Source organism: Rattus norvegicus, chromosome 4, assembly GCF_021556685.1.
Source record: "Rattus norvegicus strain SHRSP/BbbUtx chromosome 4, alternate assembly SHRSP_T2T, whole genome shotgun sequence".
Lineage (NCBI taxonomy): Eukaryota > Metazoa > Chordata > Mammalia > Rodentia > Muridae > Rattus > Rattus norvegicus.
This window is the reverse complement of record NC_141537.1, coordinates 23,563,674-23,707,852: the sequence shown is the minus strand read 5'-3', so window position 1 is coordinate 23,707,852 and position 144,179 is coordinate 23,563,674.

Sequence of the window (144,179 nt, the reverse complement as noted above, 5' to 3'; positions counted from 1 at the left end):
TAGGGTCATTTAGATAGGCTCACTGAGAGATGCCCTAAATACCACACTTGATCCCTACATTCAGCTCAAAGAATCCAGATAAGTCATCACCCCAGTTGTATCATGTCGATTAGATTCCCTTCTCTAGAGGTATAGGGAATCATAGCAGGAGGTAAACATAGGCTAGGAAGTTTAGGGTAAAATAACTCGAAAGAAAAGTAACCAGTTTCTGTCCAAGTCTAAAGTCAAAGTTGTCCTAGTGCACTGTGGCAGCTGGAATCCTTGATATGGTTTCTAAGCTATTTCAGTGTTACTTCTTCAGTGCGAACACATTAACGTAATAATAAAACATTCCAGTTGGACATCTTCAACGATCTAGCTAACAGGACATCTCTCAGGAAGGTGGAACCGCCCCGTTGAAAGCAGGTTCACCTTATACCACATTAAAAAGACGGGCAGAATAATTTTTTCTTCAATAACACACTGTTCTTTTCCTTCCCGAAAAACTACCTCCTTCACCCTAGCAACCTTGAAAACCATGAGGTTCACCCAACTCTGCCCACAGAGACTGAGTCAGAAAGGTGTATTTCTTCTATTTTCTCTTTTTTTTTCAGGTGCTGGCCAGAACCTTTTTTTTTTTTTTGATCTTAGGGCTTCCACACAGTTTCTCTAAAACGTCTATCCTTGACTTTGGCTGCTTGTCTGAAATGGGTGTGACTGCCACAATCGCTTAAGCAATCACAGCAGTATGCTGTGCCCTTGAGAAGAAACTATTTGTACATGTCTATGGGTACCATTGCAAGTTCTCTAATGGGTATCAGAATTGGAGAGATACATGTGGATTTTCCAGACAGTCTTATAAACTGACATTTCTTCAGACTAGCATGCTTTCAATATTTCCTCATATTAATGCAGAGGATGGTTTACTTCTGTGTATATTAAAAGTATAGAAGGCACGGCACCAGATGAAGGGTCAGCTTCTGTCTACTTTCCTCTTTCCCTCTCTCCTCCATTCTTCTATCCTGAGGCATTCATAGTTTAAAAACCCTGGGAGGTTTTCTTCCAAACTGTAATATAATATTCTTAGAAAAAAATTATTATTTAAAATATATGCAGAACTTTAAAAATATAACAATAATCACTATTAGTAACAACTAGATTTTAAAATTAGTTAGAAGATGGATGTTAATAGACTATTTACTTAAGAAAGCATTCAAACAACCAGCAGGCACATCAGAAAAATGTTCAATACTTCTTATTTCAAGGGAAAAGAAAATTAAAACTATAGCAAGGTTTGTGGTTTAACATATTGGCTCAAGAGCACACGAAGTGATTGTATGAATTTGAAATCTCAAAGGGGGCCCAATTTTACTAGATACACAGAATATTAAGGTTATAAAACCATTTTGTAAGAATTAGAGCAATTTTGATTATTTGTTCAAATGGATAAAACACTGGAAAGTTGTAGTATATTAAGCCGTTAGTTTTAAACCCCCTGTTTAAAATTAGACTCTGTTTACTATAAGGTAATTTGTTTTGTTAATAGGACACTAAGCTACGGGCAAATCATTGTGGAAAAAAGGAAGAGCTGGAGGTTGATTCTTCCTCTGATGTACTGTTCTCTAACATTTAAGACACATACAGCCATCCAATTAGACAAGATGGATGAAGCGAAGAAGTGCAGGCCTACAGGAGCCGGATGTAGATAGCTCCTGAGAGACACAGCCAGAATACAGCAAATACAGAGGCGAATGCCAGCAGCAAACCACTGAACTGAGAACAGGACCCCCGTTGAAGGAATCAGAGAAAGAACTGGAAGAGCTTGAAGGGGCTCAAGACCCCATATGTACAACAATTCCAAGCAACCAGAGCTTCCAGGGACAAGCCACTACCTAAAGACTATACATGGACTGACCCTGGACTCTGACCTCATAGGTAGCAATGAATATTCTAGTAAGATCACCAGGGGAAGGGGAAGCCCTTGGTCCTGCTAAGACTGAATCCCCAGTGAACGTGATTGTTGGGGGGAGGGCGGCAATGAGGGGAGGATGGGGAGGGGAACACCCTTAGAGAAGGGGAGGGGGAGGGATTAGGGGGATGTTTGCCCAGAAACCGGGAAAGGGAATAACACTCGAAATGTAAATAATAAATACTCAAGTTAGTAAAAAAAAAAAAAAGACACACAAAAGTAAGTCACCCTCTTCATTATTGAGAGGAAGTATTGATAGCATGCTAATTTGAAAGAATGTCAACTTATTAGTTCGTCTGGAAATCCATGTGTCTGCCAAAATCTACTGATATGCAGTAAACAGGTGTTTGCAAACACACCCACAAACATACAAATAAACAGAAAGTGTCCTCCCAACTGTACAGTGTACTGCTGACAGCACATAATTCTGCTAAAAATGGTAGTTTGGGAATTCACATGTCCTCATTTGGCCTTCCTACTGTGGGCCTAATAGTCTTAGTACTGGACTGCAAACACACTGCAAGCACATACAAAGTATTTATGTCAGAGGTTGGTATTCTTTGTCACTTTGGAAACTTTCCACATGGCCAATACATTTCGTGATTATATAACAGAATTCTTTCCTACCTTCAGTTTTCCCTTAGTTTAAGATTACATTCTTTATTGGCTTTTAAAACCCACATAACTCTTCTCACTATAAAGTGGCCAAACATTTCAACCAGACATAGTGTAGATAAGTAAAAGTCCAGGTCACTTGTTGATGGGTAATTCCATTTATTCTATTTTATTTTTGCAGAAAAATAGAAAACATATTGAACATAGTAATAATCCAGTTTTCTTTTACAGAGTCCGATAAATATGTATATAATAAATATTAGTACTGTTTATGTCTGCTTTTCTTCATTTCAGTATATTATATAGAAATTATATATGTAAATAGTGCATACACACACTAATATATTATATCATATAAATATATATCCATATTTTATTCATATATAATTATGAATATACAGAATTTTGGAGAAACATTGATAAGGAAAACTGAGAGTAACAAATTTATTTTGGTTGTTTTCTCTACAGCATTATAAATGAAGTCGATCATCAATTACCTTGGTCAGTTAAAGTTTTCACCATTGCTTTAAAAGTCCTGGATAGAATAGTTAGATTTCAGTATGCACTCATGTGCTTGAGCACTTACTCCACAAATATTTGCTGTTCACAGGTCGAAGGCAATCCTCAGCTCTTAGTCATGTATATGTCCCACGGAAATTCAACAAAAAATATGTGTGCTCACGTATAAAAGTCATGTAATAGCAGCTACAGTTGAGAAACATTTTTACCCTTATGGTCAATATTTATTTTCACTCATTTAAGCTCTCCAAAGTGCCTTACAATTGCAATTTTCCTTCCTATATTCATCTGTAGAGAAACAGAGTGTTACTTTATAAACAAGAGACTCAGCTCTTTTTGATGGTTTTATTATAAATATTAAAGTGACAGACATGTCTTAAAAACATATTTCATAATTTGAGGCATATATTTGTAAATGTAACAGACTTTTGTTCATTGGTAGAATTTAAGCCCACTTGTCAAAAATGATCTCTCTGCTTCAAGGTCTAGTATAAAGTATTATAAAGAATAAATCCTGTTGCTTATAAATTCCTATGTACATATATTCAAAAAATAACTAAAGTGTCATTTACTGTGACATTATGCATTAACATCTAATAAATAGAGTTGTAATCTCACATCAGTATTTATTAGAGCTTCAAATAGTCATAGTCATTAGTTTCCAGCTCCATAAAACTAAAGCAACTGTTCCATTAATGCCCACCGGCTCTCTGTTTAAACAAGTTAGTACACTTAGATCTTTTCATGAAAGGGCTTAGTTTAACTTTTTTTCTTTTAGAGAATTGTTTGATTTGTGGTTTCTTCCTGAGGGAACACATACAATTGTTTTCTTGCTACCAAAATGGAACATGAAAACACTTCTGTGCCAAATGGAACAAATTGTGAATTCAAATATTCAAGCAAAATTTAGAAATTGAAGTCAATTTATTTGGCACCATCCTTTGTGGAAGAATGAACTATTTTGCTATTTTGTGTATTAGAATTTCATATAAATATTTTGGATATGTATGTGCTGGAGTTGGAAGGTTGACTTGTTTGTTTGTTTTTTAAGCATAAAATATTCTATGTCTTCTAGAAATGCTGAAGTTCATTCTCTCCTTCCTAGAAGCTGAGTTTTCGATAAGGATTCTTTATTGTTTGATTTCTAATGATGTATGCTCATTATTAATTTAGCATAGACTTTCATATATTACAGACATAAGAATTTATATTTAAAATCAATTTGATTGATAGTGAACGCTTAAAATGTCTTTGTAATATAAATCAGTTTTTAAAATGTTAAATGGAAATGTTAAAATGGAAATTGGCCTCATAGACACAGTAGATCTTTTGTTTAATGAAGAAATTTAAAAAACCACAATAAAACAATATCAGAAAGAAAAGTGGAAGTAAATTTTATATGCAACAAAAGAGAATATTTATTATCCTAGAAACCCTTAGTTGCTTTGCCAAGTCCAAAAATAAAATTAAGTAGTATTCACATGAAACGTCTCTGAGTGTAATACTCTATTATCCTACTTTTGGATTTATTGATTCTGTATCTTTAACTTACTAAAAAAAAGGATTTTACCATCCACAACATTTTATATTCAAAATAAGTGTTGAAGTATACTTACATATTATTAAATTTTCTATGTGCTTTTTTGACAGTTCTCTTTCCTTTAATGTACTTGTAGCCCATACAAGAAGGCAATCACAAAATAGATGCTCAGTTAACATTTTAAAATTATTTTGAGCCTCACAGATGTTATTAGGAATGAAGAAATAGTGCAAAGAGAAAGATGTACTCTCCCTTAATATGCATATTCTCTTCTGGCTCCTTCTCATTTTTATTCTGTCTTGCTTTTTCTAGGGTTTAGCTTGCCTCCTTATATTGGGATTTACCATTTATTATTCTTTGTAGGGCTGGATTTGTAGAAAGATATTGTGTAAATTTGCATTGTCATGGAATATCTTGGTTTCTCCATCTATGTTAGTTGAGAGTTTTGCTGAATACAGTGACCTGGGCTGGCATTTGTGTTCTCTTAGGGTCTGTATGACATCTGTCCAGGATCTTCTGGCTTTCACAGTCTCTGGTGAGAAGTCTGGTATAATTCTGATAGGTCTGTCTTTATATGTTACTTGACTTTTTTCCCTTACTGCTTTTAATATTCTTTCTTTATTTTGTGCGTTTTGACTATTATGTGTCAGGAGGAGTTTCTTTTCTGGTCCAGTCTATTTGAAGTTCTGTAGGCTTCTTGTATGTTTATGGGCATCTCTTTCTTTAGTTTAGGGAAGTTTTCTTCTATGATTTTGTTGAATATATTTACTGGTCCTTTGAGCTGGGAGTCTTCACTCTCTTCTATACCTATTATCCTTAGGTTTGATCTTCTCATTGAGTCCTGGATTTCCTGTATGTTTTGGACCAGTAGCTTTTTACATTTTACATTATGTTTGACAGTTATGTCGAAGATTTCTATGGAATCTTCTGCTCCTGACATTCTCTCTTCTGTCTCTTGTATTCTGTTCGTGATGCTTGTATCTATGGCTCCTTGTCTCTTCCTTTGGTTTTTTATATCCAGGGTTGTTTCCATGAGTTTTTTCTTCATTGCTTCTATTTCCATTTTTAATTCCTTCACCTGTTTGATTGTGTTTTCCTGGAATTCTTTCAGGGATTTTTGTGATTCCTCTCTATAGGCTTCTACTTGTTTATTTATGTTTTCCTGCATTTCTCTAAGGGAGTTCTTCATGTCTTTCTTGAAGTCCTCCAGCATCATGATCAAATATGATTTTAAATCTAGATCTTGCTTTTCTGGTGGGTTTGGATATTCAGTGTTTGCTTTGGTGGGAGAATTGGGCTCTGATGATGCCATGTAGTCTTGGTTTCTGTTGCTTGGGTTCCTGCACTTGCCTCTCGCCATCAGGTTGTCTCTGGTGTTACCTTGTTCTGCTATTTCTGACAGTGGCTAGACCTTCCTATAGGCCTGTGTGTCAGGAGTGCTGTAGACCTGTTTTCCTGTTTTCTTTCAGCCAGTTATGGGAACACAGTGTTCTGTTTTCAGGCGTGTAGTCTTTCCTGTCTACTGGTCTTCAGCTGTTCCTGTGGGCATGTGTCCTGAGTCCACCAGACAGTTCGCTTGGAGCAGAAAAGTTGATCTTACCTGTGGTCCCGCGGCTCAAGTTGCTCGTGGGGGGCTTCTTTTGAGCTCTCCGTGAGGGTGGCAGCCAGGAGGGGCTGTGCCGCCTTTTCCCAGAGCCCCCATGCACTGGGGTCCCAGATGGCATTAGGTGTTTTCCTCTGGAGTCAGAAATTTGGGCAGAGTGTAGTCTCTTCTGACTTCCCAGGCGTGTCTGCCCCTCTGAAGTTTTAGATCTCCCTCCCAAGAGATTTGGATGCAGGGAGCTGTTGACCTGTTCCCTTCAGATCCGGGTGATGTCTGGACTGCAGGGGACCTGCTGCTTGAGTGCCCCTATCTTCCTGTTCCCAGAGGTCCTATACAGTTTCCTCTTGGGCCAGGGATGTGGGCAGGGGTGGGCAGTATTGGTGGTCTATCCTGCTCTGCAGTCTCAGGAGTGCCCACCTATCAGGGCGGTGAGCTCTCTCTTCCATGGGGTTTGGGAGCAGGGAGCTGTGTGCTGGGATCCGCGAGGTTCGGGCTTCAGCTAAAATCTGGAAGTGTCCAGTCCCAGAGGAATTTTGTCTCTGTGTGTCCTGGTCACTTGGAGCAGAAAAGTTGGTCTTACCTTTGGTCCCAGGGCTCAAGTTGTTCCTGGGGGGCTGCGTTTGAGCTCTCCATGAGGGAGTCAACCAGAAGGGTTTGCCCGCCTTTTCCTGGGCCCCTGTTCACAGGGGTCCCAGATGGCATTAGGTGATTTCCTCTGGAGTCAGAAATGTGGGCAGAGTGAAGTCTCTTCTAGCTTCCCAGGCGTGTCTGCCCCTCTGAAGTTTTAGCTCTCCCTTCCATGGGATTTGGGTGCAGGAAGCTGATGACAAGGTCCCTTCAGATCTGGGTGATATCTGGACCATAGGGGAGGATGTTATTTTCTAGTCAATCCATTTGCCTATGAATTTCATGATGTCATTATTTTTGATAGCTGAGTAGTACTCCATTATATAGATCTAGCACATTTCTGTATCCATTCCTCATGTAAAGAGCATCTGGTTCTTTTCAGCTTCTGGCTATTATAAATAAGGCTGCTATGTACATGGTGGAGTATGTGTCTTTGTTGTATATTGGAACATCATTTGGGTATATATGCCCAGGAGAGTATAGCTGGGTCCTCAAGAAGTACAATGTCCAATTTTCAGAGGAACCTCCAGACTGATTTCCAGAGTGGTTATACCAGTTTGCAACCCCACCAACAATGGAGGAAAGTTCCTTTTTCTCCACATCCTCACCAGCATCAGTTGTCCCCTGAGTTTTTTATTTTAGCCATTCTGACTGGTGTGAGGTGGAATCTCAGTGTTGTTTTGATTTGCGTTTCTCAGATGACTAAGGATGTTCAACATTCCTTTAGGTACTTCTCTGTCATTTGATACTTCTCAGCTGAAAATTCTTTGTTTAGGTCTGTACCCCATTTTTAATAATTTGGCACTCTGCAGTCTAACTTCTTGAGTTCTTGGATATTTTGGATATTTGCACTCTATCAAATGGAGGATTAGTAAAGGTGTTTCCCAATCTGTTGGTTGCCATTTTGTCCTAAAGACAGTGCCTCATCCAGTCATCATCAGAGAAGCTTCATCTGACAGTAGATGGGAACAGATGCAGAGACCCACAGTCAGACATTATGCAGAAAGAGAGTCTGATTTGGAAGGTCTCCATAAAATGTCTTACCTCAGAGCTCAGGGAATCCCATGGAAAAGGAGTTGAAAAGATGATGATTACCAAGGGAGATGGAAGACACCAGGAAAACAAGGCCCTCTGAATCAACAAATCAAAGCAAATATGAACTAAAAGGGATTAAAGCAGCAATCACAAGATCTATGGGGGTCTGTACCAGGTCCTGTGCATACACACACACACACACACACACACACACACACACACACACACACACACGTGCAGTATATGTGCATAAAATACAGTAAATAAAAATAAATTAAACTATGTGTTCCCTTCTACTTAAGTTTTTCTCTGGCTGTTGTCAGAGAACTGTTTTCTCAGCAGCTACCTTATGTGAAAATCATTGCCCATTTGTCCCACATTCTCTACTTCACCCACTGCTGTTCTGCCTTTCCCTTTAGCACATTTCCCTCTACCATTTTATTCAATGTATACCACATTTACTCTTACCATTTTGCCAATCCACCCCTGCTTGATTTTAAATTACATAATGAAAGTTGTACCTTCTTCCATTATACCAATCGCTTAAAACAGTACTGGCAGAAGAAATGTACTCAGGCAGTACTTGCTCATTCAGTGAAAGAGGTGGGACTTAGGATGGAATAGTTCCAGTCGGGTGAATTAGAGAGGGTGGAGATTTCAAATTAATGACAGAGGAAACGGAAAAATGCCAATCGCTCTGTGGCCAGCCATCTAATACACTTCGGTCTGGCTGACCCTCTTTTAGAATTTTTTTATTTGGATTAATATTTACAAAAGAAATACAGAAAGCATGCAGAATTACCAGTGAGGCTTTTTAGCATGCTTGGTCCCTGCTCTACGGTGGTAAAAATATCTCAGTCATTGGCTATAGGAACATAATATCTAGTATAAGAAAAAATATTATATCACCCTCACTATATTTCAAAGCATTTAGTAAAGTATTTATGTGTATTGAAATGGAAGTTATTTTTAGTAAGCAGATTTTTTATATTAGAAACAAGAAGATATTCAATGGTGTAAAATTCCCAGGTGACTACCTATCCAAAATTAAATAGACCAGTAGGATTCTATCTCTAAAGGGAGCTTCCAGTGAGTCCAAAGGAGAAACATCTGCTATAACATCAGGCTCTAGTTTATAATCCTTCAATAAATCATTTGGCGGCACTGGTAATTGCTTCACATGTGACACCAATTTTTATTTTGTAAAATTGTCTGAAATATTTCTGATTATTAATTTATAGTACATCTTCTCTGTCTCTTAGACCCACGTCTTCCTGCAGAGGTTTGCTGGTGGTGTTAGTTTCCAATGCCAGCCCCAAAGCAGAACCATAAAAAAACAAGACAAATAAAAAACAAAAATAAGTAATTAAAAGTAATAAAATCACTGTGTCAGATTTATTATATATATTATTTAGATCCTCCTAGTGTCAATGAGATTAAGTACAAGAGATTTAAGTTGAGTTTTCTAAGGTTTTGGCAACCATGTAAGACTTAATATGAGAATATCCAGTGATTCAGGAGCATTTGGCTTCTTAACAGATTTCATAATTCTAGTAATTAGGTTCGAGTTCATCCTGACTGTCTTGACTTTAAAACATATTTGTAGAATTAGACCATGGTCAGGATTGGCCAAATGCCTAGTTTTAAAACTATGTGTTCTTTATCTAGTTTATAGTACTTATGCTTTGTCATTAATTCGTACAGCTGGAAGTTTCTAAGTTGGGAAAGAAATGTGGTCACTTTAATCCCTAAGCTTGCATCCACATGAAAATCATGTTAACGAGATTTTACATCTAATAGTCTGAGCCTCTTTGTAATGGACCTTCAGCTCTTGTTCTTATGGAAGCACAGTATTTATAAAGACTGTTTAATCTATTGTTCTGTTTGTCCACAGACAAAGGCCCCCCACATCTGCTTCTTCTCAGCCAAGAAAAGATTAAATTTACTTGTAATTGTTATTATATTTTATGAAAATTAGTTGTGAAGTGAATAAAATTAGTATGTGTTATTTTTAAAAAATATCATTAGAGTAATGTACTAAATCCATTCCAACCACAAACATACATTTATTTATTTATTTATTTTTTATTAACTTGAGTATTTCTTATATACATTTCAGGTGTTATTCCCTTTCCCGGTTTCGAGCAAACATCCCCCCCCTCCCCTGCCTTATGGGTATTCCCCTCCCCATCCTCCCCCCCTTGCCGCCCTCACCCCCACAGTCTAGTTCACTGGGGGTCCAGTCTTAGCAGGACCCAGGGCTTCCCCTTCCACTGGTGCTCTCACTAGGATATTCATTGCTATCTATGAGGTCAGAGTCCAGGGTCAGTCCATGTATAGTCTTTAGGTAGTGGCTTAGTGCCTGGAAACTCTGGTTGCTTGACATTGTTATACATATGGGGTCTCGAGCCCCTTCAAGCTCTTCCAGTTCTTTCTCTGATTCCTTCAACTGGGGTCCTATTCTCAGTTCAGTGGTTGGCTGCTGGCATTTGCCTCTGTATTTGCTGTATTCTTGCTGTGTCTCTCAGGAGCGATCTACATCCGGCTCCTGTCGGTCTGCACTTCTTTGCTTCATCCATCTTGTCTAATTGGGTGGCTGTATATGTATGGGCCACATGTGGGGCAGGCTCTGAATGGGTGTTACTTCAGTCTCTGTTTTAATCTTTGCCTCTCTCTTCCCTGCCAAGGGTATTCTTGATCCCCTTTTAAAGAAGGAGTGAAGCATTCACATTTTGATCATCCGTCTTGAGTTTCATTTGTTCTAGGCATCTAGAGTAATTCAAGCATTTGGGCTAATAGCCACTTATCAATGAGTGCATACCATGTATGTCTTTCTGTGATTGGGTTAGCTCACTCAGGATGATATTTTCCAGTTCCAACCATTTGCCTACGAATTTCATAAACTCGTTGTTTTTGATAGCTGAGTAATATTCCATTGTGTAGATGTACCACATTTTCTGTATCCATTCCTCTGTTGAAGGGCATCTGGGGTCTTTCCAGTTTCTGGCTATTATAAATAAGGCTGCGATGAACATAGTGCAGCACGTGTCTCTTATATATGTTGAGGCATCTTTTGGGTATATGCCCAAGAGAGGTATAGCTGGATCCTCAGGCAGTTCAATGTCCAATTTTCTGAGGAACCTCCAGACTGATTTCCAGAATGGTTTTACCAGTCTGCAATCCCACCAACAATGGAGGAGTGTTCCTCTTTCTCCACATCCTCGCCAGCATCTGCTGTCACCTGAGTTTTTGATCTTAGCCATTCTCACTGGTGTGAGGTGAAATCTCAGGGTTGTTTTGATTTGCATTTCCCTTATGACTAAAGATGTTGAACATTTCTTTAGGTGTTTCTCAGCCATTCGGCATAACTCAGCTGTGAATTCTTTGTTTAGCTCTGAACCCCATTTTCTAATAGGGTTATTTGTTTCCCTGCGGTCTAACTTCTTGAGTTCTTTGTATATTTTGGATATAAGGCCTCTATCTGTTGTAGGATTGGTAAAAATCTTTTCCCAATCTGTTGGTTGCCGTTTTGTCCTAACCACAGTGTCCTTTGCCTTACAGAAGCTTTGCAGTTTTATGAGATCCCATTTGTTGATTCTTGATCTTAGAGCGTAAGCCATTGGTGTTTTGTTTAGGAAATTTTTTCCAGTGCCCATGTGTTCCACATGCTTCCCTAGTTTTTCTTCTATTAGTTTGAGTGTGTCTGGTTTGATGTGGAGGTCCTGGATCCACTTGGACTTAAGCTTTGTACAGGGTGATAAGCATGGATCCATCTGCATTCTTCTACATGTTGGCCTCCAGTTGAAACGGCACCATTTGCTGAAAATGCTATCTTTTTTCCATTGGATGGTTTTGGCTCCTTTGTCAATAATCAAGTGACCATAGGTGTGTGGGTTCAATTCTGGGTCTTCAATTCTATTCCATTGGTCTATCTGTGTGTCTCTGTAACAATACCATGCAGTTTTTATCGCTATTGCTCTGTAATACTGCTTGAGTTCAGGGATAGTGATTCCCCCTGAAGTCCTTTTATTGTTGAGGATAGCTTTAGCTATCCTGGGTTTTTTGTTATTCCAGATGAATTTGCAAATTGTTCTGTCTAACTCTTTGAAGAATTGGATTGGTATTTTGATGGGGATTGCATTGAATCTGTAGATTGCTTTTGGTAAAATGGCCATTTTTACTATATTAATCCTGCCAATCCATGAGCATGGGAGATCTTTCCATCTTCTGAGGTCTTCTTCAATTTCTTTCCTCAGTGTCTTGAAGTTCTTATTGTACACATCTTTTACTTGCTTGGTTAATGTCACACCGAGGTACTTTATATTATTTGGGTCTATTATGAAGGGTGTCGTTTCCCTAATTTCTTTCTCGGCTTGTTTCTCTTTTGTATAGAGGAAGGCAACTGATTTATTTGAGTTAATTTTATACTCAGCCACTTTGCTGACGTTGTTTATCAGCTTTAGTAGTTCTCTGGTGGAACTTTTGGGATCACTTAAATATACTATCATGTCATCTGCAAATAGTGATATTTTGACCTCTTCTTTTCCGATCTGTATCCCCTTGATCTCCTTTTGTTTTCTGATTGCTCTGGCTAGAACTTCAAGAACTATATTGAATAAGTAGGGAGAGTGGGCAGCCTTGTCTAGTCCCTGATTTTAGTGGGATTGCTTCAAGTTTCTCTCCATTTAGTTTAATGTTAGCAACTGGTTTGCTGTATATGGCTTTTACTATGTTTAGGTATGGGCCTTGAATTCCTATTCTTTCCAGGACTTTTATCATGAAGGGGTGTTGAATTTTGTCAAATGCTTTCTCAGTATCTAATGAAATGATCATGTGGTTCTGTTCTTTCAGTTTGTTTATATGATGGATCACGTTGATGGTTTTCCGTATATTAAACCATCCCTGCATGCCTGGGATGAAGCCTACTTGATCATGGTGGATGATTGTTTTGATGTGCTCTTGAATTCGGTTTGCCAGAATTCTATTGTGTATTTTTGCATCGATATTCATAAGGGAAATTGGTCTGAAATTCTCTTTCTTTGTTGTGTCTTTGTGTGGTTTAGGTATAAGAGTAATTGTGGCTTTGTAGAAGGTATTTGGTAGTGATCCATCTGTTTCAATTTTGTGGAATAGTTTGGATAATATTGGTATGAGGTCTTCTATGTAGGTTTGATAGAATTCTGCACTAAACCCGTCTGGACCTGGGCTCTTTTTGGTTGGGAGACCTTTAATGACTGCTTCTATTTCCTTAGGAGTTATGGGGTTGTTTAACTGGTTTATCCTTTCCTGATTTAACTTTGGTACCTGGTATCTGTCTAGGAAATTGTCCATTTCCTGAAGATTTTCAAGTTTTGTTGAATATAGGTTTTTTTGGTAAGATCTGATGATTTTTTGAATTTCCTCTGAATCTGTAGTTATGTCTCCCTTTTCATTTCTGATTTTGTTAATTTGGACACACTCTCTGTGTCTTCTCGTTAGTCTGGCTAAGGGTTTATCTATCTTGTTGATTTTCTCAAAGAACCAACTTTTGGTTCTGTTTATTCTTTCTATGGTCTTTTTGTTTCTACTTGGTTGATTTCAGCTCTGAGTTTGATTATTTCCTGACTTCTACTCCTCCTGGGTGTATTTGCTTCTTTTTGTTCTAGAGCTTTTAGGTGTGCTGTCAAGCTGCTGACATATACTCATTCCTGTATCTTTCTGCAGGCACTCAGTGCTATGAGTTTTCCTCTTAGCACAGCTTTCATTGTGTCCCATAAGTTTGTGTATGTTGTATCTTCATTTTCATTAAATTCTATAAAGTTTTTAATTTCTTTCTTTATTTCTTCCTTGACCAGGTTATCATTGAGTAGAGCATTGTTCAATTTCCACGTATATGAGGGCATTCTTCCCTTATTGTTATTGAAGACCAGTTTTAGGACGTGGTGGTCCGATAGCACGCATGGGATTATTTCTATCTTTCTGTACCTGTTGAGGCCCGTTTTTTGACCAATTATATGGTCAATTTTGGAGAAAGTACCATGAGGAGCTGAGAGGAAGGTATATCCGTTTGCTTTAGGATAGAATGTTCTATAAATATCTGTTAAGTCCATTTGGCTCATGACTTCTCTTAGTCTGTCTACATCTCTGTTTAATTTCTGTTTCCATGATCTGTCCATTGATGAGAGTGGGGTGTTGAAATCTCCCACTATTATTGTGTGAGTTGCAATGTGTGTTTTGAGCTTTAGTAAGGTTTCTTTTACATATGTAGGTGCCCTTGTACTTGGGGCATAGATATTTAGGATTGAGAGTTCATCTTGGTGGATTTTTCCTTTGATGAATATGAAGTGTCCTTCCTTATCTTTTTTGATGACTTTTAGTTGAAAATTGATTTTACTTGATATTAGAATGGCTACTCCAGCTTGCTTCTTCTGACCATTTGCTTGGAAAGTTGTTTTCCAGCCTTTCACTCTGAGGTAGTGTCTGTCTTTGTCTCTGAGGTGTGTTTCCTGTAGGCAGCAGAATGCAGGGTCCTCATTGCGTATCCAGTTTGTTAATCTATGTCTTTTTATTGGTGGGTTGAGGCCATTGATGTTGAGAGATATTAAGGAATAGTGATTATTGCTTCCTGTTATATTCATACTTGGATGTGAGGTTGTGTTTGTGTGCTTTCATTCTCTTTGTTTTTTTGCCAAGACGATTAGTTTCTTACTTCTTCTAGGGTATAGCTTGCCTCCTTATGTTGGGCTTTACCATTTATTATCCTTTGTAGTGCTGGATTTGTAGAAAGATATTGTGTAAATTTGGTTTTGTCATGGAATATCTTGGTTTCTCCATCTATGTTAATTGAGAGTTTTGCAGGATACAGTAACCTGGGCTGGCACTTGTGTTCTCTTAGGGTCTGTATGACATCAGTCCAGGATCTTCTGGCCTTCATAGTTTCTGGCGAGAAGTCTGGTGTGATTCTGATAGGTCTGTCTTTATATGTTCCTTGACCTTTTTCCCTTACTGCTTTTAACATTCTTTCTTTATTTTGTGCGTTTGGTGTTTTGACAATTATGTGACGGGAGGTGTTTCTTTTCTGGTCCAATCTATTTGGAGTTCTGTAGGCTTCTTGTATGTCTATGGGTATCTCTTTTTTTAGGTTAGGGGAGTTTTCTTCTATGATTTTGTTGAAGATATTTACTGGTCCTTTGAGCTGGGAGTCTTCACTCTCTTCTATACCTATTATCCTTAGGTTTGATCTTCTCATTGAGTCCTGGATTTGCTGTATGTTTTGGACTAGTAGCTTTTTCCGCTGTACATTATCTTTGACAGTTGAGTCAATGATTTCTATGGAATCTTCTGCTCCTGAGATTCTCTCTTCCATCTCTTGTATTCTGTTGGTGAAGCTTGTATCTACAGCTCCTTGTCTCTTCTTTTGGTTTTCTATATCCAGGGTTGTTTCCATGTGTTCTTTCTTGATTGCTTCTATTTCCATTTTTAATTCCTTCAACTGTTTGATTGTTTTTTCCTGGAATTCTTTCAGGGATTTTTGCGATTCCTCTCTGTAGGCTTCTACTTGTTTATTCATGTTTTCCTGTGTTTCCCTAAGGGAGTTCTTCACGTCTTTCTTGAAGTCCTCCAGCATCATGATTAAATACGATTTTGAAACTAGATCTTGCTTTTCTGGTGTGTTTGGATATTCCTTGTTTGTTTTGGTGGGAGAATTGGGCTCCGATGATGCCATGTAGTCTTGGTTTCTGTTGCTTGGGTTCCTGCGCTTGCCTCTCGCCATCAGATTATCTCTAGTGTTACTTTGTTCTGCTATTTCTGACAGTGGCTAGACTGTCCTATAAGCCTGTGTGTCAGGAGTTCTGTAGACCTGTTTTCCTCTCTTTCAATCAGTTATGGGGACAGAGTGTTCTGCTTTCGGGCGTGCAGTTTTTCCTCTCTTCAGGTCTTCAGCTGTTCCTGTGGGCCTGTGTCTTGAGTTCACCAGGCAGCTTTGTTGCAGCAGAAAATTTGGTCTTACCTGTGGTCCTGAGGCTCAAGTTCGCTCGTGGGGTGCTGCCCACCAGCTCTCTGCAGCGGCAGCAACCAGGAAGACATGCGCCGCCCCTTCCGGGAGCTTCAGTGCACCAGGGTTCCAGATGGCCTTTGGTGTTTTCCTCTGGCGTCCAAGATGTGTGTGCAGAGAGCAGTCTTTTCTGGTTTCCCAGGCTTGTCTGCCTCTCTGAAGGTTTAGCTCTCCCTCCCATGGGATTTGGGTGCAGAGAACTGTTTATCTGGTCTGTTTCCTTCAGGTTCAGGCGGTGTCTCAGGCAGGGGTCCTGCCGCTCCTGGGCCCTCCCCCACGGGAGTCCAGAGGCCTTATACAGATTCCTCTTGGGCCAGGGATGTGGGCAGGGGTGGGCAGTGTTGGTGGTCTCTTCCGCTCTGCAGCCTCAGGAGTGCCCACCTGACCAGGCGGTTGGGTCTCTCTCTCACGGGGTCTGGGAGCAGAGAGCCAAACATACATTTATAAGAGTAAGTAGTAATTCTATTAACATAGTACCAAAGGCACATTCAGTTACATGATATAACATTATGTGTCACCAAAATGTCCAAGATGCTGCTAAGTATTATGTTAGAAAACAAACTTCCATGTTAAAAAGTAAATATAGCGATTTCTTCTAATTGATTTTTAAATGGTATAAAACTATCTCATAAACAGTTTGATTATTTTCCTGTGGTAAATTACTCATATCGTTATTGCTCTTTGCAGGGAATGTTATATGAAAATCATGCAACACTACTGGAAGCAATCTCATTATTTTAGGCTACAAGTACATTTCTTTTTTTTTTCCACTTTAAAATGGTGATTTTTTCATTTGTATTAGTCATTTTATTTATTTACATTTCAAATGTTATCACGTTTTCAGTTTCCCCTCCACAAACCCCCTATCCCCTCTCCTTCTCTGCCTCCATGGGGGTGCTCCTCCACCTGCCTACCCACTCCTGCCTCAATGCTATAGCATTCCTCTACCCTGGATCATCAAACGTACACAGGGACAAGGGAGTCCCCTCCCAGTGATGCCAGATAAAGCAATCCTCTGCTACACATCTAGCTGGAGCCATGGTTCCTCCATGTATTCTTTGGTTGGTGTTTTAGTCTCTGGAGCTTTGTGTGTGTGTGTGTGTGGGGGGGTCTGGTTGGTTGTTGTTCTTTCTTGTTGTGCAGTCCTTGTCCTAACTTTTGCAATGGTGTCCCTGCACAGACGTCAATGGTTAAGTAAGTTCTTCTCCATCTTTATTGGTCCCACTCTGGCAGAGCCTCTCAGGAGACAGCTATTTCAGGCTCTGGTCAGCAAATGCTTCTTCACATCAGCAGTAGTGCCTGGGATTTTTGCCTCAGATGGGATGGATTCTTAGGTGGGGCAGTCTCTGGATGGCCTTTTTTTCACTCTCTGCTCCACTCTTTGTTCGTGCATTTCCTTTTGACAGAAAGGATTCTAGATTAATATTTTTGTGGTGGTGGGAGACCCCATCCCTCAACAGGGACCATGCTTATACACTGGATATGGTCGCTATGGGTTCTATCTCCCCTTTTAATGTTATTTCAGCTAATGTCCTCCCTATTGGGTCCTGAGAATCTTTTGGGTCCCTGTCATCTGGGACTTCCTAGGGGCTATCCCCACTGCTACATACCTCCTTTCACATTCTTGACCCTCTGTACTTCTCTCCCCATCTCCTTCCTTATCTAAACCATCCTCTCTTTTTTACCTCCTGTATTCTCTCCCTCCCAGATCCCTCTTTCCCTCTATTTCCTGTGATTATTTTCTTCCTCCTTCCGAGTAGGACTGTAACATCCACATTTTGGTGTGATCTTCATTCTCATGTGGTCTGTGATTTGTATCATGAATATTTCGAGCTTCTTTTGGCTAATATCCACTTTTCACTGAGTACATACCATCTGTGTTCTTTTATGATTCGGTTACCACACTCAGGATATTTTCAAGTTCCATCCATTTGCCTAAGAATTTCATGATCTCATTGTTTTTAATAGCTGAGTAGTGCTCCATTGTATAAATGTACCACGTTTCCTATATCCATGCTCTGTTGAAGGACACCTGGGTTCTTTCCAGCTTCTGGCTATTATAAATAAGGCTGCTATGAACATAGTGGAACATGTGTCCTTGTTATATGTTGGAGCATCTCTTGGGTATATGCCTAGGAGAGGTATAGCTGAGTCCTAAGGTAGAACTATTTCTAATTTTCTGAGGAACCTCCAGACTGATTTCCAGAGCAGTTGTACCAGCTTGCAACCCCACCAGCAATAAGAGGAGTATTCCCCTTTCTCCACATCCTCCCCAGCATCTGCTGTCACCAGAGTTTTTGATCTTAGCCATTCTGAATGGTATAAGGTGGAATTTCAGAAACTATAGAAATGATCCCAGAAAGTATAGTTTCCAAGTATATTTCAAACAATCGTTCATGAGCCTGGTATATTTTCTACTTTTGTTATGAGGATACTTCTCATGCAAGGCTCTTTCAAGAGCCAATATAAAACAAGAACTTTAGGAAAACAACTGTCCTGTGCTATTAATAGATATACTTGGGAGATTAGAGGTGCTAATTTATGGAGGAAATTCTGCTTTAATAATGATAAAGCAGTTCCCATCAGATGGGTTCTCCAATAGCTGTAGTTGTAGAAGAAATTTAATTTAAATTCAATTGTTTTGATGGAAAGAGTGAATGACAAGGAATAGGCCAAAGATACCAAAGGGAATCTTCAACTCTAAGGCTTAATGAGTCTATCGTGTGTGTGTGTGTGTGTGTGTGTGTGTGTGTGTGTGTGTGTGTGTGTGCATGTAAAGGGGATTTTGGTGTATATGTGTACTTATAAGCATATACCTGTGAGACTGCTGCTTCTTCACACAACCAATATATATGTATGTATCTGTGTCCTATAGATGCCAGACAATGCCATCTTCTACATATAAGGCTGGAGCCATGGGTTCCTCCATGTGTACTCTTTGGTTGGTTGTTTAGTCCCTGGGAGCTCAAATCTGGGGGTTCTGATTTGTTGATATTGCTGTTCTTCCTATGAGAATGGAAAAGCCTTCAGCTCCTTCAGTCCTTTCTCTAACTCCTTAATTGAGGTCCCCATGCCCAGTCTGATGGTTAGCTGCAAGCATCTGCATCTGTATCAGTCAGGCTCTGGTAGAGCTTCTCAAGAGACATCCATATCAGGCTCCTGTCTGCAAGCACTTCTTGGCATCAACAATAGTGATTGGGCTTAGTGGCTGCATATGGAAGATATATCCAAGTGGACCAGACTCTGTATGGCCTTTCCTTCAGTCTCTGTTCCACTCTTTGTCCCTGTATTTCCTCCCCTGATTATTTTGTTCCCCCTTCTAAGAAGGACTGAAGCATCTGCATTTTGCTCTTCCTTCTCCTTGAGCTTCATATGGTCTATGAATTGTATCTTGGGTATTCCAACTGAATTATTTTTAATTGAGTGACTATTGAACCCAACTGGTGAGCTTTCATCTTTCAACTATGGATTAAAGTGTTGCAAGATTGAATTGGAACAAAATTTCGGATCAGTGATTTAGCATATCAATTTTTATATAATTAATGTATATATTCTCAACTTAATGGTGCTGGCATAACAATAATGAGAAAAATAGAAAACTAAAAGTGTTTTTTAAAATGTATTTTGTTCTTTATACCATTTTATGTGAACAGTACTTGGACACAGGGGGGGAAACAATTTAATTGAGTTCAGAAGAATAGATTCTGGTTCATATACCATGTATTCCTTAACAAAGAGAAAATCTGGGTACTCCCTTCAAAAGGAAGGACATGTTCAAGTATAGGGAGAAGATGTTTATCTATACAGCAACGAAAAGAGGCCTCTGAAAAAAATCTGCTGAATTTTGACCTTGGACAGTTTGTCATCAGAATTGTTTGAAAATAAATTTCTCTTACTTTACGTGTCCACACTATTTTCCTTGCAATAAGAACATCACAAGCTAATATTATTCAGTTCCTTTGCCCTCTAGCCCCTACCCCAATTCCTCACAACACACTGTTTGTAGAGGAATTTTAATCTAGCAAGATGGCTGCTCATACAAGATCTGTAGATCTAGGTCTGTGTGACCTGACTGGAATGCAAACATTCACACACCTTTAATCCCTTTTGATGGAATACAGACCCACCCTTAGCACGCATCTTTAAGTTAGAATTAGTTTGTGAAAGCAAGCACCCATATTTGAAAGTTATATCAAATTGAGGGGCAGACAAAGTGAAGAATCAGAGAAAGATTTGAGAAAATGAGTCAGAGATAAGGTATCTTCAACTCCCACAAGAACAGCACAGGAAAGAGAAGTTATTTACGTGAGGTTCAGGGAAAGAGAGTCAGTTGGGAGTCAGTGTAGTAAGTACAGTGCAATGGAGATGAGTTTACTAGTGAGGGTTTATAATTAAGTGTAAGTCAGCAGAGACACTTGAAACCAGAGAACAGAAAAAGGAGAGAAGATTAGAATAAATTATTAGTTTGTTTGAGTCTAAGCGGAGCAATTCTATAAGAAGTTAAGAATAGCCAGATCGAGTCAGTCAGCTTGACCAGGAATTTGAGGCAGAACAGTTGACTTGAAGCAGCCAGCCATCTTCATGAATCCCCATTTGTCTCTCATTATGAAATAGGCATCTAAAAATGTAATAAAAATAAAGCAAAAACAAATTTGAATAGAACAAATCAATCAGATAGAAAAGATCCTCAGAAAAACTACAAGAAACAGACATAGAGGCAAAGACCCACTTATTAGCAAGTAATCTCTGAAACCATAAAATAGTAAGCCATAATATAGACTCTAAGGTAGGGTTAAGAGGTTTCAGAAAAGAAAGAGGGAGAGAGGATGGGGAAGAGGAGAGAGAAGGGAGAAGGGGGAGAGGGAAGAGGAGAAAGCAGAAAGATGAGATGAAGAAGAAAAAAGGAGAGAGGAAAACTCTAATACCACATTGTGAGTCAAGGAACCTCTGAAAATGGTGCCAAATTTGTTTTCTGTTAGATATCTGCTGCTGGGCATGGGGCTTACCCTTAAGAATAGTCTGTTTTCCTAGTGAGACTCCCTTGCAGGAAATCGGATTTCCATTTCAAGTGGTTGGAGAGAGCGTGTGGGTTAGGGGTGGAGACATGTGTCCACTTCTTTCACTTCCAGGATCTTATTTGGTACAGACCCCTGAAAATTCAGGGCATGCTGCCTCAGTCTCTGTGAGTTTCTTTGTGCATCAATAGTCTGTGCTTGGAATTCCTTGTTTCCTCAGTGCCTTCCATCCCCTTTAGCTCTTATGCTTTTGCCAAAATTGGGTTCGTAAGGAAAAGAAATTATTGATTCCACTTAGGGCTCAGTATTTCAAGTCTCTTGCTCTGCATCATATTTGACCCAGTGTCTCTGTATTTGTTCTCATCTGCTGCAGGAGGAAGCTTCTCTGATGATAGATAAACAAAGCATTAATCTATGAGTATAGCAGAATACCATTAGGAGTCATTGTATTTCCATGTTTCTTTACAATTTGCTTTAACCTTAGATCCCTGGGCTATATAATCCCAGGTTCTTGGTACTCTTAGCAGCATCAGGTGCTTCTGAATTCAGAAGGCAGAGACAGAGGCAAGCAGATGTCTGTGCTTTCAAGGCCATGCTGCTCTACAGAGTGAGTTTCAGGACAACCAGGGCTACACATCAAAACACTGTCTCAAAAAACAAAAGCAAGCAGCAAACAAAATATAGTCACTATAGAGTCTAACAAGCCCATTACCAGATACACATCCAAAGAAAACCAAATCAAGGCTTTAAAGAGACATCTGATAATCCACATTTATCTAAGCCTTCTTTTAATCCAAGTATTCATCAACTGGTAAATAAGTGAAGAAAGTGTGGTTACTAGGTTCTTGCCAAGGATAAGAAGATAGATTGGAAAATTTGAATTAAAAAACCCACAACATTAAAATTGACCAGAAGGAAAAAAATTAACCAGGATAAATATGTCTTTGCCTTTTGCATGCTGGGATTAAAAGTGTGTGCCACCACGCTCAGATGAATTAAAAAGTTTTATGGCAAAATTGTGGACTGCTAAAGGTTCTTTTAGGTCATTTAAAGATCAGGACTTTAATAGAACATAGTGGACCATTTTTAAAACAGAATTGTTAGTGAAACATTTTATACTCAAATTCTCTGATTTTCTTGTCTAAAATGTCCTTAAAGATATAAAAGGACTTTTGTATGTGTGCTTGTTTTGTTCTTTTAAAAAGTCACTTCAATCAGTGTATTCCCAGTGGACAATATAGGAAAGGGGAGGAGATGAAGTATGTCCTGTAAAAAGAAGCTATTATTTTTTCAAAACCTTTGATCCTAGCATGAGGAAGTAGTTAAACCAAGAAGACAGAATAGTTTATAAAATGTTAGTTTTGCATTACAAGTTTGGATGCTTAATTTGTATGTTATCCAAGAAAGTTCAAGATAAATGAAGCTCTGTTTACTTGGAATTATCGCATATGGGAATAGTCAATGGAAATCCTCTCTGCTTTTTCACATTGGGATATTATACCCCAATAAAATGCCACACAAAATTATTAGAAATGATAGCAAGAAATCTGGAAATGTCCTGATAAACACTAATCACCTTAATAGCCCCTCTTAAAGACATACAATTCTTAGTGTGCTATTTCTTTCTTAATCTCCTCTATATTTTAAGAAATAACCATGTTTCCTATATGCATGTAATTATAGGTAATTTTGATACATAAATGAAATCAATTACAAAAGGAAACAATGCCATGCTTTATGCAATATCCATGCATTGCAAGATTACTTTTTCATAGGCTTTCTTTGATTAAAATGGGAAGTTAGTTTCTCAGAAAAATTAAAAAATCATGTCTATGATTATACATACATACCTATGTGCATGCATGCATACACACACACACACACACACACACACACACACACATATATATATATATATATATATATATATATATATATATATATATATCAGTTAGAGTTAGAGTTTCTATTACTACAACAAAACACTATGACCAAAAGGAAGTTGGGGAAGAAAGGATTTTTTTGGGGGGTGGTTGTTTTTTGTTCTTTTAGCTTACATTATGACAATGATGTTCATCACTGAGGGACATCAAGACAGGAACTCAAACAGGTTAGTATCCTTGAATCAAAAGCTGATGCAGAGGCAATGAAGGCTACTTACTGACTTGCTTCACATGTCTTGTCTATCCTGCTTCTTAAAAATCACAAGACTGCCAGCCCAGGAATGGCACTGCCACAATGAACTGGGCCCTCCCCTATTGATCACTAATTGAGATACCTCGAAGCTAGATCTCATGGAAATATGTAATCAATTGAAGCATATGTGTGCTTGTGTTTGTGTGTGTGTGTGTGTGTGTGTGTGTGTGTGTGTACATATACATCATATTCATACAGATAGATGATAGATGATAGATAGATAGATGGTTGATAGATATGATAGAGAGATAGAGAGATAGAGAGATAGATAGATAGATAGATGATAGAGTTTAAAGTAAAAATCTTAAAGATTTTAAAGAATGATTATAAGGGTACTTACAGTTCCATAATCACTTATTAGGAATGATTTGCAACCCAGCTGGACTTGCCGGAGTTCTGCACTGTGTACAAAGAGAATTGTTAGAGTGTTAGAGCTGATTCTGTTTGTTGGACAAAAATTAAGCCACAGGATTTGTCTCTATAGTCTCCTACCTAAAATGTTTTACTGTGGCCACAGTGATAATGTGTATATTTGCATCAGCAGTGACAAGGTTGTTTGTCAATTTAAACAGAAAATAAAAACAATCAAAAGGACAAAGAGAGAAAAGGGAAGTAAAATGAACAAGTGAAAGCTGGTGACGTCAAAGTGCTGTTCCACATCTGAAGTTGTTAAAAGTGTAGATATCACATATCTTAAATAAACCTAACGTGAGAAACTATGTACGTCATCATGAAATATTTAGTTGTGCTTTTCCTTCTCTGTGTAATATCAAACTGAAAAGAAGGATAAGGTTTTCTAGCAGTGTAACTACTATTAACACATGATTCGCAGTTCTCATAAACACAGATATTAAAATCATTTTCTTTTCCCACACTTGTTTACACAAGGTTTTCAGGTAGTTTCAGAAAAAGATATGTACATATGCTGATCTATACTGATGCCTACAAGCTATGTACAAATCGAAAAGCATAATCAGGATTTTGAATTCATGATTATAAAATAAGACAATAACTCTGATCTCCGTCACTCTGAAAGAAATGCATGCCACGTATCTTTCTGTTGTAATGCAATAGTATATTGTTGAGCATCCAATAATCATATATTACCAAGTATATGATGATTAAAGGGAAAGAATTCATATAGAACATAAAAAGACCATATATGCCAGTCATATCTGTCAGCCCGGGTGGCTGAACAAAACAAAGGCATAAGGCTATTTGTGCTTCAAGGTGAATGCTTTACCACATTGAACAAAATGAAGATTTTTAACTGTTAACAATATTTGTAGTTTCTCTATTCTCTAGATTCAGCTCTCTGGTTTTGGTGGTCTACTAGATAAACTACATAGGGGAATTCACTACTGAAAACCTAGTAGGGAAAATTCCATTCAACTTTCCATACACTACAAAATGCTGTCATACTATGTAGTAAAGCAGATCTAGACTTGTAGGACTTGTAGTGCCTTGAGTTCATACTCTTATCCATCCAGGCTGTGTGACTTGTATTTTTTCTCAAGCCAAGTCCTGCTTATTTTTTTTTCTTTCCTTCTTCCATCGGCTATGTCCTTTGATCTTCATCATCTTGTATCTTTTTTCAATGCTTTCTTGTAAGGGGAGATTTTGATGCTGAAGTCCTGTTCCCCAATTGGTTATTGATTTGTCAATAGAGTAAGCTATGAGCTAATTGCTGGGCAAAGGTAGATGTGGGACTTCCGTTTTGGAGGAGGAAGAGAAACAGAAGGAGGAGAGTTTTTCTCATGGAATGAGAGCAATGCAGCAGCCGTGTGAGGAGGAGCCCGGGGTCTGGGGCCCCTACCACAGGTAGGTAATCATGGATATTTGTCAAGGGCCAGAAAGGATTAGCTTCTAAGATTAGGGCAGGTGGAAGAGACTAAATTAAATTGATATGTGCTGTGTGAAATATTGAAAAGAAGGCACCATCCCACGCTAACGCTGGCTACTCTCTGGCCCCAGTGGTCTCTCTGCCCCCTGTCACAGTTCTCTTGCTTTCGATCCTGCTCACATTCCCAGCCATTTGTCCCCTGTGGTTAGCTGTTAGAAATCCCTGTAACCCAGTAAAATCAAAACTCTAGAGGCTTGTAGTTTATCAGTCAGATTTTTATCAGTAAATTCTCACCCCACAGAACGTCCACACAATGAAGTCAGAGCCAATTGATATTGATATAAACTGTCCATCTAGAAAAGACAAATTGTTCTGTAATTATCCATTCCTTATAAGATATTCATAGCTACCTGTGGCTATTTAAAGCCATGAGAAATCTGTATCGTCTTTATCTTCCTTCCTTCTCTGTCTCTCTGTACTCTATGTTCTAGTCTCTAAAGTTCTCAGCCACCCTTCCTTTTCCACTGTCCAATCACATGCTCTTAGTTTATCTTTGCCTATTCTCAACAGCAAATAGACCGCAATCCACAGACATGGTCATCCTTTTTCAAATGGCAGATAGTAGTGCCCAGAAATTATGCCAAAAAGGAAAATAGGAGAAAAACAAATGGTGTGTATGATTTTAGCAAAGGCTGTGGTGGATAAACTACATACAACAGGTTCTCATATAATTTAATTCTTCTACTCAAAATCTCCAGTTATTCTTTCTGTATTTTGATTAAATGCATTTACACTAAAATATCAACAATTACCAAATTAGATACAAATTTACCACAATGTCATCCATAATCAAAGATGAACATTTTTTAGAACTACCCTGGTAGCTCTCTAATCTGGCACAAAGCCATGTGGTTGCACACCGCTCTCTCTTAAACAAATACCCAGTTTTGCTTTGTTTTGTTTTGTTTTGCTCCTTATGTCATACCCTGTCAGGGTGTTGTAATCCTATGCAGTTAGGATTTATCACCTGTGTTTGGGACAGCACAGGTGTTACTGTTTTTCCAATGAGATGGGATCCCTTTTTCTACTAAACCCCACATTACACCTTTACATGAGGTTAATTATAGTTTGTCTAGAGGCTTGTCTATTTCAGTTTTCTTAAACTCGTCTGATACAAGCTACTTCATTGTGACAACCTTGGTCTGTTTTGCTCTATATTATTTATAGACCATAGATCCATGGTTTCCACGGACTGGTCAGAAGAGTCACCAAATAAAACTCAAACATCAGGAAGGTAAATATAACTTGGTCACCAATATCCATGTCTAGGAATGTTCGGTGTCTATGGAAAGATTGGATACCTATGTAGGGAATCCCTTACCACAGCATGATAGCCACCGTCTGACTCAGAGTACACTTTTGGATGTCTGATTATAACCATCTTTGTGGTAGTCTACTCTTTGAAAGAAAGTAGTTGAAGGACTGTTATCAGTGTAAAGGAACTTTCTTCTTTTTCCATACAGGTCTGACCACAGAGGGGAATCCTGATGACTAAAGTGGTGGAAACATCACTTTGTGCCCAGCAATTCTTCATCTAGCAGACAGTTGACCACCCTGTAACCCATGCTCCCTCCTGAATCAAGGAAAGAAATGATCTGAGGGAACCACAGAATGAGTTGGCAAGTGGCCCAGAAACTTGTCCAGAGTACTACTACTCTGGAGGAACAAGGAAAATGAGGAATTGAGACACTAAAATAGATTTTTTTCTTGGAAATATGAGCTTAGAAGTTAGTAAAATTACTTATAAAATGTGACACAATGTGTTAGTACTAAAAGAAATATATATATATATTAAAACCCAGCAATTTGACATAATTTCCTTTTTAAAATGTTAAATAATTTGTATGGGTTCTACTATGAAAGAATTTGGGTTCTATTACTAGTATTGATATAAGTCAACTCAACATGATATGGTACTTCATCCTCAAGACATTCCAGTCCCTCTGCTTATCTCTGGAGTACCACTCAGATGCATAAGTCCATGCCAAAACTCACACATGCAAATAACAAATCTTTAAAATAATATATATTATTTATATGAGTTGTTGTATCAATATTTCTTATGTGGTCATGATCACATACACACAATCACATCATTAGGTGGTATATATACATTTAGAGTTACATGATTTTTCTCTGTAAGTGACAAGAAACATTTAAAAGGAAAATCTGGTTTTCTCATATACAAGGTTGGGAAAACTGAATAGTCACATGTGTAGGAATGAATCCGTATGATGTTTTAACAATATATAGAAATATCAACTCAATACTTACAGCATATGCCTGTAAGCTAAGTACTCAAAAGACAGTCAGCTGTGACAAGAATGCTGTTTGGTTTTATCACTGTTGTCTGTAATACAACATGAGATTAGGGAAGGTGATTCCCCCAGAAGTTCTCATATTGTTGAGGACAGTTTTTTGTTATTCCAAATGAATTTGAAAATTGTTCTTCTAAAACTCTGAAGAATTGACTTGGGATTTTGATGGAGATTGCATTGAATCTGTAGACTGGCCGTTTTTACAATATTTTTTTTATTCTTTTATTTTTTTTTATTAACTTGAGTATTTCTTATATACATTTCCAGTGTTATTCCCTTTCCCGGTTTCCGGGCAAACATCCCCATCCCCCCTCCCCTTCCTTATGGGTATTCCCCTCCCAACCCTCCCCCATTGCCGCCCTCCCCCCAACAGTCTAGTTCACTGGGGGTTCAGTCTTAACAGGACCCAGGGCTTCCCCTTCCACTGGTGCTCTTACTAGGATATTCATTGCTACCTATGAGGTCAGAGTCCAGGGTCAGTCCATGTATAGTCTTTAGGTAGTGGCTTAGTCCCTGGAAGCTCTGGTTGCTTGCCATTGTTGTACATATGGGGTCTCGAGCCCCTTCAAGCTCTTCTAGTTCTTTCTCTGATTCCTTCAACGGGGGTTCTATTCTCAGTTCAGTGGTTTGCTGCTGGCATTCGCCTCTGTATTTGCTGTATTCTGGCTGTGTCTCTCAGGAGTGATCTACATCCGGCTCCTGTCGGTCTGCACTTCTTTGCTTCATCCATCTTGTCTAATTGGGTGGCTGTATATGTATGGGCCACATGTGGGGCAGGCTCTGAATGGGTGTTACTTCAGTCTCTGTTTTAATCTTTGCCTCTCTCTTCCCTGCCAAGGGTATTCTTGTTCCCCTTTTAAAGAAGGCGTGAAACATTCACATTTTCATCATCCGTCTTGAGTTTCATTTGTTCTAGGCATCTAGGGTAATTCAAGCATTTGGGCTAATAGTCACTTATCAATGAGTGCATACCATGTATGTCTTTCTGTGATTGGGTTAGCTCACTCAGAATGATATTTTTCAGTTCCAACCATTTGCCTACGAATTTCATAAAGTCGTTGTTTTTGATAGCTGAGTAATATTCCGTTGTGTAGATGTACCACATTTTCTGTATCCATTCCTCTGTTGAAGGACATCTGGGTTCTTTCCAGCTTCTGGCTATTATAAATAAGGCTGCGATGAACATAGTGGAGCACGTGTCTTTTTTATATGTTGGGGCATCTTTTGGGTATATGCCCAAGAGAGGTATAGCTGGATCCTCAGGCCGTTTTTACAATATTAATCCTGCCCAACCATGAGTATGAGAAGTCTTTCCATCTTTTGGGATCATCTTCAATTTCTTTCTTGAGAGACTTGAAATTCTGATCATACTCATCTTTTACTTGCTTGGTTAGAGTCAACTCAAGGTATTTTATATTATTTGTGACTATTGTGACAGGTATTTTTTCCCTAATTTCTTTCTCAGCCTATTTGTCCTTTGAGTAGAGAAAGGCTATTGGCTTATTTGAGTTAAACTTATATCCAGCATCTTTTCTGAAGTTGTTTATCACCAGTAGGAGTTTTCTGGTGAAATTTTAGGTTTCCTTAAGTATACTACCATATCATCTGAAAATAGTGATATTTTGACTTCTTCTTTTCCAATTTGTATCCTTTTGTGCTCTTTGTGTGTGTGTGTGTGTGTGTGTGTGTGTGTGTGTGTGTGTGTGTGATTGCTCTTGCTAGGACTTTAAGTACTATAGGGATATAGTGGGCAGCCTTGTCTAGTTCCTGATTTTAGTGGAATTGCTTCAAGTTTCCCTCCATTTAGTTTAATGTTGGCTACTAGTTTGCTGTATATTGCTTTAACTATGTTTAGGTATGGGCTTTGAAATCCTGATCTTTCCAAGACTTTTATCATGAAGGGTGTTGAATTTTGTCAAATGATTTCTCAGCATCTAATGAGATGATCACGTTTTTCTTTGAATTTGTTTATATAGTGGGTTACTTTGATGGATTTCCATATATTGAACCATCCTTGCATTCCTGGGATGAAGCTTACTTGATCACAATGGATGATCATTTTGATGTGTTCTTGAAATAGGTTTGCAAAAATCTTACTGAGTAATTTTGCATCAATATTCATAAGGGAAATCGATCTGAAATACTCTTACCTTGTTGGGTCTTTGTGTGGTTTAGGTGTAACTGTAATTGTGGTTTCATAGACAGAATTGGGTAGTGTTTTTTCTGTTTCTATTTGGTGGAATAGTTTGAAGAGTATTGTTAGTTGTACAGAGACAGGCAGATAGATCAGTGGAATAGAATTGAAGAGCCAGAAATGAACCTACATACCTGTGGTCACTTGATCTTTAACAAAGGAGCTAAAACCATCCAGTGGAAAAAATACAGCATTTGTCAACAAATGGTGTTGTTTCAACTGAAGATCAGCATGTAGAAGAGTGCAAATCAATCCATTCTTATCATCTTGTACAAAGATCAAGTCCAAATAGATCTTGGACCTCCATATAAAACCAGATACACTGAAACTAATAGAAGAAAAAGGTGGCAAAAGCCTCGAGTACATGGGCACAGGGAAAATTTCCTGAAAATAACACCAAAGACTTACAGTGTAAGATCAAGAATAGACAAATAGGACCATTAAAATTGCAAAGCTTCTGTAAGGTATAGGACAATGTCAATAAGACAATAGAGCCACCAACATATTGGGAAAAGATCTTTAACAATTCTACATCTGATAGAGGGTTAATATCCAATGTATACAAAGAACTCAAGAAGTTAGACTCCAGTGAATCAAATAACCCTTTTTTTCTGCTCTGCTGTTTTTTTTTCTCCTTTCCCGGTTTCCAGGCCTCCCTAACCCTCCCCTTCTATCTATATGGGTGTTCCCCCTCCCCATCCTCCCTCCATTATCGCACTCTGTCCAACAATCCCATTCACTGAGGGTTCAGTCTTGGCAGGACCAATGGCTTCCCCTTCCACTGGTGCCCTTACTAGGCTACTCATTTCTACCTATGGAGTTGGAGCCCAGGGTCAGTCCATGTATAGTCTTTGGGTAGTGGCTTAGTCCCTGGAAGCTCTGGTTGCTTGACATTGTTGTACATATGGGGTCTCGAGCCCCTTCAAGTTCTTTCAGTCCTTTCTCTGATTCCTTCAACAGGGGTCCCATTCTCAGTTCAGTGGTTTGCTGCTGGCATTCGCCTCTGTATTTGCCATATTCTGCCTGTGTCTCTCAGGAGAGATCTACATCCGGTTCCTGTCAGCATGCACTTATTTGTTTCATCCATCTTATCTAGTCTGGTGGCTGTATATGTATGGGCCACATGTGGGGCAGGCCCTGAATGGGCGTTCCTTCAGCCTCTGTTATAATTGCCCCCATATTCCCTCCCAAGGTTATTCTTGTTCCCCTTTTAAAGAAGGAGTGAAACATTCGCATTTTGATCATCTCTCTTGAGTTTCTGTGCATCTAGGGTAATTTGAGCATTTGGGCTAATATCCACTTATCAATGAGTGCATACCAGGTATATTTTTCTGTGATTGGGTTACCTCACTCAGGATGTTATTTTCCAGTTCCATCCATTTGCCTATGAATTTCATAAAGTCATTGTTTTTGACAGCTGAGTAGTATTCCATTGTGTAGATGTACCACATTTTCTGTATTCATTCTTCTGTTGAAGGACATTTGGGTTCTTTCCAGCTTCTGGCTATTATAAATAAGGCTGGTATGAACATAGTGGAACATGTGTCTTTGTAGTTTGTTGGAGCATCTTTTGGGTATATCCCCAAGAGAGGCAAAGCTGGGTCCTCAGGTAGTTCAATGTCCAATTTTCTGAGGAACCTCCAGACTGATTTCCAGAATAGTTGTACCAGTCTGCAATTCCACCAATAATGGAACAGTGTTCGTTTTTCTCCACATCCTCTCCAGCATCTGTTGTCGCTGGAGTTTTTGATCTTAGCCATTCTCACTGGTGTGAGGTAGAATCTCAGGGTTGTTTTGATTTGCATTTCCCTTATGACTAAAGATGTTGAACATTTCTTTAGGTGTTTCTCAGCCATTCGGCATTCCTCAGCTATGAATTCCTTGTTTACCTCTGAACCCCATTTTTTAATAGGGTTATTTGTCTCCCTGCAGTCTAACTTCTTGAGTTCTTTGCATATTTTGGATACAAGCCCTCTATCAGTTGTGGGATTGGTAAAGATCTTTTCCCACTCTGTTGGTTGCCATTTTGTCCTAACAACAGTGTCCTTTGCTTTACAGAAGCTTTGTAGTTTGGTGAGATCCCTTTTGTCAATTCTTGATCTTAGAGAATAAGCCACTGGTGTTTTGTTCAGGAAATTTTCTCCAGTGTCCATGTGTTCGAGATTCTTCCCTATTTTTTCTATTAGTTTGAGTTTATCTGGTTTGATGTGGAGGTCCTTGATCCACTTGGACTTAAGCTTTGTACAGGGTGATAAGAATGGATTAATCTGCATTCTTCTACATGCTGACCTCCAGTTGAACCAGCACTATTTGCTGAAAATGCTATCTTTTTTCCATTGGATGGTTTTGGCTCCTTTGTCAAAAATCAAGTGACCATAGGTGTGGGGGTTCATTTCTGGGTCTTCAATTCTATTCCACTGGTCTATCTGCATGTCTCTGTACCAATACCATACAGTTTTTTTCATTATTGCTTTGTAATACTGCTTGAGTTCAGGTATAGTGATTCCCCCAGAAGTCCTTTTATTGTTGAGGATCATTTTAGCAAGCCTATCCTGTGTTTGCTGTTATTCCAGATGAATTTGCAACTTGTTCTGTCTAACTCTATGAAGAATTGGATTGGAATTTTGTTGAGTATTGCATTGAATCTGTAGATCACTTTTGGTAAAATGGCCATTTTTACTATATTATTCCTGCCAATCGATGAGCATGTACCCAAAAGATGATCTAATATATAACCAAGACACATGCTCAACTATGTTTATAGCAGCCTTTATAATAGCCTGAAGCTAGACAGAACCCAGGTGTCCTTCAACAGAAGAAAGAGTACAAAAAATATGGTATATTTACCGAATAGAATACTACTCAGCTATTAAAATCAATGACTTCAGGAAATTCTTATGAAAATGGATGGAACTTGAAAATATAATCTTGGATGAGGTAACCCAGTCTAAAAGAACACACATGGTATACACTTACTGATAAGCAGAGATAATCACAAAAGTTCGGACTATCCAACATACAATTCAAAAACTACATGAAGCTCAAGGAGAAGGAAAACCAAAGTGTGGATTCTTCAGACCTCCTTAAAATGGGGAATTAAAATACTCACAGGAGGAAATACAGAGAACAAGTGTGAACCAGAGACTGAAAGGTCATCCAGAGACTGCTCCACATGGGCATGCATCCCATACACAGAAACCAAACACAGGCAATATTGTCGATGCCAAGAGTGCATGCTGTCAGGAACCTGATATAGCTGTCTCCTGAGAGCTTCTTCCAGAGCCTGACAAATACAGAGATGGATGCTTGCAGCTAACCATTGATCTGAGAAAAATGAAGGAGTTAAAGAAATGACTGAAGTAGCTGAAGGGGTTTCCAACCCCATAAGCAGAATATAATATCAACTACCGAGACCACCCAGAACTTGAAACTACTATCCCAAGAGAACACAGGAATGGACCTATGTCTCCATCTGTATATGTAGCAGAGGATGGCCTTGTTCAGCATATATAGGAGGAGAAGCCATTGCCTGTCAAGGCTGGATGTCCCAGTGTAGGGGAATGTCATAGAAGCAGAGGTATGGTGTGGGATAGGGGCTTTCTGGATGGAAAACCAGGAAATGGGATAACATTTAAAATGTAAATTTAAAAATGCAATTTTTTAAAAAAGAATGTTGTGTGTTCAAGCCACGGCCAGGATATATCCCAATATCTTAGCTCCCAAATAAAACATTTCACCTGAAAACTTCAAGTGTTAATTAGAAGACTTGAAAATGTAAAAATGATAAGGTCAAAGAAATGGCTCAGCAGTTATAAGCACTTGCTGTTCTTCCAGAGGATCCAAGTTCTCCTCCCAGAACCCCTGTCACACAGTTCACAACCTCCCATAACTGCAGCTCTCAGAAATTTGTCCCTGGACAAATAGAATTACATCAATCTGAAAGCTTCTGCCCAGCAAAGGAAAGAACCATTGACATGGAAATTTAGCTTACAGGACACAAGACAAGATTGACAACCCATACACTTGGTAAACTGCTAATAATAAAAATACACAAGAAATTGTTTAAAAATTAATAACCATGTCACATTTTAAAATAGGAACAAATAACAGATAGAGATTTTTCTAAATACAGTGTGAAAATGAAATACACACACATATGTGTGTATATATATATATGTATATATATATATATATAGAGAGAGAGAGAGAGAGAGAATATTCAACCTCACTGATCATCAAAGAAATTCAAATAATACATATGAAGAGATGTACAGTGGTTATAATAAAATGAAGTTAAAATAAGGCAAGAAAATGAAAGATAACAAGTCTTTCAAAGGCTCCTGAGGGAAGCTTTCTTGTCTATTTCAGGAAACTTAAATTAGTTATAGAAATTATAGAAATAGATATGAATTTTTTAAAATTATTAATGGAAGCACCTTATGATCCAACTGTACCATTTCTGTAGTCACATCAAAATGGAAATCAATTTGGCTCATCAAAAAATTCACCTATACTTTTTTGTCAATTTCAGAATCATGCACAATAATCAAGGCAAAGAATAAACTTTAGTGACCAAATAAATTATTGAGATAATAAGTAAATTCACACAGTATTAGTTTAAAATTCAGTAATGAATTTGATAATGATGTAAAATAAAACTTCAAAACGTATCTTTCACAATTGTAAGATTGAAGTTCTTTCTAAGCTAGGAAACATTATCTAAATAAAATGCATTTATAAATGAGGTCATTTGAAGAGGATCATGGGTGGGTATGTGGGGATGTTGAAGATTCTTCTTTCATAAGCATGATGGTGCTTTCACACTTGATAATTCTGTTCATTCTCTTTTGCTTATATTTACATAAGTGGAATCAAAAACACAGTTGCTAAATATACGCTATGATCCTGACTGCAATGCACATTTTCCAAAATGAGAGCTTGTTGACCTGGCTTAAGCATTTGTAGTTAGCACTACAGAGTAGCAAAATATTTGCATGGAAAAACAAACATTTTAAACCAAAAATTGTAATAAAATAGTTTTCATATACAAGAAATAACTTTTGATTTCTTAGTGTTTTATTTAAGATTTATCATGTTCTGCAAATATATATCTAAATTAGGCATATGGTGGCTTGTCTTAACAGGTGTGAAGTAAATCATTTCAATAAAGCAGATCTAACATATTCCTGACTATATGCACTTTTCAATTATCACTTTATATTTACATAGCTTTTTATGTCTTCCTAAAATGAGTTCAGATTGACCTTTTCACTTAAATAATCAACTGAATAAAGCGTATTAAGTTAGACTAATTTGCCTCGTACTCTTCATGTCAAGAAGCTTTGAAGAATTCTTAAGGTAAAGAGGTCTCTGCAGTCCAATTTTTAAATTTTTATAGATTCAGTCATTAGAAAATCTCTCATATCCATTTACATTGCCAAATGCTTGCAAATATTATCATAACTTTGGTACTTTTTTAAGTCTTGAAAATAGGTCTTTCTATAAAGATTTGGCTTGCTTGTACTAACCTTGAAACCTAGGATTGTCTCACAATCGCAGAAATTCTCCTGTATTAATTTCCTGAGAGTTGGCATTGCTGACACATGCAAGCACATCCTCTCCTTATTACAATTTTAAATATAAGAATTTTGTTTTAAAGTTTTTTTTAGTTTTTATAATTTTATACTTATATAAATAAAAAGTAAATATACCTACTCCATACTTTACCACTCTAATACCTACATGTCCTCCTAATACCTTCGGTGTCAAATTTATATCTTTTTTTCAATAACCCACTAAGTTGTAACTGGACTCAGTTACAATTGCTCATGTGTACATGGGCTCAAGACCATCCACTGAGCATTTAAACACTATCAGTGACCACATCTTTAGAAATGAGTGATTCTTCCTCCCTCAGCAACAACCACTGTCCGTAAATTCTTTTTCCTAGAGGAAATGTTACTAAGATGACAACCAGTAGCCTTTGATATCTATCAGCCATTTCACCATAATGAGACCCATGAGTTTGACAACAGGAATCACGATATTAGGTTGTGATTAGATATTCCAAAGTCCCTAATTTATTATTACATATTCCCGTTTTGATTTTTAATATTTGAAATAAATTTAATACTTCCAAGTAAAGACAGTTGCAGATTATTCATGTTTTGTATAGCTTACTAGGGTAACTTCAAAGCTTTATAAAAGTATCAATGTAATACAGAACATTCTTTTTGAGCAATAGTAGTACTTAACACTTCAGCCTGAGTTAGACTAACACTCCGCTATTGCTCTATTGGGCAATTACTAATTCTTAGTTACTGCTTCACAGATGTCTAATATAAGCAATAAAACTATAGTTCCCCAAAGCAAACATTAAAATTTTTGCATTTCAAAAGAGGCTCATTAAAACCAGATGATCAGCTTGGCTCATAGAATGAGTTAGCTAAAATTTATCCACTTCAAGTCTATAGACTTATTTTCTAATATAAGTGAATCAAGAGTCGGATCTTAAAAGTTCTTGCAGAGTGTTTAACCTCTTTCATGGCAGGATGTTATTGAGAATATGTCAGGGAGGCTATATACAACTACTACGACTTCACATGCAAGAATTTCCAAAATACATTCTTGAAATGAAAAATTTAAGTAGAAATAAAAGTAATCATCCTTATAAGTTTATGTCTTTATTTTTGTATGATTCCTCTCAATAGATGCATAGCCCACTTACTTTGATTCCCACCATGAAAAAGGAAAGTACTAACAAGTCCTGTACCATGATTTATTATCCATTCTACAGAATTCTAAATATTCAGATAACACAAACCAGTATTCTTCATGATGATAAACCACAAGACACTGAAAATGCTTGAAAGAGTATTTGATGCAAAAATAAAGAAATTAAGCGGGAAGGAAAGTAGGAAGAAATGAGAAAGGGAAGAGAGGGAAGGAGGGAGGGAAGGATGAAGGAAGGAAGGAAGACAGACAGATCAAGGCTATGTTTAGCTAGCATTCAATATTCTACAATAAACAATTAATAAAGTCAATTATTTAGCTACTCACTAGAAAAGCACAATGGAAGGAAATTTTCAGATTCCTTAAGGAAAATGTGATGTATAAAAGACCACGTCTTTCATTATAGACAATTTAATGAGGTAATGGTTAAATAACATTAATCAATGTAGGAATAGGGCATTGGGAGCACATCTACTATATTAAAACAACTGTGTCACATTAAATCAGTTTATATGTATATTAATGTTGAAGCCCATGGGGTTTATTATTTAGAAAATAATCCTAGCCTGGTTGCTGCCGCTGCAGAGAGCCCCTGGGCAGCACCTCACGAGCGAACCTGAGCCTCGGGACCACAGGTAAGACCAAATTTTCTGCTGCAAGAAAGCTACCTGGTGAGCTTGGGACACACGGAAGCAGAATTTCTCTAGGACCGGGCACGTTCTGTGTTTACCGGAAGTCCCACACCCGCGGATCCCGGCCCGCAGCAGCTCTCTGCTCCCAGACCTGGTGAGAGAGAGACCCAAGCGCCTGGTCAGGTGGGCACTCCTGAGGCTGCAGAGCAGAAGAGACCACCAACACTGCTCACCCCTGCCCACATCCCTGGCCCAAGAGGAAACTGTATAAGGCCTCTGGGCTCCCGTGGGGGAGGGCCCAGGAGCGGCAGGACCCCTGCCTGAGACACCGCCTGAACCTGATAGAAACAGACCAGATAAACAGTTCTCTGCACCCAAATCCCGTGGGAGGGAGAGCTAAACCTTCAGAGAGGCAGACAAGCCTGTGAAACCAGAAGAGACTGCTCCCTGCACACACATCTCGGACGCCAGAGGAAAAAGCCAAAGACCATCTGGAACCCTGGTGCACTGAAGCTCCCGGAAGGGGCGGCACAGGTCTTCCTGGTTGCTGCCGCTGCAGAGAGCCCGTGGGCAGCACCCCAGGAGCGAACTTGAGCCTCAGGACCACAGGTAAGACCAAATTTTCTGCTGCAAGAAAGCTGCCTGGTGAACTCAAGACACAGGCCCACAGGAACAGCTGAAGACCTGTAGAGAGGAAAAACTACACGCCCGAAAGCAGAACACTCTGTCCCCATAACTGACTGAAAGAGAGGAAAACAGGTCTACAGCACTCCTGTCACATAGGCTTATAGGACAGTCTAGCCACTGTCAGAAATAGCAGAACAAAGTAACACTAGAGATAATCTGATGGCGAGAGGCAAGCGCAGGAACCCAAGCAACAGAAACCAAGACTACATGGCACCATTGGAGCCCAATTCTCCCATCAAAACAAACATGGAATATCCAAATACACCAGAAAAGCAAGATCTATTTTCAAAATCATATTTGATCATGATGCTGGAGGACTTCAAGAAAGACATGAAGAACTCCCTTAGAGAACAAGTAGAAGCCTACAGAGAGGAATCGCAAAAATGCCTGAAAGAATCGCAAAAATCCCTGAAAGCATTCCAGGAAAACATAAATAAAAAAGTAGAAGCCCATAGAGAGGAGACACAAAAATCCCTGAAAGAATTCCAGGAAAACACAATCAAACAGTTGAAGGAATTAAAAATGGAAATAGAAGCAATCAAGAAAGAACACATGGAAACAACCCTGGATATAGAAAACCAAAAGAAGAGACAAGGAGCTGTAGATACAAGCTTCACCAACAAAATACAAGAGATGGAAGAGAGAATCTCAGGAGCAGAAGATTCCATAGAAATCATTGACTCAACTGTCAAAGATAATGTAAAGCGGAAAAAGCTACTGGTCCAAAACATACAGGAAATCCAGGACTCAATGAGAAGATCAAACCTAAGGATAATAGGCATAGAAGAGAGTGAAGACTCCCAGCTCAAAGGACCAGTAAATATCTTCAACAAAATCATAGAAGAAAACTTCCCTAACCTAAAAAAAGAGATACCCATAGACATACAAGAAGCCTACAGAACTCCAAATAGATTGGACCAGAAAAGAAACACCTCCCGTCACATAATTGTCAAAACACCAAACGCACAAAATAAAGAAAGAATATTAAAAGCAGTAAGGGAAAAAGGTCAAGTAACATATAAAGACAGACCTATCAGAATCACACCAGACTTCGCGCCAGAAACTATGAAGGCCAGAAGATCCTGGACTGATGTCATACAGACCCTAAGAGAACACAAATGCCAGCCCAGGTTACTGTATCCAGCAAAACTCTCAATTAACATTGATGGAGAAACCAAGATATTCCATGACAAAACCAAATTTACACAATATCTTTCTACAAATCCAGCACTACAAAGGATAATAAATGGTAAAGCCCAACATAAGGAGGCAAGCTATACCCTAGAAGAAGCAAGAAACTAATCGTCTTGGCAACAAAACAAAGAGAATGAAAGCACACAAACATAACCTCACATCAAAATATGAATATAAAGGGAAACAATAATCACTATTCCTTAATATCTCTCAATATCAATGGCCTCAACTCCCTAATAAAAAGACATAGATTAACAAACTGGATACGCAACGAGGACCCTGCATTCTGCTGCCTACAGGAAACACACCTCAGAGACAAAGACAGACACTACCTCAGAGTGAAAGGTTGGAAAACAACTTTCCAAGCAAATGGTCAGAAGAAGCAAGCTGGAGTAGCCATTATAATATCAAATAAAATCAATTTCCAACTAAAAGTCATCAAAAAAGATAAGGAAGGACACTTCATATTCATCAAAGGAAAAATCCACCAAGATGAACTCTCAATCCTAAATATCTATGCCCCAAATACAAGGGCACCTACATACGTAAAAGAAACCTTACTAAAGCTCAAAACACACATTGCACCTCACACAATAATAGTGGGAGATTTCAACACCCCACTCTCATCAATGGACAGATCATGGAAACAGAATTAAACAGTGATGTCGACAGACTAAGAGAAGTCATGAGCCAAATGGACTTAACGGATATTTATAGAACATTCTCTCCTAAAGCAAAAGGATATACCTTCTTCTCAACTCCTCATGGTACTTTCTCCAAAATTGACCATATAATTGGTCAAAAAACGGGCCTCAACAGGTACAGAAAGATAGAAATAATCCCATGCGTGCTATCGGACCACCACGGCCTAAATCTGGTCTTCAATAACAGTAAGGGAAGAATGCCCACATATACGTGGAAATTTAACAATGCTCTACTCAATGATAACCTGGTCAAGGAAGAAATAAAGAAAGAAATTAAAAACTTTTTAGAATTTAATGAAAATGAAGATACAACATACCCAAACTTATGGGACACAATGAAAGCTGTGCTAAGAGGAAAACTCATAGCGCTGAGTGCCTGCAGAAAGAAACAGGAAAGAGCATATGTCAGCAGCTTGACAGCACACCTAAAAGCTCTAGAATAAAAAGAAGCAAATACATCCAGGAGGAGTAGAAGGCAGGAAATAATCAAACTCAGAGCTGAAATCAACCAAGTAGAAACAAAAAGGACCATAGAAAGAATCAACAGAACCAAAAGTTGGTTCTTTGAGAAAATCAACAAGATAGATAAACCCTTAGCCAGACTAACGAGAGGACACAGAGAGTGCGTCCAAATTAACAAAATCAGAAATGAAAAGGGAGACATAACTACATATTCAGAGGAAATTCAAAAAATCATCAGATCTTACTATAAAAACCTATATTCAACAAAATTTGAAAATCTTCAGGAAATGGACAATTTCTTAGACAGATACCAGGTATCGAAGTTAAATCAGGAACAGATAAACCAGTTAAACAACCCCATAACTCCTAAGGAAATAGAAGCAGTCATTAAAGGTCTCCCAACCAAAAAGAGCCCAGGTCCAGACGGGTTTAGTGCAGAATTCTATCAAACCTTCATAGAAGACCTCATACCAATATTATCCAAACTATTCCACAAAATTGAAACAGATGGAGCCCTACCGAATTCCTTCTACGAAGCCACAATTACTCTTATATCTAAACCACACAAAGACCCAAAAAAGAAAGAGAACTTCAGACCAATTTCCCTTATGAATATCGACGCAAAAATACTCAATAAAATTCTGGCAAACCGAATTCAAGAGCACATCAAAACAATCATCCACCATGATCAAGTAGGCTTCATCCCAGGCATGCAGGGATGGTTTAATATACGGAAAACCATCAATGTGATCCATTATATAAACAAACTGAAAGAACAGAACCACATGATCATTTCATTAGATGCTGAGAAAGCATTTGACAAAATTCAACACCCCTTCATGATAAAAGTCCTGGAAAGAATAGGAATTCAAGGCCCATACCTAAACATAGTAAAAGCCATATACAGCAAACCAGTTGCTAACATTAAACTAAATGGAGAGAAACTTGAAGCAATCCCACTAAAATCAGGGACTAGACAAGGCTGCCCACTCTCTCCCTACTTATTCAATATAGTTCTTGAAGTTCTAGCCAGAGCAATCAGACAACAAAAGGAGATCAAGGGGATACAGATCGGAAAAGAAGAGGTCAAAATATCACTATTTGCAGATGACATGATAGTATATTTAAGTGATCCCAAAAGTTCCACCAGAGAACTACTAAAGCTGATAAACAACTTCAGCAAAGTGGCTGGGTATAAAATTAACTCAAATAAATCAGTTGCCTTCCTCTATACAAAAGAGAAACAAGCCGAGAAAGAAATTAGGGAAACGACACCCTTCATAATAGACCCAAATAATATAAAGTACCTCGGTGTGACTTTAACCAAGCAAGTAAAAGATCTGTACAATAAGAACTTCAAGACACTGAGGAAAGAAATTGAAGAAGACCTCAGAAGATGGAAAGATCTCCCATGCTCATGGATTGGCAGGAATAATATAGTAAAAATGGCCATTTTACCAAAAGCAATCTACAGATTCAATGCAATCCCCATCAAAATACCAATCCAATTCTTCAAAGAGTTAGACAGAACAATTTGCAAATTCATCTGGAATAACAAAAAACCCAGGATAGCTAAAGCTATCCTCAACAATAAAAGGACTTCAGGGGGAATCACTATCCCTGAACTCAAGCAGTATTACAGAGCAATAGTGATAAAAACTGCATGGTATTGGTACGGAGACAGACAGATAGACCAATGGAATAGAATTGAAGACCCAGAAATGAACCCACACACCTATGGTCACTTGATTTTTGACAAAGGAGCCAAAACCATCCAATGGAAAAAAGATAGCATTTTCAGCAAATGGTGCTGGTTCAACTGGAGGGCAACATGTAGAAGAATGCAGATCGATCCATGTTTATCACCCTGTACAAAGCTTAAGTCCAAGTGGATCAAGGACCTCCACATCAAACCAGACACACTCAAACTAATAGAAGAATAACTAGGGAAGCATCTGGAACACATAGGCACTGGAAAAAATTTCCTGAACAAAACACCAATGGCTTATGCTCTAAGATCAAGAATCGACAAATGGGATCTCATAAAACTGCAAAGCTTCTGTAAGGCAAAGGACACTGTGGTTAGGACAAAACGGCAACCAACAGATTGGGAAAAGATTTTTACCAATCCTACAACAGATAGAGGCCTTATATCCAAAATATACAAAGAACTCAAGAAGTTAGACCGCAGGGAAACAAATAACCCTATTAAAAAATGGGGTTCAGAGCTAAACAAAGAATTCACAGCTGAGGAATGCTGAATGGCTGAGAAACACCTAAAGAAATGTTCAACATCTTTAGTCATAAGGGAAATGCAAATCAAAACAACCCTGAGATTTCACCTCACACCAGTGAGAATGGCTAAGATCAAAAACTCAGGTGACAACAGATGCTGGCGAGGATGTGGAGAAAGAGGAACACTCCTCCATTGTTGGTGGGATTGCAGACTGGTAAAACCATTCTCAAATCAGTCTGGAGGTTCCTCAGAAAATTGGACATTGAACTGCCTGAGGATCCAGCTATACCTCTCTTGGGCATATACCCAAAAGATGCCTCAACATATAAAAGAGACACGTGCTCCACTATGTTCATCGCAGCCTTATTTATAATAGCCAGAAGCTGGAAAGAACCCAGATGCCATTCAACAGAGGAATGGATACAGAAAATGTGGTACATCTACACAATGGAATATTACTCAGCTATCAAAAACAACGAGTTTATGAAATTCGTAGGCAAATGGTTGGAACTGGAAAATATCATCCTGAGTGAGCTAACCCAATCACAGAAAGACATACATGGTATGCACTCATTGATAAGTGGCTATTAGCCCAAATGCTTGAATTACCCTAGATCCCTAGAACAAACGAAACTCAAGACGGATGATCAAAATGTGAATGCTTCACTCCTTCTTTAAATGAGGAAAAAGAATACCCTTGGCAGGGAAGGGAGAGGCAAAGATTAAAACAGAGACTGAAGTAACACCCATTCAGAGCCTGCCCCACATGTGGCCCATACATATACAGCCACCCAATTAGACAAGATGGATGAAGCAAAGAAGTGCAGACCGACAGGCGCCGGATGTAGATCGCTCCTGAGAGACACAGCAAGAATACAGCAAATACAGAGGCGAATGCCAGCAGCAAACCACTGAACTGAGAATAGGTCCCCTGTTGAAGGAATCAGAGAAAGAACTGGAAGAGCTTGAAGGGGCTCGAGACCCCAAAAGTACAACAATGCCAAGCAACCAGAGCTCCCAGGGACTAAGCCACTACCTAAAGACTATACATGGACTGACCCTGGACTCTGACCCCATAGGTAGCAATGAATATCCTAGTAAGAGCACCAGTGGAAGGGGAAGCCCTGGGTCCTGCTAAGACTGAACCCCCAGTGAACTAGTCTATGGGGGGAGGGCGGCAATGGGGGGAGGGTTGGGAGGGGAACACCCATAAGGAAGGTGAGGGGGGAGGGGGATGTTTGCCCGGAAACCGGGAAAGGGAATAACTTTCGAAATGTATATAAGAAATACTCAAGTTAATAAAAAAAAATAAAAAAATAAAAAAAAATAAAATATAGGAAGTGAATGTTAAAAAAAAAAGAAAATAATCCTAATCTATAAAGTATGCTATTTAAGAAAATCTCTTTCGCCATTTCAATGTACTCAGGCATGTTTGGTGTTCGTTTTTCTTTCTGCCCCTGTACTTCGAGACAATATAATTAGGCAGCTTAATACACTGGTTAGTCAGAAGATTTACTTTCAAAGCACAGAACTGATGGCCTTTAAGGGAGGAGACATGTCTTTCGAAGCCAAGTAAACAGTGAATCACGTACTTTTTCCACCCACACCTATTTACCCTGATGCAGACTGTCTGTGAGTACAGGATGCTCTTGATGCCAACAAAGTCAAAACCTCGAAAACATGAAGTAGTTTGCTCCACCCGAAACCATGGAAAAAGAAACATGGTTCATAGTCCACAGTACTATGAAAGCATACGGCGTTTACCTCCTTGATAGATCATTTCAAAATGATGAGCTTAATGTCCTGAATTTTGTTACTCTTATAATTACCTAAATAAGGTAAAGTTTCAGTTTACATATTTACCACTGAGCAATGGGTCTGTAGTTTGGAATTTTATGTGTTTTGCCTGCATGTATATTCCACATTTGTACCTGGTGCCTATTGAGGCAAGAAGCAGGAGACGGATACCCTGGAACTGGAATTACAGGTGGCTGTGAGCCTCCATGTGGGTTCTCCAAACTTAGCCTGAATCTTCAGCAAGAGCAGCATGGGCAATTAACTGTTGGGCCATCATTCCAGTGCCCTAAGCACAGCTTTTTATAGCAATATGAGTTAATAGAAAATGACAAAACTCATCCTCTAATCATTTCAATGCTCATTTTTTCCCTCCTTAGTATGATTTTCTACATTTCCAGAACAAATTGTAAATGAAAGCAAATCAAGTGACTTGCAGCTTTTTCCCACTTTTCGGCCTGTACTCATGACATACAGCTTTTTCCACTTTTCGGTCAGTACTCCATGATCTCTATATCTGATCAGTTCTTCCTCGCTGTGACAGTGGAGATGTTTCTAATTCAGAGGCTACATGAGCTTCACTGACAGTGAGCCATACATTAGCTCAGCAGCCATCTTTGTTCGTTCTGATCTTTTTCTCATGACAGTTACCTGGTTTTGTTGTGGATAAGATGACTCCATTTAAAGAAGGAGGGTACTATGTCACTCAAGGATCTAGACTATTAGAGTAAAAGTAAAGCAGTGTGGATGATGTGCCATGCTTCATTTCATCACATCCAGGTTACATCTCAGAAAAGCATGTGTGTTAGCATGATTGGGACAATAACACTCATGAAAGCTATAGACAATGTGGTAACACTGATCTAGAACATATACTGTGGCGTCTCTTGCAGGAAGGCAGGTATGCTGTTGGTCCTACCATAACTTGTGCAAAAGAAGAGAAACAAATTACTCCAAAGGCTATAAGTGGCTGTTAATATATTCAATATGGTGCAGTAATAAAAATATATTCTTCCTTTCCCCACAGGCATAACCCTAAGACATAGAGTTAAGCTGTCCTGTTCTAGGTCCAGTGTCTCCAGCTAAAATAAGTGTGATTTAATTAAGTCCGCATGTATCTCCTTAGAGCATTAAGGCCAAATTCTAATTATAAATCTAACAATTTCCATTGTACACAATGCTTAAAAGTACATAAAGAGAAAAGTAATTATTGCAATATTAAAAATGTAAGAATTAATGAACTCCCTTCGCTCCTAATGTTTTATATTTATATTATTTATTTGTTCTTCATTACTTTCTGTTGTCATCTCAACGAGGACACCAGGGAAGATAATGCTCCTCTGGACACATGTTTACAAACATCAGCGGTAGCTCATGGCCGACTGAGGTTTAGTTTAAAGGCCTTGAGGGAATGACAGCTTATTTCCACACATGGAATTCACTAACAATGCAACTATCTTGAAACCAGTGATCTTTGAATTAAGTAATTCATTACAATTATAATAGAAGCGAAGTCTAGGCATATTGTTATTCTTAAATCCAGACCATGTCTATGCAGTCTCTCTCTCAGAAAACTGTACAATCAGGACATGTCCACGTATACCTACTAATAGCTGTTACTAAACTTTCAGGAGTCAGTTACTAAAAGAGTTCTGGTGCTACAATTGATTCCATATTCTTATATCTCTGTAAATTTAGTTTGTGAAACATGTTAGCAATGTGTTTTTTTCTTAATACATAATGAGCTTGCTCAAAATAGTTAAATTTCAGACTACATAATACTGAATAATCACATCGTATAGGAAATGCTTAAGGGAAGGAGGTAAATTTTTATTAACTAACACAAAAATAATCCAGCAGAATTCTATGTTGGAAAGATAATTAACTGTAAATCATTGCAACTTACTTAAATATAATTTGATATTTGGGTGTAAAAGTTCATTTAAAATCTTATTCAGATATATCAGACCATAAGAATGACTACACCTTATGAGGAATGATATCAATTGTATATCATAAAAAACAGCCATATTATATAAGAACCATATTGTATACACATTTTGCATATCGCATATAAAGCCAACTAAAACAAACTAGTTCACATAGGGCTCAAACAACATGTCCACCAACAGATACATGAAAGACTAAAACTTAATATTTACATAGCTGGAATACTTTATATTATACAAGCTTTAAGAAGGAATAGGGGTTGTTCTGGTATGAAAAGTATTTCAACTAATGTTTGAGGATCTGAATTCAACTCCCTAGGACCTATATAAAAAGCAGGATGAAGTGGTGTTCATATATAAACTCATCACTGAAGAGGCCTCTCTTCATCAGGGTTTGTATTCCTACACAGAACATCATGACCAAGAAGCAAGTTGAGGAGGAAATGTTTATTTAGCTTACACTTCCACATTGCTGTTTATCACCAAAGGAAATCAGGTCAGGAACTCACACAGGACAGGAACTTGGGGGCAGGAGCTGCTATAGAGGCAATGGATGGGGTGCTGCTTATTGGTCTTGCTTTTCCTGGCTTGCTCACCTTGCATTTTTATAGAACCCAGGACTACCAGCCAAAGAATGGTACCATCCACAATGGGTCTTCCCACCCTTGATCACTAATTGAGAAAATGCCTTATTATCTGGATCTCATGTAAGCATTTCCTCAAGAGAGGCTCCTTTATCAGGGATAACTCCAGCTTGTGTCAAGTTGACACACAAAACCAGCCAATACAAGACCTATCAAATCTGTGAGAATTTGTATTCACCCAGTATAGCCAAAACATTGAGCTCAAAGTTCAATGTGAGACCTTGTGTCAAAAAAAATCAAAAATGTAGAGAACAAATGAAAAGACATTTGATCTCTACTTTGGACCTTGAAACACCATGCATGTACACACAACCTAACAAGAACTATGCACTCCAGCAAAATATATGGGAACTGATCTCAAAAAAAATCTTCTGGTATCCATATGCATGCAAATCACACACACACACACACACACACACACACACACACACACACATACACATGCACAAGTGCAAAGAAAGTTCTGTCAGTAACAACAGAATGAATGAGGGTTGAAGATATTACTCTAAGTGAAATAGGTCGGTTGCAAAAGAAAAAGCATGGTTGGAGAGAGAACTCCATGGGTGAAATGTTTGCTGGTCCAATACTGTGGACCTGGGCTTGGAATTCCATTACCAATTTAAAAGCCAGGTATGGAAATGCACAATTCTATTCCCTGTGTGTAGCATAGAAAAGAGTAGATTTCATGGCTCTTTGACTATTTAGCCTATAAAGAACTATGAGCTCCAGTAAAATCTACGAGAACCTGTCTCAAAAAACTCTAGCCTCCAAACACATATGATGCACACATGCACCCCCACCACATACACACACACACACACACACACACACACACACACACACACATACACACACACACCCTAGAAGCACAGCATAATCCATTTAAACACGGCATCTATACTTGTCACATTCATCTATAAACAAAAAGGCAAACGGTGGTTACTAGGATCAAGTGGCAAGAAAAGTATGACAGTTTAATGGATTTACAGCTCCAGATTTGGATAAGAGCATAAAAATATAATTGATAGTAAAAGTATAAAAATCCAGACTTCATATTTAACCTTTATAGAAGTTCAGTAAATATATATATATGTATATATGTGTATGTGTATGTGTATGTGTATGTGTATGTGTATGTGTATGTGTATGTGTATGTGTATGTGTATGTGTATGTGTATATGTATATGTATATGTATATGTATATGTATATGTATATGTATATGTATATGTATATGTATATAATTTGGGTCTAAGTAATATTTAATGAGTGGTCAATTTTATTTCCAAATTTTTACAATAAACTTAATTAAAAATTGTTAATATTTTGATTCGCAGAGATTTAGTGTTGCCACTTCCAAGATTACTTGCTGTGCATATGTGCTACAATTGATGGACAAAGCTGTTCTATTCAGTAAATTCAACAATGGCACATTATACTTCTAACTGAAGGAGAGGAGTACAAAATGAACCAGAAATTCAAATGCAGAGTAACATGTCTATATTTCCTACTGCAGACTGAGCTCTTTAAAGGATGATCTGCTATGTTATCTGCAATCCATAAACATCCGTTTCCTTCACAGGACAAGCTTTGACCATGTTTTCATCTGATAACATTTTTCCTTTTATGTAAGAGATCATGGCATCTCTCTAATTTTTGAACATTAGATTGGTTTGACTTATGCAAAATACACGAGTGGAGAATAATTATTATAAATATTATAATTATTATAATTCTCTTATGTGTGTGTACTTATTTATAATTAATTTCTGTAGCTTCAAATTCTTCTTGAAAATGGAACAAAATGTCAATTTAATTTAAAAAAATGATACTCTATTTTTGTTGTGTATTTTTCCAAAGGAGCTTGGCCAAATTCCTGCTAAATACCAGTGACAAGTTACTAAAGTTATAAAGCTTAAGTGTTGCATTTATCTTGCATTCCATAGGTCACATAGTCCAATATCAGGTGGGCACAGTAGTTATCTACTGATACCTTTGTTGTTAATGATGAGATTAATTCTTTTGCTATAATCACAAAAGGTAAATAACTATTTTGTTAAAATAATTATTTCTTAAAATGCTTTACTTAAATTTCTGTACCAAATGCCACATTTGGATTTTCTCATAAATTATGCAAGAACACTAGACTAGTGGTTCTCAACCTTCCTACTGCTGTGACCTTTTAAAACAGTTTAATGTTTTTAATACAGCTTAATACAGTAGTAACCATGAATCATAAAATTATTTTTGTTGCTACTTCATCATTGTAATCATGACACTGTTGTGAATTGTAATCTAAATATCTGTGTTTTCCAATGGTTCTAGTTGATCCCTGTGAAAGGATCCTTTGAATCCCCCAAGAGGATCACAAGCATAAGGTTGAGAACCATTATTATTGACGATCTGATATCACAGAATTCATAATTTCAAGTAAGGGAGTTGTTTTCAGTGTTTTATATAAAAAAGAGCCAGTCACATTGAATGGGGGAAATACAAATTCAGGCACCTCTGTTTTCTGGTCTGTTTTCACCATGACATCATGCTATTTTAGAGAAATATAAAATTCAGACTGTTCCAACAACATTTCTTTTAAAAAGTTTTTAATCTTGAAGTGAAGCCCTGATAGTTTTTTGTGCTTTTAAGAGTAAACTTCATTAATTTAATATCTAAATTTGCCTTTTATTCAGTATACTTATTTAGCTAGTTAGCAAGAAACGTAAAAAATGTAAACATATTTAGAATGCCAGTTTATGTGAACCTATACATTAAAAACTGAATGACCCATCTCCGGTCACAGAGATCACATAAAGTTGAACTTTGAGTCAAACTTGTTTGCCCACCAAATTTGGTATATGTTAAGTGGTATGTAGCATCCATAAGTACAGAGAATACAAAAGGTCTTCACCACATCAGAGTTTGGGTAACACTTCATTTCACCAAACACAAATATAATATAACTTTTCTATTCTATATTTATGGGGCAGGTGTTGACCATATAATAATAACTTACTAAAGTAATGTCAACTGGCAAAATATACCCTATGCACTGCATTGGTAAATACAGTAAGTGCATAGGAAAATGCACTGTTTATTTCTGTTTTCCAAACAGGAGGAAGGGTTACAGCACATGGCAATTACCTTGAGGCTTCTGCTTCATGAAGGTAGCTTCCAATTTCATAACCTCAGCTCCAGAGGATGCAATCAGTTGTGGCCACAGGCTGTAAGTCCTCCTTCCACATCTTCCTGCCAATCAGAGCCAAGCATTCCATCCTGGAAGTGGAAATGTCAAAACCCTAAGATAGGGAGAGCAGGGGAGGAACAAAGTAGCATGGAGTGAGGTCATTCCTGAAGAGCCCTAAATTCTACTCAATGCTTCTCAGCTAGGAGGCAGAAGATTAGTCATTTCCAAAGTGGACGTTCTTTCTATTTATATGGAATTAACTTGAGCTTTTACACCCAAATTTATTCACATCAAAATAATGAATATCTATTTACTGCTTGCATAACCTATGCCAGTTGTAGGGTTACTATTTTAGAAATTATGGATTACGATATTGTCTATTAATTTTTAAATGTTTTTACTATGAGTTCAATTCATGAGTTAAAGTAAACAGAAAGGACAAATTCCAGAGTTTCATTGATAACTTTGTTAGCTGTATCTTGGTCCTTTGCCCTTTTCTGGAGAGTTGCTGTATACAAAGTCTGACAGCATTGACTGCAGGTCTTTGCAGTTTCATTTATCGGTCATTGAGTGTGTTATCTGTGATTAAGTACCAACTGGCATTCCTTGGTTCCTGTGTCATAGGAAAAAAGTGACTAAAGTTGCATATAGAAAGATTGTCACCAGAATATATGCAGAAATTACTGATTTCAGAGAGAAAAGTTATCTGGCATGACCTTGAAATGATACCAGGCAGAAAATTACAAAGTAAAAACAAATTGTAATTTAAATAAATTACTTAAATTGGATGACTTAAAAGGGTAGGGGGGTCAAGATTTATACATTTTTATTTTACGTGCATGTATGAGTGTTTACATGTCTGTATGTATATGGCATGCATACCTCATGCTCATGAAGTCTAACAGAGAGCTGCATCATCTGAAACAGGACTTAGTGGACAAATAAGAGCATCTTATGGGTACTAGGAACCAAAGCCTGAGAATTGAAACCAGGTCCTCTGGAAGAATGACAAGTACTTCGAAAGAACCATATTTCCCAGAGAATTAGAACTCAGTAATTGTATCCCTATTAGAATATCCACTTGTAAAACTGGTCATAGAACTACGAGGAGATGGTAGGAGCTTGATAGGCAGGTTTGAATGAAGGTGCTCATACATGATATATTAAAGTCCTCCCCTTCACTGAGGAGAAGGGGAGGAGCAAAGGGGGTAGGGATTTGTAAGTGGGACTGAGAAGAGAGGAGGGAGGGGAACTGTGGTCAGGACTTAACATGAATTTAAAAAATAAATTTATAAAAAGCATTGATTGAGTCCTATACACTTAAAATAAAAAACAAATTAAAAATATTCTAAAAATCTGAACAAATTATTCATTTGTTGTGGATTTTTACATTTTTCTAAAAATTATAATTTTGATTTAAAATTAGTTGTCTGATGTAAATGTTTTGTGTTTTAAAGTACCTTCATAGAAAGACAGAATTCAATATAAACATTAAAACATTCTTTTATTGCCCATACAAAAAATAAAAAAAATCAATTCTATCAGTGATAAATGTTCAATTGCAGTCAATAAAAAGAATGTAAACAAATATCAAGGCAATTAAAGATAATTATTCTTCCATTTTTGGGATGGTTAAGTTTGTGATTTGGGTAATAGCTGCAAGTAGGTATTTAAGAGACTTCTTGTTTCCTTCATTATTGGACTCACTTTGATTGCCTCTTAGATACTGTCAGGAAAGAAAATGGTACTATGCAAAAACTTCACATTACTTGAAAATGTTTAGTAGCTTTTGTATTTTATAACCAATTAGAGAACTTTGAGAAAATAAACAATAAAAATGTAAATAAAATTTCTTTTTGTATGATTTTGACCTCACCTGAGTAAGCTTTCATGTAGCATACAAGAACTATACATTTTAGTAGCTTTCCTCCAGGTAGTCTATGGACTACAGTCTTTATTTAAAAATACAAATTCTAAAGTAGCAAAATGTGTTTATATATATAGTATTATAGTATTTAGTATTGCTTTTATTTTGAAACTTGTTGAATTTATACCTCATTCTATATATTTCTTGGCTTGTCAATAATGACAAAATTACTCAGGAGTTTTTCAAAAATATTTTATTAATTATTTTATTTTATTGATGATAGATATTTTTTCTCATATATCCTGAATAGTTTCCCTGTCCTCTGTTCCTTCAGGTTCCTACACACTCCCTTCCCAACCAAATCCTCTCTCCTTCTATCTTCATTAGAAAACTAACAAGCTCCTAAGTTATAGTTATACAAGTCAATAAAATAAAGATAAAACTAAACCTAACCCATTAGAATTGGACAATACAAACAAATAGAAGGTGAAGAGAATGCACAATAAACAGAAACCCACCTATTCACACACTCAGGAATCCCATAAAAACACAAAACTAGAAGCCATAACATATGGCACACTGTTTCTGCCTCCTCTTCCTCAGTGTTCCCTGAGCGGTTAAAGGAGGCCATTGATTGAGACGCCATATTTAGACCTAAGTGTTCTCAGGTCTCTAACTCTCTCCCTGATGTCTGCTGTGGTCTTGTATTTGTTCCCATCTGCTTCAAGATCAGGCTTCTCTGATGGTGGCTGAACAAAACACTGACCTATAAGCATAGCAGAATGTTATTATAAGTCATTTTACTCTGTGTGTGTGTGTGTGTGTGTGTGTGTGTGTGTGTGTGTGTGTGTTTTGAACGGTAGTATTTTGTTGTCCTCTGAATCCCTGGGCCATTGCTTCTCAGAATCTTGGTAATACAGCAAGGTCTACTGTAAATTTCATCCTATGGAATGGATAATGAGTCAAACCAGATATTAGTTGGTTACTTCCACAAACTGCTTACATTGTACCAGCATGAATTGCTGGCAGGATACCATATAGATCAAAGGGGGTAGTGGCTTGGTTGCTGTTTACATTTCCCTTTTGGTAGAGTACCAGAGTACTCTTCTGGTACCAAAGATCCCAAAGATACCAGACCATAGGGATGAAGGAGCTATTTAAGCACCACCTCAACAGCTCCATAATTCAATGAGTTATATAACTGTTGTCTTCAGCAAGGGGCCTTGGCGTCAGTTTGTGGAGAGCAATCTGTACCCTGGAAATAGGCTTTTATTATTCAGGATTGTTTTAGATATCCTGAAATTTTTGTGTTTTCATAGGAAGCTGAAAATTACCTTTTCAATGTAGGCTGATGTCTATATGCATGTGAGGGCTGGCCCAAGTTAAAGTGAGGCCTGTAATTGGACCAGTGAGAAAGGGGACGGGGACAGAGTTTTGGTAAGAGGGGGAGAGGAGAAAAGGAGGAACCAAGATGGAGACAGAGAAGGATGACCCAGATCCATGTGGCCTTAAATGATCACAGGCACATATGAATATTTCTTAAGGGATGGATTTTTATAGGTCAGTTTATCTTATCTAAGTGGGTGGATGATATCATCATCAATTGGTTGTGAGTTTATTTTGTGGATGTTTTCCGGATAGAGAATTTAACACATAAATCTTTCTGCTAAATAGCAAGCATCTAGAGTTTTGATTTTAAAAGTTTGCTGGGAGTTAATACTATAACTATTAGGGGGCAGATTCTGGGAATGTAAACAGAGCAGCTGGGGAGAGCGACAGGGTAGCCTCTGCTGGGACCTGGGGCCAGTTGCTTGGGAGTGTGGGCATAGTTCGAACCAGGGAGGCACGACAGGGCTGCTGCTGGGACCTTTAGAGTCCTGTTTTTACCAGGTTGCTGGGACCAAAGAGTTCCCAGCTGGCAGAGACAGAGGTGGCTAGCAATGGAGGTGGAGAGACCTCCGGGACCAGACAATGGCTAGAGGTGGCATGGCATGGTACACCGCTATTGCCATGTGGCCATTCAGTGAAGGTCTGAAGGTATTTTTAATATTTACCGCAACATTTCAAGATGTTTTAGGAATTCTTCAATTTCTTTCTTCAATGTCTTAGATTTTTAATCATACCAGTCTTTCACTTGCTTGGTTAGATTTTTCCCAAGATATTTACATTATTGGAGGCAATCGTGAAAACTGTGGTTTATCTAAATTCTTTCTCAGTTTGTTTGTTGTTTGCTTTTGTTTGGTTAGTTGATTTTAATTAATTTTTATTGACAATAGATTCATCTCTTTTAAAATATATCCCTTTATCCACTTCTCTCATCTTCCCACCACTATGCCTCTCCCCAAGATTCACTCCATATCTGTTTCCCTTCATGAAAGAGCAGGCCTCCAAGAAACAAAAACCAAATAGGACATAACAAGGAACAATACAACTCATATTGAATCTGAACAAGGCAACCAAATAGGAGGAAAAGAGTCAGAGAGACATTTGCCTTCCACTGTTAGGAGTCCCACAAAACCCCAAGCTGACAGCTATAACATGTACACAGGACCTACTTCAGACCTATAGAGGCCTCTTGTTGACAATTCTGTTTCTAAGGACCCAGATGTAGTCTACTTTGATTCACTGAGCCATGTTCTCCTGGAATCCTCCATCCCTGTGACTTCTTCACTTTTTCTCCCCATCTACTGTGGGGGTCTCCAAGTTCTGAGGGGCCTAATGGAGACCTCCAATTTAGACTCTCTTTCTCCCTCCCTCTCTTTCTGCATAAAGTCTGGTGTGGATCTCTCCCACACAATCTATTGCTGGAAGAAGCCACTCTAATGAATATTTGACAAAGCACACAGATAGCAGAATATTATTAGAAATCATTTTGTTGATTTTACCTCTCATCCTTTCTCTTCCTCTTCCTCTTCCTCTTTTTCCTCCTCCTCTTTTTCCACCTTCTCCTCTTTTTCCTACTCCTCCTAGTCCTCCTCTTTCTACTCCTGCTACTTGTCCTCCTCATTCTCGTCCTCGTCCTCCTCCCTCTCCTCTTCTCCATTCGTATTTGGTTATTTCCTAAGTCTCTTAGCTATTCAATCTCCACTCTCTGGCCATCCATGAAGTGTGGAGGGCATGGACTTCCTCTTGTGGCATGGACTTCAAGTTTGACCAGACATCGGTTGGCCAGTCTTACAAGTTCTTATTACCCTAGCACATGTTGAAGGCAGGACATATTGTAGATTGAAGGCAGGACAGATTGCAGATTGAGGGCTTTGAGGCAGGATTGGTTCCAGGTTTCTCTTTTCACAGCCTGCAGAGTATTCCTTGTGTCAAAGATAGAATATAAGGGTGAAGGCTCTGTGCAGACGCTGGCTCTCAAGATCTCTCTGTTTAATGAGTTAGGTGGATGTTGTATTCATCAACGGGGTCCAGGATGTTAGTTTTAACAGAGTGGCCTTCTGTCTGAGCATCAGCCTGTGTTGTTTAGGTATTTCTGTGGGACCTCCACTCTGGCAACAACCAACTGAATGCAACCCAGTCTTACCCCTGTAAACTCCAGTCAGGTCAAACTCAGTATCCTCAATTATTAGAATGCCTCTCTAGTATCACCCTCATAGATTCCAGGAAGCTTCCACTCACTAAGCTTTCCTCCAAACCACTAAATGCCTCTCGATTCCAGCTGGCTCTCTCTGTACTATCTCCTTCCAACCATACCAACTTCCCTTCTGCTCCTGTACCCACCTTTCTCTAATCTACTGCAAAATCTATTCTATATCACCTTCCCAGGGAAATCATGAATAGCCCCAAAATCCCTCCTCTTTATCTAACATCCCTGGTTCTCTGGACTGTACCTTGGTTATCATCTACTTAACAGCTGAAACTTGCTGAAACCATTTAACGTCAGTAAATGGAATAGGTCAAGAATTACCCACTTGTTTTAGGTTTTCCAATTTGGTAGAGCAGAGCTTTTAAGTACATCCTTCTGACTCTCTGTTGTCCTCCTTTTCATTTCTAATTTTGTTATTTTGTATCTTCTATGATTTTTTTTTCTTGTCCCTTTTCCCTGTGTTTTATCTTCCTCTAACTATATCAATCTTACATTTTGTCTCTTCATAGTGTTTCATAGTGTTCCAGATTTCCCAGATATTTTATAATAGGAATTTTTTTGTTTTACTATTTTTCTCTGCTTTCTATCATCCCTTCAGTGCCTGAGATTCTGTCTTCAATCTCTTCTTTCTGCTGGTAAGAAATCGCTAAGATTTGTTTTTGGATTCTTAAGTTTTTTTTCCAGATTTCTTTGAAATTTTTTTTTGGGGGGTGACTGGTTTGTCTGGTTTTGTTTGTTTGTTTTTTATTCTATTTCAACTTTCAGGTCTTGAACTGTTATATTCATTTCCTTCCAAGAGTTTGTATTATCATAGATTTTTGTTAAAGAATACATTCCTGTCTTCTTTGGGTTCTCCATCAAATGCATGAAGAGTGTTTTAAGATTTTTTTTATGCTTCACCTATGTTACAATATTTAGAGATTGCTGTGGTAATAGATTCATATTTCCTTATTGGCTTTGACCTCCCATTGGGACTATCATTATTCTAACTGCTGATATCTGGTCTTATATTTGTTGAGTAGATGTTTTGTTCTTTGGTTCTGTGACCCTCACAGGATTTTAGTAGCATGTGGTAGTTGTGTGTTTTAATGGTAAGAAATTCTTCTGAGAACCAAATGAGTGTGGCCATTGGGGGTCCCAAAGAAAATATATTTCTAGATATTGGGAGCTGACATTTAGGAATGGTGATGGGCTAGAAAAGGTTAGTTGACTGGGTCCTTGGAAGCAAGGAATGCAGGGTTTTCCATCTGGATCTGCATTGTGCCCTGGGACTAGGAGACAATACAGCAATGGGTCTGCTATAGAGTTTGGACTGAATGAGACTGGGAAATTGGATTTGAAGGAATGTAGGAAAATTTGAGGATCTGCAGTTAATCTACCTGACTCCCTGGCCAGAGTGACCTTTGGATTCCCAGGGAGTATATGCCAAAGCTCATGACTAATAAACCATGAGTTGGGGGAAGGTAATTTTGAAGGGTTGGGGGTGGGGGCTGTGTGATCCACTGTAGATGGGGCAAGGAAGAAAAGAGAGGCTGCAACATTTAGTCTGCTGAAGAGATGAGGAAGAGACTGGGGAACTGGTCTTTGAGAAATGGAACAAGAAGTGAAGATCTTCAGTTATCCTTATAACTTATAGTTCATAGGAATTTTTGAGACTACAACTGTGTTTGCCCTCCTGTGTGTGTCTGGCTGACTGTGTATAAACATCACTGAAGCTGATGGTTGTATTGTTCATTCAAAGATCTTGATGACTAGAAACTGAAGACTCACAGCTTGTTCTCCAGTCTTTGCTTGATACATATTCAAGTGCTATGAGAACAGACATTTCTGGTTCCTCAGATGCAGAGTCAGCCAAACAAAATTAGGATGGCATCTCCTTAAATCTCCCATCTAACCTGTGGCATATTTCTAGGAATGAGATACATTTTTCCCAGGCCTACTTTGTTTACAGGTAGAATAACTGACTCAAGTAGTTTCCTCCCTGTAATGTACCATTTCACGTACACATATAGTAAACACTCATTTAGCAGTTTATCTGAACTGTCAGAGAAGTTGCTGAAATACTGTTGAGCATAATGATTGGATCTCCCTTGCTCTCATTTAGAAAGAATGTTTTGAATTCAGGGAGTAGGAAACTCGCCTGCAATTACAATAGTTCATTTTCGCAGAGGTGTTTATTCTGAGCAGACAGTGGAAGGCACTGAAAAAAATGACCCAGACTAGACTACACCACAGCCGTGGGCGGGGCCAGTTGTTTTTAGAGTAGCTGTACCGAAGAGATGACTCTTATTTTCTGAGTTAGCTTACTTGCCATGACATGAAAGGAAGTTGTGGGATGGTGACTAACCCAGCGGGGAAGAGTGGAAAGGACTGGGACTAAAATAGAGTTGGTGTTTAAGACAGTTCTTTAATTGTTGTTTTTTGACATGGCTTCCCTCTCCTTTCCATTCCATGTCTTTGATGGGACTTTAGTTAAGTCTTCTAAATATTCACTGTGGCAGTAATTCTTTTGTATGCAACCTACAAAATGTTACAGCATTTCTTTTTTCATCCTTTAGCAATATTTTAAAGTTAGCATAAATTACTGTTGCAATGATTAAAAATATCAAAGTAAGGATCTACTAGATGCCAAACCTAGCAGATAAATGAAATCTAAATAAGAATCATGGATATTTTTAGGTCTTTCAAATTTATAAGTTTTAATTGGGAAAGACTTTTTTGTGATTGACATTTACAATCTACAGAGAAACTTACCAAGTTAAAAATGTTTTTTTTCAAAGAATCTGACAACTCTGAAAAGCTTTATATTATGCTACACTGTTAGGTTTACTTTCACCACATTTTCCTGGAAATATCTACTGACTGTTTATTTTTAGTTAATCATCTTGTTCACCCATTTGTTTGAACTCCCAGAACTTGGATTTCGTCAAGTTTTATTTCCTGGCTCCACTTCACTCTCAGACTGTGTCTGCCCATGAAATGCTAGTGATTTTTGTATTAATGAAGAAGTTTCACCAGCCTCCGTATTTTCAAATCATTTTTTTTCAGGTCTCATTTGAAAGGTGTAAAAGGCAATTACAAAATTCGAAGCAGGCCTAGTAGCACACACCTAAAACTCCCAGCTCTTGGGAGACCGAGGCAGAGGTAACTCTGTGAGCTCAAGGCTAACCTGGAACGCATATTGAGTTCCCAGCCAGTTAGGGTTACATAGAAAAACTTTTTCTATAAAAAGGGAAAGGGCTGGAGAGTTGGCTCAATGCTTAGAAGCACTAGATCCTCTTGGAGAGGACCAAGCATTGATTTATAGCATCCATAGACAATTGACTATGTCTTCAGTTCCAGTATATTTATGCCCTTTTCCTGGCTTCCATAAGAAATGCATACATAGTGGATAAACATACTTGCAGATAAAACACTCATACATAGAAAATAAAAATAAACCTTTATTTTTAAGGAAAAGAAAATGATCAAAAGTATCTCTTTGTACTATGTATTATTTTCATCTCTTACTCTTATTCCTGTGCTTTTCCTTTTACATTTTCTTAAGACCTACTTTATTACTTTTAATTATGTGTACATGTATGAGAACTGATATATATGTAGTGCACAAAAATGCAGAAGCATGTGGGGGCCAGGAGAAGGTTCCAGAGCCCTTGGAGCTGGAGTTACAGGCACTTACAAGCTGATAGTAGGTGCTGAAATCCCAAATCTGCAAGAACAGTGTGAACCCTCAACATCTAAGCCGGATCTCCAGCCTGTCTTTTGTGTTTCTTATGTTATTCCTTCTTTCATATTTTGGCCTATTTTCTTCCTACTCAGTTTGCATCACTTGTTAATCTCTTTAATACTCAAACGTTTATCTAGAATGTTTATCTTAACTTTCCAAATCACTATTCATCCAACAATTTAGCATTTTCTGAGGATTGAGTAGGTCTTCATTCTCTCTATATCTTATTTGAAACAAGACTCTGGTATTTCAGTAGGAACTCTGTACCCAATGACTACTCTACTAAAACCAAACTTACTTGCTGTTTATCTACTGCAGGCACCCCAGGAATTTACCTCAGATTCATGAGATTGGGCTGTTGAAATATGGGAGTCACTTAAGACACAGGATTTTTTTCCCTGAAACTGGGATGTAAATTTCCCAGTTGTATTGTCAAGTACTTTTTTGAAAATAATAATAATAATAATAATAATAATAATAATAATAATAATAAACAAAAGACAATGAATGACTAACATAAGAGCAATCCTACTCAATGTACCAATTAACTGGAAATTGGATTTTTCCCTGTGTTGGTGAAAAAGCCAATTGTTTCATTGTGCTTTTCTATTACAGGTTTATATGGAAGGGCAGGAAGACCAGAAATGGATCCCTGCTCTTCCAGCTAAGACTACAAGATGCATGAATAAGGTGTTCCTGGTTGGATGCTTCATATTGAAATAGACTGACAGCCTGGGAAAAGAGGTAGTAAGTCACAGAAGAGGGACTCACTCAAACAGTATGAGGGGCAAATAGTAAAAATGAAAGAAACAGAAACTTTACATCCAACTTGTAATTCTAGAACTATGTTGTCTGTAAAAAGTGGAAAACAAATGCAATAAGTACAAGGGACTCAAAATCATCCCCTAGGGTTGTCAAATGTCTTCCTCTCCCTGCATTCATTGTTTATTTCCCGGCAGTATTGATAATATTGATAATATTAACAACTTGTTTGTTCTATCTAATATTATGAAGACAGAAATATACCAGTGCTACTACTAAGTGACCATACAATGTGTATTAAGTGGCTTTTAATTTCTTATTTTATCTAGACATTTAGGATTCTTTTTTAACCTTTTATTGAAAATGTATTTTTCTTTTCACATACATACAACTATATGCATGTGGAATAGACAAATATTCTGATTATTATATGATAGTATATGCATGTATACATGTGTGTACATGTGAATATATCTATATTTTTTTCCGATTATGGTTTTTCCTTTGTCTACTCCTTCCAATTCCTTAGACCCAGCCCCCTAATCTGTCTCTCATTAGAAAACAAACCAAACAGTCTTCTAAGAGATAAGGTAGGATAAGATGTAAGATAAGACCAACACTAACACATTGCAATTAAACACAACAAACGGAAGGAAAAAAACCCAAGAGAAAACACAAGAAACAGAGACACATGTGTTTGCATATTTGGGAATTGCGTAAAACTTTAAACTAGATGTCACAATATATGCAAAATACCATTAGAATACAAGAAAAAGAGAATAATTAAAAAGAAATTTAAAGAAAAAAATAAGCGAAATCCTTGGCTTGACTTTGGGAGATAAGAAACTTTCAAAGATTCTGTACAGTTAATTTTCTGTTGTCCATCTTCTGCTGGGTTTGCAAAATTCCTGGACCAGTGGTTTGTTTCCCTACGGTAACTCCCTTGGAGGAAACAAAATTTCCATTTGCAAGTGATTATCAATTGGACATAGCTTCTTGGTTATCTACTTTTTAATTATGTTAAAATTTATGTAATAAAATCTTTCCCTATAAGTTACTCTCCCATCAACAATTAAATAATAACAACTTCATTAGTTTCTAGGTTAACCTTCCATGGTGATATATATATATATGTATATATATATATATGTGTATATATATATATATATATATCACTATTTATAGTAATTTAACACATGAGATGCACTTTTGTTGCTTGGTTTATTTCATTAAAATAGATTATAAGAATCAGTTTACAGTGATCTTTTTCTTTTTTTCTAATAGGTGCTGTTTTTATTCCTCTGATAATTTTTCTTCCATATGGTTTAGATTTTCAAATTTATCCAGTACATAAAAACATCACAACATACAACCTTTTACACATGTTGTTTATAATTTTGAGTGTTTATCTTCAGGGACAAAGTGAGGTTCCAGTCAGGGGGTGTGTGTACATGTGGATTTTATTAGCTATGGTCCACCTTACCTTCATAGGGATTGATCATTTTAGAACAACTGAGAGTACCTGCTTTCAAACCCTTAACTACTGAGTATGCAAAAAAGCATTTGAAGGGTTTTTTAGTGTAATAAATATTAACTAGTCATCTCAGCATAATTTCAGTTTTATTTTATTTGATGTCAAATGATGTTTATCTCTCTCTCTCTCTCTCTCTCTCTCTCTCTCTCTCTCTCTCTCTGTATAGATTGTCCCCATGTCTCTTACCTATATGTCTTTTCCATCATTTTTTTAAGTTTGGAGTCCTTATTTGCTAGATTAGCTAGATTAGTTTACTGTTATAAAACATTGTAAGGCTTCTTCTTTGGAACTCCAGTGGCAAATGAGTTTATTGTTGCTAAACGTGACTTCCATCACCCTTTCTATAGAGTAAACTCAGTGTTCTTTAACAGGTAACATGATTCCACTACTGAGATGGAACCTTCCAGAGTCCATCCTAACTACTTTTTCAAAACAAAATAAATAAATAAATAAAAGTAAGAAATGACCCTTTCTTATGTCATCTAGGGACAAAAGGGAAGGGAGTCAGGTTTCCTATGCAACTGGAGATGTGGTTACTCTGATGAGATACATGCTACAGAAAAAGGAGTAGAGGTGTATCTGACACCTATCAGAGAAGACATGGGGTAGAACTGCATTCTTTTCCTCCCCATGCATTTGTGTAGCATCTCCAGGTGATTGCATCTACACATTCTATAAAGTAAGAATATACCACTTGGTGTAATATTAATTAATATGCTTAACTATATTATCTTAAGACTACCTTCTTTGCCACATCTAAGTCCCTTGCTAAGCCTATCTGAATTGCGGCATCAGGATGGGAGTGACAGATTAATGGAAAAATATTTAGTAGTGACAGTTTTAAGATTTAATGATTGATTCCCTTGGGTAATGAGTTAAAAATTTCAGGAAAATATGTCTTAACCATGGTACACATCAGAAACCCTCAGGGAACTATTTTCAAAATTAATTTTCCAAGGATCCACCCCAACTGTAGTGAATCAGAACTTTGTGACTGTGTCCAAGGCTCCTGGCACAGACGGTCTTGTGGCAAAATGGCAAATTTGAGTTTAAGGTATGAAATAATACTTGGAAAGGTTATGAGAATGGGCATAATTTAGGATTTCATGGTCATCCACATACATTCATATTTTTCACTGGTACATTTTTAGTTGTCATTATTGAAAGACTAAGAAACATACACATATTTTGATGATAATCCTTTGACAACCAGATTTATGATAGATTAATTTTCAGGTTGCAGCATGTCTTTTTTATGTATGTATATAAGATGTCTTTCAACTTTGATTTTAAAAATTAATATGGTTAACTATATTACCTTAAGCATTTTAAGATTAAAATTTTTTACAGAATATTTTTTTGACATGAGGTCATGACCCCAAATGTTTCCATTTTATAAACAAAAGTGTATGTGTCTAATCGGCAAGTTTCAGAAGCATCTACCTTAAGTAGAAAGAATCTCTTAAAAATAAAACAAACAATTAGAATTCAGTTAAGATGGAGCTTTAGTTTCACTGGCTTCAATTTTAGAAGTTAAAAATGCTTAAAAAATTTAAGGACTTTAAAGAAAATATTTGAAGGATAGTGTTTCTATTTCATTCTAAATTTTACCCAGAATTTTAGAAAATGGAATAGGAACCTCACTGTAGACTTTTCTCTCTATACAAGAAATTCCCTCTAGAGCTTAAATTAGTTTGTCATTTAAAAAGTTCAATCTGTGAAAAAAGAGAGAAAGAGAGAGAGAAAAATATAGGATAATGTAGTGAAGTTGTCCAGATGTATGGCAAGTTATTTCTTTAGTTAATTTTATTTAAATGTGTTTTAAAAAATAAAATGTATTTTTATATTATTCCAATTCTCTAAACTCTCCCCAGATTTTACCACCTTCTTACCCAAGAAACTTTATGTACTCTCTCAAATAATTAAGTAAAGGAAAATGAAACAAATATACAAACAATAAGACAAAAATTATCAAAACAAAAGAATAAGTACACAAAAAAACAAGGACTTTGTTTTGTGTTAGCTAACTACTCATGAGCATCAAGTCTGCTGAAATGTGGATGACATCTAGTGGAAAATCTGATTTTCCTCTTCCCAGCAGGTATCAACTACAATTTCTTGGTTAGGAATGTGAATTTGTACCCTCTTCCACTTCTCCATGCTGTGATTTTGACTCTTTTTAACATGAGCAACCCTGCATCCCTGGGATGAAGCTTACTTGACCATGATGGATGATCGTTTTAATGTGTTCTTGGATGCTGTTTGCAAGAATCTAATTGAGTATTTTGGCATTGATATTCACAAGGGAAATTAGTCTGAAGTTTGCTTTTTTTTGTTAGGTCTTTGTGTGGTTTAGATATAAGCATAAAAGTGGCTTCATAGAATGATTTAGGTAATGTTACTTCTGTTTCTATTTTGTGGAATAGTTTGAAGAGTATTGGTATTGGGTCTTCTTTGAATGTCTGATAGAATTCTTCACTAAACCCATCTCGTACTAGGCTTGCTTTATTATTTATTTATTTATTTATTTATTTATTTATTTATTTATTTATTTTTGATTGGAAGACTTTTAATGACTGCTTCTATTTCTTTAGGGGTTATGAGACTGCTTAGATGGTTTATCTGATCCTGATTTAACTTTGGTACCTGGTATTGGTCTAGAAATTATCTATTTCCTCCAGGTTTTCCAGTTTTGTTGAGTATAGGTTTTTGTAGTAGGAAATGATAATTGTTTTAATTTCCTTGTTTTCTGTTGTTATGTCTCCCCACTCATTTCTGATTTTGTTAATTTGGATATTGTCTCTATGACCTCTTGTTAGACTAAGGGTTTATATATCTTGTTGAGTTTCTCAAAGAACCAGCTGCTGCTTATGTTTATTCTTTCTGTAGTTCTTTTTGTTTCTACTGGATAAATAATTAATTCAAACACATCAGTAACTTTCCTCTACTCAAAGGATAAATAGGCTGAGAAAGAAATTAGGGAAATTATACCCTTCACAATTGTCACAAGCAATATAAAATGCCTTGGTGTGATTCTAAACAAGCAAGTGAAAGATCTGTATGTCAAGAAAGAAACTGAAGGTCTCAGAAGATGGAAAGACCTCCCATCCTCATGTATTGGCAAGATTAATATTGTAAAAATGGCCATCCTGCTGAAAGCAATCTACAGATTCATTGCAATTCCCATTGAACCCACACACGTTTGGTCACTTGATATTTGGACAAAAAAACTAAAGCCATCCAGTGGAAAAAAAGATGGCATTTTCAACAAATGGTGCTGGTTCAACTGGCAGTTATAATGTAGAAGAATGCAACTTGATCCATTCTTATTAACTTGTACAAATCTCAAATCCAAGTGGATCAAGGAACTCCACATAAAACTAGCTCAAAAACAAGGTTGACCAAAGTGTAGATTTCAGTCTTTTTAGAAGGCGGAACAGAAATATTCAAAGGAAGAAATATGGAGATAATGTTTGGAGCAGAGACTGAAGGAAAGGCCATCCAGAGACTGCCCCACCTGGAGATCCAGTCCATATACAGTCACCAAACCCAGACAATATTGCTAATGTCAAGAAGTGCATGCTGACAGAAGCCTGATATAGCTGTCTCCTGAGTGCATGACAAATACAAAGGGGGATTCTTGCAGCAAACCAACTGAGAACTGTGTCTTTAGTAGAGGAGTTAGAGAAAGGATTAAAGAAGTTGAAGGGGTTTGAAACCCCTAAAAACAACAATGCCAAACAACCAGAGCTCTCAGGGACTAAACCACCGTCCAAAGAGTACACATGAACAGACAGAGGATGGCTTTATTGGGCATCATTGTGAGGAGAAGCCCTTGATCTTGCCAAGGATCAGTGACCTAGTGTAGTAAATGTCAGGCCTGGGAGGCAGGAAGGGGTGAGTGGGTGGATGGGGGACTATCCTCATAGAAACAAGGGTAGACACGAAATCGGGAAAGGCCATAACATTTGAAATGTAAAGTTAAAAAATATTCCATAAAAAAGATCATGGATCTAATCCATTTTCTGGAAGTGTTTATCAACTGTAGGAATTTGAAAAAAAACAAAAACAAAAACAAAAATAAGCAGATACGTTGAAGCTAATAGAAATTGGGGAAGAGTCTTGAATACATGGTACAGCGGAAAATTTCCTAAACAGAACACCAATGGCTTATGCTCTAAGATCAAGAATAGACCTCATAAAATTGCAAAGCTTCTGTAAGACAAAGGACATTGTCAATAGGACAAAATGGCAACCAAGAGATCAGAAAAAGATCTTTACCAATCTGAAAGAGGGCTAATATCCAATATATCCAAAGAACTCAAGAAGTTAGACTCCAGTGAACCAAATATTCCTATTTAACAGGTAGAATTAGAAGCTGGTACTACTCTGGAAATCAGTCTGGTGGTTCCTCTGAAACTTGGACATAGTACTACCTGAGGAGCTAGCTGTAGCACTCCTGGGAATATACCCAAAAGATGGTCCAACATACAAAAAGGGTACATGCTCCACTCTATTCATAGCAGCCTTATTTATAATAGTCAGAAGTTGGAAAGAACCCAGATGTCCTTCATCAGAGGCGTGAATACAGAGAATGTGGCACATTTACATAATGGAGTAGTACTCAGCTATCAAAAACAATGACTACATGAAATTCTTAGGCAAATATATAAAACTAGAAAATATTATTCTGAGTGAGAAAACCCAATCACATAATCACACTTGTGGCATGTACTCACTGATAGTGAATATTAGCCCCAAGGATTTGAACAGCTAAAAAAAAAAATTCACAGAACATATGAAGCTCAAGAAGAAGGAAGAAAAAAATATGGATGTTTCGTCCCTTCTTAAAAGGGAGAACAAAATACTCAGGGGAGGAAATACAGGGACAAAATGTGGAGTGGAGACTGAGGAAAATGTCATCCAGTAACTGCCCCACCAGAGAATCCATTCCATATACAGCTACCAAACCCAGTCACTATTACTGATGCCAAGAAGTGCTTGTGGAGAGGAACCAGATATGAGTGTCCCACTGAGAGGCTCTGCCAGAGCCCTACTGATAGAGATGAGGATGCTTGCAGCTAACCATTGGACTGAACAAGTTGACCCCAATGAAGGAGTTAGAAAAAAGTCTGAAGGAGCTGAATGAGTTTACAACATGATAGGAAGAACAACAGTATCCACCAACCTGACCCCAACAGAACTTCCAGGGACTAAACCACCCACCAATGAGTACACATGGAGGGACCCATGCCTCCAGCCATGTATGTAGCAGAGGATGTCATTGTCCACCATCAATAAGAACAAAAGTCCTTGGTCCTGTGAAGGCTTGTTTCCTAAATGTAGGGGAATGTCAGAATGTTGAGGTGGAGTGGGTTGGTGGAAGTGGGAGCATCCTCATAGAAGCAGAAGAAGGAAGGAGGCAGTATGGGAGAGGGGTGAATGGGATGACATTTGAAAGGAAAATATATAAAATATACAAAAAATAAATAAAATAAAAAATAAAGAGGGACAGAACAAAGAACTCTCAACCAAGGAATATCGAATGGCTGAGAAGCACCTAAAGAAATGTTCAACATCCTTAGTCATCAGGGAAATGCAAATCCAAATAACCCTAATATCTACCTCATACTAGTCAGAATGGCTAAGATCAAAACTCAGTTGATAGTAGATGCCAGCAAGAATGTGGAGAAAGAGGAACACTCCTCCATTTTTGGTGGGATTGCAAGATGGTACAACCACTCTGGAAATTAGTCTTGTGGTTCCTCAGAAAATAGGACATAGTACCACCTGAGAACCCAGCTATACTGCTCCTGGGCATATACTCAAAAAATGCTCCAACATACAACAAGGACACATGCTCCACCATGTTCATAGCAGCCTTATTTATAATAGCCAGAAGCTAGAAAAAAACCCAGATGTCCTTCAACATAGGAATGGATACAGAAACGTGATACATTTGTGCAATGGAGTACTACTCAGATATTAAAAACAATGACTTCATTAAATTCTTAGGCAAATGGATGGAACTAGAAAATATAATCCTGAGTGAGGTAACTCAATCACAAAAGAACACACATTGTTTGTACTCACTGACAAGTAGATATTACTCCAAAAGCTCAGAATACCCAAGATAAAATTTATAGACCACATGAAGCTCAAGAAGAAAAAAGACAAAAGTGTGGATACTTCAGACCTTCTTAGACCATGGAACAAAATACTTACTGGAGGAAATACAGAGACAATGTGTGGAGCAGAGACCTAAAGAAAGGCTATCCAAAGTCTGCCATACAAGGGGATTCATCCCACACACAGTCACCATCCCGGTTACTACTGCGGATGCCAAGAGGCACATGTAGACAGAGACCTAATATAGTTGTCTCCTGAGAGGCTGCCTCAGACCCTGACAAACATAGAGGTAGATGCTTGCAGCTAACCACTGGACTGAGAAAGGGCTTCCCAAAGGAGAAGTTATAGAGAGGATTGAGGGCACTGACAACGTATGCAACCCCATAGGAAGAGCAACATATCAACAAATCAGACACCCAGAATTCTCAAGGACTAAACCACCAACCAAAGAGTACACATGGAGCAACCCATGGCTCCCGGTGCATATGTAGCAGAGGATGGCCCTTGTTGGGCATCACTGGGAGGAAAGGCTGTTGGTCCTGTGAAAGCTAGATGCCCCAGGATAGGGGAATGTCAGGACTACCCTCATGGAGGCAGGGTTGGGGGGATGAGATGGGTCGTTTTAGGAAGGGAAACTGAAAAAGGGGTAACATTTGAAATATAAATAAAGAAAATATCTAATAAAAGAAAAGGGAAAAAAGAATATCTCATTTATGGCTTAAGTGTTCCAGTGTCTTCCACTCTGTACAAGCTCCTGTTGTCAAGTCTCAGGTTTAGTACAGATTTACAAGACAGGTTCTGTGAATAAGACTAACCTCTTTCCAGTGCACAGTGCTCTATATTTTGATGTGCTCTGAAGTTTCTATAATATTCTACTATTGTACCATTGAATTCTAAGTGAATTTTAATTCTAAGCATGTTTGCAAGCATATCTTTTACTGATCTTTTGAAAATTGTGTGTGTGTGTTTGTGTGTGTGTGTGTGTGTGTGTGTGTGTGTGTGTGTGTTTGTGTGTGTATGCTTGTTGGTTATATTCACTTTTAATAGCTATTCCAAAACCCAACATCAATTTTTCTTTTTCCGTCAATGCTAATATGCGCTACCCAAATAGTCTGGTATGTATGTCCTGCCATGGGAGCATGCCCAATTTATCATGGGCTTCATGATAAATTAGAGACCATTCCTCCTTTCCCCACAGCCTACAACTTCCCAATAGCTCCGCCATCTGAAGTCATACACATTCTCTGATCTCAGAAACAAAGCAGTGTTCAGCCTTCTTAGTACCTGGACATGACACCAAGCAGAATTTGAAGTTTAAATTTTGCATGAGGCCTACTATTTATACAGTCAGCACTGTAGACAAAATATGCCCTCACTGTGGCTTCAGCTTACTTGTTTTATAGCCTCCACTATGTGAGAACTTGTATATGCAAGCATATAAATACTGATATTCTATTCAAAAAGAGACCCTACATTTCTGCTACTCCCCTCCAAAATTAACACCTTTATCTTGTTCTCCAGAAAAAAAGACTTCAGATAAACAGCTGTTATGTTAGCCTCTGTGTGACATGCCATTTATCCTGCACATAAACTAGAATCAGCCTGAAGAAAAAGTGAGACAGAAATGGTAGGTTTCAGGTGTGAGGTAACAAAATTGTCACTTGAAGAATTTGTCAGTCATGACTATTTTTATCTCTATTAAAATCTACTAATTATAAATATAATTACTTGCATAATTATCTACATTTCAACTCCACCACCACCCACAGCAGAAGCCTGTGACCATGTTCCTTGTTTCACTGTCTACATATAGCCGAGACAATGGACAATGAGTTCAGGGTTTTAAAGAAAAAAGAGAGTTAAGAGAAGTTGGACTGGAGAAGGCAAGTGTCTCCCTGGAGTCTGCCTTCCTTCCTTCCTTCCTTCCTTCCTTCCTTCCTTCCTTCCTTTCTTTCTTTCTTTCTTTCTTTCTTTTTTGATGTTTTTTATTTACATTTCAAATGCTATCTTTTTCCTCAGTTTCCAATCCACAACCCCCCTATCTCATCCACCTCCCCCTTCTTTCATAACGATGTTCCCCCTACCCACCCCTTCCCACCTCCCTGCCCTGACATTCCTCTACACTGGTATCCAACCTTGCCAGGACCAAGGGCTTCTCCTCCCATTGGTGTCCAACAATGACACCCGTTGCTACATATGCGGCTAGAGCAATGGGTCTGTCCATCTGTACTCTTTGGATGGTGGTTTAGTCCCTCAGAGCTCTGGTTGGTTGGTATTGTTATTCTTATGGGGCTAAACACCACTTCAGCTCCTTCAATCCTTCCTCTAACTCCTCCATTTCGGACCCCATTCTCAGTTCAATGGTTGGCTGTGAGCATCTACCTCTGTATTCACAAGACTCTGGCAGAGCTTCTCAGGAGACAGCTATATCAGGCTCCTGTCAGCATGTACTTCTTGGCATCAGCAATATTGTCTCGGTTTGGTGGCTGTATCTCCAGGTGAGGCAGCCTCTGGATGGCCTTTCCTTCAAGCACTGCCCCAAACTTTGGGATTTTTCAGATAACAAGAATGCATTACTCTCATAGCCAAGAGTCCAGTGAGCCATGGTAGAAAATATATACCTCCATATTAATTGGATACACTTGACACAGTAAATATCTTTGATATGAAATGTAAATATTATACCCTCAAAAAGACATATATGAGGAAACTATGTTTAAAAATCCTTGAGAAATACAAGGCTGAAATGACAGTGGTAATCCATAGATATGAGCTTGTGTGAGTTTGAACAGATTCTAAAGTTGGCAAAGCAAAAACTGGTTCCTCAGAGATTTGAGTGGTGATAAGAAACTGAATGATACTAGGCTTCAGGTATACTTCTTGACTTACCTGTCACCTGAAAAATATATTCAAACATACGTCATGTATAAGTAATGGTCATATAGTTGTGTTATGTAAAAACAAAATAAATAAGCATTCAAAAATAAGTAAATAGGGGTTGGGGATTTAGCTCAGTGGTAGAGCACTTGCCTAGCAAGCGCAAGGCCCTGGGTTTGGTCCCCAGCTCCGAAAAAAAAAGAATAAAAATAAGTAAATAAAGTATTTCTTATTTTTTAAACCAATAAAGAAATTCATTAGTCACACGTGAATTTTTTCCATCTTTGAAAGACACACTTAATGCATAATTGATCACTGCCATGGAAGTCATTCCTATTGGTGTCTGGAGTACCAATAAAGATTGTTATTACAAGGACTAGGGGCCAACAGCATATCTTAAATCAACTGGAACAAGAGGAAGAAAATGGGAAAGAAAAGAAGTTACTGGCAACAGGATATGTATGTTGTGAACCAGGTATTGGGAAGACAATATACTACAAAAGTGAAATACAAACTGTAACCAAATTCGGGAGTCACAGTGAGAACTTTGAGAGCAAAGGACTTACAAGACAACGACTCACGGAGTGTGCATGAAGTCCCAGGTGTTACTGAAACCCAAACTTTTCTCTGCTCCTGGGAGGTCAGAACAAAGAAGTGCTCTTCACAGACAGTAGAAAAATAGCAAGAGTTTCAAAATAGAAAAACACAGCGCAGTGATCAGAAGCTGTGAATGTTTCCTTCCTGATGCTGGACAATGATACTTTCTACTTGTGGGCTGTAACCCAAGGTTCAAATGTGGAACCCATTTAGAATATAGTTGTTAATACAAGAAGAGTCAATTATTAAAACCAGAACATAGTGAAAAAAGATAGAGTAGAATAAAATACAATTAAATAATAACATGTATTGAATTTACAAATAAAAATAGGGATGGGGATTTAGCTCAGTGGTAGAGAGCTCGCCTAGCAAAAGCAAGGCCCTGGGTTCGGGTTCTCAGCTCAAAAAAAAAAAACAAAAAAATCAAATAAAAATAATTTTGTGTAGCTACTGCATAAGTTCAAAATGTATATGTTCAAAGTGAGTTCTTATTCTAACTAAAAGTACATACATTTTGAATATACTGTGTTGAGAACCTCTACATTTTTATACAGATCTAAGAGACTTAGATTATTTGATTACTGTTGACAAGAAGGGCCCTTTTGAGAAGAGGGGAAAGTAGAGAAAACAGATTGTTTCAACAATGCATTTTATACGCAGGAAAATAAAACAGTATTAAAGACACAATTTTTTATGAGAAAATGTTATTCGTAATTTTATCTGATACATACTTATTGCATTGTAACTTTAAAAGAGGACTTTTTATATTAACCTGATAGGGTGGGCAATAGAATATACAGAGAGAAAGAAATGTGTATGTAGATAGAATTTGAAATGCATTTTCCCTGGCACCAGGACACAGTAAAGTTACCCTTTTATCCACCAACCCTAGGCTATAAGCACGGCACCTTCTCTTATTGCATCCTTACCATCCATCAAGTACGGCATGGAAGAGAGTATCACAAAGCTGCTGGCTAACCACAAACTTTGTGGAAGAGGTATAACTAAATAGACTTCTGTTAAAACATATACAACTCACGGGCATTAATGTTTCACTTCACAAATGTTAATCCTTAACTCAGACGTTGTCTCACCAAAGAGAGAAAACCAAAGCCTGTTAAAACCCAGACAGTGCAGCTGAACCAAGGAAATGGGGAAAAGTATAAACAAATCCAACACTTAACCTTGCAATGAAGACACGTCAACATAAACATGACTGTACTTCTCATTTCCAGCACATGTGATACTGGAAAGAGAATGCAGACAGGCTCTGGGTGTGCGAAGCATCACCATCCATTGTACTTCAGAAACCAGCTATCAGAGTACGGCTAGAACCACGGAGTTTTGTGTTCATTTATTTGTTTTGCATCCCTGTTTTCTGTACTCGGGAAACTGCCAGCTAAGGTTTTATGAAAGATCTCTCACTATAAAACTACAGCAGAAATAACAAAGGCGTGTGTCAATTATGCTTTGCTGTGTAGTAAAGCACTTTGAAACTGAGGAGCTTAGAATAGCATGCACTCATTATTTCTCAAGTTTTTGGGCAGGCTTGGACAGTTCCTTCTGTCTGGATATGCTCAGCCAAAGCTGATGGTTTAGGGTAGCCCAGCCCGTGTGCTTCGCTGTTGACAAGAAAGCTGGCAGTCGAGTCCTCATTCCGGTTTACCATCCCCAGGCCTCTTACTGGTGGCTGCATGTGGGAGTGCCATGATTCTAAAGTAAACCTGGAAAACCAGACCCAAAGCACGGAGTCTGCACATCTGTGTTAGTGTCATATTTTCCAATAATCAGCAAAATAATTTGTGTGGATAAACTTGGAGCCAAAAGGATAGAAAACAGATTAATTTTTAAAATCAATTTTATTGGTTCATTCTAAGTATATCAAATAGCTGACAATATTATGACATTTGTGAATGTGTCTATAAGATCTCCCCCTATTATTTGATTATTCTGCTCTCTCCTCCCACCAATGTCTTCTCCATTATATAATACTTCATCCTCTTCTTCTTTCTCTCCTATGTTTCCCTGTCCAGCTCCCTTCCTCACTCTCATTCTACATATAAGAAAATGTGAGTGGCACTTGTTTTGCTGAACTTGGCTTGATTCCTTTAACACAAAAATTTCTAGTTCCATCCATTTTCATGGAGACAGCTGATTCACTCTCTGTAGTGTCTAATAGCATTCTTTGTATACATATGCCACATTTTCTCTATTGCTTTTTCCACTAATAGAAAGCTATGTTTTCCCATTACTAGGATATGGTTTACACTGCTGAAATCATCATTATTGTAAAGGGTACGATTTTAGAATAAAGGCAATAATTTATGGTGACAGTAATATAAAGTTTTATAATCCTGCTAATTTTAAATGGCGTCTTCTGTGAGAGGTGGGACTTTCTTCATGACTTTCATTATCTAAAAAATCAAAGTGCTACATTTGATATCAGAGGCTCATGAAGCTAATGTTTCAACATTCTATAAGGGATTAAAAAAATGGTCGTTACCTTCATAGTCTTTGATATTACTTAAGTTTTAAAGAACATAGGAATTTTTCATCCCTTTTAGAAAATCATCTGATCTTTAGGGACAGAAGGAAAGAGGACATTATTTGAACACCCAAATTTGCATTTTGCCTATCATTTTCTTTTAAAATTACAGTTCTGTTCATGTTTAAGACATTTTGGCACTTCTAGGTTTAGTTACGAGTAGCTCTGGTGATTGCTGGCAGGTAAAAGGAGACTAGAGAAAGGAGGGTAACACAGAAATGGACCCTTGCACCTGGGAAATACACATATCTGGGGTGTCAGTTAAGTTGCCTGTAGGTGAGACCCAACTGGAACTCAGTCATATTAGCCTCAACCATGAGGCATTTACCAAATCTACTTTTCTTCTTTATGGCAATGGCATAGTATATACAAATAGGCACATAAAGAACATGCTTATTAACCAAACCTCCTATTCTTAGGTTAGTTGCAACAATGAAGTGATAATGTACTAGGCATGGAAGGTTCTGCCACACCCAATTTCATTCCTGGAGGAGTCCCTTAGGCCTTGAATACTAACAAAAGTAATGCTCGTGTGTGGTCCAGCAGCATGTTGTCTTATCATACCCGAAACTGCAAATATAACTAATAACTGTGCACGAAACCCTTAGCAATGACAATCGTGCATCTGTATGTCCAGGTCAGACCAGATCTCCGTACAGAACTGAATGATTTAGTTCACAATGTAGGAGCTGAACATCTGAAGTCAGACACCATCTTCAGTTTCCCATTTTGTCACCTGAGTAAGAAACCAGTGTGACAACCTTAAAATTAAACCTTTTAATGAGTAAAGTCATAGTAGCAAAATAACACAATATGAGAAAGATTAGCAGTTATCACACAATAGACTCTAGCTTACTAGCTATGAAGCCTATTGCTCCTGAGATTGTGATTTTTACTCTGGAAAACAATGGGAATATTTCATTAAGTATGAACTTCTACCACATCAGTTCCACACGTACTTATTAGTCCTAGATCAATCACAGATGTGTCAAAAACTTAAAAAGAATAGAAAATTGTAGACTCAACCAGCTCTTCCAAACCAGTCCCAATGCTGATTTTTAGTCTTGATGATCTAGCTGTTGTCAGGTATTGGGTTTTTGTATCAATTGCCAATCTCTTTTCTTATGAGAACTGAGAGTACTAATTCTGAACCTGGAGGACCATCGTCCATAGAGTGTTCACTGGAACTTGAGAAGGCAAGTACATGCAGATTCTCACTGATAGTCTGGAAAAAAATTAAGTGTTTTATAAACCCTTTGCTTCCTGTTTATTGTCTCCAATAATTGGCCAGGTGTTAATAGAAGCCGACTTTGAGGTTTCCAAATTCTTTCCATCCTCTCTAGACCCTTGGGGCAGTATTTACCTCAGTGGAAGATCAAATTCCCCCAGAGCACAGGAAGAGAGCTGTTTATTATAAGCAGTTAGGTGCCAAAGGCATTGTTGGAAAAACAGCAAAAGGTTATTTCACTAGACTCCACAAGAACACCTCAAGGCTTTGTGTTTTTGTTGGAGGTTAGATGACTGCATTAAGGAAGGGTGTAATGGAACCCCAAATACTCTGCATGAATACAAAATCACAACAAACAAAGTCCTCCTTTCCTAAACTAGCTACCCAAAGTGTTGAACCAAGTAAACCAAACCAAGAGTGTGGCCAGAGTTGCCTCTTTAGAAACACTGCAAAAATGGATATGAGCCAAGGCTCAATACCAATCAAATCTGAGATGTTCCCCTGTGTCATCACCTTGTCTTGCCAGGAAAAAAAAATTCTTATCGTATGTTGGGTGGTAATTTGAAAGCCATTCATAGTTGTAGAAACAAAGACAACAAGCTTTATACTGTGTGAATAAATGCTATTTTTTAAAATAAATTAAGAGATGATTAAGTTAAGATCTGCATTTGTATCTACTTTTATGATCCTTTTAATCTCAACGTTTCAGCCACATTTTGGTACCACTTTCAATAGCATCTCTTATGTCTGTATAGAAAAAAGGCACTATAAGTCTCAACTAAGATTGCGTTCTCTGTTAAATTGTATTTACATTTAATTTCTAATTTCTTTACTCCTTACAGACTGTCATATATATATATATATATATATATAAAATTTAAGGCAGAATATTATCTCCCTTTTAAAGATAAAATAATCTCAATAATTCCAAAAGAATAATAGTAAACTTATATGATTTAAATGGAGAGCATAATCAAAAATTCTTCTAGAGTATGTTTTGTTATGAAAGTAATTTATTGAGCTAAGTTTTCTTTTTATGTCCTTAAACATTTCTTTATTCAACACTATTTTTTGCATTAATTTATACACTTTTCACCCGGATTGCTGCAGCTTCCCTCCAGATCCCCATTCCCCTTCTTCTCTGAGAGGGTGGAGCCTCCCTGGCTATACCATTAACCAGGCATATCAAGTCTCAGCAAGACTAGACATATCCTCTCCCGCTGAGAACAGACAAGATAGCCCAGTGAGGGAAACTGATTCCACAGACAGGCAATAGCTCCATAGCTTTAGGGATAGTCCCCAGTCCAGTTATTGGGTGACGCACATAAGACCAAACTGGATGTCTGCTACATATGTGTTGGGGACTAAGGTCTGTAGTGCCAGGGAAGTGTAAGTGAACCCCAAAAAGCCACACAGGAGCCAATCCATGTAAATCACAGCAGGGCCTTTATTTGAGCTCTCTAGGGCACCTCAGCCAACCACTGACAAGCAAGATAGTTCTGGTGGAGAGGTGTTTCCCACATCTCTCAGGGTTGCTTTATAGAAAGCAACAAGTGGGGAATGAATGCTTCCAGCATGGCAAGCATCTATTTGGAGAGCTACTGTGGCTTTTAACACAATTAACTGGTGCTGGGAGTCAAACCATAAACTTAACTTCTATTTCCCTCTGCACTGGTGGTCATAAGGCAGGGGGAGAGCTTGTTGAGAATTAACCTGGAAACACTGGCTTGTTGAGGGAAATTAAACTGGAGATGTTAATCCGTTGGGGTCAGCCTAGACTCGGGTTTTGTTGGGGGAGGGGGCACTTAGAAACTAATGCTAAGTACCAGCTTTTAAGTTTACCTGAGTTCAAGTTCTCTAATAATTGAGTCTGAATTTAAAAGACTTGGCCTCTCCAGTCTGTGTGTGTATGCTCTTTGGTTGTTGGTTCTCTAAGATCACCAAAAATACAGGTTAGTTAGTTTTATTTGGTCTTCCTGTGGAGTTCCTCTCCAAGCCCTCAATTCTTCCTCCAGCTCTTCCATGAGAGTTCCCAAAATCTATCCAATGTTTGTGGTTCCCGGCATCTGTTTCAGTCTGCTGCTGGGTAGAGTCTGTCAGAGGACAGTTAGTCATTGTAGGCTTTTGTCAGAGAACATAACAGAGTATCATTCATAGTGTCAGGGATTGATTCAACTAGGTTTTATCATTATTGGCATACTCTTACTTTTCTCATACTATGAACTACTGAGAAAAAATTAAAGAGCTGAAAGTTTATTCACTAAAATATTGGCTTTCCTTTATGATAAAAATATATAATTTATTACAACATAAGACCATTAAAAGAAATTCTCAAAATGTTGAGTAGTGTTCTGTGTCAGGGTACCTTAGCAGTATGTTACAAGGGATCCTTGTAATCAAGTAGAATACAATTTTTGAAAAAGAGGAGGAACTCCTTTGGAATACAAAGATGGCTATTAATTAAACTGGCTGTAACAGCAAGCTTTGTCATTATTCAGTTTGACTGATCCTGACCTCTTTGAAACCTGACATTTTGGGTTAGGGATTTAGCTCAGTGGTAGAGCGCTTGCCTCGGAAGCACAAGGCCCTGGGTCCAGGCCCCAGCTCCGAAAAAAAAAAAAAAAAAAAAAAGGAAAGAAAAAAAAAAGAAACCTGACATTTTTTAACAATAATGGAAAGCAATGTGTATGATCTTCTACCCCTTGCAACAGAGCAATAGATATGGCTGGTGAACTACAGAATGTATTTGTATAAACTCATATGTACATAGTATCCTTCACACCTAGACTGCGTAGTATGACCCAATATATTTCCATGCTGAATTCTGCAGGCAATTCATGGAGAAGCCTTGTACACACAGTCCCTTGTTGACAGAACAGTGGTTATGGGCCTCACAAAGGAAAAGATGAGTAGACAGGCACTTAATGAGATTATCTGAATCACTTCATTGGTCTCCAATAAGCTGGATTCAAATATCCCTGAGAACGCAATTTTAAATTGAATTATCATAAGTAGCAATCTTAAGGCGGTGCCAGTGTAACTTTTCTCTTGAAATCCTCACAGCTGTGCCAACCTATGAATACGTTACAGTGATAGCTAACCAATATTTGCTATCACAACAAAGCGTATCCCTTTATTTTTTTCTTGGGTTCAGTTATTTATTGTCCTTCCGTGGAGCTGTTGTTTTTTTTTTCAGCATTTCAAGATGTTCTGCAGATCTCCTAATATTCTGTGTATTGTGACAAAATCCTAATCCTCCTTCTTCGGGAAAAACAAATTGGCCCAATTTTTGTCGTCTTCAATATTTTTTATATTTTTTGATCTTTTGAGTTTATAATATTGAGTTTGATATTTTTATAATATCAAAATATTAATTTATACTTACATCACCCCTGTTGCCTGTCCTCCCTTCAAACCTTCCCATGCACACACTGCTTGCTCACTCTCCAGTGCACTGACTCTTTTAATTGCGGTTATCCACACACAAATGCATATGTTTTCCCAAATAAGTACAACCTGGTCAGCATGTATAATGTTATATGTGATGTAACGGTACACTGACCACTTGATGTTTGATATTGCATAGCCAACAGGAAGAGTGTCTTCATACAGAACATGATTTTTTCCTACTCTCATCATGGCCCAGCTGTCCATACTGTTCCTTTGAGCTTTCTCCCCTCTAGGATGGCATGTCCACTATTTTTATCCTTGGTCAGGTATTGTTTGGGTAGTCATGTTGGTGAGCTTTTATAACAGCAGCCTCTTGATATTTCTAGGAGATACAATGTCACAGCAAACATCCTGTTTCTCTAGTTTCTGTGATCTTTCTACCCATACTGGTAGGATATTCTGCTGGCTGGGCTCTAGGAATTACATTGTAGCAATTGGAAATGGACACCACACAATCTCTTATTCTCTGCATCTTGGTCACTTTGAGGTTTTCTGCAATTGTTTCTGTCTGTTGCAAAAAGAAGTTATTTTGATGAGAAGTGAGAACCACAGATATCTGAAGGTCAATGGAGAGTACATAGTTTTACACAAGAAGTGTCTCAAAAGTTTTCTTAGAGAATACATTTTTATGATAAAGGCTACATAATTCAAATTTTCCCACCTGAATAATGAAGTATCATCACAGTTCTTTTTTGCAAATGTTTTTACTTCTTTGAGAAAACATGTCTTATTGCATAACTCTGCTGATTGAGCAGTATAAGTTTCCCCTTCACTATCCCCGTATGTTACCACACTCCCGTTCTACATTCACTTTTCCTGAAGTGGGTCACTTAAATATCTCATTTAAGCATCTAGACAAATATGAAACTCTTTTTCCATTTGGACTGGTGTTTTCTAAGTTTGCCTGTGTGTTATCATATAAATTTCTTCCGTAAAGCCGAATCATATTCTAATATACCAGGCTGTATTTATGTATTCTTCTGTGTCAGATGTTGGGTTGCATCCAACTTGCACATATGGAGATTCTGCTGCTTTGAGCACAGGCGTGGGAGTAACCCTTTAGCCTACAGTAAGTAACTAATTTCAGCCCCGGTTTCATTAAAAAGCTTGATGATCTTAAATGTTTCTTTTAATATTATAAGGATATTTGTTGTTGAATTTAGGAGGACATTTTACAAACTTCTCCTTTTTCTATCAGGGATTTCATTTGCTCTGTTTTTATCATAAAAGCAAGAAAATAAAATAATTTAGCAGAAAATGAAAATAGAAAAGGCAGAGGTAGCAACAAGCTAAGTGTGCAGTGGTGTGAGACCTTATGGTTTAGCACGAAGTCTTTCCAGAGAAGACTAAACAGTTTATATGTTTAAAAACTAGAAGACGTTATTAAATGCTTACAATTTTGTTTAATATTAAATCTTTCGTTAATTGATTATTTTGCAGAGAATTTATTTAGAATAGTATTAGATTGAAATTAAGAATTAAGTGTGGTACAAAACTTACTTGTATATGTTGGGGATGTAGGTTGGACATATGTGAGGGTACACATGCATGTGTGAGAAGAATGAATGTGCTTGTGGAGGCCCATACACTAATGTTTTTTTTTTTATTCCTTTCTGCAAGGACTCACTGATCTGGAACATATAGGCTAATCTGGCTGGCTGGTGTGCCCAGAGTTCAGAAGTCTCTACCTCTGTAGCCCTGGGACAAGGCAAAGTACAACTTACACTGTAAATTTCTAAATATTTAGTATAAATCTAAATATTTTACTGGAGTTTTAGAATGAATTTCTAGAATTCATTTCTGATATTGAACAGTATCTTTCTGTCCCTAACACATCCCTTCATCTCCTCAGTCTTTGGTAGCTAGCTAGCCATTCTAGATTGTGTGTTCACAAGGTAGGCTATATTCACTAGATAGCTATTCTATGTTCAACTTCTGTGAAATCAACAAATAAGTGGGACAGTGCTGTGTGTGTCTTTCTCTGTGTGTTTTTATTTTACTTAATAAAAAGCTTACCAGGTTCATTCATGATGAAAGAAATGAGAGGACATTTTATATTCATGTGTTACAAGTATTCCATTGCCTGTGTGTAACACAATTTCTTTGCTCATTCATCCATAGGTAGTTAATTTGATTCTATATATTTCACAATTAACAATATATAGCCTTATTTCTGTGTATGTATATTTATATTTGTGAATGTGTATATGTTCATGTAAACATGTGTATAAGTGCATGTGTGTACCTGGAGGCCTGAAGATAGCACTGGGTATCATTGCTGTATGGCACTAAATACCTTCCTTTTTATGGCACAATATATGGTGATCGTACTTAGGATCTTGGAATCAAAGTGAAGCCCTTGAGGCCCAAACGCTTACCTGATAAGCTACCTCCCAGGCTCCAAGATTCATGTTTATCTGACCAAGAAGGAAAGGGGGATTAGAAGGCTATCAATACAGAGAAAGAAGATTTCAATATCTGTATGGCTGTTCAGAATTTTATATAACTTGCATATGTATCATGTTTGCTTTTAGCAAAATGGGGATATTTTGGTCCTCTCCTTTTCATCATTTCTACATTTCTTCTGTTTGCTAAGGAAGATAGCAAACTTGTAACATTTTATAGAAGTTACATTTTCCCCAAAGTTGTTTATATGTATTTTATTACTCACAAAAATATGATTTAAGATCTCTTGTAACTGATATACCACTAGAGTTTTCAGTGGAACAAATTCATTCCATCTGACTATATTCCACATATTTGCATTAAACAAAAAAAGTAACTCAAATTAAAACATAAGACCTGAGAATTGTTAGATTTTGTGATATTCAAACACAGTGCAGTTCATTTAATTTTTTATCACTCTAGACTGATAGAGCTCATTCATATAGTGAAAGAAACTGTTGTATGATAGGTATATGCGTTTTGAAATATTGTTGAATATATTGCTTAATTTCAGCATATGTAAGAATATGTAAACAGGAGCTCTTGCCTAAGAATAAAAGAGAAGGAACAATTCATCCAGTGGAGGTTAGATGTTTAAAATTTATGGAAGAAAGTTCATCCTTAAACATGCTGAATTAAACTCAGCTTGGCATCTTTTCCACTAGGGAGCCTATCTTCACATTCTTGGCAACAGAAATGTGGGTTATGGTTAAGGATAAGATAATTAGCCAAGGTTAGTGGTGGCCAAGTGCTGAACGCATAGCAACAGCTAAGTTTCTTGCACAATCAAACCGAATTCTAGGGGAAACCAAGGACTGTTTCGATTGCCTTTTGATATGCAGCCCGTCTGTGTGGGAAGAGCAATGGAACACAGAAGTTTTAAAGTCACATATATCAACTCATAAAGGCACTGCTTTCCGAGGTTGTCATTTTCAAAAGACTTCACGGATCTTGGATGACTGGGGTGGGAATATTTCTAAGAATTTCCTTACAGAAATTGCAACTTAATTTCATTAGCGTTTTCCTCATTGGTAGCCAGAGACCAGGACCCATTCCTATCTGTTATTTTGCAAATAATTCTTGGAAACATGAATACAGCAGGGATGAATTAAGACTTGTTGACAGGGAAAGGGCCAGCAAAATGTATATTTATTATAGGGTACTCGGATGGGCAATTAAAGCTCTGCTTTATCATAAAACAGTAAAATACGAACCAGAGGATGCTGCAAAACAGGAGTCTAGGTATTACCGGACAAAATCATCTATCAGGTACATGATGCGGATGTGAAATGCAGGATTCTGCTCCATTTCAGAACTGGAAAACATTTCAGATACAGAAGGGGAAAGACAAATATTTGCAGTGATTATCACACTAAGCGCTGTTTAGCGGGTTGGAAAGCTGTATACCTCAGCCATATGGACAAGGAGAGGTGGATGCTGCTTTAGGAAACTTCCATTACGGTTGAGCCGAAGTGCCTAGGTTTGGATACAATAGCAGAGTCTCTTGTCTACACCTAAGATAAAAAGCTACATATTTATCTTATCAAATATAACTGAAATAATTGGAAAGAGCTTAAAGAAATATATCCTACATACTGTTGAATATGAGCTCAGCCCACTGCCCTAAGGCATACAGGTAATAGCACAGCACAAGAGACAATATTTGTAATGTCTGAAGCACTGAAATGCTATTAGCATACTTTCCGTTCAATGAACAATTCCACCATCTTTTTATTATTTTACTTTATTTTTTAAAAGACAGGGACTTGTGCAATTTTGTATTTTATTTTTTAGTATTATATTGTATTATTACCTACTAGCTTGTATCATGTATGTTTATAAAATAGTGCAAGGATCATTACGAATTTAGACAAATTGCATCTGTTTTGAGTATCAACCCTTGGGTTCACCAACAGAAGGGCAGTTTTGCCAATGGACTCCATAATTCCAAACAATATTTGGACATCAGGCTCCTAGTCGTTGCGTTTCTAAGGCGGTTTGTTTTTATGTTTGCAGTAACTGCAGCGAAACAGCTAAGCTTCAAAGTCAATGAGAGCAAACAAACTGGACCTCAGACGTCATGGGAGGAGTTTGTACTTCATTCATCCATCTTCCTTGCCTTGCATAGGGAAGTAAGAGTGTATAAATTATTCTGCCTAAAGCAACTACCTGAACAGAAAGCTGTTGTTAATTAACTTTTAACCTGTGGTTTTATCATAAAATGTTAGCTTACTTATCAGTGACTCATATTCTAAGGGGAAACATTCAATTACTATTCTCAAGCCACATAAAAAAAATTAAAAAAAAGAATGTGTTGACTCAGAGTTAAGTTGTATCAAAGGACAGCAGGAAGTTGTCATTAGCTAATCTGGACTTTCTCAACTCTTGGGTCCAGTAGCAAATTCATTTAAAAATTACATACATCCAAGATGCAACTGAAGCCTCGGTTACATCCCGGAGCCTTAGGTCTGAGCTTGTATCTACTTAAGGATATTTCTTTCACATTGTCTCCTTGCTTGTTTCGTGCTCAAGTAATAATTTATATGCATAAATGGATAAAAGACACCCAAACTAGGGAGGAATGGTGGGAAGTTGCTTAAAAATCAAAGCATTTTAAAAGAGTCCAGCTGTTCTGATATGGCTATCATGCCAGCTATCCCTGATGGCTAGATGATGGCTTGAGGCAAAATGAACTTCTAAGGCAGCTGTTTTGCTACCAGGCTTCAGTCATTGTGGTATGCACTTATCATCGTATGTGATGCACCCCATATGCAGACATTGAAAAGGCGCCAGTAAGATTCACGTGCTCTTCAGAAGATGCAAATTCATTACTGCCGTTCTTGGTACTGCTTGTACCCGGAAGCTACACATCATGCAAACGTCGTTAGACAAAGGAGGGAAGTATGTGCTCACTATGAAACAGCTTACATTCCTTTCCTAAAGATTTCAAGCCTAATAGGAAGACGTGAACCACATTCCCTGAGTTTCCTAGCCCCAATACCTGTGACTGCTCAACCCTCACTCTCCAAGCTGCTTCTTATTCCAGGGGACACAGGAGAAGAGGCAAAGACACTAAGCTGGAACCACTCACGACTATCATTAGCAAGCTAACAACTTTTTATCTGTGTCTGTGCTGTCTTCTGTAAAATACTCACTGTACAGTCTCTTCTAGGAGGTAGCTGTGAGAATTATATGAGTATTTAAGAAAATTGACCTGGTCTGTTCCAAATGTCCCCCAAATCCTTATCATTGATGGAAAACATTGTCTTTGCTTATCTTTCACCCATGGATGACTTCACAAGCAATGGTGCTTGTCACTCCCTGACTTTGTAAATTAAAGAAACAGTGTGAAAGACTATTGTAAACTAGTCACACTTTTTCCCACTGTCATAGATCAACTATATTAATATAGTAATAATATTATTAAGTACTACTATTAATTAATAAATAATATATATATTAATTTAGAGAACTGATTTATGACCCTATAAAATGGGCAATTATTAATTTCAAGTCTACAATGGGAAAAATGACTTGAGAAAAACAAAGTCAGCAAGAAGGAATGAAGCTAGGTCTGATATTTCCTTTAAATGCCCACCTATATTTAACAATCCTTATTAAAATTGTTTGTGTTGTCTTAGCAAATTTCCTAGAGTGTTAAAAGCATATAGTATTTTTATTAAATATTTAGATCGATATATAACCTATCCTTAAATAATTATATATGTATATATCAGCTTATGAGTACTTACATAAATATTTGTTAAATGATCTATGAAGTCTCCCTAAGACAGAAATGTAGAGAGATACTGCAGAGAGCAGTAGGAAACAGACACTGCTAGAAAATGGAAACAGTGTTAAGATTTTTGAGAAGAAAATAACCTGTCAGAAAAAAAAAGCCCCGGAAGGTCTGTGGATTCTGGAAACCTAATTGCTAACAGAAAGGACTACAACCTTGGATAAATATATTCCCTTCCTACTTGGGATAATTGACTTTTACTGTCATGCATTTCTTTTCTTTTTTTTTCTCACTAGAATTAGTGTGGTGTTTCTCACAAACATCTACAACCATGGTGTCTACAGGTAAATATTTCTTTTACTTCAGCATTTTACATGGTGAAGCTGTTCCAAAAGAAGTGACAGAAAACAGGGCCAGTGAGTGTGAGACATCTGTCAGCAAAAACTAGGGATGCAGGCTTTCTCAGACAGTTTTCCTAATGTTAAGGTTAAGCAACTGCTTTGTTACTAAACACAGTGACCTCAACTCACTGAGTAGTAGGCAGGGTTATAAAGACCCTAGTGCTTAACATGAGCTCTTGCCAAGCTTATAAGGGCAAAGTTCATTGATTCCTAGACTACTTTTCACAAGGTTGTAACAGTATTATCTATCAGTTTCCTGTAAAAAGAGAGAGAGAGAGAACCCATGAATTTGACTGTCAACATTTATGGGTTTACGTCTTCTTACTAGACAACAAGAAAACAAATAGCAAGGAATTCAATGTAGGTTGGTAACTCTGAATTCGCATTATTTGCAAACACACACTTTGGCTGGGATTCACAGTCAGCCCAGGTCAGGAGCACAGAGCTTAGCTTTATGACGATTGACTCTATGCTAGGCAATAAGCTACCGAAGGTTTAAGTATACTAGGAATGTAGTCCTAAAACCCAAACTTTAATTACATTTTATTTTTAATTAATGGATCATAACTGCACATCCGTATTGTGTTTGGCAAGATATTTTATTAATTGCATCCAGTGCTTAAGTAAGAGTATCATGTCATTTGTTGCCAGCATTTTACATTGTATTGTGGTGAGGATGTTAAGAGCGATTAGCATCTGTAGTCAACACACTCTGTTCCATCTAGAACACCATTCCCAGATTTCTATTGAACTGTAACATCGTACCTTTAGCCAAGCCTTCACTTCCATCATTTAAATCCGAAGAACAAGGGGCTAGAGAAATGGCTCAGAAATTAAGAGCATTAGACCTGAGTTCAATTCCCAGCACCCACATAGCGTCCCACAACTGCCTATAACTCCAATTTCAGGGGATCCATAAGACACACATAGAGGCAAAACACCAATGCCCATAAAATTTAATAAACAGAAGAGTTTCCCACTACAATATGGTTTAAATATTAGGAAGAAATGTTGAGCAATTTATTTTAAAATGTAGTGTTCTCAAAGCTAGTAGGCAAGACTCTTGCAGAGGAACCAATGGCCCAGAATAAATTTCATTTTGAAATAATTAAAAGGAAAATTTTGTGGGTTTTCAGCCTGAAGCTGTAGACAGCTAGCTTTAGTATGTACTGGCAACTATTACTTTATTGCACATCTGAAGCATCACTGATGTGTATTAAACTCTTAGATGGGGTAATTTTTTTTAATTGTGCTTTTATTCCAGCCAGGGTATATTACTATGGTTTGATGCTCATCCAACAGATCCTTACTACTGCAGATACAGCCTTTACACCATAGTATTAGCAAGGACTGTGGAAGCTCTGACTCTAAAGGAAGAGGGAAGTCAAAAAGACTCTCCAAACATGGGTGTAGGCATGGTGAACTCAACAACTGGCCAGTAGTCAACACAGAATTGGGAATTCCTAAAGGTGACCCATGCTGCTGTTTTCATAGCACAAAAACTAGACCCCCACCCCATAATGCTTAACATCCATTCCCTGACCATTGTCACAGGCACAGTTTCATGAACGTTATATGATGTTCTATTTCTCTAAAGCACAGTAGGATGAGTTATTTCCCAAGGTAATAAATTGTTACCTCATTGGCGAGATTAGGAGAAAACAAAATGCATGATAGATACAGATTTAAAAATTGTATCAAGCCACAGTTCTGCCATTTGCTAACTTTTGTTATGAATGATGGCTCTAGCCATAGACTCCTTTATTTTAAAATGAATGGAATTTCTGTGTAACATAATTTTCAGAACTAACTAAATAAAGGTTCCCTATAAATCAACTAGATGAAAATGAAGTATATGAAGACATTTTATATGTTGTTCTGAAATTTAAACTCATAATATTTATATAAAAATTTTTATGGGATATGGAATTTACATTTCAGGTTCAAGTGTTCCTCATATTGACTTTGTAGAGTCAAGAACATTTGGGTCCTCAGAAAGAAGTAGTTGCAACTGACATTTCAAACTAAGCCCCAATTATGGCATTTACCACATTTTTTACCATACAGTTCATTTGTTACAGATGGTACATGGTACACATTTTAAATAATAACCACATTTTAAAAGTGCAACACAATACAACAAAAGCAATTAAGCTTCCCTCCCACACAGAACTGACAATTCCTTAAGTAAAACAACATGCCAGTGGTTTTTTGTATGCTCTTTCCAGGTAGTCTGTATATGTGAAGTGACTGGACTGTAGCTAACATCTTCTGGCCAAGTCTCCAAACGCCAAGCAAGCTGAAGAGAAAAATGAAATGATTCCTATGGGAAAATTATCAGTGGTTTCAAATTTTAAATTAGTAAATACATGAAAAATGTGTGTGTTTAGAATCTCTGTGCTAAAAAAGACTGTTTCAGAAATCTTTTTTTAAAATTTTTTATTAGCTATTTCTTTACTTACATTTCAAAGGTTATTCCCCTTGCCTGTTTCCTGTCCATAACCCCCCATTCCCTCCCCTCTTACTCCCCATACAGGTATCCCCCTATTCATCCCCCTTACTGCCCCCCCATATTCCCCTGCACTGGGCATTCAACCTTGGCAGGACCAAGGGCTTCCTTCCCCTTCCACTGGTGCCCCAACAAGGGTATTCTCCACTATATATGCAACTGGAGCCCTGGGTCAGTCCATGTATAGTCTTTCAGTAGTGGGTTGCAAGCTCCTTCAACTCTTTCAGTCCTTTCTCTAATTCCCCCCAGGGAGATCTTGTTCTCAGTTCAGAGCTTTGCTGCTAGCATTGACCTCTGTATTGTTTCAGAAATCTTTTTTTTCATCTTTATCAACTTTAGTATTTCTTATTTACATTTCGATTGTTATTTCCCTTCCCGGTTTCCAGGCCAACAGCCCCCTAACTCCTCCCCCTCCCCTTCTCTATGGGTGTTCCCCTCCCCATCCTCCCCCCATTACCGCCCTCCCCCTGACAATCACGTTAACTGTGAAGAAATTTTATCATGATCCAATACAGTAGATGCTCACGTTTCACTCAGAAGTTCTGAGTCTCTGAAGAGAGCATGCTTCAGCTATTACTGAGGACGAAATTTTTAAAACGCTGTGTTCTTAGACAAACATGCTGTCTATATACTGCTATGAATTCAATTCGTGACTCATGGACACTACAAGGAATTCACATACATTTTGGTTTAGCGTATATATAAAGAGATTTATAATAAATTCTGCATAAAAACGAGTTAGACTGCCTAGAACAATCGACATAAGGACAAAAGTGAATCTACTAGAGTTCTCTAAATATTTAAATTAGTTAAATGATTAATTTGTTTTTTATATAATTTTAGAGTGCCTCTTTGCGTGTGTGTGTGTGTGTGTGTGTGTGTGTGTGTGTGTGTGTGTGTGTTTTACAAAAGCAAAGGCAAAGGTCTTTATTTTCTCTGAATTATTCATAGGAAACATAGTATTCTAGCAATCATTTAACAAGAATATGTATCTATAGTAATGCTGTCAATTTACTATTATATACATTTGTATCAAGTCTAAAACTATTAATTATCAGTCTACCAAGTTCAGAGACACTATTTTAGACCTACATTTTGCTTAGATTTCATAATTTTCAAATAACTTATAAAAAGCATTATATTAATATTTAAAATGTATGAGAACATGATGACTAAAACAAATGATTCCTTATCTTCCCTTGATTTCACATTAAAATACTAAAACTACTAAATATTATTTAGTATGCTCTATATAATGATTTTATATATATGATTATAGAGCATTAATATTAATTTTCAGCCTGAATCTTGTTTTTTTAAAAAATTGTCTTTTAAAATATACAGTAAAAGTTAAGCAATATTAACTTGTTCCTTAAAAACACAATACTATCATAGGTATGAGGAAGGAACTCTTATTCCTTTAAATCCAACAATTCATACTTTTGTGACTATCTTGTACATAAATTATAGTTTCCTAGGAAGCTTTAAAAATATTTCCAAGAAGTTCTGTGAGTGTGGCTGGCATTTGCTGTAGTCTGTTTTTAAGTGCTCAAGATTCAGCGGTGAGAAAAATGAATGATATGCCTATATATATGACCAAAGTCATCAGGGAATTGAATGTTGCCTAAAGCAAGATCGTTTCTTTATCCTGCTGATCAATCAGGAGTCAACATGGAGACATACGCAGTCCCTTCTTCCTCATGTGGCTTCCCATCTTGTATCACAAGGCAGGACAACCACAGAAAAAGGCCCTGAAGCATCTGTTCATAAATGTGAATAATGCTTCCTCCCTCCTCCAGAGGGATGCCTAGAGCTGAAGGGGCTAATCCCTTTTTTATATTATATCAATAATGACATTGTTCATAAGACAAATGACTTCTGTAAATCATTTTGTGAGTTCCTCATATTGAGCAACAAACATTTCTGAACATCGTAAATTAAAAATTATAACTTTTTTATATAATCAATATATTGGGTGCCCATAAATGCCCATAAATTAAAAAAAGGACACTTTGAAAAATTTATCACTTTAACACTAACAAATTCAGATAAATGGAAGAAACAGTTTCAGTGTCTTTTTTGCATTTATGCATGCATAAGACCAATATAGTGGATTTTTTTTTTTTGGTAAATTTTTATTGACTATTGATTTTCATAGACTTTTGAGACCATTCTCATTAAATGGAATGGGACTGAAGAAAATTGGGGTTTGTTATTTATTTGTTGAATAAAATTTCAAGAAAATCATAATACAATTGGTTGAATGGATAAATAAATTGGGCATACTAATTTCTCTAAATTAAAATGTAAAATAATCAAAATCACTTGAAGGTCTGATAAGAAGCATCCTTAACTTTGGGATGGCTTAGTTCAGTAGAGACAATTCAGTGACTACAGCTCAAGCAGTCTTCAGGTACCTTTCATTTTGATGTTAATATATTCTTTCTGCCTCAGATATATTGTTATTCAGTGATAAGAGTACTTGCCTTTCATTTTTTTAGGCCTTGGGTTTCATCTCTACTACCCAACAAAGGTTTAAAGAAATATAGTTTTTTTTTTTCTATTTGTACTTGAGCTTCTTAGAGGAATACTTACTTTTCTTAGTAGTGACTTACTGAATTATTACAATATATTTATAACATAGAGAAGAAAAGATTAGAGACAAAAGGGAGAAGGAACATGTCACATCAAATAATCAAATGTGATATCTTAAAATACTAAAAGCAGTACTGTCAATCTCAGGGTCCCGTTCTAAAAGGGGAATCAGTCAACCGTCTGGGTCTCATTTGTTGTTCATGAATGTAAGTTATATATTTCTTACTTGTATTTCTTAGAATCAGGATTACTGGTAAATTTTCACTAAGGATGGTATATAGAACTGCAGGAAGAAGATATCAGGATGCAGGGAAGCTAAAAAGAGCTGTTTTGTTTTGTTTTTGCAGCAGTCATGGTTACCAATGGAACTACACAGAGGGCATTTTTTTCTTAGGGGTAAATATAACAATATTAGGAGTAAAGAAGGTATATATCTCTGATCAAAGTTAATGATAATTTATGAAAATGTAAATTTTACTCAAAATCAAAAGAAGATTTAGTGGCAAGTAAGAGAAAGATTGGAAGTTTAAAATGTATAGACTTAAAATAGATACACCAAAGGGTTCCAGGTTCTATTGAAGACTCAAGGTATCAGAAAATGATTATTAAACTAAAAAGAATTGGTATTATATGTATTATATAACTGACAGCATAAACATATATTCGATCTTATTAAATATAAAAACAAATATAGTTCATCTAGGAAAATTAATTGCAATATAAGACACATATATGCTTATGTAATAATGAAAATGTGAATTATTACTGATCAGGGATGTACATTTTAATAATTTTCATCTCTGTTCCTGGTAAACCATTGTTTCTGACATTTTCTTAATGGTCAGGAAGAAATTAAACAGAAGAAATTCTCCAAGCTGTCTTGAGTATATAAATAACCAGATGTAGTCTATTAGCAACTCTGAAGTTATCTCTAATAAATTCAGACACATCACATCTTATTTTTTCCAGCTTACAGGATGTTAATTACTTATGTGTATCTTCATGAAGAGATCCTTCCAATCCTTTGATCATTCTAAGTGGAACATTAAAGCCCTTCTGTTCCGTTTTAACTTTTTTTGAACTACAACAACCAGTTAATATTCGTCTGTGTTTGATCCTCAGAGAGCCGACTTTATGCCTTGTATATCTTTTTTTCTAGGTAAAATCAAGTTGAAATTAAGTTGTGTTGAAGAAAAATTAGGTAAACAAACAGCCACTCATTTTCTAATAGAATTCCAAATTTTGCCAACCTACAGTAGCATTTTGGATATCTTTCTTTGAATTATTCTGACACTGACAGTAAGGCATTCAGCGTTACACTATTCTCTGTACTTAGTACAGGTGTGTATAAACTGTAGTCCCTGGGCATATATAAGCAGTTGTACTGAAAAAATGCTTCCTCCATTTAGCATATCTCTGTGGGTGTTTTCATACGATAATGGTAGAGTGGAGCAGTGGTGCCAGAAACCACATGGCAGCCAGAGCCTGAAGCATTTGCTCTCTCACTTTTTACAGAAAATGACTTCCAACCCTGAATGGACATGATAAATGCTATCAATAGTTTGCCCTTTGTTTTCATTTTCAATTACTTCCTACAAATGTATGTGACCATGTTGATTTACCTTTGGGAAATGTTCTATATTTCAAGCCCACACAGAAAACAATGAGTGTGTGTGTGTGTGTGTGTGTGTGTGTGTGTGTGTGTGTTACTATCTTAAGTTGCTTCCCTTTCCTGTGCTGTTCATGACAGTTGGAGTTGGGATTATTCTATCTATGACAGTTTTTTTTTTCAAATCTTCTTCCAATTTGTCACTTTTTCTGCCTGGAAATTAGACTTCATTTTCAAACATGGCTGCTTCCTTTTTCAAATTAACATTGTTTGGGATTAAAAGTGTGTACCAAAGGTGTCTTTGTTTTCCACTCAGAGCGATTAAAGGTGAGTCATTCCAACTGGATCAGACTGAGTTAGAAGGTCTTTGCATGTGATCCTTTGCCAGAGCAATCAAGAAATGTCCTACAGGTTTCTCTATATGCAACCTGGTTGTAGAATTTTTTCAACTGAGGTTTCTCCTCTCAGATATCTTTAGTGTGTGTCAAGTTAATAACAATCAACCAAAACAAAACAAAACAAAAAACAAACAGGGCAATTGCCTTATTATGTATCACTTCATTTCTCACAAAAATTCTGTTACTTAAGAAATAGTAGTAGTAGTAGTAGTAGTAGTAGTAGTAGTAGTAGTAGTAGTAGTAATAGTAGTAGTAGTAGTAGTATTTCATTAAAACGGAGAAAGTATGCAGTATCTCTACTCATTGTACATCATAAAGAAAAAAAGTACCTATGTCAACTTTTCTTCATTCTAATGATAAGTTCGCACCCCAAATAGTTAATTTCTGCAACTGTGCAAGACTGATAGAATGGCAAGGCTTTGAAACTGTGGTCTTTCTTCATCACCAAGAGTTTTCTGTCCTGAAAAACTGTGGACTTGAGTTCTCTCTGATGTTAATTATATACTATCCTTCAAAAACCCAAAACTGTTAGAAAGTTTTATTTTATCATTTCCTTTCTTCCTTCTTTATAAAAACATTAAAATGAGTACAATAATTAATATCACTAGTTTTAAATGTCATTATGCCATTTTGAGAAAAATTATAAATCGAAAGCATTAAGAGTAAATATTCTTACCCACGGGTAAGAATATGCTATGTCTGCACTATTAGGATGTAACGGCCACGGCTGCTCAGTTAAAGCATTTAAGTGTATGGACATTTAAAGCACCAAATATATAAAACAAAGTTGGAGGCACTCCCGAGCAGTACCTTACCTCAGATCTGCTGACATAAGCAGTGGATACCTGGGTTTAACAAAAAACTCTTGGAGCCCATAGCCTGCACCCATCAGAAGCAAGAATGAAAAAGTGTTTGCAAAGAAGGGATGAGCTTCTCAAGTGCTACAAGAAGCAGGCTCCAGACTATCCATTGATGCTCTCCAACATACCGCAATGTTCTTCTTAGGAGTCTTCTAAGAGAGCAACCCTTCTAATGACCACATCTCCCGCTAGGACCTCTCTTGCCTTTGGCTTGGTTCTGACTGGGGTTACTGTTTTTTTTTATTATTATTACTTTTTTTTATTAACTTAAGTATTTCTAATTTACATTTCGAGTGTTATTCCCTTCCCGGTTTTCAGGCCAACATCCCCCTAACCCCTCCCCCTCCGCTTCTATATGGGTGTTCCCCTCCCCATCCTCCCCCCATTGCCGCCCTCCCCGCAACAATCACGTTCACTGGGGGTTCAGTCTTAGCAGGACCCAGGGCTTCCCCTTCCACTGGTGCTCTTACTAGGATATTCATTGCTACCTATGAGGTCAGAGTCCAGGGTCAGTCCATGTATAGTCTTTAGGTAGTGGCTTAGTCCCTGGAAGCTCTGGTTGCTTGGCATTGTTGTACATATGGGGTCTCGAGCCCCTTCAAGCTCTTCCAGTTCTTTCTCTGACTTCTTCAACGGGGGTCCTATACTCAGTTCAGTGGTTTGCTGCTGGCATTTGCCTCTGTATTTGCTGTATTCTGGCTGTGTCTCTACATCCGGCTCCTGTCGGCCTGCACTTCTTTGCTTCATCCATCTTGTCTAATTGGGTGGCTGTATATGTATGGGCCACATGTGGGGCAGGCTCTGAATGGGTGTTCCTTCTGTGTCTGTTTTAATCTTTGCGTCTCTCTTCCCTGCCAAGGGTATTCTTGTTCCCCTTTTAAAGAAGGAGTGAAGCATTCACATTTTGATCACCTGTCTTCGGTTTCAAGTGTTCGATGCATCTAGGGTAATTCAAGCATTTGGGCTAATAGCCACTTATCAATGAGTGCATACCATGTGTGTTTTTCTGTGATCTGGTTACCTCACTCAGGATGATATTTTCCAGTTCCAACCATTTGCCTACGAATTTCATAAAGGCATTGTTTTTGATAGCTGAGTAATATTCCATTGTGTAGATGTACCATATTTTCTGTATCCAATCCTCTGTTGAAGGGCATCTGGGTTCTTTCCAGCTACTGGCTATTATAAATAAGGCTGCTATGAACATAGTGGAGCACGTGTCTTTTTTATATGTTGGGGCATCTTTTGGGTATATGCCCAAGAGAGGTATAGCTGGATCCTCAGGTAGTTCAATGTCCAATTTTCTGAGGAACCTCCAGACTGATTTCCAGGATGGTTTTGCCAGTCTGCAATCCCACCAACAATGGAGGAGTGTTCCTCTTTCTCCACATCCTTGCCAGCATTTGTTGTCACCTGAGTTTTTGATCTTAGCCATTCTCACTGGTGTGAGGTGAAATCTCAGAGTTGTTTTGATTTGCATTTCAACTGGGGTTACTGTTAAGTGATGGGCACCATAGTTAACCTTGGTAAGTGCAGCTTTGGCTGTGATCAGGTAGCTTCATTGTTCTCAAGGAGAAGCAGCTGCAGAGTCAGCATCCATTGATTCCTCACTAGCCTTTCCTCACCAGGGGATGTGGACCACATGGATTGCTGTGCACTGGGCAATAGTTCTCATGACTCACTTGTCCCACCATCTACAGACAGATCATTAAGTTGTTCCATTCACTTGCTGTGAATTCCTTTGCTTCTCTTTCCCTGTGCTATGAGGGGTAAAAAATAAAGACTGCATTCAAAAAAAAAACCAGAAGAAAAGAAAAGAAAACAGGCTGTCTGCCTCACTATGATGCCTAAGCCATGAGTGTACACAAATGCACTTAGTGATTTGTAGACATCTGCGTACCACTCCATTCTATAGTGTCTTCAGGCCCCACACTACACTTTGTTTTTCAATGCCTTTAACTTCATGATTAAAACAACAATGTGAATTTTGAAGTCAAAGACATTCAATCTGGTTTTGGTTTGGGGATTCTCTAAGTTGCCTCCTAGTGCTGAGAAAGAAGTTTGTCAGACAGAAAAGATTTGAAGATGGTAAGAAATTACGGGTGGATGCTACTAGACAGTCTTTCAAATAACATAAATTAATAATACATACTTTCTAATGATGAGGTAATTTTAATATTTTTTTCTTCATTATCTTTTTAAATAAATATGTTCATGCTTTCTACACGTAATATGTTTTGGAAAATTCTCTGTGAAAAATAACTGATCCATGTGTTTGTGTAGAGAGAGAGAGAGAGAGAGAGAGAGAGAGAGAGAGAGAGAGAGAGAGAGAACTTTTTTGCTCCCCATCTTCTGGACAACAAGCCCTTTTATCCTCTAGAATGCTGCGCAGATGAGATCGCTTGAAGACCTTTGCTGATCTGAGTAGTCTGGGCTCTGAAGTTTGGATTTTGGTTTAAGAAGCTCGATCTAATGTATATTATGGCTGTGATCTAACTAGAAATTTCTGTCACCTGAATGTGACTCTGGGAAAACTGAAAGCTCGTTAAACCGATGAGTGGGAAGGCACTTAACAGGGAGGATTTCCCAGGGTCCTCCCTTGATTAATATGGTTCAAAGCAGGCAGATGGCTAACAAACTGAGTGCTCTGCTCTCCCAGAAGTTTAATTCTTTTCTGAGACAAGAACCCCTACAACACCCTGCTCATGGGTGGTAACACCACTTTGGAGGCATTTACATATAGATAATGCTTTCCCCTCTGTAATTCTCGGTAACCATTAAATATGTGCAAAACATCCTTGTCTCCATTCTTCCAGGCTCCTTATTGGGTCTTGTTTGTCCCCATCTTTAATCTCATGATAGAGAACAATGCAAGTGAACTCTGAATTCAAAGGCATTCTTTCCTCAATCCCTTCATCCTGGGAGTGTCCCCCCTTTCCTAGCAGTCTCCCCCATACACAGAGCATGATAATTAAAGACATGGCTGTTCCCAGTAGTTGTAATGTGTTGCGGAAAATTAGAAACAAATGGGATGGGTTAGGTCTTATGGGAAATGAATATTTCAGTAGATGAAGAGATCCACCTCACTGATAGCTGCATTTGCTGAAAATCAAGTCACCCAATCTTTAACGGATGGGGTTGGAGATGTATATTTTCACCAGCCTCATGTACAAAAATTCCTTGTGTGAATTTCCACATGTACAAAAAAAAAAAAGAAAGTGTGAACAGCAGAGACTGGATGGGTGCTTCTATTGTATAATGTGTTTTATTATTCACTGCTCAGCAGTAATCCCACTGCAGTCTTGGGTTTGAACAAAGTCACCCAGTTCACATGCTTTGTCAGTAGGATGAATCTTGTATATTTTTATTTTTGATCTTAGACACAGGCTAGCCCTTCAACACTCTTCCTATTGATGGCTTTAAACTGCAACATTACATTGAAAAGCGTAAAAAATATGAAAAACATGATGCTATAAAGACCTCCAAAGGATTCTTGTCAACAGTATGAGAACAAAGACAGGGTATTCAAAGGACTGTCTTCTTTGATGTCATCTGGGATGCTGGCTTCAAGCACCCTGCACATGTTCACAAGTAACTATGGAGTCATGTATACTTGTTCATGAATTACTGACACTATCTTTCTGTGAATGGGTAGATTTTGCAAATGCAGAATTTACACTCAGTAATGAGGATGAATACGACAACAACTGCATACCTATAATATGCAAAGTGATGGGGGAGAAGATAGACTATATCAATTAATAAGTTAGAAAAAGATATAACTATGTAGAAAGCTGAAATGCGAAAATATTGTGTTATATTATTAAAATAGTGAAAAAAAACAAAGATAACAATGGAGTACATTTGCAACACAGGATTGCCACAGGTTAGGAACACCAGATTTCAAATTGGCCTGGACGTTCTGGATACATTGAGTTGTACAAGCTTCTGACATAGAGTATGGACAAATACTATACAGAAATCCAGAACAAAATGAGACATTCCACGTGATGTCAACTACACACCGGCTCTTTCCCGTCTTATTCCACACCACTTCTCTGACCCACGAGAGATTACACTTTAGGATGTCTTTTACAAACCCACTCTGCCTCTCCACCCCCTACAAACTTTGCTTCCTTAACTGTCGGGTATAAACAGTTCCATGGGCACGGACACCAATCATTTCAACCAACACAAAATACAACCACAAAACCACGAAGAAAGCATGCAGCAGGAGCCAGTGTGAATACTAGAGTGCAACCGACTCTTAAAATCCATTGTGTGCATCTCCTTCCAACTCTGAGTTTGTCAACCTACAGGGACCAGCAGACTGAATGTGGCTGTTGACCTAAGTTAAGTCTGAGAATATGTGTTTCAATTAACCCAGGTAACTAATATTCCAGGAGTAAGCGACCATGATTCTCCAAAGAATGATAGCCTAGACTCATAGAGTATGTAAACACTAAGAGTGTTTTATTCTGCAGAAGTCCAGCAAGCTGGGATCTCCTGTTACCATGATAGAGAGACAACCAAGTGAGCTCACACACCTGATTTAAAGAACATTAAGGGAATTCCTGTGTAGGTGGGTTTTGTCTTACTCTATCTCTTGCCTAGGCTTGCCGGGACTTGCCTAGTTCTTAGGCTTAGTCTCCTAAACTGCCAATTTGAAGCTTTTCATGGAGTCAGCCTAGCCTTCTCATTATAATATTATGACATATTTGTTTTAATAAACTCTGATGATACCAATTAGAGAAAAGCATTTTAAATCAGTTTAGCTTTCAAATATTCCAATTTATATTTAGTGTCACACCTTGTTTATTCCTACTGAATTATCTAATGTAAGGGACTTACTGCAAATTTACTGGGAAAATAATATTACGTGAATTTAAATTACAGAGAGACAAGGGAGTTTGTTTAATCTTAGATTCTAATCTCTCAAAATATCACATCCAGACAGAAAATATTACTCATGGCATTCATGTGTCTCTTATTGCTCTGCATATCTTCAAAAGCACGGAAGTCTGTTGTGAATAAAATTGATCTGGAGTACACTGGCCCCTTGCAGTAACCTTACCTTGAAAGACATGGTACCTATTTCTTTGGTTATTAGAAGATATTAGCTCATTGAATGATGCTGTTTTCTTTTTTGCTCTTCTCATTCTACATTTTTGGTTCTAATGTGATGTAAAGACAGGGGCTGAAGAAATGCTTCGTAGTTAAGAAAATTTGAAGGTCCTGCAGAGGACCTCAGTTCCATTTCCCATACCCATGTGGGTAGCTTACAACTGACTGTCACTCCATCTGCAGGATTTACTTTTTTTCTAGCCTCCTCACTCAACTGCACACTTTTGATATATGCATATACATTTAGGCATATGTGCATGCACATAAAATAGATAAATACATTTTAAATAATATTTTCATGGCCTCTCACACTAACACTGGGTACCTCTCAAATTCCTTTCCTTCTAGGGTATATGTATAGGTATGATAAAAGGACATAAAGTGACTAAATCACGCAAAAGAAATTTTTTTACCAAAAACTATGAAGTTCATTTTTCTGAAGTAAGTCCAAAATGTATTATAATACATAAGGTCATATAGAATGTAAACACATCTAAATTAAAAAATATAGATCAACATGTTGATCAGGCTGTGGCTCATGACACAAAGAAAAGTTGACTGCCACTTTTGAAAAGTAAGTTTCTATGTGGTTTTTGTTGGTATTCCTGTGTTTGTTGTTTTATCGGTATTGTTTTTTACATTATCTAAAAAGTGCAACACGTAGAAGAAGCAGCCCAGTGAGAATGACAAATTCAACCAGATGGCAGCTAAGTTCTGACTGGTTCCCGTTCAGAAAAATGTAATAATATAACTAAAATTCATTTTGATGTTTTGATGCACTGCTGAAATAGTTCAGAAGTCAACTTCTCATACTTTATTACTACTTATGATTTAGTGAATTCTGTAGTAATAAATTCTGAATCCTTGCCACCATTTAAACTATGCTATATCTACTCACTTTTAACTCATGGAGTTTATCAATACAGACTAAGGGGGATCTAAGGCTATATCTCAGTGGGAGAGGTTATGCCTAGCACATGTTGGGCTTTCTTTTGGCAATATCCCCTCATATGAGCTATTTTGAGTGCTTTCTTACAGGTGTCCTGATTAGCCTTAAAATGGAATGCCAGCAGCAAACCACTGAACTGAGAATAGAACCCCCGTTGAAGGAATCAGAGAAAGAACTGGAAGAGCTTGAAGGGGCTCGTGACCCCATATGTACAACAATGCCAAGCAACCAGAGCTTCCAGGGACTAAGCCACTACCTAAAGACTATACATGGACTGACCCTGGACTCTGACCTCATAGGTAGCAATGAATATCCTAGTAAGAGCACCAGTGGAAGGGGAAGCCCTGGGTCCTGCTAAGACTGAACCCCCAGTGAACGTGATTGTTGGGGGGAGGGCGGCAATGGGGGGAGGATGGGGAGGGGAACACCCATAAAGAAGGGGAGGGGGGATGGGAATGTTTGCCCTGAAAACGGGAAAGGGAATAACACTCGAAATGTATATAAGAAATACTCAAGTTAATAAAAAAAAAAAGAAAGAAAGAAAGAAAAATGGAAGTTCAGATCAAAGTACTGACTTTGATTGAAAGCTGAGATATTGTAACCCCTGTAGTTTATTTCCATTTTCCAAATCAGTTTCAAAGAATTTTTAGAACACTAACTAACTCCTTCATTTTATTTGCATCATTTTGTTTTTTCTAATCTGTTTTAGTTAAGGAGTTTATTTAGGACACACACTCTGAAATACCTATTTTTTTCTGTTTTACACTTAAATAAGTCCTATTCTGAGTTAAGTAGGAGTCCACACTGATTAAGTTTTTTTAAAGAGCTGGAAAAAAAGGAAAGGAGAGAAGGAATCAAGACCCAGGCAAAATCCAATATCTCCAAAGCAAAACCTTAGTATCCATTAAAAATACCCTTGTATTAGAGATAATATAGAGAAACATGTAAGAAATTCCTGATTGGAGTGATGTGAATCCCCTGTTTCTCCATGTATTATCATTCAATGGAAGTCAAAACAGAAATAAACTTTGACTTATATATCTACTTTTGCTATTTTGTTAAAACATGATTTTTTACAGTGATTTCTAATCATTCTCTTAATAAAGCACAATGAAAATTTTGTTCCTTTTAGAATAAAAATTTTATACAGAAATTAAGGAACAACAAACAATGTTAACTATATCAATACAATCTGTAAACCATAAAGGACAATACATATAATTTTTTTCAGCCCAGGAATAAAAAGCATATTGTTGAGAACAAAGAGGAGTATACATGTCAAAGTAATTCTGTTTCAAGACAATCATCGTGTCTTGTTGACTTGAACTTTTTTAATTGTCTGACTTTTCCCTGAAAGCTTGTTTTGGAGTCTGAGAGAGCAGCCAACAGAAATGAAGTGTAGTGGTTCAGAATGACTGTAGTGGTTTTTCTGTTCCATGAATCCGATTAATTTTTAAATGATAGTATAAATAGCAGTGGATTTTGTGGTTTTATTATTTTTATCCAGCTGTCTCTTTTAAATCAATTACTTGTTTTCCTGGCCAGGGTATTGCAAACAGAAGCATTTTGCTATCAGCTAGGAGGTTACTAAATATATTTGTAAGGAATTGGGCAAGCTGGTATCATTTTTTTGCCTTCAATTTCTGGGAATAAGAAAAAAATCATAGATCTTAATGACATCTATGTTCTCCTCCAATGCTTAAAGCCTGTGAATATTTGCCTGACAGAGCCCTAAGCTTTCCTGTCTGGGATAAGTCTTGCGGCAGTCCCTGCAATCTGCTAGGCTTCATTGAGCACACAAGAATGCAGCAGAGAGATTCATGAGGCCCAGAACACTTCAGATACATTAATATGACATTTACTGTAAAAGCGGTTTTACATTACTATAAAATACTCACCATATTATATTTATTTTACTTCTAAATATACAGCTGTGGAAGTGTCTGAGATGCCTCAACTGTTTCTAAATCAGAGATACACATTGCAAAATTGGAAAAAATGCACCTGTTATGTGGTTCAAAGAGAGAGAGAGAGAAAATTATGTCTGTGGCAAGTTCCTTCCCCAGGAATAAAACAAAAGGAAAGCACTGTTTCCATCATAAATATCTATCAAGCCTAAGAAGATGGCTCAATGTGTCAATTTGGAAAGTAACTGGTGTGCAAGAACAGAACAAAGCCCTGGATTCAGATCACCAGGACTCAGGTTAAAAGCTAAGCACTGTGGCATATGCTGGTCAACCCAGTTCTGAGATGGTGCAGGCAAGCAGAGGAAGACTTCTAGTCCTCATCATTCATACTCATACTAATAAATGCACACACACACACACACACACACACACACACACACACACACACAGAACAAATGCCTGTCACTTGCTAGTTCTGTACAGAATATTTTACTTAGTTCTCATACACAGCTGTCAGTCTACTCATCAAAAAGCCTAAAATTCATTCTTTGAAGAAACAAATGGAAGATTATTCTCTTCTTCAGGCATTGGTTCATTTAAGAAACAGTGATTTATTATTTTCTCCACTGTCCCTGGAATTTGTATTTTAAACATTCATTTTTGTTTAATTATGTGTATTATTATGTGGGGGTATTTGCAAGGAAATGCAGACGCCCATAGAGGCCAGAAGACCTCTGATCTCCTAGACCTGCAGTTACAGGCAATTGTGAGCTGCTAGATAGGGATAATAGGAAATTATCTGCTTGAAGATCAAGAAGCCCCTTCACTGCTGAGCCATCACTCCAGCCCTAATATTTTGCATTTCAAGAATATGCTAGCCTCACAAAAGTGGCAAAGAATAAACCACAGATTAATAACAAAATGTGACTATGGGAGGCAGACAATTCAAATTCAGAGATGTGGTTAATGATTTCAAATCAAGGTCCACTAAAAAAAGGGTCAAATATGGCTTTAGAGTCTGTTAAAAGAACTGAGGCATGGTGTATGGATTTGGGAATTTTTCTTTGAATGTGGAGCTGAGGAGACATAAGGAAAGTAAAAAAGTCTAAGTTTTGGAATTAGAAAATACCTAGATGATGGAAGTAATACTTTGTATTGGAGAGTCAGGGAGATCCAGTAAAGTGAATGAAGAAGTGGATGATACACACAGCTCTATCGGTAAAAAAATAGCATAAATCCACATTTAAATGCATAGATTCGAGGGGAATGTGCATGTTGTAGTAACAACACATAGAAAACTTAAGTTCACGCTTAAGTTTTCTGAGTTCCCCTTTCATTTTCATTTTGTTATTATATTTTAAATGATCATATAAAACCAAATGTATTTGTTTTGCATAATATGATGGTTTGGTGTAAAATATGATTAATTATATCAAGTCAAGTTGATATAAGAAGTTGTCTCCAATGCTTTCCACTTTGATGAGGCTAGCACATTTACTCCTCAGCATCCCTTGGCTTTACAACCTTTTATATTAATGGAAAGGAAGGAAATATAAAAAAATCAATCAAAGAATCAAAACAGTTCAACAAATACCCTTTGTTTCAAAGTAAAATGTAGCTGCGTTTTCTAACTCAGGGATTTGTTTGCAGTGAGAAGACAGAGACGATTGTGTTTAACATCTGGAGCTCTGCAATGTAGTATGCAGTCATCAATTTTACCCAGATTTTTTTAATGCAATAGTATTTTTCCAATTTAATGGAGAAAGAAGGTTGTCCTTGAGAAATCTGAAGAACACACAGCTAAGACTTAGAGGAGTTTGATTTGCAATGCTTGAAATCTGCCCCCAAATCTGATTCACACGCTGGCTCAATGTCTATGTGCAACCTGATTCATATTCAAGGGTAAAAGTTGGATTTGAATTTTCTGGTCATGAAAATACTCAAAATACAGACAGTAAGTACCCTGTGTGCCTTCATTGATGATGACTGGAGAAAATAATTTGCTTCAGGGTTTCTGAAAATGAAATATACAAGTAGTATATAATTAATGAAAGGGGAAGTTTTACTATAAATACAATTAAGGTGGCACTAACATGAAATGAATCAGTGAGCATTATAATAACCAAAACAGAACTGGTTTTCCATAAATATTAAATACCTTGAATTTCCAACTTAATTTCATTTAATGCCAAACATAAAGGAGCAATTTTCCATTCCCCTGTAGAAAATGCAATGTTTTGTTCTCTCCTAAAATATATTTTTACTGATTCTGGATAAATTAAATAATATGCAAGCATTTGAGTGCCTACTTTGTGTCCAGTGAATCATAAAATATATGTATGGCACATACTACATAAATATTATTCTTTTCAAAGTATTTCTTTAGCAAGAATAGGAACTTGCTTCCAACTCTTTATTCCAACTATTTTTTCAAGTCAAATTCTCTGATAAAGTGGATATGCCTTACCAACTAACTATTTAAACAAAATATTTAAACAGAGTTTTCTGAATATTGGCCTGGTGTAGTTTCTTATCATACCTTGGCTAAAAATCAGCAATGTAAATCAAGATTGTTACGTTTGACAATATTTATACCTGAACTTTGAAGCCAAAGGTTGTTTTGAATATATTTTATTCAACTATACATGAGTAGATTATACGTTTTATGTATTTACAAAGATTATGATAATAGTTGTTATCGATGTAAAAACAACCTCAAAAGTTCTATCTCAAAACGCTATTATACCTTAGTATAAATATTGAAGCTTTTCAAATTCAAAGTATTTCCCAGAGTAAGCTTTTTGTATTGACATAAATTTTTCTGAAATCCCGAGTCCCTGAGGAAACTCACCTGCAGATGCAGCTTTCCATACTCCCATTTGTTTGCGGTGGCTGAGGGTAAAGCAGAGCTGCACCAGGGAAGCTGTGATGTAAGCTCACAAATAAACATCAGCTGAGTGGTAAGACTTCTAAAGCTGCAAAAAATATAAAATTCCCTTAATATTACTTTGTTATAAAACAATTTTAAGTGTATTTTAGTTAACTTCAGAATCAACAGATACACAAAACATCCAATGTTCCCATGAATGGTATATATCATAACTGTTAGCTACAAAATGTTTGTCAGATTAAGGATATCTATCTCCTCAATTGCTAGTTTTTTACAGGGATAACTCAAAGCCCTTCCTTCAAACTGTTTATAGTGTACATTATACAGATGCCCTCTTCACTAACTGTGCAATGTAGTAGCACAAAGAAAATTCTTGTTCCTATATGATAACACCATACCCGCTGCTCAACACCACCCCTCTTGTAGATCTATTCTCCTCCTGTCCTCTGAATTGTAAGTCCAATTTCTGTGAGATCTTTTAACATTCCACACATGAACCAAGTTGTACCTTATATGTCTTTCTGTTACTCAACTATTTCACTCAATTTAGTAATATTTAGTTCCAAAACAGGTTAACAAAACGATCCTCCTTATTTGTGTTTTATGATTAAATATTATTCTATTATGTATTGTGTCCTTGTATCGTTTTCCATATCAGTGATGGATGCTTAATGAGTCCAGTGTTTAGCTGTTGTGAACAGTGCTGTGTTGATTCCAGGCATGTAGAAGGTGTTTGCAAACAAATTTGCATTCCCTTTGGATCTACACTCATAGAATTTCTGGACCACACAGCAGTTCAGTTTTTTTAGTTTTAATTTTTCCTCTCTATTTTTGATATTAAAGAAATTTCTCATTTGCAAGGCTCAAGGAACATTGCAGAAAAGGGGGCACAAAGATTGTTAAGAGACAGACCAAGAAGTATGCGGTGAGATTATGTCCTCTAGTAACGTCTGAAGCTGCAACTAAGTGTCACCAACCTAATAGGATAAAATTTGCTCATTGTCTAGGGGATCTCCTATTTTGTCATAACAGCATTGCTAGATACCAATCAGGAATGTTCAAGGGCCCCTTTCCTCTTCTTTCTGACCAACATTTCTTGAATGATGCCATTTGTGTTTTCTTTACAAAAGAAAGTTTTAACTTCGCTTAGAGAGAAATTGCATATGAAGGAATTCCCTAAGCACTTAGATGAATCTGAGCACTGGAAACTCAACCACATCTGATCCCACACCATGTCCTTAGATACACAGCTCCAAGGAAGAACGTTTATCATTTAAATTTATTTTTACCTTCCGATACTTTATTTTACACTACAGAAAATCTTTAGGTATCATTTCTGTGACCTGAGAACATCTACCTAAAGGAATCAAGGTAATTGTGGGAGGAAATGCAGTATGAGTCCACATGTATGAAATAATTACCACTTAGCACACAATTGAACACACTTGTTTTTTTCTGAAAGTTTTATCAGTGCATTCCCCTTCCTACAATTGATTCTGGTTTGGCTAATAAATTCTACATTCCATTCTACACAATACTGCATTCCAATAATGGCATCAAATAGCTATTTCGAACTATCTTCTCAGTGTGAAGCTGCTCACTAAAGGACTGTAGGTATTTTAGGGGAGTGATTCAGTTCTGTTCATGGAATATGAAGACTCATGACAAAGCACAGAAAAGGAAGCAATATATAAAGTTTAAAATATGTGTATTTTTGCACCTGACAAATAACAGAAATCAATAGAGTAGTATAAAAAGAGGTAAGAATGCACTAGTCTGGGTCAGGTAGGGAAAGAAAAGCAGAAAGAAAGAAAGAAAGAAAGAAAGAAAGAAAGAAAGAAAGAAAGAAAGAAAGAAAGAAAGAAAGGAAGGAAGGAAGGAAGGAAGGAAGGAAGGAAGGAAGAAATAAAGTAGGAAGGAAGGAAGGAAGGAAGGAAGGAAGGAAGGAAGGAAGGAAGGAAGGAAAGAGAGAAGGAAAGAACTTCTTAAAGAAAATTTAATGTTAACTAAGTGCCAAGAAGTAAATAAAATCCAACTCATCAAATACATGCTTGGCGAATCTCTAGAGAGGAGTATGGTGAGGAATATGCTAGTTAACTGTCCCCCCCCCCAAAAAAATTATTGTTTAGGAAACTGGAAAAAATGTGAGTATAACTGTGACATGAAAATATTTCAAAGTCAGAAAAGGATGGCTCTGGTACCAAGCAAGGTATGCTCCTATCCTTTAATGTTCTTCTCTGTATAGAGTGGTGAGTGAGTGGTAGTGAAACAATCTGATATTATATCCATTCCTGAAATCATTGGTGACAAGTGAAGCAGACGGTTTTGAGATCTAAGAAACCCAGACCTGTAGAGATTCCCTTGAAGGGCTCAGGGGACTTAAACACAGCACAAAAAAGCAACCCTGTGTTCAGTGTGAGAGAAAGGAGAAAACACTGTTATTTGGAGGACTCTGTGTGTTCTTTCCCTGTGGTCTGTGTAAAGGGATACACTCTGCCTCTCTATCTACACAAATACCTTCATTTGAGAATCAAAGTTCAAGAAGGATCAGATATAACCTGTGAAATGACATATTCCCAGGAAGAAAATGGATTGATATTCAGGGACCCAGGCCAGCAGTAAAACCTAATCAGCTACTCAAATTTTGTGACCTGAATTCTTACATGCTGGCCAAGGACCGAAAGTACAAGGAAGACTTCTAAAGACAGGTGTCTCAGGACTGCAGTCATTGAGATAGAGATAGGATTAACATTTCAGACAGGACAATGAGAGATGTCAACTGGGAAGAAAAATAGTTTCTCTCTCTCACAGCAGCTTCCACAGTTCCCCTAATCTTTTAGAGGCTGCGACTTTGTCAAACCAGGATGGATTCACAGCTTTAAATAATAAAATAAATTGAAGACTGGTTAGTATGTAGCAGAGTTGGAGTTCTCATTAAAAGACATTTATTAAAATCCATTTTAATATAGACTTTAATTAAGAGACTTAAGAGAAAGAGGGAGAATTGGATATGGGTTTCTCAGACACACACACACACACACACACACACACACAGAGAGAGAGAGAGAGAGAGAGAGAGAGAATCAGACAAAGACAGAGATGCTGAGAGACATAGAGACAGAGAGAATTAGACAAATTTCATGCTATTAAAATAATCCTCTCTCTCTCTCTCGTGTGTGTGTGTGTGTGTGTGTGTGTGTGTGTGTGTGTGTGTGTGATATGTTAATAGGATTTGGAGCTATTTCCTTCAAAGTGTGTATAGAGTTACAAAATGAGATTGATAGGGACCTCCTCCTTAACTTCACACACTCCGTTTTATTTATATTCTCCATTTTGTACTAAGCAAAATTCTAAGAAAAAGAAAACACTGAATTCCTAGAAACGGTTTTAGACCCCAGGTGCCCCGTATGAATTTAGAACAGAAGAATATCTTACTCTGTATACTTTGTTGGTTAGCACACAGTTGGGACAGAAAGCCAGCAGCTTCTAAAGAGGTGCTGATTGGCTGGTCTTAATCCAGGCAAAGTTCTCTTGAAAGCTATCTGGGGTATTTGACAGAAAATAATACAATTAAGGTGTTAGGTGTAGAAATGGTTGAAAACGTACAAGTATGCATGTCTCTGATTCGTCGCCTCTACCATTGCCTTCACCACACCTATTTATTTGTTTGTTTGCTTGCTTGTTTGCTTGATTATTGCTTTAAAATATTGCTCTGTCCTGGCCTTGCTGAAAAGGTTTGGATTCCAAACACATCCAGCTCCCTGATATAGTAGCTTTTTGAATAAAAAAAGCTGTTATTGGCTCAAACTTGGTTTTCATAATGGATTTTTCCCAAATTCTCAGACCCTAACAAGATCAGAGTAGTTCTTGAATTTTACTGGATTGGATGACAGTTGTATGTGATAAAAGTCTAGACCACAAAGATACACATAGTAGAATATCATTACTGTAGATGAAGGTAATTAAAGCAATAGCTTTTTCAATTTTTTAATACAGTATCTCTCTAATATGTAGCCTTGGCTATCCAAAACACACTATGCAGACCAGGCCGGTCCTGAACTCACAGGGATCCTCCTCTCTTTGCCTCCCTAGTGCTGATATTAAAGCTGTGTGCCACCATGCCAGGCCATATGTAACAATCTTCATGAGTTATTTAGGGAATGTCTGGGAAGAAGAATGAGGCTTATTCAAGGTCAGAACTATTCATACTTTAAGCCTGGGTACTCATCATTTTAACAGACCAAACATTGGTATATAAAAGGGATATTATTTGTGTCTGTGTGGGCAACCCTCATAACTAGGGCTTATTGTGCTGGGACATTTTTTTTGTTAGATTCTAAAAGCCCTATACAGACCCAGGGCTGGGGGGTCTCCTTATGGTCTCTATTCTCTCAAAACTGAAGTAGTACTCTTCTGTTCATACAGAAGTCCAGTCAAAGTCCATTTGATGCAACATTTATGCATCAAGTATCCTGAAAGTAACCCCTGATTTATGTTCTTGTAAATTCCAGGAAAACTCATTGGTTCACTTAGATGGAGTTTGCTGGTATGCATACTTTGATTTTGTGTCAAACATGGCTCTGGCAGGCCTTGCCCTTCTCCTATTCCTCTGCTTTACTCAAACCCAGTAGATTGCATTCCTTAAATTAGCCACTAAGGTCTATTCCCTTAATTGGCCACTTCATCCTCCTCAGGTAAACTACCAAGATCCAGCTATCGAAGTATTGAACAACAGTCAAAAGCTCCTTGTGGCTACCCTATCCAATCAAAATTAAATACCTCATGCTAACACAGGGTTGCTCCCTTTATTTTTATAAATGACCATTTGACTTAGTGCCACATCTCTCTCCTGCTATGAAGAGGCATTCTTTTGTCCATCCACTCACCTGGAAAAATATATCCTCCCTCATTTCTTTCCCCTTCCTTTATCTCCTATCTTTTGTCTCTTATTTCCTTCCCTTTGTCTGAATGAGGCCAGTAAATCTCATTTGTGCTGAGAACTTGGTCTTAGGGTATTTTTTACTGATAACTTGCCATTTCAGATCCGTCCTGAACTCTCAACCTAGTGTGAACAGATTTTCTCTCTCTAAAAAAACCACATAAAACCTCGTCAGCTTTCACCTTTCTATTGAAGTCTCCAGTTTTGAAACTGTGTCAACTATTATTTGTATTTTAATGGGAATACTATTTGTCTCATTGTCTTATACTGTACTTAGTAACTGTTGTGTTTTACTGTCATTGTAGATTGTTAACTTTTTCATAGGAAGGATGAATTGTGGTGGTTTTGTGGTTCACATTCTCTTCATGAAGGGCAAGGATAATAGAAACAAATTTGTATGAGTGAATGTGGTGGTTTGAATGGGTTTGCCCACCATACATTCATGAGTTTAAATGCTTGGCCATAGGAAGAGACACTATTAGAAGGTATGGTCTCGTTAGAGGAGATGTGGCCTTGATAGAGAAAGTGTGAAGGTGGGACTTTGAGATCTTTAATGCTCAAGCTATGCCCACTGTGACAAGCTCCTGGCTGTCTTCAGATCAAGATGAAAACTCTCACTCCCATGCTTCCTGCCATGATGATAATGGACTAAACCTCTGAAACATCAAGCCAGTCCCAATACAATGTTTGCTTTTGTACGAGTTGCCTTGGTCATGGTGTCTCTTCACAACAACAAAATCCTAAGACAGTGAGTAAAGGACATACAAAAACATGAAACAAATGCATAAAATTGGTGTTCCTTTTGTTTTTTTTATTTCCACATGTTTAGAATATAAGAACTTTTTATCCTCCAACAGAACATAAACAATTAGCATTGTACTCATAAGCTATTTTGTCTATGACCACTTTCTATAATATTCATGGATATTTTTATTCTTACAATAACTTTCCTCTTTTGGTTCAAAAATGCCTAGCTACTTCAACAACAAAAGAGTTAGGTCTTTTTTCTGGTGGGAAAACAAATAACAATGTGAAGAAACATCATATTTAATTGTGTAACCAGTTTTGTTGTTATTTTATCTCTGGTAGCAGAGTGAGCATATTTACTATTGTTTTAAACTTTACTAGACACCCTGATGGTTTCCTATGCTTGTTTATTTTGGGATGTGGTTTTGATTCCTACATAAATGTTTACAGATCTTGTCAAGTTTCAGGCTACTTTTAGAAAGGTTATCTCCTCCGGAGGTAAAAATTTATAGTCTTATGGAATTACTCACACAATATGGTAGCATGTTTGACATCAGCAGTGATGGAAATAGATATTTTTGTAATGAGATTAGTCTGAAAGCATAAATACCAGACTCTAGGAAACCACCTCTTCCTAGCACAGCCGACTAAGGAATTGCTACTCACCCAGTCTATAACAATAGAGTTGGGTAGACACATGACAAGGAGGAAGTGGGTTGCAACCACTAGCCCACTCACAAATGCTACATTAAAAATCCCTACAGAAGCTGACCATTAGCTATGCCCAACAAAGGCTGAATTCACAACTTTAAACCAAACCACTTTTTTCTGTTTTAGTATGGGGAAGCATGTCTTAAAATTTAAACAGCCATATATGTTACCTGTCACTTTGGATGTCTACACAAAAGAACTTTTAATAAAATATCTTTACCCCTAATCCCATAGCCCATTTTTGTTTAACTTGATGGAAATCAAGAAAGTAAACAGAGATAATTCTCTCCTTCTAAACGCAGTGTAGAGTTCAAATGAGTTTGGGAATTGTCAAGCTCCAAAGTAGAACGAACTGAAAGGAAAGGGATATAGAATGTGTTCTGTCTTCTCACACTATGTTTTTTTTTTCAGTTCCTAGAATTGTTTTAAGAAGTTTAGCATATTTCATTGTCTTAACAATGTAATACGGCCTTGATATGCCAGATACTACTATAATTTCAGGTTATGAATAGAGGAAACATACCAGTGAGCTGTTAAATGAAGCTTCTAATCTCATTTATGTGTAAGAGGCAGAAATACATACTTAACACTCAAGTAGAAGAATGGAGTATTTAATATCAGCACTGTACATTTTGTAAAATGAAATCTGGCACAGGTACCTCTGTCCCAAGAAAATCAAGACTTTTCACTGTTTACCTCCCTCCTTACCCCACGAATAAGCATCCTTTCTCCTGCCTTTCAACTGTGCATATTGAAACGCCTGAACACCAAGATAGGCAATTTACTATTTTTGATTCATTGTAGAACTCAATAGGTTTTATTTTTTCAAATTAAGGCAGCATGTTTTAAGTATTTAATGACAATGATGCGTAGGCCATGGCTCATCAGAATGAAATTATCTATGAGTAAAAAGCATAGCCACACATGTATATATATTAGGTAAATGATATTTCTTCTTTTATGACCACTTTCGTGGGAATCTGTATTTCATGAATGTTTACTATATTACAAATTGTTTGAATATTCTGATCATTAAGCTCACAATTAACTACCACATTTTAATATACCTCACTTTGAATTGTAAAAGTCTCTAGCTTACGGAAAATTGAAGTTATTTTCTAGTCTTATATGATTCATTTGGTATTATCTTTCACTTATTAATTTAAATATACATCCTCTAGTAAAAAAGGAGAAATGCAAAGGTATCTCAATATACCAGAGATAATTTATAGGAAAATTTTAATATTTATCTGAACATAGTTTACTGTGTCTGTATTATATATAAACACAGGACTATTTAATAATGTTTCTAACATATGGTAATTAATGTTTCACAATAATTTTTGCAATATATTTCTCAGCATTTCCTCATGCTGAGGCATTTCTCTCAATATCTGCATTTAATTATAATAGTGTATCAAAACTTATTAAACACATTAGTGTGAGTTTGAACATTTAATTAACTGCAGAATTTTACTATGATCAATAAAAGTATGACAGCTATCATAGGATATATTTATGTGTTTAGTTTCCTCTTATGTTGTGGTGACAAAATGCCCCAACAAAGCAACCCAGGGGGAGAATTTATTTCAACTTACAGTCCCATGGTCCTGTTAATCATGACAAAGAACTGAGTGAAGCAAGAACTAGCTGGAACTAGCTGGTCACATTGCATCTCCAGTCAAGAAACAGAGAGTAAGGGTTAAATGCACTTGACTAACTTGAAACTGTTTACACTGTTTAGCTCTCCAGCCCTGAGCATGGTGCCACCCACCTCTAATGTGGGTCTTCTTGCCTCAGTCATCTTAATCAACATGCCTTCACAGACATGTCCGGAAGCTAAATATTTACTCACAGATATGTTTGTATCCCAGTTTGTTCAGCTTTTTTTCAATGTGACAATTAATACTGACACAATTCATGACTTCTTCTCTGCAGAACAAAGAAATTAGTAGAATTTAATCAACAAATAAAATTATTGTTTATTTCTTCTATTAAAAATAGACCTTTTCACACAATATATTTTGAATATGGTTTTTCTTGAGGATCCTACTCCTCCCAGTTCCTTGCCACCTTCTCTCCCATCCACACCCATACATTTTCTATGTCTCATTAGAAAACAAACTGGAATCACAGAAATAATAATAAAAATATAAATAAAAAAGAAAAAATGTAATATGATAGAACAACTGAATTGGAAAAGAGATATGGGGAAAGCACACGAAGTGAATTTTGACACAGATATTTGCATACACTGGCATACACTGGAGTCCCATAAAAACACTAAGTTGGAAACTATAATATTTATGCAAAGGACCTGTAAGGCAAAGATAGATAGATAGGTAGAGATATAGATAGGTAGATAGACAGACAGACAGATCAAAAAGCCAAACAACAAAACATTAAGAGACAAAAATCCTCCAAGAATGCCAAATGCAGTTGAGTTCATTTTGTTTGGCCATTTACTACTGGGCCTACATTTAAATGTGTTCTGTTGCCCCAATTAGACTTCCTTGGAGAAAAATAATTTTTCATTTGCAAGTGACTGTCAATTAAAGATAACTTCTGTGTTAGGGATGGCGGTGTTGTCCACATCTCCTTGCGACTCTAGGTCCCAATCTGATGCTGACCAATACAGGTCCTGTGTGCACTGCATCAGTCTCTGTGAATTCCTATGTGCACCAGGCCTGTTGTGCTTTCAAGGCTTGATTCTTTCATGTTCTCCATCCTCTCTAGCTTTTCCTTTCTGCCTCTCTTCTACAGAGTTCCCAGTGCTATGGTAGGAGGGGTTTGATGGAGACATTCCATTTATGACTGAGCACTCCAAGGTCTCTCACCCTGCATGGTGTTTGTCTGTGGGTCTCTGTATCTGTTCCCATCTGCTGCAGGAGGAAGCTTCTCTGATGACAGTGGAGCATCGCAAAGATCTATGAGGATACCAGAACGTCAGTGGGAGTCATTTTATTACAACATTTGCTTTTAACAGAACAATAATAACTGTTTTTTATCAAACATGCCTGGGCTATCTAGTTCAGGTTTTTGGTCACTCAGGTAGTTTTGCTGAGGGTTCCATCTCATCCAGTGAGCCTTAACTCAAATATTAGTTAGTTACTCTCAAAAGCTTTTTGCCACTATTAGACCAGGATATTTTGTAGGCAGGTCACTTACAGATCAAAAAAGTTTTATTTCTATAAATTATTAATAATTTTGGCCAACTCTTTTCATAAAGATTATTTCAGTTTCCAATTTTACTCTACACACATGAGGGGAGTTTTCCTAAAGCTTCAACAACACTGCCATTATTTTTCTCCTCAAAGATTAGAAATAGTAGCAACAGTCCCAATCACAGGAACTACTATATTTTAAAGGTAATAATATTGACAGCATTGTTAATTTTATGATAAATATGTATAAATAAATTAGAATAATTCCTACAACCCTTGTTAAACTTCAAGTCAGTGGTTGAAGCTAAGTTATCTGTTGTGTAGTAAATAAGACAGTTACTTGAAAAGGTAATAGCTGTCTCTTCACTACTGGTTTGAAATCCTTCTATTTTTACCTTTGAATTATTACTTCTTCAAACCACATTTATTTTATATGTTCTAGTATTAACATTTTTAGTGAGATAGGCTGAATCATATTTAATAAATTATGAAGTTTTGGGGAAATGGTCTTAGTATTAATCCCCTTATTTAGTTTACAGAGAAGACAGACTATTTCATAAAGAAAGCATGTTTACTCTGAGATTTTTAACTTATAATTCTATCTTATACTTTCAGACCAATTATTTGCAATTATCCCTCAACTTTATAACATTATTTTATTTAAAATAGTTCTTATCCTACTTTGTTTATAACTGAACTTCAATCTCAAGTATAAACTTTTACATTTCAACAAATAATATGACAGTAACTGATGATTTATTAGGAAATTTTGATTCTGGGATGTCAGGCTTCCTGTCACTGCACAGGACCCTGGAAGAGAGAAGCAGAAGGTAGAAACAGAGACAAAAAGCAGGTGCAGCTTGCTATTAATATGTGGGTTTTGCTGGACTCCAAAAAGCACAGCAGTTTGACCCAGAATCTAGACAAAGGCACAAGTTTTACATTAGGAATTGCTAAAATGATTTAACATTTGTGTAAGTATGAACAGATTAAAATAGTTTGAAAATAAACACGTGATAAAGCCAGTGCTTTTTCTTCATGCAACTTGGCTGTAAGAATGAGTACTGCAGCTCATGTCCAGTAAGAGAGGTGTAACAGTCATATACTGGAGCCACAGTGCCTTATGTACTCCACTGCCCCTGTGTCTTTCTGAGTGAGAAAGAGGCCTCCATAGGTTCCAATGTAAAGCAGAATCTAACACCAAAATCCTATAGCCATCAGCTCTAACTTTATATAAAGGTTTACTGAATATAACTGGAAAGACAAAATAACCCCCATTTGTTTGAGTCACCTACTGTCCTAGAGACAATAGTTTTCTTCCACACAAGTTTAATAATCAACCAGAACATTGCATACAGTTTGGTGTTTTCCACTCCAGTTTTTCCCCCATACCTATCAACTCCATCTGATTTCAACGACAAATGAAATCTTTGTTTATGTTTTCTACTCTCATTTTCTTCAGTAAAAGAATGTGTGCATGGTGGAAGCATGATTTTGGAAATAAGGTGAGCTGGAAAATTTTCCTTTCAAATGCTGGTATTAGGCAAAAATAATGAAGAAATAAAAACAGAAGTGAGTTTTATAAGATTAGATCAGTACCTGAGCGCTCCAGATCTCATTTTCCTCTCCAACAGAAGGAAACAGCTAAGTCTTGCCAACTCTCTTCAAACACTGACCAAAATAAAAGCAAACAGAGAAATGGAAATGACTGTATATTCAGTAATGATAATCTACAACCACAGTATGAAAACTATGCTTTTCTAAATCAGAAAATCTTTGCACAAAGATTCTTCTCATTTTAGTTTATGTCACTGAGGTTTCTCTTAATTTCAATCACAAATATAGGGTGCTTAATATTGGTTATACTTTCTAGGAGACAAAACAGACATCACATATTATATTCTGTAAATATTTTTTTCTAGAAATTAGTTCCCTCTGTGTAACTGGGGAATGTTCAAAAACACATACTTTATCAAGATTATTTCTCTCTCTCTCTCTCTCTCTCTCTCTCTCTCTCTCTCTCTCTCTCTGTGTGTGTGTGTGTGTGTGCGTGTGCGTGTGCGTGTGTGTGTGTGTGTGTGTGTGTGTGTGTGTGTGTATAAGTAGAGTTGAGGCTAAAAGTCAACTTCATGTGTTGCTCCTCCAGCACCGTTTAGCACTCTCGAGGAGAGTAGTACCTAGAATGGAGTCAATAAATGATGAGGACTAACGTCCCATGCAAAAGCCAATTTTATTTCGAGCACCCAGCAACTTATTCTCAAAATGTTAAAAGGAATCACATGATTGATATTGGTGTTCTTCTTATGGGGTAGCAAACCTCTTCAGCTCCTTCAGTCCTTTCTCTAACTCCTCCATTGGAGACCCCGTGCTCAGCCCGATGGTTGCCCACAAGCATCTGCCTCTGTATTTGTCAGGATCTAGCAGAGCCTTTCAGGAGACAGCTATATCAGACTCCTGTCAGCATGCACTTTTTGGCATCTACAACCAGAGCTTTCAGGGACTAAACCACTAACCATAGAGTTGACACATAAAGCGACCCAAGAGTTGACACATAGGGTGACCCATGGCTCCAGTCACACACGTAGCAGAGGATGGCCTTGTCAGGCATCAATGGGTGGAGAGGCCCTTGGTCCTGTGAAGGTTCGATGCCCCAGTGTAGGGGAATGCCAGAGCGGGGAAGCAGGAAGAAGTGGCTGGATGGGTGGGAGAGCAGGCCCATAGAAACAGGGGGAGGGAGGATAGGATAGGGGTTTTTAGGAGGTAAAGCTGCAAAAGGGGACATTTGAAATGTAAATAAAGAAAATATCCAACAAAAAAGAAAAGAAATGAAAAAGAGGGGTCACATGATTAAAATGTGCACAAGTTACATACATGTATAGGCAAGTTGCATGTAGCAAAAACATATCTTTCCATACAGGCATATAACCAGATTCCAATAGTCAGTTGTAATGATCCTATAAGCTTCACCTAGGAGGAGAACCAAAACATAATTCAAGAAGAACTCTGTGTTTTGAAGAAACTGAGGTTACAAGACACATTTTTGTGGAGTTTTCTCCCAAGCACTAGGACTTCTCATAGAGCTCCATTCATGATCCTCGTTCTGACATACCACTATACACTTTCTTTTCTAGACAAAGTCTCTCATTGCCCTTGGGATCAGCAAGAAAGCAGGCTGGATTATTTATCTTGCACTTTCCTAGTGAGGGTATTACAAGTGTGTACTGTCATGAGCAGACTTTTTACATGGATTCTGGAAAACTAAACACAAGTCTTCATAAATAAACCCGCTACTAAATGAGTTATTGCCATGTATATATATATATATATATATATACATACATATATATATATGTGTATGTATATATATATGTATATATATGTATATACATATGTGTATATATGAATGATAGAGGGAATATAGATAGATAGATAGATATTACTATATAATATAAGTTTACTCCTAGCCTCAACATTACAGACACACACACACACACACACACACACTCCTCAGTTACACAAGAAACTAATTACTAGAATAAATACTTACAGACTATAATATGTGATTTCTACTTCATCTCCTTGGAAGTAGAACCAATATTAAGCACCCTGTATTTGTAATTAAAATTTAGAGAAACCTCAGTGACCATAAACTAAAATGAGAAAAATCTTTGTGCAAAGAATTTCTGATTTAGAAAAGCATAGTTTTCATAGTATATATAGTAATTATTTCTATATGTATAATTTTGATTAAAATAATGTATACATGAAATAGTATTTAATTAAGGACATTTAGGTAGAATTTAACCATACCATCTTACAAGTTTAAACATTTTTATTGATTCAGGAAGACGGTTAAGTGGATCAGCATAAACACATGGATTCAATAGTCATGTTGAAAGCTAGACATGGTTATACATAACCAGAAAACCAGCACTGAGAGGATATAGGAGGATAGGAATGGACAAATCACTGGGGCTTTTGGGTTAGGTGCTATCTTCCCTGAAAATGCTGAGCTTTGGGTTAAGTAAGATGTTATGTGTCAAGGTAATAAGGCAGATGTAGATAGAACAGTGTACATGACATATTTTAGCCTCCACATAAATGCTGTGCACACACACACACAATCTCATATAGCATAATATATTCACTTACACAAAAATTACGTACATTAAAAATTATAAGTCAAAGTTTTAAAAATGAATATATACAATCAAAACTACACTATTTAGAAAAAACATTTTAGATAAACTCTTTAAGTATTACAAGGAGCTGAATATGCTATTCTGGGTCTATTACTTATTAGAAGCATATGAAATACTGGATCATGCTACACATAGTTCTTTCATTCCTCACATCATTTTATTCTACTTGAACATGCTCTCTTAATTATGTGATTAATTATAAAAACAAGTTCATATTTAGACATGAATTTATACTATCATGAGTCAACTTAAATATTAAAAATAGCACAGTGTATGCACCTACAGGCATAGTGCTAGTTCTGATATTAAGGTAGCTCCTCACATTCTTCCTTACAACAGCATCAGTCATATTAGTCGTATTTTAATTTAGTTAATGTCTATTAATCTCTTTCCCAAATAGGTTATCAAGGATTTTTAGACAACCCCATGTTATAGTATATTTTATAAATGTGTATATGCGTATGCATGTGTGAGAATAAAAGACACTCATAAAGACAGAGAAATGTATAGAAAGATATCTCGAAACCTTAAAGTAGTATGTAACATGTGATATTTTCTCTATACACACATATATAAATATATACATATATACACATACAAATACACATATATATGTATGCTAAATATATTTCCCTTTAGGAAATGTTAACAATACTAGTAATTTAACAATAGTAGTAATTTAACTAGTATTTAACAATACTAGTAATAGCCTTCAAGATGTAAATACTGCCTTTAAATAAAATCATAGCTTAAGATTATATGTTTATAATTCTGGTATGTAGGCTCATGCATTTTATTGTGTGTGGGAAAGTGTTAGTACTTTTTTCAGTTTATGTTTATGTTTATTTATTTATTTATAAAGATTTATTTATTTATTTCATTATGTGAGTGTACTGTCACTGTCTTCAGACACACCAGAAGAGGCCATCAAATCCCCATTACAGATGGTTGTGTGATGGTTGGGAATTGAACTCAGGACATCTGAAAGAGCAGTCAGTGCTCTTAACCACTGAGCACTAGCCATTTTACTTATTTATTTATTTATTTTTATTTTTGCACACTCACGATTTTATTCCCCTCCTTACCCACCCTTCTACTGTTCCACATCCCATACCTCCTCCCCATTGTCCTGTCTCCACTAGTGTGTCCCCACCCTTCCCACCCCATCAGGCCTCTAAACTCCCTGGGGTCTCCAGTCTCCTGGGGCATTAGATGCATCTTCTTTGACTAAACCGAGACCCGAGAGTCCTTTGCTGTATATGTGTTGGGGCCCTCATATCAGCTGATGTACGCTGCATGGTTGACTTTCCAATGTCTGAGAGATCTCAGAGTTCTAAATTAATTGAGACTGCTATCCTTCAACAGGGTCACCCCCCAGCTTCCTCCAGCTTTTCTCTAATTCAACCACAGGGGTCAGCAGCTTCTGTTCATTGATTGAGTGCAAATATCTGTATCTGACTCCTTCACCTTCTAGTTGGGTCTTTTGGAGGACAGTCATGATAGGTCCCTTTACATGAACCTCAGTAATGGTGTCAGGACTTGCCCCACCCCCTTGAACTGGATTCCCTTTTGGACCTTGTTTTCCTGAGGCTTCTCCATTTTCATCCCTGCAGTTCTTTCAGACAGGAACATTTATGGGTCAGAGTTTTAACTATGGGATAACAACCCCATCCCTCTCTTGATGACCTGTTTTTCTGCTGGAGATGAGTTCTACAAGTTCCCTCTCCCCACTGTAGGGCATTTCATCTAGGGTCCCCTTTGCCTTTGAGTTCTGAGGGTTTCCCACCTCCCCGGTTTCTGGTGCATTGTGGAGCACCCCCCCTTCTACCTCCCAAAATCACGGGTTTTCATTCTTTCTGCTTCTCCTCATATATACTCAGTCCTTTCTCTCACCAAATACCAGATCATATTCCCCTGTTCTCCCTCTTCCCCCTGTCCCCCTTTCCTCCCCCAGGTGGTTTCTTTCCTCTTCCTCCCAAGTTGGACTTGGGCATCCTTACTTGGGCCCTAAAGCTTGCTGACCTTTTTGAATTCTGTGGACTGTATCTTACGTATACTACACTTATACTCTTTTTTTTTTTTTTGGCTAATATCCACATATTGGTGAGTATATACCGTGCATATCCTCTGGGGTCTGAGTTACCTCAATAGGGATGATATTCTCTTTTCCTGTTTTCTTTTTTTTTGGATGATATTTTCTAGTTCCATCCATTTGCCTGCAAAACACAGGATGCCCTCATACTTAATGTCTGAGTAGTATTGCATTGTGCAAAAGAACCACAATTTCTGTATCCATTCTTCTGTCATGGGACATCTGGTTTTTTTCCAGCTTCTGGCTATCATAAATAAGGGCACTATGAACACAGTGGAACACGTGCCCCTGTGGCATGGTGGGGCATCTTTTGGGTATATTCCCAAGAGTAGTATTGCTGGGTCTTTAGGGAGATCTATTTACAATTTCCAGAGGAATCTCCAAGTTGATTTCCAGAGTGGTCATACCAGTTTGCAGTCCTACGCACAGTGGAGGACTGTTTCTCTTTCTCCACATTCTTACTAACATATGTTGTGGCCTGAGGTTTTGATCTCAGCCATTCTGATTGGTGTAAAATGGAGTCTCAGGGTGGTTTTGATTTGCATTTCTCTGATCACTAAGCACTTTGAACATTTGGTGTTTCTCAGCCATTCAAGATTCCTCTGTTGTGAATTCTTAGTTTAGTTCTATACTACTTTTTAATTGGATTTTTTTGGGGGTTTTGGTGGTTTACTTCCTGATTTAATTATACATTTTGGATGTTATCCTTCTACCGGATATAGGATTAGTGAAGTTTTTTTTTCCCCAGTCTTTAGGTTGACAATTTGTCTTATTGACTATGTCCTTTGCCTTACAAAAGCTTTCTAGTGTCATGAGGTTCCATTTATCAATTCTTGATCTTACAGCATGAGCCATAGGGCTTCTGTTTAAAAAAAAATTCCCACTGTGCCAATGTATTCAAGGCTCTTTTCCACTTTCTCAACTATTAGATTCAGTATATATGGTTTTGTGTTGAGAACCTTGATCCACTTGGACTCGAGTTTTGTGCAAGTTGACAAAGAGGGGTCTATTTTCATTTTCTAAATACAGACAATCAGTTGAACCAGCCTCACTTATTGAAGATGCTTTCTTTTCCATTGTCTATTTTTAACCTCCTTGTCAAGAATAAAGTGTGCATTAGTGTGTGTTTTTATTTCTGGGTCTTCAATTCTATTGATGAACCTGTCTGTCTCTGGACCAGTACCATTCAGGTTTTATCACTATTGTTCTGTAGTAGAGTTTGAAGTCAGGGATGGTACTTCCCCCAGCCATTCTTTTACTGTTAAGAGATGCTTTTGCTATCCTGGGTTTTTTGCCTTTCCAGATAAATTTCAGTATTGCCTTTTCCATGTCTTTGAAGAATTGTGTTGAGATTTTAATGGGGATTGCATTGAATCTGTAGATCACCTTGGGAAGGATGACCATATTTACTATGTTAATTCTGCCAATCTATAAGTATGGGAAATCTCTCCATTTTCTAAGATCTTCATTTTCTTTCTTGAGAGACTTGAAGTTATTGTCATATAGATCTTTCACTTGTTTGGTTAGTGTAGCTCAAAAATTTTTTACATTATTTGTGGCTATTGTGAAGGGAATTGTTTCCCTAATTTCTTTCTCAGCCTGTTCATCATTTGTATAAAGGAAAGATAATGATTTATTTGAGTTAATTTTATATTGGGATACTTTACTGAGATTGTGTATCAGCTGAAGAAGTTCTCTGGCAAATTTTTTTGGGTTGATTATAGATGATACTAACATATCATCTACAAATAGTGATACCTTTATTTCTTCTTTGACAATTTGTATCCCCTTGATCTGTTTTTCTTGACTTATTGTTCTAGCTACCACTTTGAGTACTATATTGAATAGATAGGGTGAGAGTAGGCATCCTTGTCTTGTCCCACATTTTAATGGGATTCCTTCAAGTATCTCCTCATTTAATTTGATATTGGCTGTTTGTTTGCAGTAAATTGCTTTTATTATGTTTAGGTATGGGCATTGATTTCCTGATCTTTCTAAAACTTTTTACATGAAGGGCTGTTGTATTTTGTCAAATAATTTTTCTGCATCTAAGGAGATGATCATGTGATTTTTTCTTTGTTTGTTTACATAATGGATTATGTTAACAGATTTTCGTATATTGAACCAACCTTACATCCCTGGGACGAAGTTTACTTGATTGTGGTGAATGATGGCTTTGATGTGTTTTGGATTTGGTTTACAAGAATTTTATTGAGTATTTTTGCATTGATATTCATAAGCAAGATTGATCTGAAGTTCTCTTTTTTGGTTTGGGTCTTTATGTGGTTTAGGTATTAGTGTAGTAGAAGAAGGTAGTGTTCCTTCTGTTTCTATTTTATGGAATAGTTTGATGAATATTAGTATTATGTCTTCTTTGAAGGTATGGTAGAATTCTGAACTAAATTCATCTGACCCTGGGCTTTATTTGGTTGGGAGGTTTTTAACGATTTCTTCTATTTCCTAATGGGATATGGGAGTGTTTAGACTGTCAAGACTGCTCTTGATTTAACTTTGGTATGTGGTATCTGTCTAAAAAGTCATCCATTTCATCTAGATTTTCCAGTTGAATATAGCCTTTTGTAGTAGGATCTATGATTTTCTTCTATATCTGTTATTATGTTTCCCTTTTCATTTCTGGGTCTGTGAATGTGGATACTTCCTCTGAATCATTTAGTCACTTTGGCTAGGGGTTAAATTGTTGATGCTTTCTAAGAACCAGCTTTTGGTTTTGTTGATTCTTTGTATTGTTCTTTTTGTTTCTATTTGGTTGATTTCAGCCCTGATTTTGACTATTTCCTGCCTCCTACTCCCCTTGGATGAGTTTGCTACTTTATGCTCTTGAGCTCTCAGGTATGCTACTAAGTTGCTAGTGTAAGATCTTTCCAGCTTTCTTACAAGGGCACATAGTGTCATGAATACTCTTAGCACTCCTTTCATGGAGTCCCATAAATTTGGGTATGATGTGTCAATGTTTTTATTAAATTCCAGGAAGTCTTTAATTTCATTCTTTATTTCATCCTTTACCAAATTATTATTGAGTAGAGAGTTATAGAGTTTCCATGTATGTGTGGGCTTTCGGTTGTTTTTGCTGTTATTGAAGACCGGCCTTAGGCCATGGTTGGTGATAGGGTACATGAAATTATTTCAATCTTCTTGTCTCTCTTGAGGCCTATTTTGTGACCAATTATATTGTCGATTTTGGAGAAGGTACCATGAGGTACTGAGAGGATATATTCTTTTGTTTTAGGGTAAAATGTTCTATAGATATCTGTTAAAACCATTTGGTTCATAACCTCAGTTAGTTTCACTGTATCTCTGTCTAGCTTCTGTTTCAATGACCTGTCCATTGGTAAGAGTGGGGTGTTAAATTTGCCCACTATTGTTGTGTGGGGTTCTATGTATGTTTTGAGCTTTAGTAAACTTTATTTATGAATGTGGGTGCCCTTGTATTTGGGGCATAGATGTTAAGAATTAAGACATTCTCCTAGTGAATTTTCCATTTGATGAATATGAAGTGTCTGTCCTCATAATACTTGATAACTTTTGGTTGAAAGTCTATTTTATTAGTTCTTAGGATGGCAACTCCAGCTTGTTTCTCAGGACCATTTGCTTTGAAGACTTTTTCTATCCTTTTACTCTAAGATAATGTCTGTCTTTGTTATTGAGATATGTTCCTTATATGCAGCAAAATGGTGAATTTTGTTTGCATATCCAATCTGTTAGCTTATGTCTTTTTATAGTTGAGTCTCTTTAATATTGAGAGATATTAAAGATAGATGACTGTTGGTTCCTGTTATATTTGTTTCTATAGGTGGCTTTATGTGCTTGTGATTCTCTCTTTTTTACTTCTTTGTGAGATGTCTTTACTTTGGTATAGGTGTCTTCCTTGTATTAGAGTTTTCCTTCTAGGATTCTCTGTAGGACTAGATTGGTAGATAGATACTGTTTGAATTTGGTTTTGTCCTGGAATATTTTGGTTTCTCCATCTAAGTTGATTGAGAGTTTTGATGGGTATGGTAACTTGGACTGGCATTTGTGTTCTCTTAGAGTCTGCATGACTGCTAATCAGGCTCATTTAGCTTTCATAGTCTCTGTTGAGAAGTCTGGTGTAATTCTAATAGGTCTACTTTTGCATGTTACTTGGCCCTTTTCCCTTGCAGCTTTTAATATTCTTTCTTTGTTATGTGGGTTTAGTGTTTTGATTATTATATGATTTCTAGTCCCATTTGCAAGGTGTTTTATAGGCTTCTTGTAACTTTAGGGCCATCTCCTTCTTTAAGTTGGGGAAGTTTTCATCTATGATTTTGTTGAAGATGTTTTCGGGTCATTAGAGCTGGGAATCTTTGTTCTCTCTTCCTATTATTCTTAGATTTGGACTTTTCATTGTGTCCTGAATTTCCTGGATGTTTTGGGTTAAGGCTTTTGTATGCTCTGAATTTTCCTTGACAGTTGTGTCAATCTCTTCTAAATCTGAGATTCTTCTATCTCTTATATTCTGTTGATACTTACGTCTGTAGTTCCTGACTGCTTTCCTAGGTTTTTTATTTCCAGGTTTGCCTCCGTTTGTGTTTTCTTTACTGTTTCTACTTCCACTTTTAGGTCTTGAACTGATTTATGCAATTCGTTTACCTATTTAATTGTGCTTTCCTATATTTCTTTAAGGGATTAATTTGTTGCCTCTTTAAGAGTTTCTACCTGTTTACCTGTGTTTTCCTGTGTTTCTTTCAGTGAGTTATTTATATCTTCCTTAAAGGACTCTGTTATCTTCCTGAGATAATATTTTTAGGTCAGCTTCCTGATTTTCAGGTGTGTTGGTGTATTCAGGGCCTGTTGTGGTGGAAGAACTGGGTTCTGATGATGGCCATATGTATTGGATTCTGTTGCTTATGGCCTTGCACTTGCCTCTCTCCATCTGGTTATCCTTGGTGTTTACTGGTTCAGATGACTTTGCCTGGAATCTCCCTTTTTTGTCCTTGGATTGCTACAGGTCTCTACTGGGTCTGCTGCACTAGCTGTAGCAGATCTCCAGTTGGGCCTTTCAACTGGAGGGTCTTCATAGGGGCACAGAAGCTGCTGATTTGTTGGCCTGGCTGCAGTAGATCTCCTGAGAGGGTTTCAGACTGTTGGGTCTTCAGAAGAGCAGTTAAAGTTTTGTCCTACGTGAAGCTGATCTCCAGGAGTGCCTGTGGTCTGTGTTTTCTGTTTTCCTGTTGCAGCAAAACTTCAGCAAGGCTTGCTGTCTTTTGAGTCAGTTGGCCTGTATGCCACAGAGACTGTGGTTTTGATTGCCCAGTTGCCTTGTGTACAGAGGTACTCCTGGAATGTCTTCCAGCTGTGGGTCCTGGGTGCATTGGAGCTCCTGAGATGTTTTTGTTGCAGTGTCAGATGCTCCAGGTGCAGCAGATCTCCTAGGATGCCTTAGGTATGGTATCAAATGCCCTGAGTACAGCTGATCTTCTGATATGCCTCAGGATATGGTGTCTTTTGGGGAACAGACAAGCTAGCAGTCAAATACTCTTGAATGCAATGGATCGTCTGGTATGACTCAGGATATAGCCTCTTCCAGGGAACAGACTGACTAGCAGTCTGTTCCAGAAGAAAGGAAAAGGCAGAAGGGGAGTGGTATTTGGAGTATGGGGCAGGGGGAGGGTTCCCAAGTCCACTGGGCTCTCAGTGGAAGCGGTGGGATCTTGGTAAACTTCTTACCAAATGCTCTGAGTGCAACAGATCCTCTGGTATGCCTCAGGATACAGCCTCTTCTGGAGAGCCGACTAACTAGCAGTCTTTCCAGCATAAAGGATCTGGCAGAAGAGCAACATTTTTTTTTCAAATAACCTTTGTGTCTCTTCTGTAAATATAAAATGCCCTTAATTTATTTGGTCATTATTTTCATAAAGATTCTACTTTAAGATCTTGTTATTTTAGTAAGAGCTGTACAAGAACTACCTCGTGCCCCTTGTACCAAACCAAGCAGTTCACATATTTTTATCACATATTTCTTCTTTGAAGGAAAAGGGTAAGCTGTTTTTGACATTCTATATCTCCCTTCTATATCTATATCTATATCTATATCTATACTATATCTATATCTATACTATATCTATATCTATACTATATCTATATCTATATCTATATATCTATCTATCTATATGTATACACACACACACACACACACACACACACACAAATACAGGTTTCTTTGAAGTAAAAGAAAATGAATATGAAGGTATTTAGCTGATTGTCTGCTTCTTGGAAAGTCCTGAGAATGGAACTGTGAGTCCTCAATGCTTCTGAACAAAAGCAAGTCTTTAGTTTATTGCCTTGTTTTAAAAAATTTATTCACAGGTACTTCCAAATGAAAATTCTAGAATAAATTTAAATACGTGATTTTATTTGAATTTTTCAATGAAAAGTTCTTCTGGTCAAACATAGGACAAGGTTAGAATTTGTTTTCCTTTTTAGGCAAAAGGAGTCTGAAATATATTCATTGAAGATCAGGCTTTTTAAGAGAATGTTTACATCATCATTTAAGAAATTGGGAATGTACAAAAGTTCTAGCTGCCTGGAACTTTCCTTTACACATTTGTAACACCAACTTACAGCATGCCAAAGTTTCTCTCAATAGTTCTTTAAGGGCTACCTCCTCTGTACAGCAAGTTTTCAAGTTTTATTGCCAAAGGTATGTGTTTCAAGTGGGTCTATTTTATCATGACTCTCAGTTCAAAAAATACATTTAGAAACAGGTTTTCCCATGACAAAATATATTTTAACCCAAATGCTTCTACTTCAGTCCAGCTGGCATATCTGGGGAAACTGAAATGCTGCTGTCTCAGGAAACGCTCAGTGAAGCATGCTTACAGCATTATCCGTCTGTACATCTTTCAATTCATTGTTTTCCACTGTGCCTTTGTAGATCAACGAATAAGTTAAGAAAATACTGTTTCTATGTGTGCCAGGATGAATTTCTGCCCAGAAATTCTATATGTGACACTGTTTGGTTCAGGACATGCCACAGTTGAGAGAACAAACCTGGTTTGGTCAGGTCACTGGTGACACGTTATATTTCCTGATATCATATATATTTTTATTTGTAATACTAAATGGAGAAATTTTCACCTCTGCTTCCAATTATTCTTGGCAAAGCAATGGAGTTGTCTTGATGCACCCACATAGTTTATTCAACAACCATTTGTTGGTTCCTTACATCTTTAAGAACATTTTACAATCTTTGTATATGACAATGAAATAATCAGACATAAATCCTTGTACTGGGTATTTTGAAAATACAAATATTTGTAAATTAAATATGTTCTAGATAAAATTGACAATATTCCTGTCAGTATTTAGTATTCCTGTTATACCCATCAGTATAAGCTTTATTAAATGCACTAAGGGTATCAACACAGCACAGTAGAATTATATTTTACCTACTCACTCACTTAGAACAACACAGAAAATAATAGGGATACAAAATAGTTATATAACTTAAGTCCACAAAACCAAGGCGAATAAATTTTCACTTGGGTTCTACACTTAGAGGTGTTAAATATTAGGTAAGTTGCCAATGCTCCAGGTGGTAAGCTGTGACAGTTCTACAGGATGCCCTGCATTTTTATAAATTAGTTAGAAGAAACTCTGATAGCCTAAACTGCTTTCTTTCTTGTCCAGAAAAGAAAGAAAAGAGAGAGAGAGAGAGAGAGAGAGAGAGAGAGAGAGAGGGAAACAGAGACAGAGAGGGAGAGAGAAAGGAAAGAAGGAAAGAAAAGAAAAGAAAAGAAAAGAAAAGAAAAGAAAAAGAAAAGGTACTATAGAGTGTTTTGAAAAAGAAAAGAGGTGATTCATGTTTTAATGATGGCATTTTTTTGCCTTTAGTAGTACTAGTACAATTAATATTATCACTTAGAGTCAGGATGACCTGACCTGAGTAAACCATTTAAGTGAAAAATCATAGACTCTACACTGGATTTCTGCTCCTATGAAAGGATGAGCACTGGTAGCTGGACAAGGAAGTGAATAATTGATGCCATGTATTTGTATAATTTATGTCCTCTACATGTATAAAGAGCACATCAGATCATAGACTGATAATTCTACACAATTTTTTTAAAAAAAGAAAGAAAATTGAACCCAATGAGATTAAGATTAAAGCTAACACAAGCATATGTGTACATGCACACACACACACACACACACACACACACACACACACACACACACACATTGATATCAGTACAAGGTAGGCTGTCCAGAAGGAAAAACACAATCTGTGTTTGGCTTGACTAGCTACTGCTAACAGTAGGTGAAGATACAGCCTGAAGCAAGTAACAACCATTGGAAGAGCTGATTGGTACAGAGGAAAATGAGGCCCCAAAGTTTGTAGTTCTAGATGGAGGAATATGTTCACTAGGTCCGAAAACAAGAAAGAAAACATCTCAGTTCTGCGGGGGGAAATTCTCAAGGACATGTTTTGAGAGTCCAGGACACATCATTAGGAACTGTGTCATAACCCAGGTGATCCTAATAATGGAGAGTAGGCATAGGCAGGTGGATCTCTCTAAGTCCAAGGTCATCTTGGTATATGTAGTGAGTTCCACAACAGATGGAGCTACATAGTAGCACCCTGTCTCAAAACAACAACAACAATGACAAAACCAAAAATCGAACAAAAAAATGAAAAAAAAGGAGTAGAGTGAGATAAAGGTTTAGAAGAATCAGTTAGTGTACTGAATAGAGTAGATTGTCAAGTCACAGAAATATGCAAACAAATGTCTGTATGAAGCCAAGAAGGAGAAATTAGAGAGTTAGAGTTAATGGTTTTTATCAAAGAAATTACATATGACCCTTGTATCCAAGCAATTGGACAAAGGAGCTTATTTCAGAATCAATCTCTCTCTCTCTCTCTCTCTCTCTCTCTCTCTCTCTCTCTCTCTCCTCTCTCTCTCTCTCTCTCTCTCACTTTTGACACTGAAGTAGCTTTTCATCTGAAACTGACTTTTTCCACCATACAGACAATGATGAAAATGCTCAGATATACCAATTCAGAATTGGTAAATTTGTCTGTGGTATAATTTAAGGGATGTCATCACCAGTTTTCAAAACACTGTGATCACAGCTTTATTACTCGCCAATTTTGAAAACTCCCTAAAATTTACTGTTTTTTTTTTTTATTAACTTGAGTATTTCTTATATACATTTCGAGTGTTATTCCCTTTCCCGGTTTCCGGGCAAACATCCCCCTCCCCCCTCCCCTTCCTTATGGGTGTTCCCCTCCCAACCCTCCCCCCATTGCCGCCCTCCCCCCATAGACTAGTTCACTGGGGGTTCAGTCTTAGCAGGACCCAGGGCTTCCCCTTCCACTGGTGCTCTTACTAGGATATTCATTGCTACCTATGGGGTCAGAGTCCAGGGTCAGTCCATGTATAGTCTTTAGGTAGTGGCTTAGTCTCTGGAAGCTCTGGTTGCTTGGCATTGTAGTACTTTTGGGGTCTCGAGCCCCTTCAAGCTCTTCCAGTTCTTTCTCTGATTCCTTCAATAGGGGACCTATTCTCAGTTCAGTGGTTTGCTGCTGGCATTCGCCTCTGTATTTGCTGTATTCTGGCTGTGTCTCTCAGGAGCGATCTACATCCGGCTCCTGTCGGTCTGCACTTCTTTGCTTCATCCATCTTGTCTAATTGGGTGGCTGTGTATGTATGGGCCACATGTGGGGCAGGCTCTGAATGGGTGTTCCTTCAGTCTCTGTTTTAATCTTTGCCTCTCTCTTCCCTGCCAAGGGTATTCTTTTTCCTCATTTAAAGAAAGAGTGAAGCATTCACATTTTGATCACCCGTCTTGAGTTTCGTTTGTTCTAGGGATTTAGGGTAATTCAAGCATTTGGGCTAATAGCCACTTATCAATGAGTGCATACCATGTATGTCTTTCTGTGATTGGGTTAGCTCACTCAGGATGATATTTTCCAGTTCCAACCATTTGCCTACGAATTTCATAAACTCGTTGTTTTTGATAGCTGAGTAATATTCCATTGTGTAGATGTACCACATTTTCTGTATCCATTCCTCTGTTGAAGGGCATCTGGGTTCTTTCCATTTTCTGGCTATTATAAATAAGGCTGCGATGAACATAGTGGAGCACGTGTCTCTTTTATATGTTGAGGCATCTTTTGGGTATATGCCCAAGAGAGGTATAGCTGGATCCTCAGGCAGTTCAATGTCCAATTTTCTGAGGAACCTCCAGACTGATTTCCAGAATGGTTTTACCAGTCTGCAACCCCACCAACAATGGAGGAGTGTTCCTCTTTCTCCACATCCTCGCCAGCATCTGCTGTCACATGAGTTTTTGATCTTAGCCAATCGCACTGATGTGAGGTGAAATCTCAGGGTTGTTTTGATTTGCATTTCCCTTATGACTAAAGATGTTGAACATTTCTTTGGGTGTTTCTCAGCCATTCGGCATTCCTCAGCTGTGAATTCTTTGTTTAGCTCTGAACCCCATTTTTTAATAGGGTTATTTGTTTCCCTGCGGTCTAACTTCTTGAGTTCTTTGTATATTTTGGATATAAGGCCTCTATCTGTTGTAGGATTGGTAAAGATCTTTTCCCAATCTGTTGGTTGCCGTTTTGTCCTAACCACAGTGTCCTTTGCCTTACAGAAGCTTTGCAGTTTTATGAGATCCCATTTGTCGATTCTTGATCTTAGAGCATAAGCCATGGGTGTTTTGTTCAGGAAATTTTTTCCGGTGCCCATGTGTTCCAGATGCTTCCCTAGTTTTTCTTCTATTAGTTTGAGTGTGTCTGGTTTGATGTGGAGGTCCTTGATCCACTTGGACTTAAGCTTTGTACAGGGTGATAAGCATGGATCGATCTGCATTCTTCTACATGTTGCCCTCCAGTTGAACCAGCACCATTTGCTGAAAATGCTATCTTTTTTCCATTGGATGGTTTTGGCTCCTTTGTCAAAACTCAAGTGACCATAGGTGTGTGGGTTCATTTCTGGGTCTTCAATTCTATTCCATTGGTCTATCTGTCTGTCTCTGTACCAATACCATGCAGTTTTTATCACTATTGCTCTGTAATACTGCTTGAGTTCAGGGATAGTGATTCCCCCTGAAGTCCTTTTATTGTTGAGGATAGCTTTAGCTATCCTGGGTTTTTTGTTATTCCAGATGAATTTGCAAATTGTTCTGTCTAACTCTTTGAAGAATTGGATTGGTATTTTGATGGGGATTGCATTGAATCTGTAGATTGCTTTTGGTAATTGGCCATTTTTACTATATTAATCCTGCCAATCAATGAGCATGGGAGATCTTTCCATCTTCTGAGGTCTTCTTCAATTTCTTTCCTCAGTGTCTTGAAGTTCTTATTGTACAGATCTTTTACTTGCTTGGTTAAAGTCACACCGAGGTACTTTATATTATTTGGGTCTATTATGAAGGGTGTCGTTTCCCTAATTTCTTTCTCGGCTTGTTTCTCTTTTGTATAGAGGAAGGCAACTGATTTATTTGAGTTAATTTTATACCCAGCCACTTTGCTGAAGTTGTTTATCAGCTTTAGTAGTTCTCTGGTGGAACTTTTGGGATCACTTAAATATACTATCATGTCATCTGCAAATAGTGATATTTTGACCTCTTCTTTTCCGATCTGTATCCCCTTGACCTCCTTTTGTTGTCTGATTGCTCTGGCTAGAACTTCAAGAACTATATTGAATAAGTGGGGAGAGAGTGGGCAGCCTTGTCTAGTCCCTGATTTTAGTGGGATTGCTTCAAGTTTCTCTCCATTTAGTTTAATGTTAGCAACTGGTTTGCTGTATATGGCTTTTACTATGTTTAGGTATGGGCCTTGAATTCCTATTCTTTCCAGGACTTTTATCATGAAGGGGTGTTGAATTTTGTCAAATGCTTTCTCAGCATCTAATGAAATGATCATGTGGTTCTGTTCTTTCAGTTTGTTTATATAATGGATCACGTTGATGGTTTTCCGTATATTAAACCATCCCTGCATGCCTGGGATGAAGCCTACTTGATCATGGTGGATGATTGTTTTGATGTGCTCTTGAATTCGGTTTGCCAGAATTTTATTGAGTATTTTTGCGTCGATATTCATAAGGGAAATTGGTCTGAAGTTCTCTTTCTTTGTTGTGTCTTTGTTTGGTTTAGGTATAAGAGTAATTGTGGCTTCGTAGAAGGAATTCGGTAGGGCTCCATCTGTTTCAATTTTGTGGAATAGTTTGGATAATATTGGTATGAGGTCTTCTATGAAGGTTTGATAGAATTCTGCACTAAACCCGTCTGGACCTGGGCTCTTTTTGGCTGGGAGACCTTTAATGACTGCTTCTATTTCCTTAGGAGTTATGGGGTTGTTTAACTGGTTTATCTGTTCCTGATTTAATTTCGATACCTGGTATCTGTCTAGGAAATTGTCCATTTCCTGAAGATTTTCAAATTTTGTTGAATATAGGTTTTTTTGGTAAGATCTGATGATTTTTTGAATTTCCTCCGAATCTGTAGTTATGTCTCCCTTTTCATTTCTGATTTTGTTAATTTGGACGCACTCTCTGTGTCCTCTCGTTAGTCTGGCTAAGGGATTATCTATCTTGTTGATTTTCTCAAAGAACCAACTTTTGGTTCTGTTGATTCTTTCTATGGTCCTTTTTGTTTCTACTTGGTTGATTTCAGCTCTGAGTTTGATTATTTCCTGCCTTCTACTCCTCCTGGGTGTATTTGCTTCTTTTTGTTCTAGAGCTTTTAGGTGTGCTGTCAAGCTGCTGACATATGCTCTTTCCTGTTTCTTTCTGCAGGCACTCAGCGCTATGAGTTTTCCTCTTAGCACAGCTTTCATTGTGTCCCATAAGTTTGAGTATGTTGTATCTTCATTTTCATTAAATTCTAAAAAGTTTTTAATTTCTTTCTTTATTTCTTCCTTGACCAGGTTATCATTGAGTAGAGCATTGTTCAATTTCCACGTATATGTTGGCATTCTTCCCTTATTGTTATTGAAGACCAGTTTTAGGCCGTGGTGGTCCGATAGCACGCCTGGGATTATTTCTATCTTTCTGTACGTGTTGAGGCCCGTTTTTTGACCAATTATATGGTCAATTTTGGAGAAAGTACCATGAGGAGCTGAGAAGAAGGTATATCCTTTTGCTTTAGGATAGAATGTTCTATAAATATCCGTTAAGTCCATTTGGCTCATGACTTCTCTTAGTCTTTCTACATCTCTGTTTAATTTCTGTTTCCATGATCTGTCCATTGATGAGAGTGGGGTGTTGAAATCTCCCACTATTATTGTGTGAGGTGCAATGTGTGTTTTGAGCTTTAGTAAGGTTTCTTTTACGTATGTAGGTGCCCTTGTATTTGGGGCATAGATATTTAGGATTGAGAGTTCATCTTGGTGGATTTTTCCTTTGATGAATATGAAGTGTCCTTCCTTATCTTTTTTGATGACTTTTAATTGAAAATTGATTTTATTTGATATTAGAATGGCTACTCCAGCTTGCTTCTTCTGACCATTTGCTTGGAAAGTTGTTTTCCAGCCTTTCACTCTGAGGTAGTGTCTGTCTTTGTATCTGAGGTGTGTTTCCTGTAGGCAGCAGAATGCAGGGTCCTCATTGCGTATCCAGTTTGTTAATCTATGTCTTTTTATTGGGGAGTTGAGGCCATTGATATTGAGAGATATTAAGGAATAGTGATTATTGCTTCCCATTATATTCATATTTGGATGTGAGGTTATGTTTGTGTGCTTTCATTCTCTTTGTTTTGTTGCCAAGACGATTAGTTTCTTGCTTCTTCTAGGGTATAGCTTGCCTCCTTATGTTGGGCTTTACCATTTATTATCCTTTGTAGTGCTGGATTTGTAGAAACATATTGTGTAAATTTGGTTTTGTCATGGAATATCTTGGTTTCTCCATCAATGTTAACTGAGAGTTTTGCAGGATACAGTAACCTGGGCTGGCATTTGTGTTCTCTTAGGGTCTGTATGACATCAGTCCAGGATCTTCTGGCCTTCATAGTTTCTGGCGAGAAGTCTGGTGTGATTCTGATAGGTCTCCCTTTATATGTTACTTGACCTTTTTCCCTTACTGCTTTTAATATTCTTTCTTTATTTTGTGCGTTTGGTGTTTTGACAATTATGTGACGGGAGGTGTTTCTTTTCTGGTCCAATCTATTTGGAGTTCTGTAGGCTTCTTGTATGCCTATGGGTATCTCTTTTTTTAGGTTAGGGAAGTTTTCTTCTATGATTTTGTTGAAGATATTTACTGGTCCTTTGAGCTGGGAGTCTTCACTCTCTTCTATACCTATTATCCTTAGGTTTGATCTTCTCATTGAGTCCTGGATTTCCTGTATGTTTTGGACCAGTAGCTTTTTCCGCTTTACATTATCTTTGACAGTTGAGTCGATGATTTCTATGGAATCTTCTGCTCCTGAGATTCTCTCTTCCATCTCTTGTATTCTGTTGGTGAAGCTTGTATCTACAGCTCCTTGTCTCTTCTTTTGGTTTTCTATATCCAGGGTTGTTTCCATGTGTTCTTTCTTGATTGCTTCTATTTCCATTTTTAATTCCTTCAACTGTTTGATTGTGTTTTCCTGGAATTCTTTCAGGGATTTTTGCGATTCCTCTCTGTAGGCTTCTACTTGTTTATTAATGTTTTCCTGTGTTTCCCTAAGTGTGTTCATGTCTTTCTTGAAGTCCTCCAGCATCATGATCAAATATGATTTTGAAACTAGATCTTGCTTTTCTGGTGTGTTTGGATATTCCATGTTTGCTTTGGCGGGAGAATTGGGCTCTGATGATGGCATGTAGTCTTGGTTTCTGTTGCTTGGGTTCCTGCGCTTGCCTCTCGCCATCAGATTATCTCTAGTTTTACTTTGTTCTGCTATTTCTGACAGTGGCTAGACTGTCCTATAAGCCTGTGTGTCAGGAGTGCTGTAGACCTGTTTTCCTGTCTTTCAGTCAGTTCTGGGGACAGAGTGTTCTGCTTTCGGGCGTGTAGTTTTTCCTCTCTACAGGTCTTCAGCTGTTCCTGTGGGCCTGTGTCTTGAGTTCACCAGGCAGCTTTCTTGCAGCAGAAAATTTGGTCTTACCTGTGGTCCCGAGGCTCAGGTTTGCTCGTGGGGTGCTGCCCAGGGGCTCTCTGCAGCGGCAGCAACCAGGAAGACCTGTGCCGCCCCTTCCGGGAGCTTCAGTGCACCAGGGTTCCAGATGGTCTTTGGCTTTTTCCTCTGGCGTCCGAGATGTGTGTGCAGGGAGCAGTCTCTTCTGATTTCCCAGGCTTGTCTGCCTCTCTGAAGGTTTAGCTCTCCCTCCCACGGGATTTGGGTGCAGAGAACTGTTTATCCGGTCTGTTTCCTTCAGGGTCCGGTGGTGTCTCTGGCAGGTGTCCTGCCGCTCCTGGGCCCTCCCCCACGGGAGCCCAGAGGCCTTATACAGTTTCCTCTTGGGCCAGGGATGTGGGCAGGGGTGAGCAGTGTTGGTGGTCTCTTCCGCTCTGCAGCCTCAGGAGTGCCCACCTGACCAGGCGGTTGGGTCTCTCTCTCACCGGGTCTAAAATTTACTGTTTTAATGAAGATTGATGGGGTCTTGTTTGGACAGGAAACTGTGTCCCTGGAATGTGATTCTAAGATTTATAATCCCATCTCTTAGACTCTTCATTGTTTTAGATGTGTCCTGTAGCTACAAGTGTGGAGTTTCAAATTTTATTATTATCTATCTTAATGCTTCGGGCCAATATGGAATTTTTTTTTGACTTTTAATTTTTGAATCCTGCTTGGTTCTCCACATTGATGAGCGGGGACAAGTCACACATAACTCCAGGGAACTTGAGTCATTTTACTGTAAAATGTAAACCCTGAACAGAAAAATGATTTCTAACAGTCTCCCTTCCCCTGGGACTACCCTGCATTTCTTCCTTCTGGAGTGCACAAATTCTTTGAGGACTAAGTATAGTAAGCGGGGAGTGAGCAGACAGACCCTAAAACATCCATTCCTGTCCCAATTTTTATTGTTTGTGCCTATATTTGCATGACAGTTCATTATTTATAAGCAGAAAATAGCATTTCAGGTGTACCTTCTCATATAAAGCCTATAGAACAAAAGGATGCAAAATACTCGTGGCGTACAAAAGAAAGAAGAATGTGGATTGTTTAAATAATTGGTTTTTAAGATTTTTTTTATTTATTCTTCTCTCATATATTGCATCGTGCCATAGTTGCTGCTTCTTCCTCCCCTTCCATGCCTCCCACACCCCATCCCCATCTACTCCTCCTCTATTTCCCTTTAGAAAAGGGCAAGCATCCCAGAGATAACAACCAAACACTGCATGTGAAGCTGCAATAATTCTAGGCACCTCTTCTTATATTAAGGCAGGACAAGGTAACATAGTAGAAAGAAAAGGTTTCCAAAAGCAGACAAAAGAGTCAGAGACAGCCTCTTTTTTCCTCTGTTAGTGTTGCATAAGCCTACACACTGTACAACCATAGCATATATGCAGACAAATGCAAGCTCACCGATTGTCAGTTCCTTCTCTGTAAGCCCTGTAAGCCCAGGTTAGTTGATTCTGTGGTTATTCTTGAGGTGTCCTTGACCCTTCTGCTCATGCAGTCCTCCCCAAAACTTCTGCAGGATTCCTGAGTTGTGCCTAGTGATTGGCTGTGGGACTCTGCATCTATCAGTTACTGGATGTAGTCTCTCTGATGATGACTAGGTTAGGATTTTAAAGATAACAGAATATGGTTAAAAATCATTTTGTTGCCTTTGGTTTTGCCAGTTGTGTTTGGTTCTTTCTTGGTCTCTGGGCTATCCAGCCTCTGGTTCCTGATCCTCCAGCAGGAAGTGTCAGGTATGTGCTGCCTCTCATTGCATGGATTTCAAGCTGGACCAGTTATTGGTTGGCCATTCCCATGATTTCACTGCCACTTTTGCACTAGCACATCTTGCAGGGAGTATAAATTGAAGGTTTGTGGCATGGTTGATATCCCAATCCCTCCTCTGGAAGTCTCGCCCCCTTACAGGTGATGTCCTGTTCAGGTCATGTTTACCCCATTGTTAAAGTCTTAGTGAGGGTCACCCTCACAGATTTCTCTAAGTTTGCATTGCAATAGGCTTCTAGCTCATCCCCAGTTCCCTATCAGTTGTCCCTATCAGCATTCTTTCCTTCTATCCTTCACCAACCTGATCCCTCCTGTTCCCATCCCCATTTGGCACCAGTGTACCCAAGATATTTGTTAACTCTTCCCTTTCAGAGGGAGATTCACTCATTCCCCCATGAGCTTTTTTTGTTCTTCTAACAGGTCCAGTGTATTTGGTTTTTATGAGGTCTTGATCCTCTTGGAATTGTGTAGGGTGATAGATATGGGTCTTTCTGCCAACATTCAATTAGACAAGTACCATATGTTAAAGATGCTTTGTCATTTTAAAAAGAAAAATCCAAGTCATCACATTTCACCAAAGAGGACTCAAGAGCTTGATAACTCAAAGAGGCAGAGAAAGCACTCAGCTGACTATTTTTCTCCACCTATATCCCAGAAGGAAAAGAAACTTCTTTCTCCTTCTCTGTGCTCTCTCAAATAACTTTCAACTCAAAGACGCCCTTTCTGCTTACTCATCTTTACTCCCTGTCTGCTGGTTGCATGCCCCGTCTCTTGACCTAGTTCTGATTTTCTTTAGTTCCTGGATTAAAGGTGTGTAGTTGGGTAGAACCACGTACCACAAGTACTTGTTAACAGTCTTGAGTTTCAAAGTGTGATCAAATATCCTGCAATATTTTCTCCTTTTTGTCTAAAATAAGACTCCATTTCTAACATTAATAAGTTATATACTATATGGAAAGAATTATATTCACCATACCCTGTCCATTTGTGTTTGGCACCTGGTAAGAAAGTATGCTACTATCTATCCTGTCTGAGTGATTCTAAATTTCTGTACCTAAAGCACTTTCTATCATAATGAGCATTTATCAACCTAAAAACATCCTTTTAGACATTGGGACATTTCTTAAATATTCAACAATTTAAGCTTAACTGTGATACTCTATCTAGTCTTCAACCTCATCGGACACCTAAGAAGGATTAATATTACTGGACTAAACCAAAAGTGCAAAGCAAGCAGCTTCCAAAACTATAGAAATGACACTGTTGGCTGCCTGCACCGATACCCAATATTACTCTGCAACATTGTGGCATCCATCTCTTTGGTCCGCAGGCCAAGAATATCCGACAGACTTTTCTGTCAATCGAGAATTATGAAGAATTTCTCTGCCTTGTCTACTTTGCAGCTTGGACAGCATGCTGTCAGCAGTTGAGGAAAGGGCAGCCTCTTGACTAGCAGCAACTTGCCACAGAGCAAACCCCAAGGAGGTTCTTTTATTCTCATCATCTTCGAAGGGGCATGGGGGTGCTGCCAGGAGTTGACATTTCTCATTGTCAAAAAAGTCTTAAAATTAAAAAAACAACAGCAGCAGCAACAACAACAAAAACCTTCAAAGGCTATGTTTTACAGAACTTTCATGTTTTTAAAGACCATCTCTATCAGTATATGTGAATAGGCAAATGTTGCTTTTCTCTAGCAATTTATAATTTCTTTACCTTAGAAGGCATCTGTGATTAAACTAGTACCTAACAAAACCCCAAGCAAACCAAATGCTTAAATATTCTTCTGTCTATGACATCCAGACATAGTCTTATTTTTAAAAAGTTATTAAATAATTTCTGTATTTAATGTCTCCCATTTTGAATTTTAATGCTATTTTGGAGACATTCAACAGAAATCTATGTGTAAATATGATAAATTGTTTGCACAAAATATAACTTTCCTTTGAACAGTAGCTGTAAAAATAGTAAAAACCATTCTTTGAACACATTTATGCTAATTGCCTGAGGTTCCTATCTCAGCTAAGGCCTCATCTTTCCAAGAAAGACACAAATGTAAAACATAATGATGTCAAGCTAATCCTAATGCTCTTGGCTAAAGACCAGTTCAAAGCTCAGTTCTAGCCCAGACTTGATTAAGTGATTAACCGTGACCTCCCAGGTTGTTTGGCCAGGTATGACCCCTTAGACATTACATGCAGTGTCACATGCATCACATTCCATTCCAGACTAGACAAGTGTCAGGTGAACGCCTACACCTGATTCATTTCACAAAGCCAACCAATTGTGATTAGGTCTTGTGTAACTTCATGTTTTTAGATTTTATAAATTCTTATGCACTCCTTTACTGGAAGGTTAACCAAACAGCAAATTCTCGTGAGTGTGTTTGTATACTCTGAATGAAGATGTTTTGTATTTGAGATAGGAGTTATAGACATATAGGTAGCCTTTGACTGTCTGCTATGCTTTATGGGTCATACAATTTATCTGATTCTTTCCTAATTTTTGAAGTGAAAATAATTTAACGATAATTTTTATTGTGTTTTGTTTGATTAAACATCTCATATTCTAAAAATTTAAATTGAAAGTCTATGGTAAAAATGTCTTCGGTGGAAGTTTGCTAGTGGGACATTTTTTCTTGTCATGTTCTTATCTCTGTTAAAATTTGGTAATTATTATGATGCTACAATCTGTTTCATCCTTACTACTTCTCTTGTGCTAACATGTGGTCAGTTAATCTTTGGTTTTTATATTGTAATTGTTTTTGGGCAATGCTGGGAGGCTATAGATGCTAGGAAAAAATTACTTCTGCTATTTTGCTAAATGGTCATGTTGCAAACTACCTTCTATATACTTATATTTCTACCCATAGACCTGGGAAAGCTTTCATGTTTGTCAGAGAAGCTTTCCCTTGCAATGGACGGTGGGTAGAGCAGAGACTCAGAACTGAGAATAAGTGTCTGTGGGTAGTTCAAATTCTATTCATTTTACATACTGCAAAACACATGAAACTTCTAAAATATATATTTAGTCACATTTTTAAACTTCCACTATGTTCATAGCAGCCTTATTTATAATAGCCAGAATCTGGAAAGATCCAAGATGCGCTTCAAGAGAGGAATGGATACAGAAAATGTGGTACATCTACACAATGGAGTACTACTCAGCTGTCAAAAACAATGACTTCATGAAATTCATAGGCAAATGGATGGAACTAGAAAAATATCATCCTGAGTGAGGTAACACAATCACAGAAAAACACACATGGTTTGCATTCATTGATACGTGGATATTAATCCTCGAATTAACCAAGATGCACAGACCACATGAAACTCAAGAAGGATGACCAAAATGTGGAGGCTTCACTCCTTTAACTACTGAACTGAGAGCAGGACCCCGCCGCAGGAATCAGAGAAAGGACTGAAAGAGCTTAAAGTGCTTGAGACCCCATATGAACAACAATGTCAACCAACCAGAGCTTCCAGGGACTAAGCCACTACCCATGGACTGACCCTGGGCTCCAAATTCATAGGTAACAATGAATAGCCTAGAAGGAGCACCAGTGGAAGGGGAAGCCATTGGTCCTGCCAATATTGCACCTCCAGTGAACGGGATTGTTGTGGGGAGGGCAGTAATAGGAGGAGGATGGGGAGGGGAACACCCATAGAGAAGGGGGAGGGGAGGGGTTAGGGGGATGTTGGCCTGGAAATTGAGAAAGGGAATAACATTTGAAATGTAAATAAGAAATACCCAATTAAATAAAGATGGGGAAAACTTCATTTTTTTCTTTTCTTTTCTTTTCTTGGATAATTTATGTATTTACATTTCAAATGTTATCCCCTTTCATGATTCCCCATCTCCCATCCCTCCATCTGCTCTTATGAGGATCCTCCCTTTCCCACCTATCCACTCCCACCTAAACACCCTGGCATTCCTCTACACTGGGGAAATGAGCGTTCATGGAACCAAGGGCTTTTCCTCCTATTGATGCCAGACAATGCCATCCTCTGCTACATATGCGACTGGAGCCATGGGTCGCACCATGTGTACTCTTTGGTTGATGGTTTAGTCCCTTGGAGCTCTGAAAAGTGACATTCTTTACTGAACTTAATTATTTACTCTTCACCTGTCCCATGCTACTTATTTTGTTATCCATTGCCTTCTCCAATTTAGAATATTGACATTTAATCTACAATGGAACAACACTGTAAAGTAACGTCTCCAGTAACATGGCTCAGTAGATCAGATGGTCACTGTGTAAGTGTGACAACCTGACTTTAGTATCTCAGAACCCATGTGACAATCTCGAAAAGATAGCGATGTGCTTGCTGTTATAGTATTGGGATTCAGGGATAGAGAGCCTTGGGAGTTCACTGTGCAGATTCTCACAAAACAAAATAAATATGTAAATGGTGTGTTTCAAGTCCAGTAAAAGTTCTCTCTCAAAAAATAACATGTGATACAGAGAGATGGTTCGATGGATAAAGTTGTTTACTATGCAACCCCAAACACTTTTTCTTAATCCCCACAACTGTAAAATGTGGAGAAAAAGAATTTCTGTAAAGCTATCCTCTGAGTTGCATATGTTAACCTGCCACAGCACATCCACATCGGCTCTCATATACACGCATGGAGTACACACACATAATAAATAAATTTAAAGACAATAAGGTATAAAGCAATAGAGAAAGTCAACCAATATTGGCCTCTGTCCTCCACACCTGTAGTAATTATCATGCACATATTCCTCAAATATATGTTCCCATACACAGACAAAAACATAAATAATAACAATATGTGAAGAAAAGTCTTTATGCGATAACTAAAGGTTCAGGAGATCATGGACCTATTCAAAATGTCCAAAATATAAAAACTTTACAACGCAAGGATGTTGATGAAAATTAGACAGGGATATGTAAAATTAAGGAAGAACACAGATAAGATGTAATAGAACAAGTTGCATAAAACTCTCATGCAAAGACAATAGTGATATTTAAAGATACTCTTTTTGATATTGATAACTCATTTACTTAAAAAGTATATTTGGGAGAGTGGAATAAATAAGAAAAAATCATTTTTGCAGGAACAATGATAGCAAGCTAATATTTTATTGTTTCTAACAATAAAAACTATAACAGCAAGGAATGATTATAAAGCAGCCAATGTCTTGAATAATCCACTTTCATGTGTTTTTAATTTAAGTCAAATGGAATTTGAGTTAAACTTAAGCCAAAATAAGAGGCAATATTCAGAATTATTTTTGGAAAAAAAAAAGAAGAAGAAGAAGAACAATAAGAAGAAGAAGAAGAAGAAGAAGAAGAAGAAGAAGAAGAAGAAGAAGAAGAAGCAGCTTGTTCATTATCTTCTCTATGATAAATATTAAATAAATTTATATATTTGAATTTAGACAACCTCAGAAGCGAGGAGGAAAGCTGAATATTATACTATAGGCACGTGTGTGTGTGTGTGTGTGTGTGTGTGTGTGTGTGTATGAGAGAGAGAGAGAGAGAGAGAGAGAGAGAGAGAGAGAGAGAGAGAGAGAGAGAGAGAGAAGAGATTCATAAAGATTGAATTGCTTGCCAGATATTGGAAATATTCCAAAACCAATTTGCAGAATCCACATCTCAGGAAATAGTCTGAAATGCGATTGTGGGTGCTGCCTTGTGGTTTATGAAGCAATGTAGAAAACAAAACCCATCAGGAAACTAGAGAAACAGATGTGACCGTGAAGCAGTGATCAGTAAGTCAAGAGTATAGCTTAAGGGCTATCAGTCTCGTCACAATGTTCTAGGGACACTTGAAGAAATCTCACTTTTACCAGGAGCTTTTAAAAGACTATGTTGCTCTGTGGAGTTTACTTTTTCTTCCCAGATGCTTTTATTAGAATGATACAATGTATCATTTTGGACTTTCACATTAAGGACAAATATCTCTTTAATTGAAATATAGACAATGGAGGCTGAATAATAGAAATGTACACCTGCTCAGGGTGCTAATATTTGCAAAGTGAAGTATATCTAAATTTTATTATAATCTTAATGAAAATGTTCCTATTGTATTGAAAATTCTAAAGTACTGTAAGACTTGACAAGTTAAACCTATGATAATTAATATTTTATTTTTAATTCAAGAAAGTATAGTCACCGATCTGAAAATCATATTTAATGTCACATTTTGAAGGCTCTCTCAGTAGAGGCTGAATTAGTTTTAGATTCCAAATTTAATTAACAGGAATTTGAGAGCAACATATGAATTATACAAACAAAGATGATTGGCCACAAACAATACCAACAGAATACAGTTAGTAGCATAAACAGTTAGATCTGTAAGGACACGTTTGGCTCTGCAACATCTTTCAAATTTTATTGAAGACAGTGGGACAAAATTAAAATAGTAAAAATTAAAATAGTAAACAGATACAACAGGAAATACTAAATTAATATGATAAAAGTATGCCTTTTGAAATTATGATTTTTATAAATAAAAAACCATATACAGAGTTTCTGTAGTTTCAGGTAAGGGTCACTAGTAAAGACGAGTCATTGAGACTTGCTCTATTCCTGTCTGTAATTTCAGGAAGCAGGGGAAATCACTTTGAATCTCAGGTTAGTATAAGCTACAGAGAAAATCCTGCATCTAAAGAAAGTTCTTTCTACCAAGCAAGGCTCAGTAAAAAGGATCATAGTATAGTAAATGTTATATATTATCCTTAAACCAAAATCATTTTTAGTCTAAATGATACATGCAAAATACCAAATATTTAGATGCTTCTCTCTCAGCTGTCAGTGAAACTATTCATCTGTTTGCCACCTCTTTGACTAATGATTACTTTAATGTGAAAAACCATTTATGAAAATATAAATATATCATCTTTATATACATATTAATCTCCTCATAGTGCCTTGTTCCATACCTATTAACAAATCAATCATAAAGCTGGAAAACAAGGACTGCAGGGCCATTTCCTCAATAAAATAGTCAATTTCTACCCCCCCAGATAACTGGAGAACAATAACCTGTGATCAGATTCAAAAGGATAAATTTTGATGGAATTCACAGACAAATGATAGTAATACCTATGAAATGAAAAAATATTCAACTATGCTAGACTTTACCGTTTCGACCCTAATTAGGGTACTTTTTCTTAACAAATTATCTTTAGACAAAAAATATCATATTATAAAAATGTTGTCTTTGGTCTTGAAGGCAAGGAAATAATAAGTTAATCTCAGTTAATTTGTATTCAAACTGGGGAAAACCAAATGTTAGTGAGCTGTCTGAGTGGATATGAAACAGAACGCTGATCATAAGCCCCTTCTTAGAGCAACACATCTTCCTTGGACCATTGAACATTTCCCTAAGCCTAGCAAATTTGCACATTATGAAGAAAATTATTTATTTAGCCAAAAAGGTTAATATGGCTTTAAAGAAAAATAATAGATTCAGAATTTGAATTTGTTTTTGTCTGTAAAAGTCTTAAATCCTTTATAAGCCCTGAGTCGTTAGTTTGTGGTTAAATAAAACATAATTATCTGATAAATCTTCATACTGTGGTCTGATTTTTCCTGTAGCAAATCCAACAACCTGAGCCTAACTAGCACATTTTCTGGCTTTTGCCCATGAGAAGAAATTGCAAGAAATTGAGCCAGCCTTTCTGTCCTCAGGCAGATTTTTCTAAAAGCTGTTTCAGTTTGCTAGATAAGGAAAAAGTTAAAGCTCTTTTGGCATTTTTACAGGTTTAAAGCCACTAGACAAGATGAACATTTTTTTTAAAGAAGGAAAACATTGTATTGTTTTTCTGTTTTCATATCTATTTTAATCTTACATCCATCAGTCTGTTAATAGACCAATTGCTGGTGTCCAGTTTCAAAGCCAATGACGTACAAACACAGCAGATGGTTGGACCTAGACTTGGAATGGTAACCCACCAATACCAAGCCTGTAACTTCGTCTTACTAAGTGGTATGTTACTTCT